Source organism: Symphalangus syndactylus, chromosome 20, assembly GCF_028878055.3.
Source record: "Symphalangus syndactylus isolate Jambi chromosome 20, NHGRI_mSymSyn1-v2.1_pri, whole genome shotgun sequence".
Lineage (NCBI taxonomy): Eukaryota > Metazoa > Chordata > Mammalia > Primates > Hylobatidae > Symphalangus > Symphalangus syndactylus.
In genome coordinates this window covers 35,524,214-35,648,820 of record NC_072442.2, presented here as the reverse complement: position 1 = coordinate 35,648,820, position 124,607 = coordinate 35,524,214, and the positions used below count along the sequence as shown (strand labels likewise).

Sequence of the window (124,607 nt, the reverse complement as noted above, 5' to 3'; positions counted from 1 at the left end):
TGCTTGAGGAAGACCACACACACACACACACACACACACACACACACACACACACTCTTGAGGATAAGTCATTTTCAGAACTAGCGTAAGCTACATAGTATGAAAGAAACATAACTGGCAGAGATGTAGCAATGCTCACTGTAAAAGAACCCTCTGCGATGCCAAGTTTCTTGAGCTCCTTGGAGAGTCCCCCAACCAACCCACATTGTACATATAGTGGGAGATTTGGGAATCAGTGGGGGTGCAGTTTACCTCAGCATCACCTAACCAAACTTGACTACGATGTACCACATCACACCACTGCTGTTAGCACCCTGCAGCAGGCTCTGCAGAAAGAATTCTTATCCAAGCACAGAGCCCACATTATGGAAGTCCAGCCTAAGGTGAGAGTCATGGGAAATCTCTTTCCCTCTCCTACACCTAGGCTTAGAGGCCATGGCCTTTTCCTTGTTACTTTAATTTTGACAATAACAGCAATAGCTACCATTTATTGCTAGGCACACAAATAGGCTTTTTTTTTTTTTTTGAGACCGGGTCTCAGTCAGTCACGCAGATGGGAGTGCCGTGGCACAATCATGGCTCTGGCTCACTGCAGCCTTGACCTCTGGGGCTCAAGCAATCTTCCTACTTCAGCCTCCCAAGTAGCTGGGACTATAGGTACATGCCACCACACTCAGCTAATTTTGTATTTTTTGTAGAGACAAGATCTTTCTATGCTGCCCAGGCTGGTCTTGAACTCCTGGGCTCAAGCAATCCTCCTACCTCAGCCTCCCAAAGTGAAGGCCAGGTTTTTTGTACATAATATTCTATATATTCTTCTGTGCACTTGAAAACTGCACTCACCACCATCATCAATCACGTCCTAATTGCTAGCCCAGCGGATGTTTGGTGGTTCTCTGGAATATCTCTGTGGTATGCTCCCCTGCTCGCCCTGTCTTCTTTTTCACCCTGTCCTCCCTACTACGTGCTGAGTACTGCCTGATGCTAGAGATAGGGCAGTGAATAAGACAGATACAACCCCTGCCCTGCCCTCATGGAGCTTAAAGTCTAGCGGGAAAACAGATCAGTCGGCAAACAATTTTCACTCAATTGATAAGAGCTACCATCAGCTCCTTTTAACCCCTCCTTCCTGGATTTGTCCAGGTAGCTTTCAGCCAATCCCTTTCCTCAAAAAGCTACCTGTTTCACATGTCCTAATCTTTCCTTGTCCTCTCTTAAGGGGTCTTGTGGGTTCCCAGTCTGGATGACAGTGACCCAGACTGTGAATATTTGCTAAGATCAGGAGATCTAAGGAGCCCTTGAAGGCAGCCTATAACCCAGCTTGGTAGGATCAAGGAAGGCTTCCAGGAGGAAGGGATGACTAAGCAGCTGAGACCTGAAGAATGGGCAGGTGAAGCTGGGAAGAAAGAATGATCCAGACAGAAGAGATGTATTTGCAGTGGATTAGAGACTAGAGGCTGGTTCAAGGCAGCAGACAGGTATGGCTGGGAGCTGCGTGGGGGAATGTAGAGAAAGGAGTCTGGAGAATTAAGCAAAAGTCGATTGTGTGACAACTGGAAAGGCTCCAGTAAGAAGAAGAGAGCCATTGATGGCCTAGCACAGTGCCTCATACCTGTAATCCCTGCACTTTGGGAGGTTGAGGCGGGTGGATCACTTGAGGTCAGGAATTCGAGACCAGCCTGGACAACATGGTGAAACCCTGCCTCTACTAAAATTACGAAAATTAGCCAGGCATGGTAGTACATGCCTGTTATCCCAGCTACTTGGAAGGCTGAGACAGGAGAATCGCTTGAACCTGGGAGGAGGAGTTTGCAGTGAGCCAAGGTTGTGCCACCGCACTCCAGCTTGGACGACAGAGCGAGACTCCATCTCAAAAAAAAAAAAAAAAATAGCCCATTGAAAGGCTGTGAGCAAGGAAGTAATAAGGTCAGATTTGCAGTTGAGAATGATCCCTGAGTCTCGGTTTTCTTATCTATGAAATGAGGCTAAGAATAATAAAATAGAGAATTAAATGAGATAATGTCTGCAAACAGTGCCTGGCATATAGCTTATTATTCATCCAGCTAAGGGGCCTTTCCATTTGTGAAGATTTGCTCTGTGAGGTCTGTATTACAATCACATTCAGTTATAGCTAATTATTTACTTATGTAGCTATCTCTGAAACTTAGAAATGAAATCATTGAGGAAAAAGGCCATTTCTTGATCCTGTTTGTGTTCCCTGTTCCCAGCATAAAGCCTAACACGTATTAGGCTAATGTCACCAAGCAAAGAAAGCATCAAAGTGGCGGGTCGGGCCCTAAGCCCACGATGGGAGATACCACGTTCTGCCACAAGAGGGCGCATCACATGTTCTCCAGGAGAAGCGGGGCTGCTGATGAAGAACCGGCTCCGGGCCTCCCAGAGACACTTCACCTCCTGGGATCTTGCTCTAAGGAAGCCCGGTGCGAAGGAGGTGGCTTTCTCAGGTGGTCGCGCTAGATGTCTAAGGCTTTATGTTCGGTCAGATGAGCTATATAATAAAATGAAAGTGTTAACTGGCATGGACGATAGCTGCTGCCTCCACCGCCACTAGTCGTGATGGTTTTTACTCTGGATGTTTTTCAATTGGAAAAGCAAACTCCGCCTTTTCCTGAGCCGCTTGGATCTTTGTGGAAGCGGGTGGGCTGCACATATACGGGACAGATTCGTATAGGCTTGCACCCTGGTTCCGAATTTTGCAAATATTCGCAGTCTGGGTCACTGTCATCCGGACTGGGAATCCCCAAGACCCGTTAAGGGAGGATAGGTAAAGATCATGACAGGTGAAACAGGTACGTTTGAGTTGGAGAAAAGGGATTGGTTGAAAGCTATCTAGACAACTCTGGAAAGGAAGGGTTAAAAGGAGCCTGCAGGTGAAGGAGATGCGAGGGGTTAGCAAGGGAAAGGCAGGCGTGGAGGAGGAAGTGAAAGGGCTGGCGGGGCTCTGGGAAGGAAGGGGTTAACCCGGGCTTCGCCCCGGGGAGGAAAGGGAGGCGTGAACACAGGGGAGGTGGGATCTCGGCGCGGCCTCCCCAAAACAACAGGCCGCTCCGGCAAAGCGTGGGTTAAGGGGGCGGGCCCAGGGGAAAGCCACGTGCCAGGGCGGAAAGCTATTGGTTCGCCCGGAGTTGTTTGTGAGTGGCCATTGGCGACGTCGAGGCGCCACGACGAGCCGATTGGCTGGGCGTTGGAATGCCCGCCAGGGCAAGGGTAGGGAGGAGGCGGCCGAATCGCGTCGCTGGGCCCAACGGTGCGCGAGCGCTGCCAGCGCGGGGACCACAACCCGAGTCGCGGCCGCCGCAGCCATGCGCTGGGTCTGGGCGCTGCTGAAGAATGCGTCCCTGGCAGGGGCGCCCAAGTACATAGAGCACTTCAGCAAGTTCTCCCCGTCCCCGCTGTCCATGAAGCAGTTTCTGGACTTCGGTACGGAGTGGGCGGGAGGCAGCTGGCAGCGGAGGCCCGCGGGGCTCTGGGAGGGGCAGCCGGGGGCTAGGGGGACGGAGGAGAAGAAAGGCCCCGGGTGACAGAGAAAGGTTGTTTGGAAGGGTACAGGCAGGAAAGAGTTAATGGGGAAGCAGGAACCGGCCGGGGCCTTTCGACTGGGCTGTTGATGGGAATGAGGGGCATTTACAAGGAGGGTCCCGAGGTTTCTTCCTGGGCCTCATGAGGGATCTTGAAGAGTAAGGGGCAGTGAAGCTGTGATGTTACTGCAGGAAGGGAGTAGGGTGGTATCCAGACGCTAAAGGGTTAATGGGAGTTGTCCTCATGACTGGAGGAGTAGGGGCCCCTCCTCCCACCAGAGGAAACCGGGGGTCTGCTGGTGGGAGTGAGGAGGCAGGGTTGAGAGGTGCAGCCATCTGGAGAGAGACCTGGACTGGGCATGAAGGGTCAGACACCCCTGGGCAGAGGGTGAGATTAAGCCAGGGGCAGTTGGGGAAGGGGGCTCTTCCAGAGGATGCCAGCGGGAGAGAGTGCCCTGACTGGTAGACATCCACCCACAGAAGGAGCTGGACCCTAGCTGCCCCGTGGGCAAGGACACTTGAAGATCAAATCTGTTCTGGCCTGGCAGCCTCTCCCCAGCTGGGCAGGGGCCCCAGGCACCATGATGTGGAGTCAAGCCGCCTATACCTCCCTTGGCTGCCCCAGGGCTGCTAGGTCAGGATCGCCCACTACTAGCATCCTGGGGGTGGCCCTGGGGCAGGAGGGAGGCTGTGCCAACGTGGTGGCTGAAATGGGCATTGTGTGGGCCCTGTCTGTCTGTGGTATTTCCATGGTGCCAGCTGGGGACTGGGGGTGGGGGCAGTCTCTCAAGAGTTGAGTTGATGTGCCTAGCTTGGGTTGCAGCTGCGTCAATGATGGGACGGAAACAGGGAGGTGGCAGCCGAGACATAAGGCACCTGTTCCTCAGGACTTGTCTGCCTGCACCCCTGCCCTGTCTGAGTCTTGAGCCTCCCCCATGTAGGAAAGCCTCCTGGGCCCACCCCAGCCCCCAGCAGCTGTCCCCACAAAGTGCACCCTAATTACAGAAACATCACAGCTGTGGGGGGCTCACAGTAGAGTTTGGTCAACTTGTACTATGGGGGAAACTGAGACCTTCAAAAGGATGATGGCACGGCCTGGGTGACAGAGTTGGAAGCAGAGCCTGATGGACTGGAACCCAAGGCCCCTGACCCTTGGCCAAGGCTGTATTCGGTCCCCCACCCTCTCCATCTTGACGCCAGACAAGGACCAAGGCATTTGGACTCCTGTTCTCGGGCTCGTTTGCCCCACGGATGGGCATTAAAGCATAGCAGCCCCACATGGGCATTCAGGCCAGGCTGGGTGAGGTGGGCTGGCCAGAGAAAACACTGGGAGCCTGCAGTGGTGGTCTAGCCATAGCCCCCCTCAGCCAGAGCCCAGTCCTAGGTAGGGATGGGTTTCCCAGGCTCCTTTGCCCCCTGGGATCAGCCCCTCAAAGTGAGTGTGCTGGGAGGGAAGGAAAGAGAAGTGAGGTGACTGAGGCCAGAGGCAGCTCCACATGGGCCCAGGAGTGGCCCTGTCCACTGTGGTTAAAGGCAAGCAGGGTTCAGCTGGGGATGAGGAGAGGATGCCACCCCTGAAGTGTTAGGCACGGGGTGTAGGTGTTTGAGCCCTGCAGGGGATGGGGAGCCTTGCTGTGTGCAGGTCACTTGCTCTCTGAGCCCCCAGTTAATGAAGGGTTTAGCTGACCTGGCCGAGACATCCTTTGGCTTTCATAGTCTGTGGCTCTGTGGCTCACCCCTCTTTCTCCTGCCAGGATCCAGCAATGCCTGTGAGAAAACCTCCTTCACCTTCCTCAGGCAGGAGCTGCCTGTGCGCCTGGCCAACATCATGAAAGAGATCAACCTGCTTCCTGACCGGGTGCTGAGCACACCCTCTGTGCAGCTGGTGCAGAGCTGGTGAGACCCCTGGCTCAGTCCCTGCACCTCCCACTCCATCGCCAGTGTCCCCGGGCTCAGGGATGGAGTCTCCAAGCTTTTAGCAGCCTTGAGGATGGGGTGGGGACAGACAGGAGACACCAAAGCCCCAAGAGCTTGGAGTTGCCTAGGGTCACATGGGAATCCGAGGCCAGGGCAGGACTGAGGTCAAGCTCTTAGTCTCTGTGTCTAGCCCTCTTCTTACCACCCACCTTTCTCTGGAAACACAGGATCCACCCAGGAAAGCATGATTTTCACAGCCAAAACCCCAAGTCAGGCTGATGTCAGCATTAGCCAGCAGCCCAGACCTGGAACTCCAATAGCTGTTAGGCAGTATTTATTTGGGGGTAACTTTTTGGGAAGCAGAAACAAGAAGCAAGTTTTCAAATAAATTCTATAACCCAAGCTGCAAGACAGACTGTTTTGGATGTTGGAAAATACTCAGATACACACAAGGATGGCACAGTACCTTCCCGAAGAGCTTTGGAGGGGCAGAGACCAAACGTTTATTGCGCACTGCAGCAGGAACAGAGGGAAAGGCTCAGCAGAGTTCACTCAAGAACTCAAGTTAAGTAACTGAATGAAATTAGCCAAAGGCCAGTCACATGAAGAATAAACAAGGGTGTCCCTTGTCACTGGGCATGTAAATAGCTAATCCTCATTGACTGTGGTGGCACCCTTGCAGAAATCTTGGGCTGGTTCTTTTGGACTTCAGTATGATATAGTTGTGATTTCCTTGTAGACTCAGGAGCACGTGCCCACATGTACTCTGAGCCCAAAGCCATGTGAAGTCACAGCAGCTGCCCTCAGAGGCCTGTGATCTTGAGGGAAAAATAATACTCACCCAGGCAGGGTGAACTGAGTCCAGCATAGTGCTAGGAGCAGGGAGATGCCGAAGAGTTCGTTTTATTTAAATTAGGAATCCAAACATTATTTTAAAAGAACATTGATATTTTTCCCTCATTGTGGAAGTATAACAGATTCACTTGACACTTGGAAAATGCAAAATAGTAGATAGAAGAAAATGCCAACCACTCCCCTCCACCCCCTAACCGAACACAGTTCAGTTTCGTCAGATGTAGTGGTGCCTTTCCAGCGCTGTTTTCTATGCACGGACCTGTGGATATGGGGCTTGTTCTAATTAAATGAGATGTGGAGAGGGGCAGTGTTGTACACACAAGGCTAGGGGTGTAGTGGGTGCACCATGAATGTTGGTTGAACGACACGTTGTGGGGCAGTTGCTATGGACATGCAGAGGAGGTGACTTGTCACTGGACCTTACAGGGTACCTAGGCAAGCTTAGAGCTAAAAGGAAGGGAAGGGCATTCCAGGCTAAAGGAATAGCCTGGGCAAAGGGGTGGAGACAGGAAGGAGCCTGGCTAAGGTAGCTGAGAACTGACTTTCTGGAGATTGTGCTGTTAGTGTGGGCTGTGAAGAAGGGGTGGAGGCATGAGGCACAGAGCCTGATTTCCATGGAGCCCAACCAGGTCACCCCTTGCTGTGCCCTGCCTCTTGGGGGTCCAGGACCTCTGAGCCAACCAACACTTCCCACTGTGGGTGGTGTGGAGTGGTGGGAAGGAGACAGAAGGTACCATCTGTTCTCCCTGGCCCTCCTCCGGCTCTATCCGGCTGCCTGACCTGGCTGCCTCTCCACCTGGTTCCTGACTCTAGGGCAGGACTTCTCAGGCCCCTCACTGGACACCGTGTTCCTGGGAGAGCTGAGAGATGCGGGAGGAGGGCATGGGGCTGCTGAGCTTCCCATGACTCCCCCAGGGGCCCCTGCAGAGTCTCTTCCTGAAACTCAGTGACACAGATAAGAGGTTGGCCTGACTTATTCTTCCGCAAAGCTTGCAAGTAATGCCAAGTAACAGCAGGAGGGAATGAAGTTAGACGAGAGAGAGCACTTCCTCAATGAAAGATTCAGCTTAGGCCGGGCACGGTGGCTCGTGCCTGTAATCCCAGCACTTTGGGAGGCCGAGGCGAGCAGATCACAAGGTCAGGAGATCGAGACCATCATGGCTAACACGGTGAAACTCCGTCTCTACTGAAAATATAAAAAATTAGCTGGGCGCGGTGGCAGGCACCTGTAGTCCCAGCTACTGGGGAGGCTGAGGCAGGAGAATGGCGTGAACCCGGGAGGCGGAGCTTGCAGTGAGCTGAGATCGCGCCACTGCACTCCAGCCTGGACGACAGAGCGAGACTCCGTCTCAAAAATAAAGAAAGAAAGACTCAGCTTAGAGGAGAGCAGGCCGAGGGATTGCTAAAGCATCCCAACACACTGAAGAGACCGCCTGCCAAGAATGTTTCCAGAGAGAATGAGCATTGGCTACAGCAAGAGAGACTAAGGTGTGTGGACAAGAAGGACTTCCCGACAGAGTTGAGGTGGCTGCCTATAAGAGAGTGGAGAGCTCGTTCTCCAGGAGCAACAGCCTGCTAGCTGGAATGATGGAGGTGGGCAGGTTCTAGGTGCCTGAGAGGAGGGGGGTGACTTTACCAGGGAGCTTGGCAAGAGGGCCTCTAGCCTGAGTCTGATGAGTAAGGAGCAAACCCTCCTTTCTGGAAAACACAAGAGCCCTTGGCAGATGGAGTTATTCGTGGTCATGGTTCATCTGTGGTCATAGAAATGGAGTTTCTACTCAGCTGGGGAGAGGTTCTAGGCAGAGTCACTGTGGGCAAGGTGAGAATTCCTGGTTCTAAATAAACCTGATACATTATTTCAACTGGACAGACTTGTGATAGTGGGCCCTGTTTTGGTGGAGACTGGACGCGGAGAGAAAGTCCCAGGTTTGGCCTCAGCATGTGTGACTTTGAAGCTTCATCCTGGGCAAGCCACATGGCATCTCTGAGCCTCAGCTTCCTCATGTGTAAAATGGGGACCCTTTGTGTTTGTAAGGGCCAAAGGCCAGTGCTAGATGTGAAAAGTGTGCAGAACTCTACCAATACAAGCCATGTCCCCAGGCTGCCGGGCAGCAACACCTCCAGCCCACAGAGGATGTAACTGTGGTGTGGCTTCTTGGGCAAGGTAGTAATAAATCATGATAATAACAAAAGCAAACACCTCCAAAGGCTAGCTGTGTCCCAGGAGCTGTCCTAAGTGTCTACGCATATTAACTCATTTCATCTTCACAACCTTATGAGGTAGTCCTTGCTATCATCCCATTTTCTAGATGAGAAACTGAGGTTCAGAGAGGTGAAGAACCTTATCTGAGATCACTTGGGGACTAGGTGGTGAAGTTGGGATTTGAACCCAGCTGTTGGATTTGGAGACTGGATTCTTGAAGGGAAAGGAGGGAGCCTGCGCTCTGGGCAGTGAGGTGGAGTCAGAGATTTCCAAGTTCATGGTGCAAGTCTGTGGGAGAGCAGAACTCACTTTACAACATTGTTGACAGCCGGTGTTGTTAGAGACAGAAAGGGACAACCCCGGCTCCTCTCCAGGCGTGGAGTCTGTGGGGATGTGCTTCCAGAAAATGCAGGAGCTGCAGAGTAGAATCAAATGACAATGACTCACTGCTGTCACTAACAGGCTCTTTGTGGGGGCCGTAGGTGGGAGGCGATATGGCCAGCACCTTCGCACAAACCTCCCTTGCCCGTCAGCAAGGTGTGTGGACCCCACACAGGGGGTGTGGCTTGGGTGCCGAGGACCTGCTAAAGCCACACGAGCTCTCCAAACCCGTCAGCCGCTCCTTGCATGACCGGAGCAGGACCGACCACTTACTGCGCATGTACTCGAGGCATCATCTCCTTTTCTGTACACCCAGGCCCACGAGGTGCTTACTCCCGTGAACCCCATTTTGCAGATGGGGACCTGAGGGACTCGATGGCCTCTTTAGGGCACAATCGATCAGCAGCGGAACCCAAACCTGCCTGGCTCATAGGCTCCGGAGGCGGGACACCGCCACCTCTCCCCCGACTGCAGCGAGCACCCTCCTCCCCAGCCCTCGCCTTGTTTACACCCTGCTCCCCAGCAGCTGTGGATACGAGTGCACAGGGCACACCCTCGCACATGCCACATGCACACAATTACACACACTCCCCCGCTGGCTCGGCACCCCCTCTGCTCCCACACAGGGCTGCAGGGCCCTCCTCCCACACTCGCCCACCCTCTCCTCCAGCCCCCATCGCCCATTCTCAGCCCCACACTCTCAGCAAGCCCCCTGGCTTCTGCCTGCATCCCACGCCTCCTCCTTCCCAATCCTGGGGCTCTGGACTGGCTCTGGAGTCCTGGAAAGCAGGGTTTGGGTGGGTCTCCACATTACCTTGGGCTGGGCTTGGGAGCTCCAGATCTCACCAAGGGACTCCTGGGGGCCTTGATTACTGCAGAGGTCAGCAGGCCCAGAGACCCCAGCCTCCCCGCAGGTCCCGGGGAGGGGTGGGGGCAATGCCTCTCCCGCCTGTCGGTGCCTGTCTGTCACTGCACCACTGCTTCAGGCCTCCCTTATATAAGCCCAGTTCTCTCTCTGGCCTGCAAGGGGTGGGCAGCCCAGAGGCCAGCGCCACTCGTCCCCAGTCTCTCTTCTTAGGACCAAGAACCGGCCCAAGGGTGACATTTGGTGCACCAGGCCCCTGAGGGGCTTCAGGGCCAGGCCAGGGACCTCTGGGAAAATCCTCATCCTCTCCCCTCCATTCCAAGAGTAGCCCGGGCCCCCTGCCCTGGAGGAGCCCTGGCCTTGTGAGGGAGGCTGGCAGGCGCTGCCCACTGTCACTCCGTGCCGGTGCCCTTTGCTCCACTTCAGTGGCCATGTGACCAGGCCCCATTTCTGCCCTCTAGGGTTGTTCAGCAGCCACAAAAGGGGTGGTGCCAGCAGCTGGGGCACTCTCCCTAAGTGAGACTGGGACTTTGACCGTGCCCACCCCCACCCGCTGCCCAGCACAGTCAGGAAGTGGATTAGCCTCCCAGCTCCCACCCGCTTCATCCCCACCTGCCCCCTGGGAAGGGGTCCCAGGCCCCACTTTGCAGTGGGTCTCCTCCCCCTCCTCTCCCCACCTGCCCCTAGCACTGCCTGTGTGCGGGCCCTCTCTCCCCTAAGAATCATATGAGCATGAAGGTCTATTTTGGGTGCGTTTAGGGAGCAAGGGATTCAGAGCCACATAGGCCTGGGAGAGAGAATCTCAGCTCTGCGTGTTAACTTCCTCATCTGTAAAATGGGTCCAGCAGTAGCGCCCACCTCCAGGGTTCTTGCGGAGGTGAAAGTGGGGCAGGATGGAAGCACAGGGTGGACCTGGCCATTGGTACCCAGTAAATGCCACCATCACCATCAGCAGCGGCATCACCATCAGGGCCAGTGTTGGCCGTTGGCCATGTGGTGTAGACTTGGAGTCTGCGAGAGCTAGGTTTGAATCCCAGCCTGCTGCTTACTGTGTGGCCTGGGGCATATCACTAACCTCTCAGTGCTGGTCTCGTTGTCTGCAAAAAGAGGGAAATACCTTGTGCTCATCAAGGCTGTTGGCAGATGAGAGACCCTGTGTGGGACTCGGCACAAGTGGATGTTAGTGGTCGCTATGTTATTCTCCAGGGAGACAGGTGAGGTCTTAGGAGTGCCAGCCTGATCGTCTGCTGGGGTGGCAGGGATGGTGAGGGGGGCTGAGAGAAAGGCTGATCTTTTCTGCTGTCAGGGTCCCCAGCCCCATCAGCAGCCACAGCTCCTCCTATCGGGCTCTGTGCAGAGCTCTGGGTAGGGACGGGTGGGCGGTGAGCTCTGGGCCTGAGACAGTCCCCTTCCTGTGGCAGTGGGGCAGGTCTCCAGGGCATAGGGGCTCAAACATGCTGTGATTCAGAGCCTACAAGCAGTGGGAGAGTATCAGATGCTGCCTGGGGGCTCAGAGGATGCACGCAGCTGTTGACAATGTTTGAGCTACCAGCCATAATAGGAGCAAGCATTTAGAGAGTGCTCACTATGTGCTAGGCACTGTGCCAATCATCATATGGAATTCTCACCACAAAGCAGTAGTAGATAGGAATAACAATCCCCATTTTCCTAATGAGCAAACTCAGGCCCAGAGAGGTTCCATGACTTACCCAGGGCTACACAGCTCCAAGTGCTTAAAGAGCCAGGTCTGGGTCCAGAGCTGGTTCTTTCACTCTCTGTCAGGCAAGAGCGAGAAGAGCAGCAATTGCTAGGTTTAAGGGGAAGGGCATTCCTAGCAGAGGGCACTGTGTGAACAGAAGCGTGGAGGTGAGAGTCGAGCAGAATCAGCACTCTGGAGTGGCAAGAGCGCTGGAGACTCGGGGGCTTCATCATCCCACTTACTAGCTATGGGGCTGCTGACGCCTCCCTGGGGGATGCTGTGCATGGGGCTGATTCCTGCCTGTCTACATGTTACAGGTTACAGTGAAGGTTAGAGCACTGTGGACATGGGAATGAGTCCTCGTGTGGAGGGGCCTTTTCTAGAAACACTGTTGGGCCCCTGGGGCCCTTGGCACTGCAGGGCTCTAGGCAGACCCCCTTCCTCCTGGTTATAAGTGTTTCTTCCAGAGAGAGGCTCTTCCTGCCTTCCCCAAAGGAACAAGCCACAGACCGGGCATGTTAGCAGGGAAACAGGTCATGGCTCCCCAGGGCACGGGCACAGTAGCTCCAGCTTGGTACCATCTGCCACCACAGGTGGGCCTGACTCCCTTGCAGAAGGAGGCCTGCTGCTGTCCCTGAGTTCAGGGCTTCTTTTTGGGGGGGACAGAGTCTCGCTCTGTCACCCAGGCTGGAGTGCAATAGAGCGATCTCAGCTCACTGCAACCATTGCCTCACAAGTTCAAGCGATTCTCCTCCCTCAGCCTCCTGAGTAGCTGGGATTACAGGCATGTGCCACCATGCCCAGCTAATTTTTGCATTTTTAGTAGAGACAGGTTTTCGCCATGTTGGCCAGGCTGGTCTTGAACTCCTGACCTCAGGTGATTTGCCCACCTCAGCCTCCCAGAGTGCTGGGATTACAGGTGTGAGCCACCACACCTGGCTGAGTTCAGGAATTCTTGATGCTCCTTTTAGAGCATCAAGCTCTTCTCGTAGCCCAGGGAAAACTGGCCTCCCCATCAGGCCTGTAGATGGGAGGGGCGGCAGGGCATCACCCACTGCTACCTGGCCTTTTGCAGTAGAGTGAGCTTCTCTGGACTCTCCATGGGCCCCAGCCCCACCTGGGGACAGAACAAGGCACACCCACCCCACCTTTGGGTCCTTCCCACCTGCCATTTTAGAATCCAATTGCCTAGGCAGGTGCCTGGCCCAGGGCACCCCAGCTCAGGGGTCACTCTGGGAGGCCCTGTGCTGGCCCCTCTGTCAGGGGTCACTCTGGGAGGCCCTGTGCTGGCCCCTCTGTCAGGGGTCACTCTGGGAGACCCTGTGCTGGCCCCTCTGTCAGGGGTCACTCTGGTGTCAGGGGTCACTCTGGGAGGCCCTGTGCTGGCCCCTCTGTCAGGGGTCACTCTGGTGTCAGGGGTCACTCTGGTGTCAGGGGTCACTCTGGTGTCAGGGGTCACTCTGGGAGACCCTGTGCTGGCCCCTCTGCCATTGTGCCTGCTGGATGCAGCAACACCCCGGGGGGAGAAACATTAGGAGCTGTTTCCACGCTGGGGCTCAGAGAAGTTGACGCACCTCCCTGCCTTCCCCCACTGCAGGCGCTAGGTCCAGTCTCCCTGCCCCATCTCAGCCTCAGTCTCCTGATCTGTGAGGCCTCTTGGATGGGATCATCTCCAAGCCCCTTCTGAGAGGACTATTCTAGGATTCCAAAGCAAAGGTGCTAAATGGGGGACCAGCAAATTTGAAGTTTTCTTGCATAACTGACTGGGTTGTCAGGGAGACTCACATACAAATGAAATGGATGAAGAAAAATAGTGAGGCGGCTTGTCGGCAGCTCTGTGTGGGGCCCGCGTAGGAGCAGGACAAGAGCGAGGCCCAGCTGAAGTGGGTGAGGAGGGGCTGGCCGCCTGAAGCTGAGGCTATGTCCCCTCCCTCCCCCGCACAGGTATGTCCAGAGCCTCCTGGACATCATGGAGTTCCTGGACAAGGATCCCGAGGACCATCGCACCCTGAGCCAGTGAGTGGGGACCCTGGGTGAGGCAGGAAGGCAGGTGTTGGCCACAGGCATCTGGGGTTGCAGCCCCTGGGGCAGAAGTACAGCAGGATGGAAGAAGAGACCCCTGCCTTCAGGAACATCCAGTCTAAGGGGGGAAACAGACTCTGCTTCAGGGAGCCCCAGGTTTGATGGGAGAGACATGGACTCCATTCTCACTGTTCCCTGAGCCCGGTGGGCAAGACCCAGGCTCTGCCCTGAGGAGGATGAGAACTCCGGGCTTTTGAGTGGGAAGCCTGCCGGCAGGCAGCTAAAAAATCAGAACGGGCTTTGGGAGGAGCAGGGAGGGCACTGGGAGTCCATCGGATTGGGAAGGGTAGAGCGGGTGAAGACACTGTGGAGAGGGGATACAGAAGCGGAGGAGAGTCTGGGGGTGTCCCATGTGAGCACCTGCCCTGCCCCACAGGTTCACTGACGCCCTGGTCACCATCCGGAACCGGCACAACGACGTGGTGCCCACCATGGCACAAGGCGTGCTTGAGTACAAGGACACCTATGGCGATGACCCCGTCTCCAACCAGAACATCCAGTACTTCCTGGACCGCTTCTACCTCAGCCGCATCTCCATCCGCATGCTCATCAACCAGCACAGTGGGTGCCGGCCACGGCGGCGGGGGGCAGGCGATGTGGGGGCAGTGCTGGGGCCCAGGGCCGGGCTGCCGAGGGGACCTAGACCACTCTTCAGAACCCCACAAAGGGAGTCTTTGAATAGTTACTCCAGTAACTATGGAGTTAATGGCTCCAACATAGAAAAATAAAATTTTTCTTTCTCATTCATTTTCCATTTCAAAAACGTTTTGTTTTCAATGTTTGCAAAATGTAAAATTATGTCACATCTTTAAAAGAATGTTTAATTTAGTATTTATAAAAACTCTCATTATGTTCAAAAACAATTTGTTGTTTAGAGTTTCTTATTCCAGGAGGATTCACTATGATTTTTGAGGGTTGTAGCCGGTCGTAAATTAAACAAGTTCCTCATGCTCAAATAATTTCCAAAGCAAGGTGGTAAGAGTTCTCTTAGAATGTTGTAGTCAAAGAAAAGAACAAATGCAGTGTGGAGATGTGATGTGGGGAGAGACCTCTGAAAAGATGTCTGTTTCAAGTTTGCAAAGGTTTAAAAACCGCCTAAGCTAGGGCTGGAGGGTTCAGGGGTCAGGGAAGGGAGGACAGAAGCAGGGGAGCAGGGCAGCTTTAGGACTGGAGCCTACAGAGGCATTGGAGGTGAAAGTAGAGAGAGAAGGAGAGCCTGGGGGAAGAGGGAGCGCTGGGACAGACTGCAGCCCAGCCAACAGCATCCTCTCGTCCTGCCTGCAGCCCTCATCTTTGATGGCAGCACCAACCCAGCCCATCCCAAACACATCGGCAGCATCGACCCCAACTGCAACGTCTCTGAGGTGGTCAAAGGTGAGCCATTCCCATGGTGCCTGGCCCGCAGAAGAGCCCCAGGGACCCCTCCAAGCTTACCTGGCCAGAGGGTGACTCGTTCCTCAGTAAGGGGTGCCATGGGTTTAGTGCTGGTGGTCCCCAGTGTCAATGTCAAGAGGACTGCCCGCTGGGTGGGCCACCCATGCCCTGAATGACCCCATCTTCTCTCAGATGCCTATGACATGGCTAAGCTCCTGTGTGACAAATATTACATGGCCTCACCTGACCTGGAGATCCAGGAGATCAATGGTGAGTGAACGGGGCTGTGTGTGTGTCTGTCTTGGGGCTGGGGACACACGGCAGGGCAAGGTGAGACGGGGAGTTGGGAGATGGACTGTTTTCTAGATGGGGAGAAGCAGAGTTATTATTGTATTGTTAATTCATTTGATAAATATTTGGGCTGGGCACAGTGGCTCACACCCGTAATCTCAGCACTTTGGGAGGCTAAGGCAGGCGAATCACTTGAGTCAGGAGTTTGAGACCAGCTTGGGCAACATGGTGAAACCCTGTCTCTACTAAAAATACAAAAATTAGCCGGGCATGATGGCACATGCTTATAATCCCAGCTACTTGGGTGGCTGAGACAAGAGAATCACTTGAACCTGGGAGGCTGTGAGCTGAGATCATACCACTGCACTCCAACCTGGGAGACAGAGCGAGACTTCATCTCAAACAAATAAGAAATTGAGTAAATGAATGAATGAAAGAGTAAGCAAGACAGAAATGGTCCCAGTTCTCATGGACCTTACATTTTTGGTGCTAGGGAGATTGTGGAATGGGGCCTTCAGCCAATTAACATGTAAATAAACAAGACCATCTCAGATCATGACAAGTGACAGGAAGGAAATAAAATGGGGTAACTCAACAGGGGTGGGGAGGAGGGGCGTGTTAGATTGTGTATCAGCTTGGCGGCTTTCCTAGAACCCCAATACCAGTGGCTTACTTAAGAGAGAGGTTTCCCTCTCGCCAGCCCCTTGCTGTACAGGTCAGGGCTGGCTCCCGACCCCTGATTCAGTTCTAGCCTGGAGGAAGGGAACAAGGGTGTGGAAGGCAGGGCCCAAGAATTGAATGCATCACTTCCATGAGTCACTGGCTACCCCAGCTCAAGGGAGGCTGGGGATTTAGTCTCTCGCTGGGCAGCCATGCACTCAGTTAGAACTTTGTGGGAGGGGGTGTGTCCTTTGGGTAAGGTGGTTGAGCAGTGACCTCCTGACAGTTTCCTGACCCTTGGTCCTGACTTGCCCTGCAGCAGCCAACTCCAAACAGCCGATTCACATGGTCTACGTTCCCTCCCACCTCTACCACATGCTCTTTGAGCTCTTCAAGGTGAGGAGGCTGGGAGCCGGTGCTTTGCGGGGAACGTGAGTAGGGCTGGCTTCTCCCATGCATCTCTTACCTCTGCCCCTCCGCAGAATGCCATGCGGGCGACTGTGGAAAGCCATGAGTCCAGCCTCATTCTCCCACCCATCAAGGTCATGGTGGCCTTGGGCGAGGAAGATCTGTCCATCAAGGTATGTGACCCTTTGACCTTGGGGACCAGGGAGCGGTAGTGGGGGCTTCCCTCCTGCCAGGAGACAGGCTCTCCTTTTCTCCTACATGGTGGGCAGATCCTGGGGGTGGGGAAGACCATGAGAAGGTCAGGGGTATTGGGCAGGGTGGGGAAACTGAGCTGTAAAGAATCCCTGACACGTCCCATCTCTCCCAGATGAGTGACCGAGGTGGGGGTGTTCCCTTGAGGAAGATTGAGCGACTCTTCAGCTACATGTACTCCACAGCACCCACCCCCCAGCCCGGCACCGGGGGGACACCGCTGGTGAGATGGCTTCACCTCAGCTCCTCCCACCTCCTGAGGGAGGCTTCTCTCCTCCTCACTCACTTCCTTATGTCCCTGCTCACTCAGCTCCTGTGTGGCCATCTGTGACAGTCACCTGTCTTGAATCTGGGCCCCTGCACCTCCCACATCTCCCCAGTCTGCACAGATCTCACCTGTTGGATGTCTCTCTGTCACCTTTCCCCCATCTTCCCTCTCCTCTGTAGCTCCCAAACCCCCAATTTCTACGTTTCTCCTGGTGTTGTCCAACTTGTCAGCACCTCCCTGTTAGAGAACTTGCGACTCAAAGGAGCCGTGGGGCCTGCTGTGACTTCCTGGCCCCTGAGCGGAACTCCTGTCCCTGTCAAGCCTCCCTCCCGCATTCATGATTCCCCCATTCACCCCACACGCACTTCTTGCCTCAGTGTCCCCTCCCACATGTCCCCTCCCAGCTCTGGGACCCCCGCCGTGTGACCCCAGCTGCACACCCTTCCCTCCCTGCATCAATCCCTGCAGCTCCAAGAGGCCCCTGCCAGCCTCCTCATCCTCATGGCCTTCCTGCCCCGCTGCAGGCTGGCTTTGGTTACGGGCTCCCCATTTCCCGCCTCTACGCCAAGTACTTCCAGGGAGACCTGCAGCTCTTCTCCATGGAAGGCTTTGGGACCGATGCTGTCATCTATCTCAAGGTGAGGGCCCTTCCCGCAGAGCCCAGCTGGAGAAGAGGTTTGCTGATAGGACCTGGGCAGGCTTGGCCAGCTGCGAGCGTTCCTTTCCATCCCCCCAATCCTTCCCTGGCCCCAGACTCTAAGAATCCAAGCAAAGCTACAGTTCCTCAACCTGAAGAACCCTCAATCCCCAGACACGCACAGCTTGTCAGGGAATTTAGGGGAGTGTGTGGTCTATGATTAAGACCCCTGTGCTGGGAACCCTTGACTTGTTAGACCCAAAAGGAAGGGGACACCCTAGGTCTTGCCATTCAGTTCAGAGGAGAAGACTGAGGCCCGGAGCTGGTGACTTGCTCAGAGTCACATAGCCCAGCCTCCTCCCCCTCTCTCTCCCTCCGTTAGAGGGAGCTGCTTGCTTGAATGGGCAGGAGCTGGACACAGGAAGGACCACCCTTTCGTGGTCTTTCCAGGCCCCTGTGTCTGGCAGCTGGGCTGCCGCTGAGCTGGGGTGGGGTGGTCTGCTGAGGAGTGGACAACGCCCAGGGAGGTAGGAGGGGCTGACCCTGGCACTCCCCAGGCCCTGTCCACGGACTCGGTGGAGCGCCTGCCTGTCTACAACAAGTCAGCCTGGCGCCACTACCAGACCATCCAGGAGGCCGGCGACTGGTGTGTGCCCAGCACGGAGCCCAAGAACACGTCCACGTACCGCGTCAGCTAAGGGCCGCCGCGCATCTGCACCTGAGGGGATGGACTGCCGCCTCTGGGTCCCCCCACCGTGGTGCCCCTCACCGTCCTCCTGGGGGAGCAGGGTGTGGGTTCTCCCTGATGACCAGGTTCTGTCTCTATGGAATTCACTGCGGTGATAGGTCTGTGATGGTCCCTAAGTGCCAGTCCGTCTCCATGGAGACCCCTCGGTGGCCTCCCCATCTCTGTGGGCGATGTCTGAGGGTTGGGGATGTCTCCACCCTGATGGGGTGTCCCAGAGACATTTTCCCATGGCAGTCCTCCTCTCTGAGACCAGGGCTGTCACTTTTCTGCCAGGGGTACTGGGTTCCCCTCAGCACTCTCCACAGCACAGGCCTTCCAAGTGGATGTCCCGTTTGCCTTATTCCCCCAGCCCACAAAGGCACCCTGGCCTTGGCCTGTCGAAGTGTTAGGAAGAGGCTGGGTGCCCTCCAGACCTGGGGACTGAATGGGGAAAGGAGTTACACCCGTGAGTAGGGAATGAGGCTGGTCCTGCAGCCTCTGCCTCCACTCGGGGCTTGAAGGTCGGTGGCGGAGGGGGTGGCTCTCACAGGGCCCAACCCTAAAGTGGAGGAACCTTGTTAGATGGAGAGCTTGCCATCCAGCCAAGCTGCTCGAGGCCCTGCAGTGGCCTTGGCAATGTCTGTGCCACCTCCTGAGCCCTCCCAGCATGTCCTCACATGCTCATGCCCACCCACTCCTCCACAAGCCCAGTCCGTCCTGCCTGAGCTCCAGCCCCCAGCCCCCACTGTACCCAGACGTGTGCTCAGGGTGGCTTTCTCCCTAGGACCCTCTGTGTATATAGTTAGTTTTATAACCCTGAATGCCCCCACCCTTACCCTAAGCACACAGGGGTTAAAGCTATGTGTCCCTCCCAGTGGCTGTGGCAGTGACAGTGACACCCACACCCACAGTAAAGAGGAGACTGAATGAGACTGGCCTGGCTGCATCCCTGGGGGAGGGGACCCACACGTGCACGTGTACACATGCGCACTGCAGTGCCCTGTGACCACCACATGACACACTGGGGACATCCGGCCCAGCTCAGGACCGTGAGTAAAACCCTGGGCAAAGCCATCTGTTTAGAACGCCGGATGGCCCAGCACCTGGTGACAGACCTGTTGTCCCACCATACTCAGGGCCCAGCAGAGTCCAGCCAACCCAACAACTGGAGCAGACAGAAATTCTGGTCACTGGCACATCATAAGTATTTATTGAAATAAATTGAGAACTGCCTCCCCTTCACATGCAGGTGGGCACCCACTATAGCTACTGATGGCTTTAAGGATGTGGGTGCCTTCCAACCTCCCATGGCCCTGCCACCAGGCCCAGATGGTGCCAGTGTCCTCATATCTGTTTCCCTCCGAAGCCCCTCTCCCAGCACAGATAGCAGAGGGGGGATAAGGGCTGAGTCCCAGGTACAGGGTGCTGGCCGTAAGCCACAGCCCCTGGGCAGGAATGAGGGAGCCAGCACGCATTGGTGCCATCTGTCGCTCTGGGCAGATGGGAGGAGCTGGAGGGGTTTCCAAGCAGGAGCCCCCTGGCCTCATCGGTAACTCTGACCAGTGTCCTGGAAGCGGGGCTAGCTGCTGACCAGCGCCACACATGAACACTTCCTCCAAGGACATTTCCTAAAAAGGACACATGCTGTCCCCAGGCTGCTGGTAAACTCCACCCCCACCCAGGGAGCTGGCCCCAGCCCTCAGTGTGGCCCAGGGAGGCAGAGCTTGCACCGCCTGCCAGTTCTGAGCCCACTGATTCTGACAATGCCTGGGGCAGATGGGGGTGGGCTGATGAACATTTCCAATCTCGTAGCTGCCAGGGACCCCCAGGTTTTGCCTCTCTGCCTGGCTGGGGTGAGGGCTGACCAGGTCAGCAGCTCCTAGGCCTTGGCTGGGGGAAGTGGTGCCCTCTGTCCCTATCAGTTCCTGTTTGCTCAGCTCCCAGAGAGGGCTTAGGTGCCCTCTGAGGAAGCAGCAGGAAGTGAAGGGAGTCCTGGCTTGGAGAATGGGTCAAAGACCAGGTCTTGACTGGGCCCTGAGAGGCAGACCTGTGTGGATGTCATCTCGCCCCCTGGGACCCACAGGACAGAGGAGGGGAGAGGGAGAAGGGGGTGTTCATCCACCCCTCTTGAGTCCTGGCAAAGACTGCACTCGCCCCAGGCTGCTTTCTCTGCTCTCCTGTTGAGGAGTTTGGCTGGGAGTCTCCCCTGAGTGTGACTGGCTGCAGTGCCCACTGGCCTCTTGGAGCAGGACAGAGCTCTCCCACCACACAGCGCCCTGGGAGAGTGTAGAGGAGCTGCTCCCCACACCTGCCTCTGCTGAAATGCCCAGCCCAGCTCTGAGCCCTGGGGCGTGGCCTCAGGGCCTCTGGCAGGCAAGCAGGCAGGCAGGCCTCCTAGCTCCCCTCCACCCCAGCCCCACGATGGCCTGAGGGCAATGGGACAGCCTGACCCAGGCTCCCAGACTTGCCTCAGCCCTGGCTTCTCTTCCCTCTCCCCTTCATCTGCTCCTCCCCCAGGAACTCTGCGCCAAACAAGTCCTCAAAATAGGATTTATTACTAGGCCCTCTCCCTGGGGTCTCCCTTTCTGGGGGCTCTGGGTCTAGACCAAGTGACAGGGTAAGAGAGGGCATGTCCCCCCTGAGAGCGTGGGACCAGGCTAGCCCAAGTGCAGCACCCAGGTCCAGCCTCCCTGGTGAGGCCTGTGCCCGTGGAGCCAGTGGCTGCCCCTGCTGGGCGCGAGCGCCTGTGCACCCTCCCCTAGCTCTTCTTGGCCTCCTGCTCTCGGCGCCGGAGCTTCTCCCGCTGCCGCGCAGCCTTCTCCTGGGCCTTGCGCTCCTTCTCGGCAGCCGCTGCCATCTCCTTCAACTTGCGCTTCACCAGTGCCCGGTCATGCGAGTTGCTGAGCCCCAGGCTCTGGGGAGGAGTCCGGGGTGAGGGAGAGAGTCCCAGAACCTTCCCCGTCCTGGCCCCCCATGCCCAGGCTCCTTTTGCCCCAGGTGTACTCTGTGGAGCTCTGAATCCTCCCTGGAGTGGAGCCTCCGCCTCCCACACCGTGACCTGCCCATGGATCAGAACCCCCAGAGCAAGAATTTGGAATGAGTGTGGTTGGGAAAGATGAGGGTTGGGGGTATTAGGCGTTTCCTCCTCCTCCCCCACCATTCCTCCACTCAGTATTTCAGCCTTGGCCTGGCCCTGCCCAACCTCCTGAGGCCCAGGGATGGGGAGTCACTTGCCCAAGGTCACACAGTTAGTGCCCAAGGACCCTCCTCACTTCCAGAGACTTCCTGGGGGCTCTTTTCACCATCCTTGCCCCCAAGCAACTCAGCAGAGAGCAGGAGACAGGCCAGGAACCTCCCAGCTTATAGGTCAGAGGCCACCCACCCCCTCCCTACAGTCTCCCCCTGCCCACCATTACCACTAGCCTCTGAGATAGAATCAGACCAAGCTGACCAGGGGGAGATGTGGCTACCCATGATCCCAGGACACTCATATGCATCAAGGGTCATCCTAGAGGGCAAGGTCAGCCTGGAGACCAGGGCTGGAGCTTGAAGGTCACACTGAAGTCATGGACTAGAGTTTCAAGTCAAACTAGGGATTCATGCTACAACTCAAAAGATTAGACCAAGGACCTTGCCTAGAGGTCAGAGGTCAGGGTAGTGGCCACAGATGGAGTGAAAAGGTCAGCCCAGGAGGCTGGGCTGAGGGTCAAAGGTCAGGACGAGGGACTTCCAATCCTTGAAAGTCACCTCAAGTAACTGGGCTGGGTCATGGCCCTTCCGCTCTGACCCACCTTTAGTTTGCTTCCATCCAGCTGCAGCAGCTGCGGCCCGTCTACCTGCCGTGCAGCAAACTCGGCAGCATACTGTTCCAGGTTGAGGCTCTGCAGCCACTGGCCCACCTGCTGGCTGGTCCAATGGTGGACAGCGGGGAGGGGTTCATCCAGGAACTGGGCAGAGACCAAGGAGAGTGAGGGGGAGGCTTGGCCTGTGACCTGAGCACCTTGCAGAGTCAGAGGTCAGGACTCCGTGGGCACCCTGGGCCAGCCTTGCTCACCTCGTCTGAAGACTGAGACAGCGTGTGGTAGGGGTAAGAACATTTGGCCTCCTGCCGGGGCCCACTGGGGATCTTGGGGCTGCTGCTGGGGGGCGTGGAGTCATCACTCAGAGTGGATTCCTAGGCAGAAAAAGGTGCATGCCAGTGAGGAGAGTTCACCCCCAACCCACCATCCCTATCTGGGTGGAGCCGAAGTCCTGGACTAGGCACCAGGAGTTGCTCAGTGCCTCCTGTGCATGAGCCAGGAGCTGGGCCTGCACACAGGACATGATAACTCATGTCAGGCATCAGGACCTGAAGCCTTCGGGAGAGTAGGCAGTCATCTGGAGGACATGGGGCTAGAACCAAGCCAGGTTAGTAGGAATGGAGGCGGTCTCAGGCAAGGTGTCACTTCCTACAGGCAGACCACCAGGATTCCCCCAGGCTGGGTCAGGCGTCTCTGCTATGTGCCTCCCGCCTGGCCTCTAGTACCCCAGCTAGTAAGTGCCTGATTGGAGGTCTTTATCCTCACTGGCCTGTGAGCTCTAGGAGGGCCTGGGTTGTATCTTGTTCATCGTGGTGTCCCAGTGACCAGCATAAGGGAAAGAAGAAAGAGAAGGAGGAAAGAAGGAAGTTCCAGGTCCGAAGGGATTCTTTCTTCCCAGAATTCCCAGCTTCTGATTTTCTCCTCTGCCCAAGCTGCACGTAAGAAACAGAACCGTAGAACAAGTACTGGGCTGGGGGTCGTAGAGCTTGGCATCTATATCTGTGCCAGTCTGGGCAAGCCCCTTCTCTCTGGGCCTTCCTTTGCTCATCTGTACAATGGAGATGAGCAGGCCTTCCCTCCCTACTTCACTGAGCCTTTGTGAGAGTAAAGCAGAAACACGTCTTGGGCTTTGTAAACTGTAGAGGGCACTCTGAACATAAGCAGATGCCCACTCATCATTGCTTCTGTTACTCGGCTCACATCACATAGGTTTGTAAGTTTTCAGACCACTAGGTTGGGGTCCTGTTTGTCTCTATATCCCCCAGGCCTCACCCTACCAAGCAGGTGGCCCAGCTCCTCACACAGGAGTGGGGTTAGAACTTAACCAGGCAGAAGAGTTAGCAGGAATGAAGGAAGTCTCCAGCTGGTTGAACAGTAGGGAATCAGTGTTTAGTGATTTGTTGAATGCATGAAGCAGTGAATGAATCAAGGAATGAACTACTCAGAATATGAAGGAGTGGATGAGTGAACGAATGAATTCAGAGAATGCATGAAGTAACAGATCACTGCATGGCTCCATGGATGGACAAATTGATTCCAGGAATGTCTGAATCCCAGCCTGAGCCAGGGTGAAGTATGCCTTCATGCCACCTGAGACTGGGGGCCAGTCTGGGGACAAGAAAGGCATGGACTTACCTGGGAAGCTGACTTCTTAGGGCTGAAGCCCTCGTGTTTAGGGGAGCAGGCTGGGGAGGTGGTGCTACCAGAGGATGCTGAGCCCTTGCCGCTGTCTGTGAACCAGGAAAAAGGCAGGAACGGGGAGCCCCCTGACCTGCCGGACCCCTCCACTGACTCCCTGCAGAGAGAGTGTCCAGCATGGGTGTGGGTACAGAGGGGAGGACCAGGGCACATGGGGAGCCAGGGGCGGGAGCTGTGGGTGGGCCGCCATGGGCACCTCTCACCTGCTGCCCATGGACAGGCGGTTGCTGCCTTTCTCCTTCCGGCTCTTGCCCGTGGATGCTCGGCGCAGGGTGACCCTGTGGGGAGGCAGCAGGAAGTGGGGCAGGGCTGCCCACTGTGCTACCCCTTACCCCAGCAGCTCCAAGCCCTGCGATCTAGCCCCGCCTCCACTCACCCCAGGTCCAGGAACTTTCGGCGAGTCTTCTTATCCAGGCCGATGGTGGGGCTGGCGGGCTCAGGAGGACTGGCGTCGCGGCTGTCATCTTTCCAGGTAGAGAAGGAAGGAAATTGCCTGTTTGCTGCCCTGCCTGCCTCCTTCAGCTGCCAGTGTGGGGTGGTAGAAATTCTCTTGACTTAGAATCAGGCATCCTGGCTCTGGTGGCCTTCATTAGCTGGGTGTCCTAGGACAAGCCACTCTACCTCTCTGGCCTTCCTCCATTTTAAATATGGGGATAATAACATCTACCTACTTCATGAGACCTAATGGGATGCTTATGACAGCCTTTTACAAACTATAAAACGTTCCAAAAAGATAGGATGCACTACCATTTACTCAATTTTATCCTGGCCAACTTCTTTTTTTTCTTTTTTGAGATGGCGTTTTGCTCTTGTTGCCCAGGCTGGAGTGCAATGGTGTGATCTTGGCTCACTGCAACCTCCGCCTCCCGGGTTCAAGCAATTCTCCTGCCTCAGCCTCCTGAGTAGCTGGGATTACAGGCGCCCGCCACCACGCCCGGCTAATTTTTTGTATTTTTAGTTCAGACAGGGTTTCATCATGTTGTCCAGGCTGGTCTCGAACTCCTGACCTCAGGTGATCCACCCGCCTCGGCCTCCCAAAGTGCTGGGATTACAAGCGTGAGCCACCGCACTCGGCCTATCCTGGCCAACATCTAACCAACCTTCCAATCTTGGCTCAAATGTCATTTCCAGGATGTTCCTAGCCAGGCCAAGCATCCTGGTGTGTGCTCTCCCGCCATGCTGCCGCACACATTTCCCAAATAGCACTTGTTATAGTTTGTAACTAGACGTTTAGTTAAGGGATGATTTGATTGGTTTTGTTTTGTTTTGTTTTTGAGGCAAGGAGTGATCATAGCTCACTGCAGCTCAAAACTCCCGGGTTCAAGCTATCCTCGTGCCTCAGCCTCCCAAGTAGCTGGTTCTACAGGTGCATACCACGCGGGGCTAACTTTTTAATTTTTTCTGGAGACGGTCTCGCTATGTTGCCCAGGCTAGTCTCGAACTCCTGGGCTCAAGCGATCCTCCCATCTCAGCCTCCCAAGGTGTTGGGATTACAGGCGTGAGCCGCCAGCCAGGACTGATTTGATTGTTTCTCCACTAAACTACTATGATGATAAAGACTGCATGTGTTTGCTCACCTGGGTGTCCCAGAGCCCACAGGATATGGCACTTAGTAGGCGCTCGGTAAAGAATGGGTGAGCCGCGGTGTTTACTCTCCACCTCCCCCAGCCACCTCGCCCAGCTGCCCCTTCCGCCGCTGCGGTGCGCGCCGGGACCGAGAGGGCTGCTGCGCCCGGGAGCGACCAGCAGGAGGTGCGGCGCTGGCCGCCTCTCACCTTCGCTGTGCGGCTCTGCGCGCGGGTGGCGGCGCACGAAGCTGGGGGAGCTGTCGGAGGAGGGCGCGGAGCGCGGCGGAGAGGAGGAGGCGGCGGCCAGGCCCTCGTGCGACGCAGCGTTGTGCAGGGGCCGGTAGCGTATGAGCGGCGAGGGCGGCGGTTCGTCCTCGTCCAGGCTGCGCCGCAACACCGGCGGATCCAGGCAGAAAGAGCCCCCGGCCGGGGACCCCGGGCCTGAGTGCAAAGGCGAGCGTAGCCGGTGCAGGGGGCTCCCGCAGCCGTCGGTCACCTGGATGAGGGGGCAGTCGCTCACCGAGAACCCTCCTCCTCCCTTCCCGGAGGAGCTGGGAGACTTTCACCCTGTAAACTGCGGGCCCTGAGGGTCCTTCCGGGGCCTAGAGGGAGGGTTTCCTCATGCCTTGGGCAGCGGGGTGGCTGCAGAGTGAGAGGTGGGAAACAGGAGCTTTGAGTCACACAGGCTGGGGCTGAATTCCCCCTCCTTCACTTACTGTGACTTTGCTACTGGACCGCTCAGGGCCTCAGTTTCCTCAGCTGTAAGATGGGGCTAATAATATCTTCTTTACACAGGATTAAATGAGCCAGAAGTGAACTGCAGCTAACACTTGGTAGCATTACTAGGTCAGAAGTCTGGGGATGTGGTTTCCCTGGAAGAGCACTTTGGAGAGATTATCCAGGGGTGGGAGGAGAGGGAGGGGTGGGAGGGTGTATTTGTGTTTTCCTAACTTGCCCCAACCTTGCCTCCGGGCCCATCGGAGCCTTCACCATCCTCCGCGGAGCTGGCACTGTCCCGAAGCCTGGAGCGGGACGGCCGGTGCCTCCTGCCCTTGGCCAACAGTTGGGCCCGGGCCTTGTGTAAACTGCTGTCCAGTCTGGCCGTCTCTGGCACAGCCAAGTCCAGGTCTGCGAACCGGGGGAAGGGAGCAGAGACCAGACACATGAGAGGTGACGGCAAACCCAGAGGCCCACCTCAGGGGCCACCTGCACCCACAGCCCAGGCATTCAACCCGTGTTCTTGAGTGCTGGGAGTACAGACAGATGAAAAACAGGGTGTCTCCCCGTCTCAGGTGGGAGTGGGCGGGTGTGCTGGGGAAGCAGAAATGCCAGCACTAAAATACAGCACCGTGTGATGAACCCTCATGTAGACACGGAGGAAGGGCAGCCCTGTTTGGATGCATCAGAGGAGGAAACACCAAAGCTGGGTTTTAAGGTCTGGGTAGGAGTTTGTAAGAGATGAGGTGGGCAAAACAGGTATATGCAATGCTAGGAAGTAGGGAAACAAGGGTGGTACCTCCAGGGACAGTTGGAGGGTAGCTTTGTGGAGAGAAGGGTTGAGGGATGAGGCTGGAGAGATGATGGCAATAATGGCCACCATTTAAGAAACACTTACTACACACCAGACAATGTACACACATCATCTCTCACTCAAAACAAGCCGGTGGGGTTAGGACAGTTACTATGCATACTTTACAGCTGAGCAAACTGAAACTCAGAGAGGTTAAGTCACTTGACCAAAGCCACCGGCTAGCAATGGTACAGGATTTGAGCCTGGCTAGTCTGGCTCTAGAGACTGGCCCTACTGGGGACACTGGCTTGCTGTGCCACGCACAGGGTCTCACTAAGAGATAACACTGCTGAGCATCTAGAGGGCTTGCAGTTGGAGTGAAGCAAAGGGACACCCCCAGAATCCACTGGCAGTGGCAGGAAGGAAAGCCCCATAGTCCCCGAAACCTCTTCTGTCCTGGGTCTGTGGCCCAGTGCTAGGTCTTGCACGAGGACATGGAGGAAGAGTGGGCAGACCCAATGGGTCCAGCATTAAAGTCCTTATTGCTCATAGCTCCACTTGTCATGTGCTGCACCTCGGAATGAAGCCCTCATGCTGTACCAGTCCTGAGATTGGCACTGGGGTCTCCTAACAGAAAGAGTCTTCCCAGGCTTCAAGATGGGTCAAGACTTCCTCCCCACTCCACCTAGCATGATCTCAGGGGCCCTATTCTGTCACTCATGCCCACCCTGCCTTGTCTGCTCCTGTTTCCTTCTGTAGACAACCCCTAAGCCACCCCAGTTGCTCTCCTGGCTTAACTACCACCTATTTCTATTTCTAGCCTTGACCCCCTCCCCTGAATTCTGAGTGTGGGCACTCAGGCACCTGCCAAGGAAGTTACCACGTCAAAGACCCCAAGGTGTCTCAAGCTCAACTCATCAAAATGAACCGATCATGTAACCTCAAACCAGCTTCTACTCTCTTCCTTGACTCAGTGAAAAGCCCCCTTGTCCACCCAAGTCGCCCAAGTCAGACAGCCCTAAGCTACCCTTCTCTCTCAGCCCCAGACCCAGTTGGTAATTCATATGTCCAACTGTCTAGTTGACACCTCCACTTTGATGTCCACCAGGGGTCTTCAGCCTACATGTGCTGCAATCTCCTGATCTCTCCCACGCCAGAGCTGCTCCTCCCAGTCTTGGTGAACCGTAGCTCCATCCTTCTAGTTGCTCAGCTGAACCCCTTCACTGCTTTCCCTACCATCCTACAAACTGATTCATCCACAATTCCTGTTAGCTCTACTTTCAAAAAATAGCTAGACATACTGAAATATTTATGGTGAAGGGGTATGATGTTTTGGACTAGGTTCCACATAATCCAGGGCAATAGGGGGAGGACGTGGATGGGATAGATATGAAACTAGACTGGCTATGACTAGGTCATTGTTGAGGCTGGGTAATGAGTTCTTGAGTGCATGATAGAGTGCACTTTGCTGTAATCTCTAATTTTGAATCTGAGATTTTCCTTAATAAATTATTGTTTGTGTATGCAAATGTATACACATACTCCTACACATGCGTACATATGGAGAGAAAGGGAGGAAAGCAGAGGAAGGGAGAGGAGAGGAGAGGAAAGAAAAAGAGGGGAGAGGATGGGAGGAAAGGGAGGGAAGTGAGAGGGAGAACTCACAGTCTCTTAGACCAGAGGGTCTAAACTGCCATCATCTTTTAGCCTGGATTATTACAAACAGGCTCCTAGCTGGTCTTCCTTCTGCCTCCCTTTCCCATCTACAGTCTATTTTCAACACAGCAGCCAGAGTGATCCCGATCAAACATGTCAGTTTATATCACTCCCCTGCTCAGAACCCTCCAGTGACTTCCGTCTCATGCAGATTAAGAGCCAAAGTTCTCCCAGTGGCCTTCCAGAGTCAGCCTATGCTCCCTTGCCTCTCTGAGCACTACTCCTGTCCCTCCACTCCAGCCATCCTGGCCGCCTGGCTCATCCTCACACAAGCCAGCCTGCATTGCAGGGCCTTTGCACCTCCACTGCCCTTTTTCTGCAAGGCTCTTTCCACAGATTTCTGCATGGTTCTCTCCCTCACTTCCTTCAAGTCTTTGCTTAAATGCTTTCTCTCACTGAGGCCTTCCCTGACCACCCAATTTATAATAGCCCCCCTACTCCAAAACTCCACACCTGTTTTTTTCCTATATCATTTTTCATTCTCTGGCATGCTATATATTTTGCTTATATCATTTATTGTCTCTCTCCACCCATTAGAATGTCAGCTCCATGAGGACAGCTTTCTGCTTTGTTCACTGCTCTACCACAGGTAGAGAACAGTGCCTGGCACACAGTAGGTGCTTAGCACACCCTTTTAATGAAAGAAAAATGTTCTGTTGATTGGCCTCCTCACACCCACGGAACCTGGGCTCTCCTCTCCCTCTGGACCGAACTGCCTTAGCTCAGGCCTTCACCTGAGTGGAGAGGAGCTTCCCCCGCCTCCCACCCCCTGCCACCCCAAAACATGCAACTATCCCTCCTTGGCTCCCTGCCTCCGGTCTGGCTCCTCCTCGTACCTTCCATGTGACTAGAAGAAACTTTCTGAAGCACCCTTCTTTTTTTTTTTTTTTTTTCTTGTGGAGACAGAATCTCTCTCTGCCACCCAGGCTAGAGTGCAGTGGCAAGATCTTAGCCCACTGCAACCTCCACCTCCCAGGCTCAAGCGAGTCTCCTGGCTCAGCCTCCCAAGTAGCTGGGACTACAGGTATGTGCCACCACCCCTGGCTAACTTTTGTATTTTTAGTAGAGATGGGGTTTCGCCACGTTGGCCAGGCTGGTCTTGAACTCCTGGCCTCAAGTGATCTGCCTGCTTTGGCCTCCCAAAGTGCTGGGATTACTGGTGTGGGCCACTGCGCCCAGCCTGAAGCACATTTCTGACCATGTCCCATACTCTCCTGCTTTTGAAACTCTCGCAGAAGGGGTCCCAAAGCTAACAATATAAAGTCCATGCTATTCAGCTCTCCTCTATTCAAGGCCTGAGGGGCCCAGCCCACCCTTTCTGTGTTCCCCACAGATTCCTCCTCTTACATGACTGTGGCTAAGAGCACTGGCCCTAGAGCCAGATGGCCAGGCTGAAACCAGTTCTATCATTTGCTGGCTGGGTGACTCTGGGCAAGTTACTTCCTTTCAGGTGTCAGCTTTCTCATGTGTAAAATGGGATTATACTAGCACTATCTTCCTTATAGGGTGGTTGTAAGCATCAAATAAAATAATCCATATACAGTATTTCACCATAATGCCGTGACTTAGTACGAGCTCAACAGACGCTCGCTGGTGATGGCGTCTGTGGGATCAACTGAATTGCTTACACTGATAGCTATATGTGTACCTGCCTCTACCTTGCTTCCCACCTCCATCCCTGTGCTCCATCTCTCTCCAGCCTTTCTTTGTCTGGCTAATCAACTCTGACACAGCACCGTCTGACAGCCGCACCACACTACCATATGGTCACGATACGGTCGGGATATGGTCGCCAATGACTGTCTCCTCATGCTGGCCTGCAACCTGCAGAGGGTGAAACCCTTCCCTGTCCACTGTGTATCGTGAGAGCCTGGTGTGGCACCTGACAAAGAGCAGGTGCTCAGGAAGTGTTGAAGCAAAGTCACACTTCCATGGACTAGTGCATGCTTTGGCAGAGATGGCCTCCAGACACACACAGGTGCTGATGAAGGTCACCTCCACGCCCATGCCCACATCCCATCACGCCCACATTTCAATCCTCTGCCCAGCACTCCCCACCATCTAGTATGTTCCTTGTTTATTTATGTGTGCTTTGATCATCTGTCCCCCTGCTTGCCCCTGCACGAAAATTTGAGCTCCATGAGGACAGTGATTTTGTCTGGCTTGTTCGTTGCTGTCTCCCCAGAGCCAAGGACAGAGCCTGATGCATATTAGGAGCTCTATAAATATTTGTCGAATGGATGAAAAGACAGGGGGAGACTGGGAGGCTACTACTTTAAGTATGGCAGCCAGGCTAAGGTCTGGTTAACCATAAAGAGCCGAGGTTGCAGAAGGAACAAAAAGAGCTTTCTAAGGAGAGAGAATGGTGCAGTCTTGGGCTTGGAGCATCTGCGGAGCAGCGAGGGGGCCAGCACAGCCTGCGAGGGGAAGGAAGGGTCTGGTTGAAAAGGGAAGGCGGACACCGAGAGGAGATTGCAGTTGTCCAGGGGGCAACCTGCTGGTGTTTCCAGCCCCTGGGGCTGAGCTGGGGGAGGGAGCCCTCTGTTCCCAGCCCCCTGACACAGAATCTCCAGGCACTGCCTGGAAGCAGCAGCAAGGATTGAAGGCTGAACCACAGAAAAATACGAGCTAATCCTTATTGAGCTCTTACTGTGCTAGGCACTGTTCTAAGTGCTTTACAATTACTAGCTCATTTGAGCCTCCCCACAGCCCTATAAGGAAGGGACTCCAGGAATTCCCAGGGCAGCCTTAATTTGCCCGAGGGCGTAAAGCTGGTGAGGAGCCGGCCAGGGTTACAGATAGACGATCTAGCTCTGTTGGTATGCATTAAGCATGCTACACCCTCTCTGAAGCAGAGATGGGAAGGAATTTTGAGTCCAACCTCTCATTGTATGGATGGGAAAACTGAGGCTCATGGAGGACAGGAGGACACCTTTGGCCAAGGGGACAGAGGGAGTTAAGGAGAGTGGCCCCCAGGCCAGGGTTCTGGCATCCTCTACCCTTCTGGCACCTAGCTGGTGCCCAGCCAACTCAAAAGAGGGAGAGGGGTCCCTTGCTCCTGACTCTGGGCCATATCAGCACCATGGCCATCTTACCTTGGAGGGGCTGGGGAGCAAGGGGACTCCTAAGGGGCTTGGTGGTTTTGAGGCAAGGTGGGCCAGCCTGTCCTGGGTCCTCTGCTCTATGAGCCTCTCCCTTCAGCTTCTATCTCTTCCCTCTTCTCTGCTCCTGCCCTCCTTCCCTATCCTCCTCCCCCATCTCTCTCCCTCTTCCTCCTCCTCCCAGCCCTGGGCAGTGGGAATTCATAAATATTTAATGGCCTTTCACATCAGGAAGCGGTGAGGACCCAGCTACCCCAGCAGTGAGGAAAGCAGGCAGGGGTTGTGTGGGGAGTAGAGGGTAGGGAGGTGGGGGAGTAGAGGGTAGGGAGGTGGGGAGTAGAGGGTAGGGAGGTGGGGAGTAGAGGGTAGGGAGGAGGGGAGTAGAGGGTAGGGAGGTGGGGAGTAGAGGGTAGGGAGGTGGGGAGTAGAGGGTAGGGAGGTGGGGAGTAGAGGGTAGGGAGGTGGGGAGTAGAGGGTAGGGAGGTGGGGAGTAGAGGGTAGGGAGGTGGGGAGTAGAGGGTAGGGAGGTGGGGAGTAGAGGGTAGGGAGGTGGGGGAGTAGGGGCAGAAAAGCCCAGGGGAGGGAGAGCTCATTTCTGTCAGGCCTGAGGCAGTTCAAGGCTAGGGGATCTGGAGGAGACTGGGATGGGAAGCAGCAGTTCCTGGCATGGCCAGGGCAGACAGGGAAGAAGGGAGAGATGAGGAGAAGCTGGGGACCCTCTGGCATAGGAGCCCCTCGAGGAGCAGGCCTCTCTCCCCCTCTCCTTCATTCCTCCACGTTCCTTTGCTCAGGACTCCTCCTGACTCCTCCACCAGAATCCCGCTGGGAAACCCGCTTTCCACCCCAGTGCATGCTGGGAACTCTGCCTAGCTGGGGTGGTCTCTTTCTCCAGTCCACACAAGAGAAGATTGCAGGGGGTAAATGATGGTACCGTGGTGTGTGCATGCACCCCAGTGTGTACTGAGGACATGGGCGTGCAGGCCAGCATGAGGGGGCCAGCCTGGGGGTATTGAGGCTGTGTGTGTTATGCATTTGATTTCAGCACACATCCAAGCAGGGTGAGGTCCCTCGCACTTGTTTATGTGACTTGGAGGTAACGTTTGTCATCTGGGCTGGAGTTTACAGGTGTATAGGATAGTCACTAAGAGCAGGAATGCTGGCAGTTTGGGGTTCTGGTCCCAGCCCTGCCACTAACTTACAATGTGATCTTGAAAGCAAGTCACTTCAGCCCTCTGTACCCTACACTCCTGATCTGTAAACTGGGCTTACTTCTAAGCATTATCGTAAGGGTTAACTAAAACAGTGCATGTGAGATGGGGGTACTTAACCTAGTATCTGGCATAAGATAAGCACTTAATAAATGGGGACCCTTATTGTTATAACTGGTGTGTCCACTAAGATAGTGGTGACAAAGGGTCAGGCCACAATACACACACACACACACACACACACACACACAGACACACACACACACTCTGAAGCCATCAGGAAGCACCCTATCCCCTTCAATGCCTGGTGGCCCAGGAAGGAAGTACTCTATGGCTGTGTCTATTGACTAGAGATAGAGCCACACAGAACTTACCAAAAACCTCATCCACGGGTTCTTGGAGCTTTGAAGAAGCCATGACTTAAGAGAGCTGGGGAGGACAAGAGGGGAGAGAAAGAAAAAGAGAGCCTGGGTAAGAGATTCAGGCTGACCGAGGCAGGAGAGATGTGGAAGGCTACCTGCTCCAGGCCTGTTGGCCCCTCCCCTTACCTTAGAACCCTTCTTCTGGCCCCTGGAAGAGAAGCCATTGGAATCATAACCCAGATCGTGGGCGCCAGGGCAGGAGGTATAGTAGGAGGGTGGGGGCAGATGCAAATCCAAGGCACAGACACAGGCTGGGCCCTGTGGTCCTGGTATCCTGGTCCACTGATTTGCTGTGTGCTTTCACGTGGGTCACTGAACTTCTCCCCTTCACTGTCTTGGACCTTCACATCATTAGCATCCCCTAAAAGCTTTCAATCATCAACTGTCCAATCAAATCTGGGAGAAGTTATGGAGATTATTAAATCCAATCCTCTTATGTTACAAATGAAGAAACACAAGGGGGAGTCACTGGCCCAAGATCACATAGCAAGTTAATGGCAAAATCAGGACCAGGACCCAGGTTCTCCCATCCATCTACCCACCTATGCACTCATCCACCTATCTACTTACCTACTCATCATCCATTCACTCACCCATCTATCTACCCATCCATCCATCCAACATCTGCTCCCATGCACCCAACATCTGCTGCCATCTGTCCATCCACCTATCTTTGCATCCATCAATTCTCCATCTCTTTTCCAGTCCTGCCTCCCCCTTCCCTACACCCCCATCACTGGTGCCCTCACCACCTGCCTTTCTGAACAAGAGCTGTTCAGGAAGCTGGCACCATTAGCAGGGCCACTGTTCCAGACACAGTTCTCACAGTTCTTGACAGACTCATAGATGTAGGAGGGTATGAGGAGTACACACAGCACACAATGGACAGCCAACCTCTATGATGCAACTATGTTCTGGGAAGAAGTGTGAATGGGTAGGGTTTTTTTTGTTTTGGTTCAAGGTTTTTTGGTGGGAAGCAAGAAGGAAGGGCAGATAGGGAAGGATATATGTAGCTGAAACCATTTGAATAGGCTTTCAAGCAGACGTAGGATTCCAGTAGCCCTAGAGAGCCCACTGGCCAGGGGATACTGGCTGGGGGGAGAGAGAGGAAGCCCAGGGGCCACTGATGGTTTAAGGCAAGGGGATGCTGCATGGCTGAGACATGACCTCCAATTACTTCTAACACTCAGGTCCCCAGGAGAATGGCAAGGCACTGAGCTAGATCATACATGTGTCAGATGTAGGAAGGCTAGGCCACATGCCTGCTGGGGTCTTTTCCAACTCTTCTCTTCCATTATTACATAGACATCATCTACCTTTACTGTGGCCAGCCTTGGGAATTTTTTTTTTTTTTTTTTTTTTTTTTTGAGACGGAGTCTTGCTGTCGCCCAGGCTGGAGTGCAGTGGCGTGATCTCGGCTCACTGCAAGCTCTGCCTCCCGGGTTCACGCCATTCTCCTGCCTCAGCCTCCCGAGTAGCTGGGACTACAGTCGCCCACCACCACGCCTGGCTAATTTTTTTGTATTTTTAGTAGAGACAGGGTTTCACCGTGTTAGCCAGGATGGTCTCGATCTTCTGACCTCGTGATCCGCCCACCTCGGCCTCCCAAAGTGTTGGGATTACAGGCGTGAGCCACCGTACCTGGCCCGGGAATTTTCATATCCCCACTTTACAGATACATATCCCCACTTTACAGATGTGAAAACTGAGAAACAGGAGATGAGAGGAAGAACTAAAGCCAGGTAAAGTTGGTGCATGCTTATAATCCTAGCTACTCAGGAGGCTGAGGTGGGAGGATCACTTGAGCCCAGGAATTCTAGACCAGCCTGGGCAACACAGTGAGACCCTCATCTCAAAAATAAGTAAGTAGCTAGGCGTGATAGCTCACGCCTGTAATCCCAGCACTTTGGGAGGCTGAGGAGGGCAGATCACCTGAGGTCAGGAGTTTGAGACCAACCTGGCCAACATGGTGAAACCCCGTCTCTACTAAAAACACAAAAATTAGTTGGGTGTGGCGGTGCACACCTGTAATCCCAGCTACTCAGGAGGCTGAGGCAGGAGAATCACTTGAACCTGAGAGGTGGAGGTTGCAGTGAGCCGACATCGTGCCATTGCACTCCAGCCTGGGTGACGAGAGGGAAACTCCATCTCAAAAAAAAAAAAAAAGTAAACAAGTAAATAAATAAAAGCAAAAAAATAATAATAATAAAAGAGGCAGAACTCAGCCTTAAGCCAGGGCTGCTGCCCCTCTGCACTATCCTAGGTGATGATCTTCAGTTTAGGGGTGGAGGAAGAGATAAGCATAGAGGGAGGGAAGCTGCTCCACACTGACTAGGACTGGGAGAAGCATCAAAACCACCTCCAGGCTGGGCTCAGTGCCTCACGCCTGTAATCCCAGCACTTTGGGAGGCTGAGGCGGGCAGATAACCTGAGGTCGGGAGTTTGAGACCAGCCTGACCAACATGGAAAAAACTGTCTCTACTAAAAATACAAAATTAGCCGGGTGCGGTGTCACATTCCTGTAATCCCAGCTACTCGAGAGACTGAGACAGGAGAATCACTTGAAGCTGGGAGGCAGAGGTTGCAGTGAGCCGAGATCGTGCCATTGCACTCCAGCCTGGGCAACAAGAGCAAAACTCCATCTCAAAAACAAAACCCAAAAAAACAAAACCACCTCCAGATTCCATAAATGCCTGGGGCTGAAAGCAGAAAATGAGGTGTGGGAAGGGGTCATCAGGGAAGTAGACCCTCCAAGAACCCTCCCGCCATTCTCGAACTCGGGGGGGCTACTAGCAAAGATCTAGAACATTTCTTCCTGTCCTGACAGGCCAGATGGGAAGGGAGGCTGACCCTAAGAATTAACCACATTTCCTCATTCAACCACAAAGCCTTATCTGGCTAGGACCCAGCTGCCACCTCCTGCAGGAAGCTGTCCTAGGTAGCCCTCCCTCCTCTCATTTGTCTGCGTAATTTCTAAATCCACCCTTCTCCAACTACTGGGAAATGGGGAATTCTCATACTTCACTGATTCCTTAAATAGGTCTCATCTCCCCCCCACCAATCAGATGGGAGCTCAGAGAAGAAAGGGTCCACGTATTCTCCCGTCAGACTAGGGACTCTGAAGACAGGAACTGCCTCTCCCATCAGAATGGAGGCTCTCTGAGGGCAGTGGTGTTGTCTCCTCTCTGCCTCTGAGATTGAAGATCCTGTGTTCTTTATTCAAGAGCCCATTCCAGGGTGGAGATCCTCTGCTGGCTGGAGTCCTCCTCTTCCAGGCACCCTCTGGGCTGGATTGGGGTTTCCTGCTCAAAGCCATTCTCGGTCCATCCTGATTCAGCACAAACTGGTCTCTTTTCTTCCCTTCAACAGCTAACTTTCTGGGGTGTGTATGGGGACCCTGCCTACATTGTCTCCAGGGGGTCACCAGACCCCTCCCACCCAACCCTCTCCTTCCAAAACTGAGCCTAGAAAAATTAGACACCAAACTCCGCCCCCACTCACTCCCACACACACCCTGCACACACACACACACACACACACACACACACACACACACACACACACACGCACATTCAGCCAGGTAACTGCACAAGGGTGGGATTGAACCGGTTCCTCTGGACACCCTCCCCCCCAAGGCTTCCAATCCCGGAGAAGGAGCACCAATGACCTTTGACCCTTCTCTGGGAGAAAGGGAGGCAGGTGAGCTCACAGCCTCTTGGGAGCCAGGGGAAGGAGAAAGAAAGAAAGAAAGGGCGCACAATTCCTGGGGAGGGAGCGGGAGCGGGAGCGGAAGGAAGTGAGGAGTAGGAAGAAGCAGAGACAGACACACAGACTGGCGGAGAGTCCACAGGGCTGCTGAGAAGAAAGAGATCACACCGAGAGTGGGGCCAGGGGAAGCCGCACTGGGGACGAGGGCTTCCGCCGCTCTAAGTGACGCCCGAGGGTGGGAGAGAAGGGAGAAGCCCTTCGGGCAGGCGAGAGGAAAGGGCCCCTGAAAAGGAGAAAGCGACAGAGAGAAGTGCAACTGGGAGAGGCCGGGAAGAGGTGGATGGGAAAGGAGACTAGCGGTCGGGGAGGCAGTTGTGGAGCCAGAGAGGTGGTCCCCCCTTCCCATATCGCCGGCCGTCCACTGGCCCCAGGCTTGGGGTAGTCCTCAGGAGTCGGGCACCCCCTCAAAGCACTGTTGGAGATGGGGTGAGGTTGGGGACAGGGCACCTACTCCACTCTCAGAGCCCTTCTCCCCAGTCAGAGCCCGGTGGCTAGTTTATCTCCAATCCATCAGCACAACTCCCCGCTGGGCAAGAAAGAGTTAAATCCTCTCCCCTTCCCCCCACACCAGCTTTTTATTAATTTCTCCGGGCGTCGGGCGGGAGGGAGGGGATTAGGACCATAAATCCTATCTCCGCCCCCTCCCCTGACAGCCCGGCACCCCAGCCCCGTGCGGTCCCCCTAGGGATAGGTAGGGGAAGAAAGGCCCTTGTCGCTTGGCCCTGCCCAACCCTACTCAGGGTCCCACCGCGGGCCCGAGTGGCCCCAGCCCCGGTTCCCGGTCCACCCCAGGGCGCCCGGCCCCTCACCTCCGGCATCGGTCATCTTCAGCGTCTGGCGCCCCGGGAACCCCTCGGGCCCATGGTGCTTGAGGCGGGGGCCGGGCAGGAGACGGTTGGGGGGACCGTTACCCCGGCCGCGGGGGGCTCCGGGCGGGCTCGAGCCGCTCCATCCCAGGGGTGGGGGTGAGGTCGGCGGGAAGGGTCCCGGAGCCGGGGGAGATGGAGGGCGGGGGATGTGGGGAGAGGGAGCAGGTTCGCTGGAAGCAGGAGGCGCGGGCGGGGCTGGACCAGGAGACCTGACGGGAGGATGCTCCGTGTGTGTGTGCGTGTGCGTGCGTGTGTGTGTGTGTGTGTGACAGAGAGAGAGAGAGAAGAGCGAAGAGCGAGCGCCACCTCCCTCCCCGCCCCCGCCGCCCGCCAGGCCTGGCCGGACGCGGGGCCCCCGCCTGGCAGGGCCGATTCGCGCCGCGTCGCGTCGGCAGGGGTCCGCAGGGGTCCCCGGGGAAGGGGCGTCGTGGGGGGCGCGTGGCGGGGAAGCCGGGCGCCCAGGAGACAAAGAGCGGGAGGGAGCGAGGGGGCGGGGGCGGGGGAGGGCGGCGGGGAGGAGGCGGCCGGGCCCGGGGAGCGGAGTTGCAGCTACTTCTCTGCCCGCGGGAGACGCGGCGCACCGGAGTCTGCGCGGGTGGGAGAGGCTCCGGGGCGGCCCCGCCACGGGACCCACGGGGCTTCCGCCTCCTCTGCCGGGTCTGTCAGGGCTCCCGATTCGTTCATTCATTCAACAAACGTCTGCCCAGCAGCCGGGGCGCCGAGGCTGGAGGGGACAGCAGTGAACAGAACCCCCGCCCCCCAACCGCGCTCAAGGCCAGTGGGCCAGTCGGGGGCGCAGACGAGTGGGGAGGCCCTCACGAGCCCGGGCGCCATGGGCCCAGCTAAAAGAGGGCACTTCTCGCCGAAAGGGAGAGCGCACCCCTGGCCCGGCCTGGGTCCCGGCGGCCGCGGCAGGAGCTGGGCTGTGCGGGGCGCGGGGAGGGGGGAGGGATTCCCAGAGGAGGTGATGTGTTGGCTACAACTGCGGGCCAGGGTAGGGAAGTGCCAGGGGGTGTTGGGGGTGGGAGGGCAAGAGGGGAAGATAAATTGAAGCTGGGGAGGTGCAGGGGGCTTGCACTTTATTCTACCAGCCGCGCACCCCCCCGCCCCCCCACACACACATACACACACATGCACACACACACATACACACACATGCACACACACACAAAATTAACAGAGGAGGGAGGGGCTCAGGTGTGCATTTAGGAAGCACCCTTGGCTCCTCTGGAGACAGGGTTACAGAGGGCACTCTGAAGGCAGGGAGACCCGCTGGAGGCTATTGAGGGCCGGTGGCAGTGGGCATAAAGATTACAGATTAAGCTGAGAGCCCTTCAGGATGCAGGCCTGAAGAAGCTGACACTGAAGAAGCTGACAGGATGTGGGGACCTGCTGGACTAGGAGGTGAGGGAGGAGGGGTCTAGGATGGCTGTGGACCTTCGCTTGAGGCAGGGAGACCTGGAGCAGGTGGGGGTGGGGACGGATGAGATCAGACTTGGACCCACTGAGCTGATGGCAGTGGCAGGCCAGCCAGGGAGGCAATGTAAGGATCCACAACCAGCTACCGCACGTCACATCTTGGCAGGTGCCAGGCACTCCCAGATCATCTACTGTCACCCTCACAATAAACCCACAAGGTGGGCGTTTCCATTACCCACTGCCTCAGAGAAAACAGAGACTTAGAAGAAGGAAAGTGCTTTGCTCAAGAGCAAGTGGTGAAAGGCCAGGTGCAGTGGCTCACGACTGTAATCCCAGCACTTTGGGAGGCCAAGGTGGGCAGATCACATGAGGTCAGGAGTTCGAGACCAGCCTGGCCGACATGGTGAAATCCTTGTCTCTACTAAAAATACAAAAATTAGTCAGGCATGGTGGCGCTACTCTGGAGGCTGAGGCATGAGAATTGCTTGAACCTGGGAGGCGGAGGTTGCAGTGAGCTGTGATTGTGCCACTGCCTTTCAGCCTGGCCAAAAGAGTGAGACTCAATTTCGAAAAAAAAAAAAAAAAAAAAAAAAAAGGCAAGTGGTGAAGCTGGATCAGGGGTCTAGAGTCAGAGGAGAGGTGTGGGGTCTATAGGACAGAGTTCCCTGATGGCCCACAGGACTCTGCAGTCTGAGGCCTCTGGGAAGTGGCCTGTTGAACCAGGACAATCTTGTGACTATGAGTGAAGACGGAATTAGCAGCCTTTAGGTCTGAGGGTATCCTAGGGGATTTATGGGAGTTTGGGGATCTCTGGGTGTCTTCGGAATCTTCTGGCAGCCATGAGGCTAGATTGTGGAAATCTGGGGAAGGGGTGGCATCTCTGTTGACAGCTGTGGCGGCAGCATCTGGCGGTCTTAAAGAGGATGTGCTTTGTAGGCATCTGGTGAGATCTGGGTGGTGCGCTGTAGTGAGGGGCTTGATTATATAGACCCTGTACATCCCGAGGGGGTGGGGAGATGATGGGTATGTTTGCCAGGCCATAGGACCCAGGAGGAGCCCCTGTTCCCCTATTCCTAGTGAGGCCTAAGCTTCTGGGAGTTGGGAAAATACCCCTTATTGGCAAGTGTTGGCAAACCTACTCAAGCTTCCAGAATTGGGCAAGTGAGTGGGGGGATAAGGAGGCTTTAAGGTGACAGGCCCACTTACAGCTACTTGACAAAGTCCCAAACATGGACATACTGTGTATCACGGGCAAGTCATAGCTCAGGCTTGAGAAACTCACAGCAAAGCCACACACAACACCTCCAGGCACACAACACACTTGGGCTTAAATGTGAGGGGTTACTTGACCCACCGTTTGAAACATACCATGTATAGGCCCCTCACATAACACACAGGACAGACGGGGAGTGGGGGAGAGACAGAGGGACCCTGCCCTGGATTCTTAGCCCCAATCAGCCCAGCAGAAACCCTCGAAACCTTCGTGCCTGCCTCCCCACCCAGATTAAGACTACAGATTACAGGAAGGTCACGCCACTTCACTTCTTGGCTAGGTTTCCTGAGCAGGGCCTTGGTGGCCCCAGGGTTCAGTGAGTTCTAACTCTGGAGCCATGACCTCTGACCCTGTGGTTTGGTGGTCTCTGATCTTGGGGATTAGACACCTTGATCCGTCTTCAGCATCCTCAGGGCTCCCAGAGTGTTCCAACAATCGTCCACGTAGCAAAGATGCTTTGGGAAGAGTATTCACTATCCCCAGGTTTCCAGGCAACCCTCAGGTGGGAGGCAGGATTGGACTGGCCTGAGGTGTAGACCTAGGGTTTTTGAGGGATAGCTATGGGAAGCCAGAATTTGGCTTAGCATGAATGGGACCTGTGTGACACAGCCATCTACAAGGGATGCTTCTGGAGCAGACTGTCCCTGGGGGTGCTGGTCACTCATCTGGATGTTGTCAAGGACCCACCAAGGTGACCTTGAAGGGCCCTGAAGTTGGGACTTCATTCCTTATGGCAAAGGTGAGAATCCCCTAGTGCCACACCACTGAGTGCAAGTGCCTCCATGCTTCAGATCTCTGACATCTGCACACCAGCACCCCGGCAAGGAAAGGCTGGTCCTGGGGCCTGCCATAAGCTCCTGCCCCATTCCCTGCTGGCTCTCACCCCTCTGGGACTTCACCAAAGCTTGTCCCTGGAACTCTGGCACCTAGACTCCCAGACCCATTAGCATTCGAGCTGGTGAGTCAGCACACAGGCCTGCCGGCCCAGCACAGGGGCTGGGGCTATTTCAGGCCACTTGGCCCGCCCCAAAGGGCAAACAGATTCTCTAGGACCCTGGGTACAAAACTGCCAGGCAGTCACCTCCCACCCCCAGCAATCCTTTGATCCTTCACCTGCCTCACACCGGGTGCCTCCTGAGAGTGTCCCCACAGTTTAGAGGTCTTCTGGGGGAGGGACTTGGGGTTCACCTTGCTGTATTTAGCCCATCCTTTGAACTTCTTGGAGGCCCTGAAAAACGAATGCAGACTAAACGAACGCTCTAGAAACCCTCAGCCCTGCCCAGGAGGACTGGACAAAAAGCATGGGTGCTGATGGCTGGAATGGGTGCAGAGAAGCAGTTTGCTAGAACCGGGAACGGGGGGACACTGTAGGAAGTTCCTCAGGGTTAGAGGCAGCACTGGTGGGAGGGGACCACCGGGGCAGCCTGGCATCCTTGATCCCTGCCCACTCCCCACCACAGTGAATCAAGAAACCAGGCAGCAAGGCTCTGGGGGCTGCCTTTATGGGGACGACCTGACAGAGGGCATGGTCCGTACAAAACCGGGAACAATACATACATATATATATATATTATATACAGAGACGTGGTCCTCCCGACGGCTGGGCAGGGGTGGCCGCTGGCCCAAGCAGCCAGAAGCGGCCCCGCCCACCCGGTTCCGCCCCCTCCATCTGCCCCGGTGAAGTGCGTGAGCCCAGGACTGAGACAGCCAGCTCCTTCGGGGATGGGGACACATCTGGGGATAGGAAGGGGTGGGGACAAGAAATACTGATTGAAGTCATGGTCTATTTACAGGGGACAAGAAGCCAAAACAGATGGGATGGGTGGTCTGTTTTTAAAAAATAAACAAAAACCCAGTTAGGGCAGAGGCATGAAGTGGCAAAATGAGACGGATTTTGAAAGCGGAGGGGACCTGGGGGGGGGGGTCTCACCTCCCTTGGTCCAAGCCCCAATTTGGGGTTAAAGTGGGGAAACAGAGTCGATTTCACTTAGAAGGCAGGCTGCCAGCAGGGCAGCCCTGGTCTCCAAAAAGATGAGTAGTAGTAAAATTTTGCCCTCCAGTCAAAACATTGGAAAAACAGTAGGGGTTGGGGGTGGGGGTGAGGCTGACTCCCTGCAATGTCAGTAGGCTTCCAGGCATCGCCCTGGGCTGGGCAGGCAGGGCAGCACAGGATAGGACCTGGCTCTCCAGGGAGAAATGTTCCCCTTGCCTAACACTAGTGCCTCTGTAGCCAGACCCCCTTTCCTCCCTGGCATTCCCAGCCTTGACCAGGAAACCTGGACCCCAGAGAGGCCACATAACAGTTCCAAGAGGAGGTTATGGCTATTTGGCACCTGGAAGAGGGGAGGCACAAGGAGAAATTGAGGGCTGCTGCCCCAGGAAATGGGGAGCTGGGGACCAGGTATCCTGAACTCTCCCTTTTTCCCACTCTCACTCCCCTTTTCCCGAAGGACACATGAGAAATCAGTGCAGGGCCAGGCCCAGCCTCTGGCTCTGGGGTGGACTCTATCCCCCCCAGGACAGGGAACAGAGATGGGGGAGGTGTTGAGGCAATGCCCCCACCCCCCAGGCAGGAGGGTCAGAATGCAACAGAGACGGCACAACGATGGGGGGAGAGGGAAGGGCTAAGAAGGTAGAATCTCAAGAGGCCCAGGGGCCACCCAGGTGCCCCATGGGCAGGGAGCAGCCTCCAGTTGGCAGATGCTGGGAGAGCCCCAGCCCCGTTCCAGTCCAGAGACAAAAGCTGGAGTGTGTAAAGTCTGGCAGTTTGATCTGCAGGTGCTTGTGTCCATCGACCACCAGGCCAGCCCTCGGCAGCCCTCGGCCTCTGTGCCTCAGCCCCATGGGGCAAGAAACAGGCTGCCCTTCCAGCCACCTCTGTCTGCCCAGGCCATCTTAAGGGGGCCTGTGATATGAGCCCTCTGGTCCCTGAAGCTGGGGGAGGTGGGGTGGAGGGGTGGGGGGAGTCGGGGCACCTGTCCCCAGGCTGGTAGGGGGAGGGATGGGGTGTTGAGGACAGGGGAGGGAGGACAATGGGAGGGGGGTTAATTATTGTCCAGTCAAGGAATGATTCCTGTTAAGTAGAATTGGAATTCCTCAGTGTTTGCAAGTTTCCTTCCAGTTCTGAGATCTGGAAAACAAAGGAGGGTAGGGGGTCAGGTCTGGACACCAGGCATGATCCCAGCCCCTTCCGCCCCCCTGGTGAGGACATGGCATCCCCTCCCTCCAGGACCCACAGGGTAGGGGCTTCAGTGTTGCTCCCTCCACTGGGCCCTGCCCACAGGGCGCCCCGGGCCCACCTTGTCCAGGAGCTTGTCCATCTCCTCCTTTCTAGCCAGCTCCGACTCCTCCAGAACCCGACGCTGTGCAGTCTCCTTTTTCAGGAACTCGATCTCCCTGGGCACAGGCAAGGGACAGACAGCAGGTAAGGGTGTGTGGTCTGGCTTTCATCCAGGGCAACCCAGGTCCTCAGCTCTACCTGGGCAGCTCTGTCCTTCCCTGTTCTCAGGCTGGGAGGCCGAAGGTTTTCCCAAAGCCTCTGGGGGTCTGGCTCTGTGCTGGCTCTGACGCCTGGTCATTCCGGACCGGGTGTCCCCACCACGGGGCCCTCCAACTTCTGTGCTCCTTGCCTCCCTACTCAGCTGGAGGGGTGGGGAGGGACTGCCCTCAAAAGCCTCTCAATGCTCCCTGGGCCCAGCCCGCCCAGCCCCCAGCCACGTACTTCTGCTGGTAGTCCTTGATGAGGCGCTTGGCCTTGCTGTACTTGCGCTCCAGGGCCTGGTACTGCGCCTGAGTCTCCCGCAGGTGCTCGTCCACAGCCTGGCACAGGCTCTGGGCCTCACCCCAGTAGCCTTCCAGTTTCTCCATGCGCTCCTTGTTCTCCTCCACACTCTGTTCCAACTGCGCCTTCTCCACCCGCCAGCGCCCCTTCTCCTGCTCCAGGCTCTGCAGCTGAGAAAGGCATGGCCCTGGGTTGGTGGGGGCCAGTAGGAGCCAAAGGGTACCCCTATCCTAGCACTGGGGCCAGAGTTGCCAGGGGATTCCTACCGTTGTGGAGTCCATTGCACCCCAACTACTAACCCTCTTTGGCTGAGCCTGAGAACTGAAACCCAGAGAGGAAAGAAGTAGAGCTCAGCCTCACAGCTCCCACCAGACTCCCTGTCACTGCACCCCCTCGCAGGGAGGCTGGAAGGCTTCGGTTAGTCACTGATACTCTGACTTGGGGCAATGCAACTAATGTTCCAAGCCTCAGTTATCCTATCTGTAAAATGGTAGTGATATGTGCCTCCCAAGCTCACAAAAGCTCCAGTGAGACAGTATATGTGAAGTAAAAGGGCAGATGAGGGTCACCATTACTCTCTGTCCCCTCTCTGCAGCCCCAGCCCTGCTCGCCAGTCTCTGCACCTGTGGCTTCCTGAACAATCCTGGTTCTCTCCCAGCTTCCAGGTGACCCCAGCGCAGACCTCCAGTCCCCCACAGCTCAGTTCCGGATCCTCTGTTCTCTCTATACTCACTGCCCTGGGGCACTGGCCCATCTCCCACACCACCTCTGTGCACTCTGAACTACAAATCTCAAGTTCCAGCCCACCCTTGCTCCCAACTCCCAGCTTTAGCTCCCAGCTCCTCCCAGGTACCATGCCCCAGACCAGACCCCCGCAGCTGCACAAACCTATGCCTCCTTTCCTGACTTGCTCTGTCAAAAGGCGCCACAACCTCACAGCCATGTTGGCACTCAGTCTCAGGCCCCTGCGAGGGATGCTGCAAAAATCCCTTGCTCTCTGTCCCCCAGCCACACAGGCCTTCCTGCAGATCCTCAGACTTGCCACAGGGCCTTTGCGTGTGCTGTCCCCTCTGCCTGGAATGTCCCCCATCTACCCTCCTGCTGGCCTAGTTATTTCCCTCTAGCTCACCCTTCCGCTCTCTGCTCCGTGTGTCACTTCTCCAAAAAAGCCCCCACAGCTTCCTCCAACAGCACAGCCCTACTCCCACCTCCACCCGAATCAGGCTCCTCCTGCTTTAGCAGCTCAGTAAGCCTGTTCTCTCCTACAGAGCCCCATGCCAGTGTGTGACGACACAGTCACTGGTTTGCAGATGCCCAAGAACAACGATCAACTCTGGCTGTGCCCGTCATGGTGATGGGAACAGTACTGGACATCTGGAAGGTGCCCAGAGGATGTTTGTAAGTGGAATGCACTCACAGACCTTTGGCATGCCCCTCCCTTTCATACTCTGCATACACCCCAGGAACATGGCCTGTCACTCTGACCCTGGAAATGCAGCGCTCACCTACCCTTCCTTTCCAGACCCTCTGCCTATACTCTGAGCAGTCCTGGCCTACCCCTGCCAGGACACTGTCTGGGCCCCTAACCAGTTTGCCTGCCTCCCAGCACTGCCCACTTTCATGCCCTCCCACTTTGTAGGCAGTGGCTTTCCGAAAAATCCCAATGGCCACATACCCCATGCTATCTGTAGGACCAAGGCCAGAGTCTTTAGAGGGGAGGCAGGATACTGCAAGCCAGAGCCCATCCTGGCAGTCCAGCCCTGCCTCCACCTCTCCCCGACAGGCATGCTGCCACCTCCTGACTGGCCTCCCCTCAAAGCCAGCCTCCAAGCTCCATGGAGCTCCTCTCCCTGCCAGGAATACCCCTGCTTCTGCCCCAGCCATCCAAACCCCAGCCTCCTCTCCTGCATACCCCCATGTGAGAGGGTACACACACTCCCATGTCTGCAAGACCCCTATAGATCTGTCTCTCCCCACCACAGCAGAAGCCCCATAGGTACTGGGACTCCTATAGTCTAGGTCCCAGCAGAGGCCCCATACAGACTTTTAATATGAAGTCTGTATATCTGCATGCCTGTGAGGGTGCTGGCACCTGACATGCTTGTGTAAGCATCTGTGTATACTACGTGTGTGTGTGTGTGTGTGTGTGTGATGTGTCTCCATCTGGGGTCAGCATCAGCACCTGTGTGTTGCTTGCCCAGATGAGAATGTGCATGCCCTGTGACACTCTTCCTAGACTAGGTGGTCTGATCGATGGCCATGCCTGTGTGTTTCAGAGCAGATGGGTGCAGAGTGGGTCTGCGTATCCAGGCTGATAGCCCCAAGTGTAATGTGAAGCACAGGTACACTGTCTCTGTGACTGTGTCTGTGTAGAGTGGGTGTCTCTATGTGTCTGTGAGGTACTATGTGAGGGGGTCTGTGGGTACTATGTGCCTGGGGCCAGGCTGCTATGTGTCAGTGTGTGTATTTCTGGGTGGTCTGTACTTATCAATGGGCCTGTATATAGCAGATATATGTGGGACAGCACAAACATAGAGACACCTAGAGCAGAACTTAGCATGCTTCGGTATCACAGCTAATATATTGACTTTTTTTTCTTTTGAGACAGGGTCTCATTCTGTTACCCAGGCTGGTGTGGACTGCAGTGGCACAATCACGGCTCACTGCAGCCTTGACCTACCCTGGCCGAAGTGATCATCCCACCTCAGCCACCCAAGTAGCTGGGATCACTGGTGTGCGCTACCACACCTGGCTAATTTTTGTATTGTTTGTAGAGATAGGTTTTCGCCATGTTGCCCAGGCTGGTCTCTAACTCCTGGCTCAAGCAGTCTGCCTTGGCCTCCCAAAGTGCTGAGATTACAGGCATGAGCCACTGCGCTCAGCCTACTTTGACTTTTTATTGAGCACCTATTATGTCAGACATTGTGCTAAAGACTTGACGTGTATTATCTCATTTAATCCTACAACGACCCTGTGGTGTTGGTGCTATTATGACCTCATTTTACGGATGAGGAGGCTGAGGCACAGAGAAGCAAGTGATGCTGGAGCAGATGGATCCAGAGCTTGAGCTCTTAATATCGTTATCTATCATATCCTCTTGCTTTAGAGCAGCCTGTTCTGTGGGTACCTGTGCCTAAGTGTCAGCATGTGCATGTGAGGGGAGGGGGACCCTGCTCCTCAACACACGCATGCACGCACGCAAACGCACACGCACACGCATACGCACCCTCACCTTTCTTTTCAGCTGCTGGATCTCTGCCTCAGTGACCGCATGCTTGATCTGGAGCTGTTGGGCAGAGGGGCAGGCACTTAGCTCTGGTAGGGTGGGGCAGGCAGTGTCGACGGCAGGAGACCTGCCTGCCTTTCCCTCCACCACTCCAGGGAGCCCCTCATCCCACCTCCTTGAACTTGTGCACCAGCTTCTCGGGCTCCATGTCCACAGGGGACAGTGCATCCTCGTTCTCCGCTAGCTCAAACACCTCGATGGCCATCTCACCACCCGGGAACGTGGGGCTCAGCTCCTCGTCCTCGTCAGTGGCATACTCTCCTGTCTGCGAAGGGAGACCGGCGACTGTGGGCCCTCCCCACCCAGCTGCCCTCAGCCCTGATGACCAGGGCTGGGACCAATTGCCCATGCCAGACAGAGAGCTACCCAGGAATGTGGTTCGTGCCTCCCGCTTCAGCCTGAGGCTGGACCAGAGACACGGTTTACGTCTTCCCCCAACAGCCTGGTAGTCCCCTGATGACAGAGGGGGTCAGTTCCTCATCAGCCTGGGCCTCTGAAGAAACAGCCTGTACTATCTTTCCCCTTCCGGATCTATCTCCCTTTCAGATTAGGTCCCCCAAGACTAGGGCCTATGCTCTCCCCTCAGACTGGGGGCTCTTTCAGAGGACTGTGTATTCCTTGTCTGGCCTCTGAAGACAAAGAGTGTGACTGGAGGACAGGGAATGGCACTGTGGGCTTTTTACCAGGGCAGGGGAAGCAGTAGAGGCAGATGACTGTAATGCTTCATCTAGCCACCAGGGGGCGACCACGCGGCCAGCCAGGCAGGGACTCCCTACCTCCTCGTCATCCTCCCCATACTGGGCGTATCTCTGCTCCATCATCTCCCGCTGCCATCGCTCCTGTTCCAAAGTCTGCTGAATTAGCTGGGCCACTTCGCTCTGCTCTCCCGGCCGCTCCCGGCCAATCATAAACCTGCAGGGGCACCGGCATCATCCGCTGCCTCTGTCCTCAGCCAGGTAATGCCATCATCCTCCCTGCTGATGCTCCCCTCTCCAAACTCAGGCCCTCCCGGGGGAGGAGAGATGAGAGGGCTGAGTCCGAAGGCTGCAGTGTTAATAATGAATGGGGGAACGGGGGTCCTTATCAGGTTTCCTTCCCAAGGGAGACAGGAAGGCCCATTCACCCCTCTGGCCAGTATTGCAGGAGGGAGAATGTCAGCCCACCTCTAGGCTGGGCTGCAGGGGACATGCACTCAGGAGGCTCTTCCCCTGCCACAGGGGAGAAAATGAGGCAGGGAAAGGTGAAGATGACCCTCCCAGCAGGGATGGGCTGCGGAGGTGTTTCTTGGGTATGCTCCAAGCCTCTGAGCTTCAGGAAGGGGCGGGATGATGGCAACTGGAGATTAGGATGGAGAGGAAATAGTGGAACTTCCAGGCACCAGCCCCTCCTCCCGGTGGCCACCCACATCCTGTTTCTCTCCACCACCCTTTCCTGGGGGTAGTACCCCTCTTGCAGGGGGGCAGGGAGTGATCCCTGAATGTTAAGCCAGAGGTAGAGTGGACACAGGGAGCTTCTGATCCAGTCCCCTTGGTTACAGGCCTGGGGAGGAATCTTCCCAGGATGACACGGGGCTGGTCGGGGTGGGGGGGATGAGGTCCCAATGAGGGGACCCCAGTATGGTTAGCATTCACCCTGGACGTCCTGGTTCTTCAGTCAGTGAGTTGGGGACAGGTAGGGGGAAGGAGAATAAGCCCTAGAGGACAGTTTGGAGGGCTGGTGGACAGTGGGCCAGGAAGGCTGAGTACTAGAGGCCAGAAAGCTGGGATGAGAAGGCAGGTGTGAGGCGAGGGACTCCAGGCACAGCAACTCCTGCAGCCAAGGAGTCGGCGGAACCTCTGTGAGCTGGGCCACCAGAACCTTAACTGGCTGTAGGCAGGTGAGCGGAGTGCCTGGATGAGGACCTCCTGCTCACTCCCACGCCCCACCCCTCTGGGTTCTCACCGCACTCGGCCCTTGGTGTTCCGGAGCACAGACGCCGCGAAGCTCTGGGTCACTCCCACCAGACTTGTTCCATCCACCTCCACCAGGAGATCGTTCACCTGAATCCTAGCAGAGTGACGTTGGTTAAGGGGTCACAGGGGAACCAAGGAGCAAGGGTAGAGGTAGCCTCCTCCCATCAGAAACTCCAGGCTCCCCAGCCTAAGTACATAGTGAGAACTCATCTCTACAAACAATAAAAAAAAATTAGCTGGGCATCGTGGCACGTGCCTGTAGTCTCAGTTACTTGGGAGGATGACGTGGGAGGATCATTTGAGCCAGGGAGGTCAAGGCTGCAGTGAGCTGTGTTTGCACCACTGCACTCCAGCCTGGGCAACAGAGTAAGACCCTGCCTCAAAAAAAAAAAAAAAAACAAACAAAAAAAAAAACAAACAAACAAAAAAACCAAGAAAAGAAAACAACAAAAAACCTCACAGATACTTTGTCCTCACAGGGACCTGGTACTTTGTCTACCTGCGTAACATTCACAAGGCCAGAGGATTAAGTGTCAGCCAGGCCCACCTGTGTGGGCAGTGAGAGCCAGGCAAGCAAAGCAGACACAGGCGTCCAGGACCAGGAGACGCGGCAGGCACACTTCCTGTGACAACCACACTCTTGTCCCCTCCTCCATCATACTTGACCGAGCGGTGTGACATTCTCAGAGTTCATCTCTGCCATGCACACTGGCCAGGAGCCCCACAGCACACAAGTGACATGCCACCCTCTTACGTGTACATTTCTGCACAGAACTGAGTGCACAGATGTCCTCCCAAGTCCCCAAGACTGAATGGCACTCTCTCGAGTTCACACTGTCCCACACACACCTGATACAGGTGCACCTGCCGACACACTCCAGTTGTGTCCCCTGAAGCCCGTGTTCTCCACACAAGGGGAGGTTCAGTCCGGCCTGCCGAGGGAGATGGAGGGTGGGGGGCCTCTCAGACACCTCCCTCCTCCACTCCACCTCCCTGGGAGCTCCAGGCCTTCTCTCAGGACTCCCACACGGAAATGGAGGAAATGGCCTATTGTCAACAGCTCACCCCAACACATGCCACTCCCAGGTGGGCATAAGTGAGTGGCCACGGCCACCATGCACACTCACTCCTTAGACAACCCACAGGCAACAATGGGAAGGGCTCTGGAAGTTCACATTGGGAGGGGAAGGGGTAAATGAAAGGGCATCCTGTTCCTGGCCCCTCTCCATGCCACCCGGGCCACAACAGGTAGAAGCCCCTTGACAGGGTAGCCCCATCTCTAGCAACAAGATCCCAAAGTCACCCGGCTGCCCAAGGACACCTGCTCACCTCTGTCACATGGAGGGGGTCTAGGTTTGCAGGTACCACAAGGGATCCCCAATGTCAACTCTAACTTACAGCCATCCTGGGGGATGCCCTACAGCCCTTCCTACTGCCACTCCCCACACCCCTGGAATACACAGCTAACACAGGGGTCCCTGGCTGGCACACAGCTCCAGGATGCCCTCCCTGAACCTTCTGTCCCACAGAACTCACCCCTTGCAACCACAGACGCTCAATACAGGCACACACACTCACATGCGCAAAGCTAGCCTGTCTCCAGAGCCACTGCCACCAATGGGTCTAGTCGCAGCCTCCAGGCCCCTGCTCTCTATGCCCCAGCCACACCTGCCTGCTCGTGGCTCCACTGCCTGGAACCTCTGCACTCACTCCCTCAGCACAGCTAACTCCTGCTCAGCCTTAGCTCTCAGCTCCAGCACTGCTTCCTCCAGGAAGCCTTCCCTAATGCTCAGAGAGGTTAAACCCTCCTGTTGTATGCCTTCACAGCAGTCTGCATTTCCCTCCATTTCACTACTTTTTGTGTGTCCACTTGTTCAATGTCTACCTCACACTACACTGCACACTTCTCAAGTGTGCCAGGCCCTCACCACTGATTCCACAGGGCCCAGCACCAGCCCAACATTGTCAGAGACTCAATGTTCAGTGAAAAAAAAGCTCAAATATACTCCATGCCTGTCTTCTCCCTACCAGGGCCCAACCCGTACTCCAGACCAGGATGCACAACACACGCCTATAGCCCCCATGGTCACCAGCCCCTCCTGGAGAACGTAAGCTCCTTGAGGGCATAGGGGCTGATCGTGCTCACTGTTGTATTTCTGGGGCCTGGAATAGCACCTGGCATGGCAGTGCTCCCCGAACATCTCAGCTGCACACACAGCACGGAAGTCTCCCAGGGAATGCCCGCCCCACCCCCTGCTCAGTGGCCCACCCCACCAAGGATGGCCGGTTAGAGAGGGAAAAAGGGTCAGGCCAGACTGGGGAGGATTGGTACCTGCCATCCCGATGGGCCGCACCACCCTCCGTCACGGTCTTGACAAAGATACCCAGCTTCTCCAGGCCCATATCCGCCCCGGCGCCCATGCCGATGATGCTGATGCCCAGGCCCTCGGAGTCTGTGGAACAGAGAGTGGTGAGATGGCAGGGCTTGTAGGGGACAGACAAGAGACTCTCCACCCCGAATTCCAGGGCACAGCCCCCCACATCAGGAAGCAGTCCCCATTAGGGGATGTCCCACAACTGAAGAAAGGGCATGGTTCTGTCCACCTTCTTTGCCAAGTCAACTAGGATGGCTCCTGAGCCGCTCCCTGCCCTTTGTCCCTTCCAAAGAACCAACGGGCAGAAGAGTGTGCCAAGGGTGGCACAGGCAGGTAAGACTGTTGCATATGCAGACCAGGGCGTGTGGCCGGGATGGGGGTGGCCAGGATGGGACTCAGCCCTAAGCCTTTGGTCTTCTCCCTCTCAACTAGTCTCATCTGTACTCACAGCTTCAAGGACCAAAGATCTCCAGATTTTCTCTCCCCTGAGGTCCATTCCTCTATCCACACCTGCCCCTGCCTGACTCATGGGCCTCTGATGTCCCAACTAACGACCTTCCCCCACAAACACTCCGTCATTGGGGATGGTACCACTACCTGCCACCTGCCAGACCTGGGAGGCACCTGGATTCCTCCCTCCCACTCACAGCCTCCACCTGAGCCAAATGACCCCCAGATCCTGTGGATTCTACCCCTGGAGATCTTTCCAGTCCACCCACACCCGCTCTGCCATCTTCCTGTCCACACCACAATGGACTTTCTCCATCCACTTGTGACCCCCTCCCTACATCACAGCCTGGCGTGGTCTTTCTAGACCTTTCCTGTGCTTCGAAATGGCTCCTAATCCATCTTAGCAAAAGACCACGTGGTCTGCAAGGCCTCATTTGCCTGCCCTTCTTGCCCTCCCTGTGAAAATGCAGCCAAGCCCCTTTCCTGCCTACTCCCCTAATTCCTCCTCACCAGAGTGCAACTCAAGCCTCACTTCCCTGGGGAATGCCCCCAAGCACAGTCTGGTTAGGTCACCTGTTAAACGCTTTTACAGCGGCCCCTCCTTACCTTCCCCAGCCCCTATTCCAGCGCCTAAGGATGAGATTAGATGTGACTGTGCCTTCCATGTCTGCCTCCCCCATCCATCTCTCCAGGAGCCCATCACTGTGTCCCCAACACAGAGCCCAAGACCTAGCACACAGTACCCTACAGAGACCTGTTAACTGAATGTGCAAATGTGGTTCCATGACCGGGGTGGTGGGGGTGTGGCTTGGCCTGGGCTGGAGGCCCTGTTTGCTCTGGGTACTGACAAGAGAGGAGCGGGGAAGGTCACCAAGGGCCCGAGTCAGAGGGAGAGGCCCAGCAAGTCTGTGGGAGCCCCTGAGGGCACAGGGCAGGAGCTGGTGCCAGAGATGAGACCCGGGTCAACCCCAGCTGTGCCCAAGTGCCCTGGTCTCCTGGACTCTCACCCTTCTCCAGCTCCACAGGGAACAGCTCCAACCTCTCTACCCGCTTCTCCAGCTCGTACTCAGCAGAGGCCGCCATGGGATCCACATCCTCATTGCGACGATCGTAATCCTCATTGGAGTAAGTGCTGAACACCTGGGGAGGGAGGCAGCTGGTCAGAGAGGCCGGCAGGAGGGCAAGGGCAGAACTGGCATGAGGAGGCCGAGGAGGCAGGCCGAGTTACCCACCCCATGCCTCCCCATGACAGCCCTGAGATGAGGCCTCACCCAGCCCCCTGAGACCCCAGCTCTGAGCAAAACAAAGGCCCTTATAGTTCTGGAGCCCAGGGTCAAGACAGAAAGGGACCCAGCCTTGGCAGACCCGCACTGCTATTCTCTCTGCAGCTCCAACCAGCGTGAGCATGGTCTGCCATAGGCACGGAAGGGGAATCCTGGAGAAATGTCCAACTCAGGAACCGAGACACCCAGATAGAGGGAAAGTGAGAGATAGGACCCAGAGAGCCAGACAGGCAAGAGGGGACACAAAGACAGACACAGAGAGGAAGGAACAGGCTGAGCAGAAGAGGGGAAGAGGAGGAGGGGAGAGAGGATGGAGAAGATGCTGGAGAATGCCAGATGGGGAGAGAGGGGGGAGCGGGTGTGAGACAGCAGAGGGGGAGGGGAGCAGGAGGGGTGGAAGGGGAGAGGTACCCAGGACTGGCTCTGACTTGCCGCTCAACTGGATGTTGGAGCAGGGGAGGGAAGCAGGAAAGACCACCTCTATCCCCGTGGAGAAGAGGCAGGCCCTACACCCCCAGGAGCCCCTCGGGTGGCAAGAGCAGGGGAAAAAGCTGGGCCCTGTGGCCTTCCCTGCACACCCAGGCCGCTCTCCCTCCACAACTGCAGCTCTCTAAGTTACGCCCCCTGTCCACGTGCTAGGGGGCCCAGGAGACTGAGGAGGGGACAGCCTCTGACATTGCCCACAGCGAACTCAGGCGCCATGGGGCTCCGAGGCCAGCCCTGCCTTGGCATCTCCTGTACCCCTCTGTTGTCTCTCTCCCATGTCTCTCAGCAAAAAGAGGAATTCCTCAGCTGTGACCCTCTCAGAAGGACAGAGAAGGTGGGGCTGGGCTCTGTGGAAATGTCTAATTCTGGGCCCAGGCAGGGGTGCCCCCAGTGGGAGGTTAATGAGCACCATTTGGGGTACCATGACATGCTCAAGCTTCATCGCCTGCAGTGACAGGTTGGCACCACTTGGAGCCAGGCGGGGGCGGGGAGGGATGGGGAACAGCTCTATCAGTTGGCTGAGTCTGAGCCCCGAGGAGTCAGACGAGGACCCCATCTCCCCCAAGGGCCTTGTCAGGGCCCTGTCTCCTCCAGGAGCAGACCTTGTGGGCACCCTGGTGGGCAGCAGCACTCTTGTGTCCCAGCCTTTGTCTGGGTTTGCTTCGTGTCGTCCCCACCCCCTACCAGAGAGGCTCGCTGCCACAGTGTGAGAGGGAGGGGGTGCTCATAGGACTAGAAGGCTTAGGTGGGAGGGACCCCTCTGGTCACTTAGCTCAATGCCCTCAATTTCACAGCATCAGAGAAACTCTGGCTCCAAACCTTAAAGCTCATCTATCCACTGCACCCCTTGAACAAACAGGCTGCCTACCTTGCACACATAGTCCAGGGCACCAGGCCCACTGCCCAAGGTCACATGGGTTAAACTGTGGCCAGGCAGGATGAGACTGCACCCAGCTGGGACAGGTGGGTGGGTCACTGGTGACTTTGTTTCCACTGCACACATGCCCCAGGCTCTGGGACAGGGCTGGTGTGAGCCTGGACTCAGCAGTGGGATTTGGCTCACTTTGCACTGGAGTCCCCTGACTCTCACCCTCTGCTCTAGGAGACAGGGTCCCTTCATCATTCAGTCTCTACAGTCTCCTGGGTCAACCAAACCCCTCTCTGACACACATGGACACACACGCCCACTGTGACCTCCAAAACACATCCTCACAGCCTGTCCTGGGCTGCACCCTGCCCTCTTCTCTCAGCCTATCAAATCCATTCCCTTTCTGGTCCTGCCCCCTGCAGGAATCCCAGGCCTGGGCTCAGAGGTCCCAGACCACCTCCTATATCCCTCCTTGGGCTGCCCACCATGATATGCCGGTCTAGCAGAGGGCCCTAGGGGAGGTCCCACCTCCCCGAGGCCAAGCTGGAATTGGGTTCTCTGCCCTCAGCAGAGGCCTCCACCTCCAGAAGGGCAACAATTGGGTCATCCGTGGGGCCCGGTACCCTGGACTTAGCATCAAGGCAGGGGCAGGAAGAAGAAAAAGTGGGGCCCCTGTGCCAGGATGGGGAGGAGGAAATCCCCAGTGAGGCTGAAAGCCAGCCACACGGGGCCCGCCACACACCCTGGCTCTCACACAGGGCGGGCCAGCTCCAAAGTCACCAGGGAGCCGGGAAGCACTGCTCCAAATCATGTGCTATTTTTTACCGAAAAATCAGGGTAAGGCGTCAAATATAGACAGTCAGAGGCCCAGACCAAACTCCATCTCTGAGGGCATCGGACTGCTCGAAAAATTAGTGGGGGTGGGGTGGGGGGATCCAGACTCTGCTTCAGAGTCCCAAGAAACACTACAGTCCCCCATTCCCTTCAGAACCCCACTGCCTTCAGGAGGGGAAAGGGGTTGCGAGAGGACCCCCCCAGGTCCCAGCCCAGGGGAGGGGCTGGCCTGAGAGCCACTCACTTTTAACCTTTCAGGCCTCTTGCTGGGGTGGGAGGTGGGAGGGGGGCAGAGGCTGATATTCTGGGCGAGTGAGAGGAAAGTTGGGAAGCTTCAGAGTCCAGGAGTAGTTATGGAAACGACAAGCAAACAGATGGTGCTTTGGCTAGGGAAGGGTAAAGGCAGGGCAGGGTCCAGGCCAAGGAGAGTCCAGGGACCTGGACACTTCCATGGGGCGGACCTGGGGCCGGGTGCAGCGGAGCCTGGGGCGGTGAGAAAGAACCCTGCAGGCTGAATGTGCTAGCCAAGAGTGGAGGGTGGTGGGAAGTGGGGGGAGGGGTGGCCTGGGGTTTTTGATTCTCCCCCAGGGGATGTTCCCTCCCCATCAGCGCTGTTCTGAGGATCTCAAAGCTCTGGCACAACCCACAACCCAACCACCAATAGTGGCGGTGGGGATGAGACTCCCAAAAGGGGCAGCTCCCATCCCTCTTTCAGGGCTCCCAGAGAATGTGGCAAGAACACTTGGGGACTGCCAAGGCCATGGGAGTCTGTCCTATTGAGCAGCCAAGAGTAAAGGCATGCCCACTACTGCCAGGCACCCAGGGGGATCCCAGCCCCACCCCCTCCTCCTCCATGCCTGCACAAGGCCTCTCCCCATCAAGGACCACACAAAGTGCCCCTCCCTGTGCAACCAGGACCGGGCAGCTGGCCTGCAGGGACCCCCAGGGAACACGGCGCCAGCCAGTCACATGGCCACAGACCAGCTCACCCTCACGATCTGCTTCCCTCTTTCACTTCTGCAAAGTTGGGGTGGGGGTACAAACAGAATGGAGGAAGGGCTGCGGTCCCCTGCAGCTTCGTTTTGAGAAGTTCCTGGCTTTCCCCTTTCTCACCCCATCTAGCTCCCATACAGGGGGAAAGCACCCCGGCCCCCTCTCTACCCAGTGAAGGGTAAATGTCTCTCCTGAAGACACACACACCCCTTCACACTACCCAAACCCCAGCCTCTGGCAGCCGCTGGAGGAAGGAATGTCTGGGTGAGGAAGGGAAAGCCGGTGTCCCAGGACCCGCGTGGAGCAGGGCGGGTTCCGCGGAGCGGCGGGGCGGGGCAGCAGGCGGAGGAACCTGAGGGCAGGTCGGGGCAGGCCACCCTCCTCGCACACCTGAAAATCCCTCTCTGACAAACAGCTGGAACTCCCCCACGCCCCCCTGAGGGTGGGAACTTCTGGGAAGGGGGCTGGGTGGCAGGGGCTGACTCAGCCTGCCAAACCCGGCTGGCTGGCGAGCCGGGGGCGGCCGCGTGCACGTGGCAGGGGCGGCGCGGGGGCAGGGCGGGGGGGCTCACTTACTTGGATGGGCGCCGTGCTGAAATGGATCTTCCGGCTCGGGGCTGGGTCCTCCTCCTCCGACAGCCCCGGGATCTCCACGCACCCCGACTCGGGCTCGTAGGGGGGCTCCCCATCCTCCTCGTCTTCTTCGTCGTCCTCCTCTAGGGCACTGCCCGCAGAGTCCTCCCCGAGCCCACTGTAGGCGCTCACGTCCACCAAGTCCGCCTCCGAGAAGTCCTCCTTCTTGGATTCATCTACCTCCTCAGGGGCCACGTCCGGGGCCCGGCCATTGCCCACCCCCCTCTCTGGCGGCGCTACCGCCGCCGCCTCCTTCTCTGGGGCCGCTTGGGCCTTTGGCTCCTCCGGCGCGGGGCTGGCTGCGGTTGCCACGGTGCTGCCATTCTCCAGGGCCGCGTGGACCGTAACCTCGGCCTGGATCACCTCCCCGGGCGCCGACTCGGCCTCCGACTCCCCGCTCTCCTCCACCTCCACCGGCTTAATCTTGCGCACCTCCCGGGGCTTGGGGGGCGGCCGGGCAGGGGCCACTCGGTGCTGCGGGGGCTGCTGCCCTACGGGGCAGCGCTCTTTCTCGGCCGGGGCATCCCCCGACGGGGCGGGCGGCGGCGGCGGCGGGGGCTGGAACACCCGGGACCGCTTGCTGACCAGCTTCGAATTGACCTGGGGAACCCCTGCGGCCCTGGGGAGCCCGGGCCCGCGGTGGAGCCCGGTCCTCGAGTCGGCCTTCTCGAAGACGGCGCTGAGCTGGCTGACCGTGGGGGACACGGCGTCAGCGTCCAGCTTGTCCAGCGCCTCGGTGCTGCCGTTGAAGCGCACCACGACGTCCAGCTTCCGGTCCTGCAGGCCGGCGCGCTCCTGCCTCAGCAGCCGCCGCGCCGCGGCCTCCTTGTCGCCGCCTGCGGCCGTTGGGGCGCTCCGTTCGAACAGCTTCCGCGTCTCCTGCAGCCGGGACGGCGGGTGCGGCGGCGGCGCAGGCTGCGCGGAGGGCGCGGGCTTGGAGTCGAAGCGGCTCACGCGCTCCGACACGCTGGTGCCCAGCTTCAGCAGGGCGCTGTGGTCCACGTTCTCGTTCAGGCTGCTGGCCCGGGGCAGCGACAGGCGCACGCCGCGCTCGGACGCCCGCGGGGCCTCGGCCAGGCCCGCGCCGCCGCCCGCCTCGCCCGAGGGCCCCGCCGTCGTGCCCATCTGCAGGAACATACTTTTGATGCGGTGGACGTTGGAGCCATATTTCTTGTGGTGGGCCCCCTTGGGTGCCTCGTCGGGCCCAGGCGCGTCGGGCGGCTTCAGCGCCTGGATGCCCGCCTCGTAGGCGCTGCGGTGCGGGGAGGCGCTCCGGAGGGGACCCCCGGGCCCCCGTGGCTCCGTCTTCATCATGGTGGGGGGAGCCGGGTTCACATCCCCCTGCTCCCCGCTCCCCCGCTTCAACAGGCGGCTGGCCAAGTCGGGACCACCGCCCCCTCCCCCGATAAAAGAAACCCCAGAAGGCCTTTTCTATGGTCCCCCCAAAACCAAGCTGCCAAAAACAGTTAATCCCGCTTTAAAAAAAAAAATGAAAAAAAAAAATCTCCAAGCGCCCTGTGTGTGGGTCGCCTCCCCCAATCAAGCTGCTGAAGACAGCCAGCCCCGCTTCAAAAGCCCGAGCGGCCTGGTACGGTCGCCCCCACCCAAATTAGCAAAGCGGCGGCTGGGGCCGGTGGGAGCGCGCGCCCTGCCCGCGAAGCAGCCGCGGTGTCGCCGGCTCACATCGTCCGAGGCGGTGTCAGCGGGGCTGGCAGCCCGGGCGTCCCCCAGTCCGGCCAGAGGCCTCGGCTCTCAGGGGGCCCGGCACCCCAACGCCCATGGCTGCTCCGCCGGCCCGGGCCGCTCCGCCGCCGCGCCTCCCTCCCTCCCTCCCTCCCCCCCGTGCCCCGAGCCTCGGTCTTTCTCTGGCTCTGCCCGAGCGGCGGCTGCCGGAGACCGAGCGGCTGCCCTTCTCGCAGCCGCCGCTGGGGGACTGGCACCTCTGGGTCCTAAAGGGATCGGATTTCCGGGGCCGGAGCCTGTGAGCCCTCCCCTTCCCCTCCACCAGAACGGATCCCCTCCCCTCCCCAGCCCTCGCGGAGAGCCTTCCGCTGCCCCCGGACGTTGGCCAGCACTCTTCAACCTGTTTCCATCACAACCTCTGATTGCAGCTTATTACAACCTACAGAACCGCACCCCCATGAAATAATGGGGGGAGGCAGTACATCCACGATGGTCTCAGTGTGAGGGGAGGGGATTTGTAGGGAGAGGCAGAGGTTCATTCTTCAGGGTCCTCGGAGCTAGTTCTTCGGTGTGCTTCAAGGCTTTAGCATCAGAATCGCTGGGCACTTGGTAAAAATACAGATTTCTGGGCTCTCTCTCGAACCTTGTGAAGGAGAATCTCAGAGGCTGAACCCAGGAATCTGCATTTTAACACTTCACTACAGGCAATCTTTGGCACCCTTGGAGGTGTGAAACCTTGGCCCAGCGCTGGTGACCTTTCGATGGTGGGGGAGGGGTGGTGAAGAAAGGAGGTGGACCCCGTCATCCAAGTAGCAGGGGATCACCAAAACTGCCCTTTAGAAGTCTGGAAAGGATGTCCTGTCGCCTGTCTGCTGTGCACCCGTCTTCAGGCCCCTGCCCTGGCACTCCTGCCTCTCAAACCGGAAGGAAGGGTTTGGGAGCAGGAATTCTACAGGCCTGGGGCCAAAGTTTCCGCAGTGAGAGCTCTAACTTGGGTCTCTGATTTAAAGGATCCTGGCCACTGTGTTCCGGTGGGGGTGGGGGGGTGGGGAGGGTGACAGTGACCTACACATCCCCTGTCCTGGCAACCCAGAAAGCTGTTTGATGCTCTCTGCACCCCCCGCATACAAAGCTAGGGTGTTGGCGCTGCCTGGGCCCTGGGTGTGAGTCCGCCCTCTGGACAGGTCCAGGTGAGCTGGTTCAGTCCATACATCCCAGAAACTGGTGAACACAATGGGCCCTAGGACCCAGAGAACAACTCAGGCACAAAGCCTCCCCCCACTCCCAGCTGCTTCCTGCATCTCAGGCCTTTCTGCGGCCTCTGCCTCCTCCCCCGCCCTCTTCCCCTCCATCCTCTTCCTCCTTTTCCTAATCTCCCACTCTCTCCCCCCTGGCCTGGAAGGGCTGGCAAAGGGAGCCCTCCTACCACTCCACTGCAGGGGTGTGTGTGGGTTTTGTGGGATATTAACGCGTTACCATGTGCAAAAGAGCTCAGAGTACAGCGTGGGGGATGGGGTGTGGGGAAGCCGCCTGGGAACCCTGGATATTGGGATCGGGAGGGGCCAGGAACCGCAGGACTGATCCTGAGGCTGGTGCTAAGGAGGAGGGAAGATCTAGGTTGTGAGCTGGAGCCGGAAGTGAACCCAGACCTCACACTTTCCAAATGCCACCTGCATCTTTGCCCAGCTGCCCAGGAAACTTACCCCTCCCCAGTTTTGCACTTTGGGATGGTGCAGGGTGAAGAAGCCTCCCTCCTAACACTTCTTAGAAGGCCTCTGTCAGGAGCAAGCTTTGGGACTTAGATTTCCAAACTCAAGATTGGGTCTTGAAAACCCCTCCCCACAGGCCCCCCAACCCCAATATAGAAGTCCAGAGAAGACAGAAACCTCACCCAGTTGGGGTTTGGAAGTTTGGACAATGTACTCAGAAGCTCTTGTGTGGATTGGAGGAGGGCGCAGGCCCCTGTGTTCTGCCCAGAATCTCCCACACCCTTGGTGGTAGGTCATCCTAACTGGTCCCAGGCCAAGGGGTCTGTGCCCACGCGTCTGGCCAGGTGGGGAAGCCCCCGGTTTCTGACGGGGGGAGAAGGAGCTGAGAACCAGCTGCTGGACCCAGAGACCCTCGGACTCCTAGCATTTCCGGTAGCAGCTTAGAGCAAACTGGAATTACAGGGGTGCTCTTGGGTCGCCCTCGTCCAAAGGTTTATGACTCTCTGGACAAACCCCTTTAACAGACCCCTCTAGGGGGTTTGGGCTTCAAGAGGGTGGAGCTAGCCAGAGCTTGGGGGACTGAGGCTAATCAGTGGGATTATTATTTCATGGGCTCCTGGTTAGCAGAGCAACACCCCGGCCAGTATTCCCAAAGACGCTTTTATGGAGTAGTAAGTGCTTCACCATCACTTGTTCTCTGGTGTCAGGCACCAAGCTGGCTGGCCTGTGAGATGGCCTGTGAGATGGGTGAAGAATGGGGTCTCGTTGCCTCCATCCCTTCTCTGCCTGTGTGGAGCAGTAATTGCACCTGATAGGAACAAGGAGGGTTTGGGAGGGTTACCATCCAAACTAAAGGCTTTAAATCGAATTTTCATTCATTGGGCTGTCATCTTCACCTACTTCCTCCGGTGAGGAAGCACTCCAGGATAATTTAACCACCCTTTCTCTTTCCTTTGTCTTCATGGAAGAGACTTTGATGGCCAAGTTGCCCGGTGGTCTTTGGATGGAAGTTCCTTCCTTACCTTTGCCTTGGCATAGAGTGGTTGACCTAGGAGCCAGGCTGCCAGGGTTCAAATCTTGGCTTCACTGCTTACTGGCTGTGTGACCTTGGACAAGTCACTTATCCTCCTCTGTGCTCTGGGAGGATAAAAGAAGGCCCAGAAAGAGACGAGAGTGGCTCGGACACAGAAGATAGGGTATGGGGGAGGAGATGCCTTTCCCAGCCTGTGCTAAAAAGGCCAGAGGCTACTTTAGGCAGAGATAATTCACCCCCAACTCTCCTCCTGGTAACTGCTCCCCTGCCACAGCTTTCCCACACACCCCCAAATCTGATTAGGGCCCTTGGGAAGATGCTCTGTTAGGACTCTTTCCCCAAGGCTTGCTAGTTTTAAACACCAGGTGTAACTGCAAAGATGGTGATGAAGGCAGGGAGAGGCCTGATGAGCGATAAGTCCCGAGCCCTCAGCGCCCTGGGCGCAGGCCCGGGCTGGGTGCCAAGGCTGGCTTCTCTTTCCAGCCCTGGGGCCTTGAGACTCAGCTTCTAAAAGCGGTTTTTCCTTGGCCATGGTCATCTAAGCAGAGGCTGGCCCAGACCCTGCGCTTGGATCCTTTTGTGGTGAGCCAGTGGTCCCCACCCAGTTGCTCTCCTTCAAGAGTTGTCCTCTGCCAGGGATTTGGGCTGGTTATAGGATGCTGGGAAGGTATGCTTGTGTGTGTACACCTCAAATCCAGGATGTCAGTGTTGGAGGGGCCTTTAGTGGCCCTTGGCTGACCTCTTCACAGGGAGAATGATGAAAGCTGAAAAGTGACATACTTAGTTTTAGAGGAAACAGACCAGGCTAGGGTTCATGAGGCCTGAATTGAGTCCTAGCTGCACTCATTTGCTGGATGACCGTGGGCTAGTCATGTCCCCTCCCAAAGCCTCAGTTTCCTCAAAAAGCTTAACTTGACTGTCTGTTTCCTGAGCATAGATAACCCTAGGTGTCCCTCACTTTTATGCATGCAGCACAGCAGAACACAGGCCTTGAAGCCAGGCCATCTTTGTTAGAATCCCCAACCTGCCACTCCCCAGTTACGGGGCTTCAACAAATTCCTGCATCTATAAGATGGAGATAATATACCAACTTCATAGAGTTGTTGTGAGGAATAAATGGGTCCTCAATGCATAAGGCACTAAAATGGGGCTCAGAGTGCTGGCTGTTACTGATTGCAGGGTATCCAAGCACATGTGGGGGTGTGTGCCTGCATGCACATGCGGGCAGGTGTGGCTGAGAATGAAACTCAGTGTTTGCATCTCTTTGTGTGTCTTCACAGGACTTTGGGGCTCTCATTTTTTTTAAGGTTCATTATGTGAAATTCTGAAATATAAACACCCCTTGCTTACAGCTTCTCCAAATCTTTGGGGGTCATTCTTGGGATGACCTCTCTTCTCTACTTCCCAAAAGGTTTTTCACTCCTGCCTGTGGGTGCCTCCAGCCCCTCATTGTCCCTGCAGGGAGAGGGGTCCCTTAGGGTCCTCTCACAGCTAGGAGACTGCCTTGCTGCTGGTTCCCTCTGCTCCACCCGGTTTCTTTCTATCACTCTCCACACTTGCTCCAGTGGCTCTTGGAAAGTTCAGATACATCTTGGAGACTGGGGAGGGAGACTCAGTAGGAGGAGTCAGGGTGTGTGTGTGTTGGGGGGCGGGGGAAGGGGTTGGACAGAGGAAAGATTTCTCCAAATCATCAGTTGCTTTAAAAGAAAGCCTATATTTAGCTGGGCTTAGAGGGCCTGTAAATACGTATTTTGCAAGGCAGACAGCCCGTAGCCATGGGAGCTCCAGAGATATGCAGGGAGGTCAAAGAAAAAAAATAATCAGAAAGATTAGGCAATATATTTTGTCATCAGCAGATTCAAAAAACTCTACTGCCTGCTCTCACTGCTCATTTCTGTGTTTTGATGGTTCCTATGTTTCATCTGCTCTCCGGATCTTGTGTAGTGGGTGCCTGAGAAGGAGACTGGCTCTCGGAGACACGTTTTCCTGCCAGCCTTTGCCTCATCTGCCCCGGGTCAGGGGAAACAGCATCCCGCCACCTCCATCCCCACTAGCCCGTCAGGCTCTGCCTGGCGCAGGTACAGCCTCCAGAACACCAGCTCTCAGGTCTCCCACGCTCAGTGCCCAGCACGAAGGTGGCTTTGGGGTGAGGTGTAGGGTGAGAAATCCTGCACTTCAGGGCAGTTCTACTTCAGAGACCTCTTTTTTCTACAAAAATGTTCATTAATTTTTTTTTACTTTTACTTCGAAAAGTTTCTTTAACAGTAAGAGGCCTTCAAAGAATCATGTGACAGAATTTACAAATGCTAGCAATGTGTCATTTTTGCTTTAGGTTTTTACGTATAAAAGAGAATATTCGGCTGGGCCTGGTGACTCACGCCACCCAGTGCTGTAATCCCAGCACTTTGGAAGGCTGAGGGGGGCGGATCATGAGGTCAGGAGATCGAGACCATCCTGGCTAACAGTGAAACCCTGTCTCTACTAAAAATACACAAAAAAATTAGCTGGGCATGGTGGCAGGTGCCTGTAGTCCCAGCTACTCGGGAGGCTGAGGCAGGAGAATGGCGTGAACCCGGAAGGTGGAGCTTGCAGTGAGCCGAGATCACGCCACTGCACTCCAGCCTGGGCAACAGAGCGAGACTCCGTCTCAAAAAATAAAAAAAAAATTCGAGCCCCCCTTTCTTTCTCCCCAGTTCCATTGTCCACCTCCCCCAACACTCACACATTTGGAATACAGCTTTTCTAGACTATAATTTTTGTGTTACTATATTTTAATTGTAGCAGACTAGAGATATAAAATTCACCATTTTGGCTGGGCACGGTGGCTCATGTCTGTAATCCCAGCACTTTGGGAGGCCGAGGCGGGCAGATCACAAGGTCAGGAGATGGAGACCATCCTGGCTAACATGGTGAAACCCTGTCTCTACTAAAAAATAGAAAAAATTAGACGGGCATGGTGGCGGGCACCTGTAGCCCCAGCTACTCAGGGGGCTGAGGCAGGAGAATGGTGTGAACCCGGAAGGCGGAGCTTGCAGTGAGCCAAGATCGTGCCACTGCACTCCAGCCTGGGCGACAGAGCGAGACTCTGTCTCAAAAATAAATAAATTAATTAATTAAATTAAATTAAATTCACCATTTAATGTGTACAGGTCACTGGTATTAAGTACAATCACATTGTTGTGCAACCATCACCACCATCTATCTCTAGAACTTACTTTCATCTTCCAGAGCTGAAACTCCATACCCATATAAGTCCCCATTCCCCTCTTCTGCCTCCCGGGTTCAAGCAATTCTCCTGCCTCAGCCTCCCAAGTAGCTAGTATTACAAGCCCGCGCCACCATGCCAGGCTAATTTTTGTATTTTTAGTAGAGGCGGGGTTTTACCATGTTGGCCAGGCTGGTCTCGAACTCCTGACTTCAGGTAATCTGCCCGCCTCAGCCTCCCAAAGTGCTGGGATTACAGGCATGAGCCACTGTGCCTGGTCTAGAATTATGTATTTTAAAAATGTATGTAACAAGGGCAGGTACAGTGGCTCATGCCTATAATCCCAGCATTTTGGGAGGCTGAGCGGGAGGATCACTTGAGGCCAGGATTCCAAGCCCAGCCTGGGCAACATGGCAAGACCACGTCTCTACAAAAAAATAAAAAATTAGTCAGATGTGGTGGTGCACCTATAGTCCTGACTACTCAGGAGACTGAAGTGGGAGAATCACTTGAGCCCAGGAGTTTCAGGCTGCAGTGAGCTATGACTGTGCTTCTGCACTCCAGCCTGGGTGACAGAGCAAGACCCTGAAAAAAAAAAATTATGCAATGGCCATCATACTATGTGTATCATTTTTCCAGTCAACATGTTTTTTCACAATGTAGCCGCATTTGTTCATTTGATTTGTTCATTTTAACTTCTGTTTATTATTTTATCAGAAGAATAAGCCACAATATACTTATCAATTGGGTGTTTAGGTCGTCTCTATGTTTTGTTATTATTGCTATTTATTTATTTTTGAGATGGAGTCTTGCTCTGCTGCTCAGGCTGGAGTACAATGGTGCAATCTTGGCTCACTGCAACCTCCGCCTCCCAGGTTCAAGCGATTCTCCTACCTCAGCCTCCCGAGTAGCAGGGATTACAGGCATACGCCAGTGCGCCCGGCTAATTTTTGTATTTTTAGCAGAGACAGGGTTTCACCATGTTGGCCAGGCTGGTCTCAAACTCCTGAGTTCAAGTGATCTGCCCGCCTCGGCTTCCCAAAGTGCTGGGGATTACAGGCATGAGCCATTGCGCCGGGCCTGTTTTGCTATTATATAAACAGGGCTTCAATGAACATGCTTGGACTTTTCTCTGAACCTATTATTAGGGCATATACTTAGAAAGCTAGGATTGTTGGGCAGGCACACTTTGAAGTTGACTAGTACTGCCAAACTGCTCTCTACAGCGTCTGAACCAATTGATCCTCTCACCACCAGCATTTGTACAAGACATCCTGTTTTACCACATCCTTGCCAACTTTTGCTCTTGTTAGACTTATGTTTGCCAATCTGATAGGCATGAAGTGGCATCTCACTTGAAGCTGCATTCCCTGCCTATGAGGTTGAGCATCTTACTCTCATTGACCATGTGGGTTTCCTCTAGGAAAATAACTTATGTTCATATCCTTTGCTATGCTATTGTAGTTTTCGGTGCAAGTTACAACAGAAAGCCCAACTAGAAGGGGTTTAAGCAAAAAGGAACGTTTATTAGCTCACATAACAAGAAGTCCTGGGGGTGGTTAATTCAGAGGCCCCGCTGTGACATCAAAGACCAGGTTCTTTTTGTCTTTTTCCAACACCCTCTCATTGTGTTGATTTGCCTCTTAGACTGGCCCCCTCATGGTCCCAAGATGGCTGCCTCAACTCTCTTGTGCAGACAACAACGTCAGAGACAGAAGAAACTGGATGCTTTCTTATTAGTCTCTTTCCCAGGGGTCCCCACCAGGAGACCTTCCAGAATTGCATAAACGTTCACACCTAAACCAATCATTGACCAGAGGAACTAAATTATCATGCTATATTAAGACCAATCATCATTCACCTGATGGGGTTGAGGAAGGCCGAGCCTCCCAAAAAGCCCAAACCCCTGAATCAGAATGGGGTTCTGATTATCAAGGAAGAAAGAAGGGATGCTGTTTGGAGTGGCACAAAAAATGTCTGTCCTTACTACTTGATGAGTACCTTGAAAGAAAAAAATAGGCCAGGTTTGGTGGCTCACACCTGTAATCTTGGCATTTTGGGAGGCCAAGGTGGGAAGATTGCTTGAGCCCAGGAGTTTCAGACAAGGCTGAGCAACATGGTGAGACCCCATCTCTACCAAATATATATATATATTTATATATATAATATATGCTATATATGTATATATAATATGTTATATATAATATATATGATATATAATATATGTGTTATATATAATATATGATATATCATATATAACATATAACATATATGATATATCATATATGTTTTATGTGTGTGTTATATATAATATGTTATATATGATATATATGTTATATATGTTATGTTATATATATGTTATATATATGTTTTTCATATATATATATATTAGCCGGGCATGGTGGCATGTGCCTGTAGTTACAGCTGCTTGGGAGGCTGATGTAGAAAGATCACTTGAGCCTGGAGGGGCAGAGGTTGCAGTGAGCCGAGGTTGTGTCACTGCATTCCAGCCTGGGCGACAGAGCAAGACCCTGTTTAAAAAAAAAAAAAAGAAGAAGAAATAAAAATAAAATAAAAGTTCTGTCTGTTCCATATTGATTCCTAGGAGGTTTTTTTTTTCTTTTTTTTTTTAGATGGAGTTTTGCTCTTGTTGCCCAGGCTACAGTGGGATGGCGCAATCTTGGCTCACTGCAACCTCTGCCTCCCAGGTTCAAGCAATTCTCCTGCCTCAGCCTCCCAAGTAGCTAGGATTACAGGTGTGCGCCACCACACCCAGCTAATTTTGTATATTCCTAGGAGGTCTTTATATTCTGAATGCTAACCCTTTATCTGTTGTGAATGCTGTCACCATTGCCACCCAGGCTGCTCCTTGTCTCTTAACTTTGTTCGTAATATCATTTTCATAGCAGAGGGCTTTTGGGGGGTAATGTAATAAAAATTGGTTGATCTTTTCTGCGTGTGACTCTTGTCTAAGAAATGCTTTCCTACCCTTAGGTCTCCTACATTTTCTCCTAATTATTTCAAAGTTTTGTTTTTCACTTTTAGGTCTTTAATCCATCTGGAATTCATATTTATGGATGGTGTGAAGATTTTTCAGAGGAAAAGCCAATTGTCACAACACGTTTTATTGAAGTCTATTCTCTCTCACTGAGTTGCAGTGCCGCCACTATCATAAATCACATTCCCACATATACTTGGATCTGTTTCTGGGCACTCTATTCTATTGATCCCTTTGTCTAGCCCGGCACCAATACCACATTGTTTTAATTATTATCGCTTTCAGAAAAGTCTTGGTATTTGTTAGGGCCAGGTCTCTTTCCTTATTCTTTTTCAGAACTGTCTACTTTTTTCTTGGGTCTTTGCTCTTCTCTATGAATTTTAGAATCAGTTTGCCTAGCTCTGTGAAAAATCCTGTTGGGATATTTATTGGACCTGCAATGAATCAACAGATTAACGTGGAGAGAATCATCTTCATAACATTGAGGCAACTCATACTTAACCTAATACTTCTCTACGGCTCTCCATTTATTACTATTGTAGCCTATGTTTTACTTCCTAAATATCTTGCAATGTGTTTTGTACTTTTTTTCTGGGTTCTGTACAATTTTAATTTTATTGTGAATGACTTCTTTTTGAAAGATACTATAATTTCTAATAAACTATTGCTAGTGCATAGAAACACTGCTGAATTTTGTAGGGTTTTTTGTATTTGGATGTTGACTTTGTCCAGCATGACTTCACTTAATCACTCTAATAATATGCCCGTAGAATCTCCTGATTTTCCATATAAATAATCATGCTGTCTACAGAAGATGTCAGAGACTTTTGCCTCTTATTTTCCTAACCCTTCTTTTTTTAAATTTTTTTTGAGACGGAGTCTCGCTGTGTCACCCAGGCTGGAGTGCTATGGCATGATCTCAACTCACTGCAACCTCTGCCTCCCAGGTTCAAGAGATTCTCCTCCCTCAGCCTCCTGATTAGCTGGGATTACAGGTGCCCACCACCACGCCCGGCTAATTATTTTTAGTAGAGACGGGGTTTCACCATGTTGGCCAGGCTGGTCTGGAACTCCTGATCTCGTGATCTACCCACCTCGGCCTCCCAAAGTGCTGGGATTACAGGCGTGAGCCGCCGTGCCTGGCCTTATTTTCCTAATCCTTCTATCAGTGAATGGTGGCTTCTAAATCTGACCTCTTCCAGCTCTTGGGCTGTGCCTGTGGGCTGGCCCTGGGCAGCTATTACCTTGCACTGTCAGTTATAAATAAATAAAACACCCTTACTTTCTCCAGAGCTTTACAGTTTGCAAAGCACTTTCGCTTCCATTATCTCATTGATCCTTCTTACCCCCACTTGATGGAATGGGAGTGTCTGGGTGGAAACGGCCCAGGGCTCCGTGTCCAGCGATCCAGCTGTGCAGGCATAGTGCCGAGGCACCTTGGACAGTCCCTCCTCTTCTCTCGTTCTGCTGTAAGCTAACGTTTGGCCGGGAATGGTCTCTGGCGTTCCAACTCATGTGTGATAGATTTGGGCGGTCAGAGGCTCACGGAACCCTTTGAGGGCTGAAATCCACCGATAAAAAGGCGGGGGATTCTGGGTACATTTAGGTCTCCAGGCTGGTATCCCAAAATGTCTGGGGGGATATGGAAATGTCCTTGGAAGTCGGAGGCTTGATAGGGTGGAGGTGGAACGGGGAAGAGATCATTATGTCCAGCCCCCTGCCTCCGTGCGGGTTCTCCTCCCCTGTAGATTAGAGCGTCTTCTGGGTCGGGAAGGGGAGGACGAGATGGAGCTTGTGGCCTTGGGTTCCCTCCTGCGTCGCCCCCTGTAACTGCGTCCCCCAGCACGCACTGCTGACGCGCATCCCCAGCCCGGGGCGGTGCGCTCCGCAGGCATCCCGCCCCCGACTCCCGCTCCGTCCCAACATCGCGCAGGCGCAAGACCGGGCTGGCGCCAGCGAACGCGCCCTCTCGTGGCGGACTGGACAGGTCGCAGTCTTTGTTGTTGCGCCGGAGGCGGCGAACGGGACAGGGGAGAAAGATGTGGGTGGAGTCTGGGAGGCAGATGCGAGAATCAGATCACAATGACGAGAAGCCCTTTCCTTTGTGCCTCATGGCAACGTATAGATGCAGATAAAGAAAACACGGCCTCAGACCTCAAGAGACTTAGAGACAGGTGCGCAGAGACTGAAGCTGAATGAGACACACTGGACAGCATTCATTCGTTCATTCAGCAAACATTCAGTGGGATGGGGAGATACAGGGACAAAGGACCAGAGGGCTTACATTTAGGCACTGGTGGGCAGAGACGGGGCAGAAAGCTGGAGAGACGGATGCGTATGTCAAAAAGGCGAGGACAGAGAAGGGACTAGCTCAGGGCAGGGCTTGGCCGCAGGAGTGAGGCGGAGGCCGGGGAAGTCCCGGAGGAACCTATGGCACGGCAAGGGAACCCGCTGTGCGAGGCAGGGTGCGAGCCCCCGACCCCTCCAGCTCCCCTGACCGACGCCCCAACTGGGGATGACAAAACCGAGAGCTAAAGATAGGCAATGTGAGCACCAGAAGGGACCCTAGTTGCAATGGACTGAAGCAGTCAGATAAGTGTAAACCATGTATTCATCATTCTACTACTACCAAAAAAGCTCGGACTGGCCAGAGTTTGGAGGATGCTAGGGAATCAGCTCTTTATTCAGAAACTGTTTAATACAGGAAGAGTCCAGCGTTTCTCCTGTCTTTCTTATACGAACTTTCCCACTCAGTAACCAAATCGCAAGGGGCAGTTTCTGTCTATAATTATTCCAGCTAATAAAGGAAGGCATGATCAGAGTGATCAAATCTGAATATCACTATTCTGCACACACACAAACAATAAAACGCTAATGGCGGAGGCACAGACACTGCTAAGACCACGGAAACGCATGATGTGCCTTCAAATGGAAGAACACTGTCACCACCTATGAAGTGGTCTCAACGAAGGAAATTGAACATAAACCTTATGAGGCCTCTAGATCCAACTACAATTTACAGGAGATAACAATGTACAGGAAATACAACGTATAGGAAGCATGGAGGTGGGAGGAACACGTTAAAGATCACCGTAGAGATGCAATCAGCAAAATCCAGAGGGCAAAAAACTACAGAAGAAATTTTCTGGCTCCTTCAAGGAAAGAGAGAGAGAAGGGAAGGAAGGAAGGAAAGAAGGAGAGGGAGGGAGAGAAGGAAGGAAGAAAGGAGGGAGGGAGGGAGGGAGAGAAGGAAGAAGAAGGAGGGAGGGAGGGAGGGAAGGAAAGAAGGAGGGAGGAAAGGAAGGAAAGTAGGAAGGAAGGAAGGAAGGGAGGAAGGAAAAAAGAGAGAGAAAGACGTATGGGAACCTATAGATTTAAAGAAATTTAAAAGAGCCTTGGCCAGGCACAATGGCTCATGCCCGTAATCTCAGCACTTTGTAAGGCCGAGGTGGGTGGATCACTTGAGGTCAGGAGTTTGAGACCAGCCTGGCCAACATGGTGAAACCCCGTCTCTACTAAAAATAAAAAAAAATTAACTGGGCGTGGCGGCGCGTGCCTGTAGGCTGAGGCAGGAGAATTGCTTGAACCTGGGAGGCGGAGGTGGCAGTGAGCTGAGATGATGCCACCGCACTCCAACTGGGTGACAGAGCGAGACTCTGTCTCAAAAAAAAAAAAAAAAAAAGCCCTATAAATCATCAATCAGTTGCAATGTGTGTATCTTCTTTGTATCCTGATTCAAACAAATACACTGTAAAAATATATATATTTATGAGAAATTGGTAATTTGAACACTAGAAGTTTGATATTAAGGAATTTTATTGATGATGTTAATAACTGAACGTGTTATGTGATTATGTTAAAAAGAGTCATTATCATTTAAAGATATACACTGAAATAATGATGGATGAAATTAATCAGGAGGGGTATAGATGAAACTAGATTGGCCATGAGTTGATAATTGTTGAAGCCGGGTGACAGATACATGGGGGCTTATTATAGTATGCTGCAAATTTTTCAAACTAAGAAGTTTAAAGACCCTGTGACCTCCCTTCCCACCCCTAGGCCCAACAGACAGAAGGTGCCGTGTGTTACAAGCAGCAGGTTGCAATCCAGACAGCTCTGAGTGGGAAGGTCCTCTGATGGCTGAGGGGCCTGAGAAGGGTTTCTGGGGACTTTCTGGCTTGTGGGACAGTCCCTGGCTCCCTTGAATTGGGCAGGGAGGATCTGATGGGGAAGTGGCTGCAGCTTTTCATTAAGGAAGGCTGGCTTCTGTGGGTCTGGTGACACTGGGGCCAGGCACTGCTACCTTAAGACAGCTGAGTGGGTGGCTCCAAAAATAGCCAGGGGGACAGCAGGGGGCGGGGAGTCACATGGAGAAGCTCAGGGGTGAGGCTAGGCAGGTGCCCAGGGGCTTGGCGCTTCTGCCTGCTCCCCCAGAACCCTCGGACTCCTCCTCTGCCTCCAGAACCTTTCTTCCTCCCTCCCTCTGTCTCTGAGAAGACAGATGGCCAGGTGATGCTGGGACAAATACTGCCTTGCCTGAGGGGACGCTGACTCTGGAATTTGGTGGCTCTCCAGGGATGAGCGGGTCAGTCAGGTGGAGAGAGAGAGAGGAAGGGACAAGTACTGAGTAACCTGCCTACCAGTCACCCCATCTGCAGGCCAACACCTGCGCCCTTAGGCTGGACCCAAGCGATCCTTGCCTGGGGTATTTTGTTGTCCTCCTGAGGCCCTGGAGGAGAGGTCACACAGGCACCAAGGACTTTGGAACCCCGGCAGCCATAGGTCCCCACCCCCTTCTCAGGGTACCTGGGGAGACTGCCCCTGTGCCTGCCCTAAGTGAGAGACCTGGGGAGAGGACACCCCGCCCCATCGCCCCTGGACTGAGATCCTTTGGCAGAGGCAAGAAGGAAGGGGAAGCAGGGCCGGGCAAGTACATCGGCAGCTCAGTCATCGACTGAGTCAGGCACTGGGCTAAGCCGTCTGCATGCATTCTACTCATCAGCAATGTGGCCTTGGGAAAGGTATACACCCCTGTGCCTCAGTTTTATCATCTGTTAAATGGGCACAGTAATAATACCTGCCTCATGGAACTGCTGAGGAGATGGAATGAGGTAATATAGGTAGATATACGTAAGACTCTCAGCACAGTAGCTGGCAGGGCTAACTGGTATTACACACTGGCAGGTGACCTCCACGTGGGCAGAGGTTTGCTTATCTCTGCAATTTCAATGTCTGATACATAGCAGGTGTTCGGTAAATATGCGCTGCATTCATTACTTTGTGGAGTCCTCATAATGATGCCAAGAGGCAAGCACTATTCTTGCCAGTTTATAGTTGTGGAAATAGGCTAGAGGGCAAATGGTGCACTTAAGGCCGCATCCCCAGCAAGTGGCCAAGGGGGGACTCGTGCCCACCTCCAGACCTCCGAGTCTGGGCGCCGAGCCCTGACTCCATGGGCCAGAGAGGGCGCCTCCTCTGCTCACCTGTCTCTACCTGGCTGGTCCTGTCCAGGGCTTGCTAGACCTCCACACCGAAGTGCTTGGACTGGGGATAAAGGCTGGGTGGATGGCACCTACATTTGCTGTTAAGGAAGCTGCCACCAGCTGGTTACACCTACTAGTTGCCAGGCCCTGTGCCAGGCCAAAGGATACAAACGTGACAAGATCCTAGTCTTCGAGGAGCTTGGAGCAGTCTGTGTGGTTGGGTTGTGCCTAGGAAAGCACGCAGGGGCTAAGGGGACATCCAGCTTGGCCTAGCAGAAGAAGGGAGGTCAGAAAGGCTTCAGAGAGGAGAGGACATCTGTGCAGAGTCTGGAAAGGTGACTGGAAGGTTGCTGCTTGAATGAAGGTGGGAAGGGAACTGCAGGCAGAGGGAAAAGCCTGGGTGATGGCATGGAGACTTGAGAGAGTCTGCCAAGCTAGGCAGGAACGGCTGAGCGGGGGCCTGGGGTTGGAAGGGTAGGGGCAGAGGATGGGATTCTAGACCAGCTGACCAGGTTCAGGACGGGCCAGAAAGCCACCAACTGGGGATGAGCTGGGAACTCAGGGGCCATGAGAACCATTAGAGTTTTAAGGGAGGATGGAGGTGGCCAGATTGGTGGTTTAAAAAACACTGTGGCCACTGGAGGGGATGGTTGGGGGGACAATGAGTGTGAGGAGGGTGTCTATCCCAGATTCGGTGCATGCTCCAGGCGGGGAGGGGAGGCTGACGCCGGGACCCAGCTGCCCCGAGCCACCTCCCTCCTTCCCTCCTCTCCTCCCTGCCCCCTGTCTCTGTCACTCACGGGGCGGGCCCGGCTGGGCAGCCATGGCTGCGACGCTCTTCTGGACTCCTCTCCTCTTGGGCAAGTTGGTGCCTTGTTCAGTGGGGAGGCCCGGGATGAGGGGGTGGGATTTAGGGGTGGTAAGATGGAGGTGTGGAGGGCCCGCAGAAGAGGGATCTGGGTTGGGTGAGGCAGGTGCCAGAAGGGCTTTGGGGTGTTAATGCCATGGCCGGCTGGGGATCCAGGGAATGGGGCTGGGAGCTGGGCTCTGGGATGAGGGGGCTGGGAGCTCTGAGGGCTGGAGGTGTCCTAGGGCCGGGGTGGGTCTGAGCACAGGCCCAAAGGGTTGTGGGCCCTTTAATGAGCTGGCTAGGCCGAAGCTTCTAAACCCAGGCTAAATTTGGCCCGGGCAGGGAGGGTGAAGCTGGCGGCCAGGTCCTCTGCTCCTCTCCTGGGCTTAGGATTCCTTTTGCTCAGCTCCTGCTGGCCTCTAGGGCAGCCCTTCTTCTAACCTATATTTTAGGGGAGGAAGGTGGGGTCTCCAGGCCCAGATGGCTACCCTTCCTCCTCTGTAGGCTCCTGGCCCCTCTTCCTCTCCTCTAGATTCTTGGGCATTTAGCATGGAATTCTTTTCCCAGTGCCTTTCACAGATACACACCCTCACACACACACGCGCGCGCACACACACCCCTCACACACACCCTCACACACCCTCACACACACACCCTCACACACGCACACCCTCAAACACCCTCTCACACACCCTCACACACTCTCACACACACACCCTCACACATCCTCACACACTCACACACACACCCTCACACACCCTCACACCCACCCTCACACACACCCCCTCACACTCTCACCCTCACACACACCCCCTCACACTCTCACACACCCTCACACACACCCTCACACACACACCCTCACACACACCCTCACACACACACCCTCACACACCCTCACACACCCTCAAACACACACACACCCTCACACACACCCTCACACACACCCTCACACAATCCTCACACACTCACACACATCCTCACACACACACACACCCATACCCTCATACACACACACACACCATCACACACTGTCACACACACCCCCACACACCCCCCACATACCCCCATACACCCTCACACACGCCCTCACACACACACTCTCAAACACACACACACCCACACACTTTCACACACACACCCTCACACACCCTCTCACACACACTCTCACGTGCACACACACCCTCACACACACCCACACACCCTCACACACATCCTCACAGACCCTCACACCCACCCTCACGCACACACACCCACATCCCCTCACACACACACACACCCTCACACACACTCTTCCCAGTCAAACATCAGTCCCTGCCCACTGCACCATTAATAGGAGCCTAAAACAAGGAATGGAAAGGTTGCGGGAGAGGCTCTCCCGAGAATCCCGAAACCCAGACGATTAAAATGTCTAGCCCAGCAGGGCCTGCTCCCCCACCCCCACCCCAATCCCTTCCTGGGAGGCAGCAAAGGAAGCGCTTCTCTTGATGCCTTAGGGGCTCCAAGGACTTGGTGGGGAAGGGAGCTTATTCCCTGCCCAGGACTGAGGCTGGTCTGTGTGTTTGGGACTTGTGGGGTCCCCACAGTTCTCCTGGCAGGGCTGGGGGACACCGAGGCCCAGCAGACCACGCTACACCCACTTGTGGGCCGTGTCTTTGTGCACACCTTGGACCATGAGACGTTTCTGAGCCTTCCTGAGCATGTCGGTGAGCGGCCTGACAGGCACCCAGGCGGGTGGGCTGGGGTGTACCCCGCAGGGCTCCTGCTGTGACTCTAAGCCCCTCTCCTTGCTTCCACCAGCTGTCCCACCTGCTGTCCACATCACCTACCACGCCCACCTCCAGGGACACCCAGACCTGCCCCGGTGGCTCCGCTACACCCAGCGCAGCCCCCACCACCCTGGCTTCCTCTACGGCTCTGCCACCCCAGAAGATCGTGGGCGCCAGGTCATTGAGGTGCCGTCAGGGACTCTGAGAAAATCACAGGGGTGGGCCAGAGTGGCCTCCTAGGAGCAGCCCTACGGGTCGGGATTGGGTGTTCATTCACAGTCATTTACATATAATTTACATATCTCTAATTTGGTATCTGAGTCCTCTCCTGCCAGGCTCCCGCTGTGCCACGTTTCTCCCCTAACCCACCTCTCAGATGTCTTTCCCATCCCCCAGGTCACAGCCTACAATCGGGACAGCTTTGATACCACTCAGCAGAGGCTGGTGCTGGAGATTGGGGACCCAGAAGGTACCTCTAGCTGTGGCCCATCCCTTCCCCACCAATGCCAGTCTTGGGGAATCTCTCCCGGAAGGGAAGGGGGCTGTGGACAGAAGAGGCTTGGAGAGGCATGGAGCAGGGCATCCTGGAAAGTGGGGACAAGGCTCTTAGGGAATGGGTGCTGGGCTGGGATTCCAGGCTCTGGAGTTCTGTTACCCACTGTGTTGCAGACTATGGGGCCTTGGCTCATTGGGGTCTGTGGTGGATGGGGCATTGAGGGGCCTGAAGGGGTGTGCAGGGATGTGGGGAGGAGATTCGGGGAGGCTTTGCCGGGCAGAGGTGGGGCTGGGTGCAGCCTGAGGTGTCCACCTGGCCTTCCCAGGCCCCCTGCTGCCATACCAAGCCGAGTTCCTGGTGCGCAGCCATGATGTGGAGGAGGTGCTGCCCTCAACACCTGCCAGCCGCTTCCTCTCAGCCTTGGGAGGACTCTGGGAGCCCGGAGAGCTTCAGCTACTCAACATCACTTCAGCCTTGGACCGTGGGGGCCGTGTCCCCCTTCCCATTGAGGGCCGAAAAGAAGGGTAGGCGTGCAACCCTAGAGGACTTCCTGAAAGAGGAGGATGCAGCTTGTGGCAGGCATAGAACAAGGGTCTCCCTAATTTCCAGGTGGGGCTTTACCATGCACATCTCCACCTCCCAGCTTCACACCACTCTCCACTCTCCTCTGGCTACACCCGCATCTCCTTGTCCTTCCAGAGCCTAGACCCTAGTTACCCTGAACTCTGTACTTCCTGGTGCCTCATGAGCACATACCAGATACATCCATTAAAAGACATTCCTTAGTGGGGAGGGTAAGGCCCCCTAGAAGAATGGGGTGCTGTGTGTACTCTCACCGTGACCTCAGATCTCTGGGAGGACTGTGACTCCTGCCAGACCCCAGCTGTGCCATGTTCCTCCCTTAATCCTCCCTCCTAGGTGTCTCTCTCATCCCATCCCCATGTCATAGCCTACAATCAGAACAGTTTCAACAACCCCTGGCAGAGTGGTGCCTGGTGCCCCCTGCCCCCACTCTGCTGACAATGACTTCTATCTGGTCCCAGGGTGTACATTAAGGTGGGTTCTGCCTCACCTTTCTCTACTTGCCTGAAGATGGTGGCATCACCCGATAGCTACGCCCGCTGTGCCCAGGGCCAGCCTCCACTTCTGTCTTGCTACGACACCTTGGCACCCCACTTCCGCGTTGACTGGTGCAATGTGACCCTGGTGAGGAGGGACCCTGGGACCAGGGATGGGGTGGGGCATGGCCCCAATCCCAGTCCCCCTTCCCTCCCATGCTGCTTCCTACCTCCGTCTCTCTAATTGCTCCAGTCCCCATTTCTTTCTCTGATGTTCTCAGTATTGCCCACAGGCTTAGTCTGAGGATACACACACACACACACACACACACACACACACACACACACACCCTGAAGTTCTACCTTTCCCCCACAAGAGGGCGACAGAGTCCGCAATCCACAACGTGGGGTCTCCAGCTCCCGCGCCCCAGATCTGCCCAGGCCAACAGCTATATCATAGTCCAGTTCCCAAACCCTTTCCCTACCAAGGGCCTCTGCGTGACAGCTCTGTCTGCTTTTCTCTAAGGTGCCACCTAGCAAACGCACTTACAACAAGGATCTGATAGCTCTTCACACTATAAACCAAAGATGCTCACAACAGCTCTTTGGACACTGAGCTGAGGTTCGCAGGATCCCACCGCTGTTGTACACTGTTCCTGTGAATTGACCAACAGAGCAGGGACTCATTCAGGGTCCACAGCCAGCTACTGGTAATTGACAACATTCTTGAGCGCTTGCTATGTGCTTGGCACTGTCCCATCAACATATTTTATGCTCACCACCACTCCAGGAGACAGGTGCTACTGTTATCCTTCTGACGTTACAGGTGATGAAACAGAGGCACATAATCATCGTAGCTAAGCACTTGTCTGAGTCTGGATTCAAACCAGGCGGTCAGACCGTAGCGCTGTGTGCTAACCAGTGCACTGTCCCGCCTCTGCTGGACTTTGTCTCCTGCCTCCTAGTCCTGGCCCCTGCCCTGTTCCTGGGGACCTCTGTGTCCAGCCAGCCACTTCCTGCGTCAGCCCTGAGCTCTCTGTGCAGGTGGATAAGTCAGTGCCGGAGCCTGCAGATGAGGTGCCCACCCCAGGCGATGGGATCCTGGAGCATGACCCGTTCTTCTGCCCACCCACTGAAGCCCCAGACCGTGACTTCTTGGTGGATGCTCTGGTTACCCTCCTGGTGCCCCTGCTGGTGGCCCTGCTTCTCACCTTGCTGCTGGCCTACGTCATGTGCTGCCGGCGGGAGGGAAGGTGAGTGTGGGCATGAAGGGTGGGGGAACACCTGCTGGAGCTCACACCCATGGGACTCACAATGGCACTTGTACTGTGTGGGACCCAGACACCCTGGGAATGGGGTTCTCAGGCACAAAAGGAGTGTTGGGCCCCTTTCTAGGCAACTTGGGGCTGGAGATATGCCTGGCCTGGCACAGGAGGGCATTGTGGATAATCACACGCAGACCTCCACACACATTGGAGCCCTGGGGCACCTTGGGGTGAAGCCTAGAGCTGGGCTAACCCTCTCCTTCACTTTTCCACAGGCTGAAGAGAGACCTGGCTACCTCTGAGTGAGTAAAGGAAAGCTGGGGGTGGGATGGGAGCCCACCTAGACAGTTGTTGGACCCCCCCGCCAAACTATGCCATGAACAGCAGAGACAGAATAAATCACTCTGGGGTGATGCTCACCCCTTCCCTTGACCTCTGAGCCCCAGCTCCGGGCTGGCTGGATGCTGGGCCTGATCTTTCCTGACTCTGCCTTCTTATTTGCTGGTGTCCATAGAAGAGTCTCTAGTGAGCCGGGTGTGGTGGCTCATGCCTGTAATCCCAGCACTTTGGGAGGCTGAGGTGGGAGGATTGCTTGAGCCTGGGAGTTTGAGGCCAGCCTGGGCAACACAGAGAACTCATCTCAACAAAAAAAAATTTTTTTAATTAGCCAGGCGTGGTGGAGCATGCCTGTGGTCCCAGCTACTTGGGAGGCTGAGATAGGAGAACCGCTTGAGCCTGGGAGATCGAGGCTGCAGTGAGCCGTAATCGTGCCACGGCACTCCAGCCTGGGCGACAGAGTGAGACTCTTTCCCCCAAAAAAGAAGAGCCTGTTGTGACACAGGGGAATGGGACCTGCTGCCACTATGGGGGAAAGGGCTTGAGAAGCAACTTAAGAGACTCCCAGTATCAGTATGAGTCAGACACCTGCGGTGCAGGCCGGGCTCTGCCACAATTACTCCGTCACCCTTCTTTCTGGCTTCAGATGCCCTGCAAGATCACGAGGTTGGACTAGCTGGTGTCTATGAGTGCTTCCAATTCTGCCAGCCCTTTCCAAATCCTTCCTTTCTTATTTTGGCCTGGTTTCCCCTACTCATAACTTTACCCCTCCTATGTGCCCCCAGCCCTCTTCCTCTCCCAATCCCCTGAACCCCAGATTCCAGGAGGCAGATGTGAAATAAGTTAGGTTCCTTTTATTCCCACTGCACTGAGCCAATGGCGGGCTTGGCACCCCTGACTACTTGCCTGGCCTGCCTCATTAATTGCAGTGGCACTTGGCCACCCTTCGAACCCCCTTGATAAGCTGCTTGTGCCCCTGTTTGGAGCCCAGTAGTGACCTGTGCTGTCCAAAGGGGCGCTGCCCAGAGTGCCACCTCTGCTGCCGTTGTCTCTTGACCTTGAGCTTGGACTTGGAGGCCTGCTTCTTGCCCAGGGTGAAGGAGCCTGAGGTCCCCCTGCCGGTCACCTGCTGAGCATGCCCTTGTCCACCAGCCCCTTGAGCACACACTTGAAGTGATAGGCATTTCGGGCCATGTTGTAGCCCGTGGTGGAAACAGCCTTCTTCAGGGTGGCCAGGGACACATACTTGCAGGTCCCCTTGTCTGCCACAGCCCTCAGGATCACCTTGGACGTGCTGGGCTTCTGGCAGGCTTTGGCACAGGTGCGTTGCCCAGTCGCTGTCTTGCTAGAGACATGCTGCCCTGCTGGCCTCCACCCATGGCAGTATTTGAGTTCAATGGCACTGATGGGACAGTGGTGAAGTGCCTTTCTGCTTCTCTCCCTGGGGTAGGTGAAGTGTCTTGGGTGAAAGGACCTCCAGGGTGGCTGGAAGTCTCCACTGGGCTGCCCCTCGCAGGATGGCTGAGGTGTGTCCCGGTTCCTGGTCCTCTCTGAGGCTTCCCCTTGGGCTCTGGCCCTCGCCTTTCCCTGGGTGGCCAGAGAGAGGATCAAGGACAGTCACCCACGGCTGGCCTCCACAGACTTGTGCTCTTGGCGCAGGGGGTGGTGAGGTTATCTCTGTGGTGACCTCAGAGGCTACCAGAATTCTGTGTGGGTCACAGTAGCCCCATTGTTTCCTCCAGGGAGGGGTGGACCAGAGATGCCCGATGGTGGAGGCATGTAACATGCCAGGTGTCCTGGGGAGGAGGGCTGCGCTTGTGGGCCAGACAGTGGGCCTGAACGGTGCGTGCACATATGCACGTGTGTGTGCATGCGCCTGGGCTTCTTTTATTTTTAAAAAACTTTTTAGAGAGAGGGTCTCACTCTGTCACCCAAGCTGGAGCACAGTGGCATAATCATAGCTCACTGCAACCTCAGACTTCCTGGGCTCAAGCAATCCTCCCATCTCAGCTTCCTGAGTAGCTGGGACTAAAGCTACTGCACCTGGCCTGGCCCCCAGTTTTAAACTCACCATTTTGACCCCACTGTCTCGACCCACTGGGTTTTTGAGCCACTGGGTTGAAGAATACAAGCTTTGCAGGCATCAGGGTTATACCAACATTTATGAATTTTTATGGGGAATATATTTTCCAGAGTGAACAGAGATGTAATTCCTTGATCTACGCTAAGTTGACTTAATTCCTCAAGCAACTTTCTATACAAAGCAGTTAAAGGCTTTGCTTTTATTTTCTGTTTTCAATTTTATAGAATTTTTCCCCATGGGGATCAGTGACTTTTCATGTACATTTCACTAGGAATATTTTATTCCTCAATTTTTTTGGACTGCGCCAAATTTAATCACTAACATCTACTGCCACTGGGGATATTCTCTCGTGACCAGTATTTCGTCCACGTCCAGCCTTCCCTGGGTCAACTCTGTAGCTCTGATGTTGTCAGAAAAATCTGCTGCCTCAGTCAATTTGAAATCAATAACCATTTTACCATGTGCAACATTAGCCTTGGCTGGTTTGGATTTCGTGTTGATGAAAAATCCAATTTTTCACTTGTTCAATGTCTGCCACTTTTCAGATTATCCACAAGTTATGATTCTGCTGCCTGCTTTTCACCTAGATCAGATTTCAGTGGTCACAGAGTCCTGCAGGCCCCACAACCCTCTCCTGGGGATTTCTGTGCCAGAGGCAGTGCTTTAGGGACTGTGTGTTGGTGGTGGAGTGGGTGTGGGTGAGACCTGGGCCACGTGTGTGTGTGTCTGTGCGTGTGCCTGAGTGTGTAGGAATGCCTGCTGTTTGTCTGTCTGCCCAAGTGCTGATGTGGAAGGACCGTGGGGAAGCCACTGCGGGGTCTGGCCTCTGCTCTTGCTCTAGAAAAACATCCCCAGCACATTTTTCCACCTGTGTGTTGCCAGAGTAATGAGGCCCAGATGTGGGGCTGGGAATAAGGAGGGGGCCCACTGACTGAGGCCTTCCTCTGCCAGGGCCTCACCTGCCCAGCTGTCTCCATCTCAGCAGCCACACACTGGTTGCTTTCTTTCCCCTCAGTCTCCCCTTGCCTGGGAATAGAAAATTGTGTTTCGGACAACTCAGCTCACCAAATTCCAGACTCAAGAGCTCATCTTGACCCTCCCCTGGCCTTAGATGGTGACTCCACCTCTTCCTGCTGGCCAGACAGGACTTGGTCCCACTCCCCGCAGGAGGAGCATGGCCCATTCAGCGTGAAGCTAGGTCTTTTCTGTAGTCTAAACTGTCAGGCTCTAACCAGAGTCTGTGTCCACTAATTGGGACCTGAACATGGTTGGGGATCACTTCTCCTCCCTCATCTCACCAGTAACCAAGTGGCAAGTAGGGTCGCTTCAGCCCTGCCTGGGGCCCCAGCTCCTCTAAGAAAACCAATTCTTGGCTAGGTGCAGTGGCTCATGCCTGTAATCCCAGCACTTTGGGAGGCAGAGGCAGGAGGGTCCCTCGAGGCCAGGAGTTCAAGACCAGCCTGAACAACATAGTAAGACGACTGTCTCTACAAAAAAAAATTTAAAAAATTAGCCGATCACGGTGGCTTGCACTTACAGTCCCAGTTACTCAGGAGGCTGAGGCAGGAGTATCGCTTGAGCCCAGGAGGTAGAGGCTGCAGTGAGCTATGATTGTGCCACTGCACTGAAGTTGGTGACAAAGTGATACCCCATCTCTTAAAAATAAATAAATAAATAATATAAAAACATAATATAAAGCTCAGCAAACACCGGCTTCTGGAAGAATATGGCCCCTGTGGATGTCTATTCATGTCTCTGTATCTTATGAGCACTTACCACGTGGTGGGCACTGTTCTAAACGCTAAGCCGCATTTTCTCTTTTAATCTTAACAGCAGTCCTAGAAGGTAGGTGTTTTTTTTTTTTTTTTTTTTTTAAATAGAGATGGGGTTTCACCATGTTGGTCATGCTGGCCTTGAACTCTTGGCCTCAAGTGATCCACCCGCTTTGGCCTCCCAAAGTGCTGGGATTGCCGGTGTGAGCCACCGTGCCTGGCCTGGTGGTAGGTGTTATTATCTCCATTTGGCACTTGAGCAAACTAAGGCATAGAGTGGTTAAGCAACTTGCCCAAGACACACAGCCTTGAACCCAGGCTGTCTACACCCACAGCCCATGTCTTGACCACTGGGCACTGAGCAGGCACCATAGAGCTTTCTTTTTTTTTTTTCTTTTTTTTCTTTGAGATAGAGTCTCTTGCGATCTCAGCTCACTGCAACCTCCGCCACCCAGGTTCAAGTGAATCTCCTGACTCAGGCTCCTGAGTAGCTGGGATTACAGGTGCCCACCACCACACCTGGCTAATTTTTATTTTTATTTTTTGTAGAAACAGGGTTTCACCATGTTGGCCAGACTGGTCTCGAACCCCTGACCTCAAGTGATCTGCTTGCCTTGGCCTCCCAAAGTGCTGGGATTACAGGCATGAGCCACCGCGCCTGGCCCCATAGAGCTTTCTGTTTGTTTTCTGCCCCTGCATCATGTGTTTGAGTCTCTCCCCACATAAGTGGTGCGGAGGACTGCAGGGTGGCTCAGAGGCAGGGCCAGGCTGTACTCCGGAGCAGCTGACTCCCAGAGCTGATGACTCCCCACCTGTGCCTCCAGCATCCAGATGGTCCACCACTGCACCATCCACGGGAACACAGAGGAGCTGCGGCAGATGGCGACCAGCCGCGAGGTGCCCCGGCCACTCTCCACCCTGCCCATGTTCAATGTGCGCACGGGTGAGCGGCTGCCTCCCCGTGTGGACAGCGCCCAGGTGCCCCTCATTCTGGACCAGCACTGAGGGCCCAGCCAGGTGGGTCTGGTGGGTGATGCCAGCCTTATTTCTGGGAACAAGATGGCCTTTATCTCAAGGCTGGGGCAAGGTGGGATCTGGGAGAGGTCAGGGGAAGAGACACATAGACTTGTCTGCCCCTCTGAGGCCGCTGCTGGGGGTCCTCACCAGTGCCAGGGCTATGACCCCAATGCCAAGCACTCGCGGCTGGAGGGTCAGGGTGGGGAAGTCAGGAGAACTAGCATCTGACCCTCTCAGCCCTCCACTCTCTCTTCTCGTAGTGGTTCCAGGTCAAGCCCTGACTTCATCCTCCCTTCTCTGTCCACACCACGAGCGGCACATTCCACCTGCTGATTCCAGCTCCTGGCCCACCTGGAACTCCGGCTCTAAACAAGCAGAGAGAGGGGGTGGGGCGGGGTGAGGGTGTGTGGAGTAAGGACATTCAGAATAAATGCCTGGTGCTCTGCTCACCTATTGCTGCTGGCAGTCTCCCCTGTCCTCACTGGCTCTGTTTCCCTTTGTGCTTTCTGGGAGGCCCCACGGGCAGCCAGTGCCTGCCAGCCTGCCCTTTGGACTCTTGGCATTTTGCTGTTTCTCAAACTCTCTGGAAGAAAGAGGGAAGGACCTGCTAACTGCAGCCTTCCCATGAACCTGGTAGTGAGGGATGCCTGGATCATTATCCCCATTTCATAGACAAGGAAACAGAGATCAAGGGAGAGTCAGTAACTTACCCAAGGTTACAGAACAAGCAAGTGGCAAAGCTTGAATTTGACCCTGGCACTTCTGCCTCCACCCTGCCTTCTACAGAGCTGAGGGGTTCTAGAAGCAGGAAATCCAGGCCCTTACCTGTAGATTTCTTTGGCACCTCAAGATTCCCTGGAGGGAGAGTCCCTCTGTCTGTTGTGTTTGGAGAGAAGCCAATCTAGATATGGAGAGCGAGCCCGGGCGTGGTGGCTCACGCCTGTAATCCCAGCACTTTGGGAGGCCGAAACAGGCAGATCACTTGAGGTCAGGAGTTCGAGACCAGCCTGGCCAACATAGTGAAACCCCACCTCTACTAAAAATACAAAAATTAGCCAGGCATGGTGGTACGTACCTGTAATCCCAGCTACTCAGGAGGCTGAGGCAGGAGAATCGCTTGAATCCCGGAGGTGGAGTTGCAGTGAGCCGAGATCACACCACTGCACTCCAGCCTGGGCGACAGAGCAAAACTCTGTCTCAAAAAAAAAAAAAGACATGGAAAGAGGGAGGTTGGAATGCAGGTCCTGGAATGCCCTAGGCTCAAGGACTCCCCGCCTTGCTGAGCTCCTCCAGAGATGGGCAGGGGTGCAGAGGACACAGCACAGCCTGGGACCCTTGTTGGGCTGAGTGGCGCTAGCACAGCTTGACCCCGCATGAGCTCGGAAGAGCTCAGCTGGCCGTAAGGAGGCCTGAGCCTGTTTTTCCCAGGTGGACACAATCAAATTGGGCCAGTTCTGCCCTGATCACTGCCATCTGGCCACATCCAGGCTCATATACTCCCACTCCCACGTGAGGACAGGCCAGGGACTCAGCCTGAGAGGGGCCCGGCTAAAAGAGGGACAGCTGTCAAGGCCCTCCCCTAGTGGCAACTCTGAGAGAACACAGACAAGGGCTGGCATCGCCACTCCAGCCTCCTTCTCCTTTTCCTCTGCTGGGAGGCCCTGGCTCCCTCATCCACACAACTAGCCCCTCAATGCAGGTTCTGTCTTTGCCCAAAGGGCACCTCCTCAGAGAGGCCTTCCCTGTCCCCTCTGTGGTCCCACTGCCTGCCCTGCGAGGACTTCCTGCTCTCTGAGAGGATTTGAGCTGTCTGGGCTCACGTATTCTGAGTCCTCTTCCGCACTAGAACATACGATTCTTTCAGCCTGCAGCAGGTGCAGTGCCTGCACACAGTGAGTGCTCAGCAAGGATGTTCTGAAGGAAGGCATGAAGGGACGCCATGTGTCTGGGTTTGCTCAGCGTTCTTTATTTCTTTTAGAGCCAGGGTCTCACCACATTGTCCACGCTGGCCCTGAACTCCTGGCCTCAAGCGATCCTCTTGCCTCAGCCTCCTGAGTAGCTGGGATGACCGCCGTGAGCTACCGTGCCTGTGCTCAGTGTTCTTAAGGAGGTTGCTCCCCTTCTCAGGTCACAGGGTGTGAGCAAGGCCATGGCTAAAGGTTCTTCCATTATCTCCTGAGCCTCCCTGTACCCATTAGTTAGTCAATCAACTCATCAAACATTGGTTTCGTGAGCATCTGCTGAGGCAGGCTGAGGTGCAGTGTATGTGCTTAATAATTGCCTGTTGAATGACTAGCTCTTTAGGTGCCCACACCATAACCAATTGGGTTCTTTGACTAGCGGGTGCCTCTGGCTTCTCATTGGCTATTTCTTTCTTTCTCCTGAAGGAAACCAGGAATTGCGCAGACCGGAGGCTCCAGCAGCCAGCCTGCTGTCTGGGGTGGCTTCTCCTTGATCCCTGCTCCCTTGAGGCGGAGGCTGCCCACCCCTCATCTCTGGGCTCGCCCCCTGCAGCCAGGCAGCTCTTGGACCTCCTGTGCTCTTCCTGTGCTGGCCAGGGCTGGGAGAGTGCAACGCCAGCTCCTCACTTCCCGGCTTTGCCTTGGGGTCTTGGCAGCGCCTTTCTCCCTGCTCAGCTCCAAAGAGCACACGGGAGCCTGGCTGCCGGCCTGAGAGGAAGTGGCCCAGACAAGTAGCTGGGAGGATGGCGTGCCTGCAGAGGACGCTGAGCCCTGCCTGGGCACACATGTCCAGAGGCCCCCGGCAGCATGCCGGGAGGGCACAGACATACTTAGTGCCTCCCCACTGGGCAATAGCCCCTCCCTGGCGCGCAAGATTCCACCCAGCAGTCACACTCCAACCCCCACAGCCCAGGACAAAGAAGTGCAGCCGCCCCCATCACCACCTCCACCGGGAGACTTGGCCCAGCTGCACACTCTGCTCCACCCCTGTCTCCTCCAGTCCCGTGATGGCATTGCCCCTGTTGCCCAGTGGGTGGCCTCCACCTTCCTTCTAAACACAGCACCCACACGTGGCCTGACACTCAGACATTCCCTCACCACCTCTCTATCGGCCAGACCTGGCTACTTAAGGCACCACCTAGGGCCGGCCTCAGCCCCCTGCTGCATGCTGCCCGGGAGCAGGACTGGAATCATGATCCTGCCACACAACAGCTGGCTCAGCCAGCTGAGGGTTAGTTTACTCATAAGATGATCATCATAACCGCCTTGGGGCTGTTGTGAGAATTTGTGGGAACTGGACACTCTGGCAGCTCCCAAGGATGGACACATTATTGCATGCAAGCACACACACAATCCCCCAAGGCCAGAGGTCCCTGGGGTCTCCCTGGCCCCTAAGATCCAGGCTAAATGAACTCCATTTCCACCTGCACCTTGTAAAAAGTTCAATCTCTCCCTGTGAATTGGGGGTGGAAGCCTAAATTTGTATGATCTTTGGTGCGGATCTGCTGCCTAGAGCTGCACCATCAAGTACAGCAGCCTCAGGCCATGTGGGTACTAAGCACTTAAGATGTGGCTAGTCCAAACTGAGATGTACTTCAGTGTAATGGTGAAATGATCGGATTTGGGGATACATTAGGTTAAATAAAAGACATTGCTAAAATTAGTTTTACCTGTAGTTATTTATTCTTTTGAGATGAGGTCTCACTATGTTGCCCAGGCTGGAGTGCAGTGGCATGATCATAGCTTACTGTTACCTCAAACTCAAGTGATCTTCCTGCCTCGGCCACCAAGTAGCTAGGATTACAGGCACTCACCACCACATCTGGCTAATTTTTACAAGTTTTGTAGAGGTAGGGTCTCGCTATGTTGCCCAGGCTGGTCTCATACTCCTGGCCTCAAGGGATCCTCCTGCCTCAGCCTCCCCAGTAGCTAGGACATGCACTACAGCACCAGCATTTTTATCTTTTTTTTTTTTTTTTTGAGATGGAGTCGTGCTCCATTGCCCAGGCTGGAGTACAGTGGCACTATCCTGGCTCACTGCAACCTCCACCTCCCTGGTTCAAGCAATTCCCCTGCCTCAGCCTCCCAAGTAGCTGGGACTACAGGCGCACACCGCCAGGCCCAGTTAATTTTTTTTTTTTTTTTTTGTATTTTTAGTAGAGACGGGATTTCACCATGTTGGCCAGACTGGTCACAAACTCCTGACCTCAGGCAATACGCCCACCTCGGACTCCCAAAGTGCTAGGATTACAGGTGTGAGCCACCGCCCCCGGCCCTTTTTATCTTTTTTTAAATGGCTGCCAGAACATGAAAAATTACATCTGCGCCTTGGGTTCTACCTTTATTGGGCTGCGCTGGTTTCATGGCTCTTCCTGTATCTCCATCCCAGATTAACTCACACCCAGAACTCAGCCCCTTTCCCTGCTTTCTACAGAACACCTGCTCTCCTAGGCCTCTGTGCACTCAGCAGCGAAGCCCTAGCGTGCGGGCAGAGTTTGCCCCACAGCAGTGAATTCATCCAGAACTTGAACGTGTATGTGGCCTCACTCTCTAAAATGTTTTAGTCCCCATCATGGTTCTCTGTCCCTTCTCATTCAGTACCCCCTTCCCAGTTCCTCCCATTGTCTTTTGCGGAGAAAATCCCACTTTCTCCAGCATTAGCATGTGCCAAACTCACCTCCCTCCTGGCCTTGCCTTGCACATCCTCTGCAAAGGGTTGAAATCTCTGCATGGGGAGGGCCTGCCACCCTCCTGGACAAGACCCCTCCTGCTTCCAGGATCTTGCCTCCCTGACTGTGGACATGCCCTCAGCCTGACTTGATACCCTCTGGAGCGCACACAGGGGAAGGGGACGGGGAGACACAGCCTTCCCAGCACCAGGGCTCCCACTGGCTGGGGGACTTCAGGAGAGTGGTCTCCTCCCACACTGAGCCCCCACTAATTTTTCCCACACTCCTCTCTGCTCCCCTGCCCCATTCATCCGTATCACACAGACAGACCCTCCTATGCCCTCTGTCACGCCCATGTACACATATGTCCCAAATGCCACAGTCCATGTGTTCTCACAGTTCACACAGGGTTGCTTTCACTGCCATACGTGTGGGGAAGCTGCCCTCATCATGCACAGATGCCCCCCCACCCCAACCCACACACATACACGTGTGAACACAGATGCATTTATTTGTGCACAGGTAGGTGGGCACAGAGAGTGAGACACATTCTCATCACCAGGCACCCCCAGGAGACAGGGACCCCTTGGTGGCACTCACCTTGCTCCCTCAGACGCCATCGCAGGCCTCCTCGTGTGGACGCTGGGCTTGACGGCAGCCTCGCATTCTCTCCCACGCAGCCCACGCTCACGCCTGCTCCACACACAGTCTCCTCACCCCAGCCGGCAAGCTCTCTTGCAACCCCTCTCCTCCTCCACCCACCCAGCTCTGTCACTGGAGAAAGTCTGGGAAGCTGAGAGTTAAGGTGTTGGGGAAAAAAAAAAAAAAAAAAAAGGAGGGAAAATCTACTGTATTCCGGTGATAGAAAATCCTGCCAGGAGATGGGGCTCAGGTCCCAAAAGGGACCCAGGATTCTGAGATTGCAGCAGAAATTAAAAATCCAAATGAAGGCTCCTCTCTTTCTAGAATTTTCCATCTGGGCTTGACTGAAAAATCAGCCAAAAATCAGAAGCCTGGTCCTTCTCACAAAGAAGACAAAGGTGAGTCTGACAGAGCAGCAGGCTCTGTGACACCCTGCAGGAGATAGTGAGGGTCTCGGGGAGTGGGTCTGGGTGGCTGTATTTAGGGCAGCTGTGATGTCAGCGGAAAGGAGGGTTTGAGTTGGGAATGTGGCACAATGGCCCCTTTGTCCCCCTCCCCTCCTGTCCTGTACACACTGAAACCACACACCGGCCCCCACACCACGTGATGCAGGCTCAGAGCTGCCCATGGGGCACTGCCACACAAGGCTGCCCCCGCTGCAGCCCTGACCCACAGTGCGTGTGTCCACATATATGCCCACGCGCGTGCACACACACTCACGTACCCACATGTAGATTTGTACAGAGGTGACAAGAGGCATATTCACTCCTTTGCCTACAGCTCTGCTGCCCCGTGTGGTAACCCTTATCCCACATATAGTTAGTAAAATTAATTGCAATTCAGTAGAAGTGGAAACTGCATTCCTCAGTCACACTAACTGCATCTCACATGCTCAACAGCTGCATGTGGTTAGCGGCTACCGTACTGGGCAGTGCAGCTCTAGGACATGTCTGTTGCTGTAGAAAGCCCTGCCCTGCGCCCTCCATTGCTGTCTGCTCCCCGATGGGCCTTTCACTTGCTCTTCCTCTCACACTTGCTCACTCCTGTGCACAAAGCACACACAGCGCCATGCTCTCACCTGATGGGTGGCCTCTCTAGCTCAGTCTCTCTCTCTTTAGTCTCCCCAGTACCTAAGCACAGACTCTGCCTAGCCCTGCATCGCAACACCTGGCCTCTAGTCTGGAGAGAATAACAGGATGGAAACATGACCACGTCCACAATCCTAGGATAAAGGACCGAGGGGAGCTATGTGGATCTGGAGAGCTTTGGAAACTCAGAGGGGCTGAGCTCAGGCTGGGTTGGGCAAGGGAATGGGAGGAGAATGAAACATTTGAGCATGGCCCGGACAGTAGGGTGTTGAATATGCAGAGAGAAAGGACATCTAGAAGGCCTGGAAGTGGGGAAATGCAGTGCATTTGTGAGAACTGCGGCCACCCTTTTTGGTTGGTGTGACAGATGTGGGCAGGGGAGGGGACAGTGATCCTGGGCAGGTGGGTAGTGGCCAGGTAGAGCCTTGGATGCCAGGCTCAGGATGTCCCTGGGTCCCCCATGAGGGCAGATGGGGATGTGGCCTGGACAGCCAGGGTCCAAAAGTCCCAGAGGTCCAGGTGGACAGGGTTTCCTGGGCAGCATGGCAGGCATCACCAAGCAATCAACACATTGATCAAGAGATGGAGCCCGGCGCTGTGGCTCATGTCTGCAATTCCAGCACTTTGGGAGGCTGAGGCAGGCGGATCACTTGAGGCCAGGAGTTCGAGACCAGCCTGGCTAACATGGTAAAACCCTGAATCTACTAAAAATATAAAAATTAGCTGGGCGTGGTAGTGCATGGCTGTCATCCCAGTTACTTGGGAGGCTGAGGCACTAGAATCACTTGAACCTGGGAGGCGGAGGTTGCAGTGAGCTGAGACTGCACCACCACACTCCAGCCTGGGTGACACAGTGAGACTCTGCCTCAAAAAAAAGAGAGAAAGAGAGATGCATGGGCATCACACAACTTTGGGTAATTTGCATATGAATAAGCCTTCATTTATATGCCATCATTCTTATCCTCTCTAGACTGATTCCCTTTCTACACTGTCCTAAGTGTGGTAGAAGTGCTAATGATGAATTATTAAAGGCCATAATGAATGGCCATGAATACTTAATGACACCACGATATTAGTATTGCTGATGGATGGTATCTACAGACTTGTCCATCTCTCTGGAGACCTTAGGGAGGAACACGGGCTTTTTGTTCCTTTTGGGTTTAGACCTGAGACAAGGTGAGAGAGGTGACCAGCTGTCGTCTCGCTGTCTCCCTGGCTCCGGGTGCCTGATTCTCTCCAAACTTCTGACGCCCTGGATTCTCTGTCCCCCGCTGACCACACTCGCTGTCCCCCTTACCTGAGATGGGGGAGCCGAACAGTCAAGGAGCGGGCAGAAGGTGAAGGGAAAGAGAAGTGAGGGAGAAAAGGGAGGAAGAGGAAGCAAGAATTTAAGAAAAAAAAAGAAAGAAATAAAAAGCTTAAAATGGAGTAGGCGGGAGGCAGGGGCACAATGGCTCCCCAGGCCACCCCAGCCCAGGGGTGTTGTGTTCTGGGGATTCAGGAGGTCGAGGCACCCAGTCTGTGGTGAGCAGGGCCAGGCCTCCTTCCTTCCCGAGAGCACGGTGTGAGCGCCTTCCCCACAGCTCTCCCAGGTGTCTGTCGCCCTCACTCCCCCAGGGCCAGGACAGCGAGCAGGGAGCATGCCTTCCTCCTGGTCCCTCCCAGACCCTCGCCAGGCTCAGCAGACCCCTCTCCTGTTGCGTTGCTCCTTCGGTAGGAGCTCAGCGTGGGTGAGGAAGGAGCAGACGGCAGATTACCCTTCATGTCAGTCCAGGGAGAGGCCCCCAGGTCCTCCTCACGGGTTCCACTCCCCTCACCCTCCCAGTATCCATGAGCATCCCACCGCCACCAACTGCAGGGCATCCAGGGCGGTGGAGAGTGGACAGGCTTGAAGGGGAGTGGGTATGAGGTTTGGACAACCCCAGGTGTGAAGGGTGTGTGTGTGTGTGTTGTGCACGTGGATTGACTGTATGGTATTGCAGGAGAGAAGAGGATTTGGAAAAGGTGCAAGGGAATTGCAAGAATAGAAAATAAAAGAGGAAATAGAAAGGTTTGAGGTATAAGAAGGGTGAGAGAAAGGGGAGTGGGGTTATGGAAGGATCTAGAAGAGAATAGTGGGGAGGGAAAGGGCAGGAATGGAAGGCAAGCCCACCACCCCAAAGCCCCTTCCCCATGTCTCCCCCTCCCCCAACTCCAAAGAAGGAAATTAGGAGGCCACTGCAGATTATGTTTGGGTCATTTCCACATGCTTTATTCCAGCAATCAAAATAATTAAAAACATCTCAAATTATTATACACATACAAAATAGGTACAGAGTCTTTTGCTTCCTCCCACCCCTAGGGGGAAAAACTGCTTTGTGCTTTGGGAAGTTGTCTCTGAAACCCGGGGACAGAGGACGCAGGACAGACTAGGAGAGAGCCGGGAGGATGGGTTGCAGCTGTGGAGGAGGGTTTCAGAGGAGAGAGGTCGGAGAGCAGAGGCCTGAGAAGCCAGAGGCAGGTGGAGAGAGGGTGGAAAGTGAGCAGCGGGCTGGGCTGGAGCCGCACACGCTCTCCTCCCATGTTAAATAGCACCTTTAGAAAAATTCACAAGTCCCCATCCACAAAAAAAAAAAAAAAAGAAAAATATCAAGGAATAAAAATAGACTTTGAACAAAAAGGAACATTTGCTGGCCTGGGGGGGCATCTCAATTTCTATAGCACCAGTGATTCCTTCCCCACCCCACCCATCACATAGATGTAGCACCTTTGGTATAAAATGGGGAGCCACTTCCACCCTGCCCCCATCCCCGCCCCCAGGCAGTTGCCCCGGTGACACATCAAGACAAGAACGAGGTAGTCTTTCAGCAACACAGTTACACAAGGAACAGAACAGTCTCTCCCGCCCAGCCCTGCGGCACGAGGGATTGACACGCGTTCCCGAATCCGATGTTTCTGCTTTGTCGTGGCCCTTCCTGACTCTCCTCCAAACCCAGTGAGGGGCTGGTGGCTCCCCCGGCATGACCCCCTCAGAAACGAAGGGGAGATGTTGCAAGAGCCATGGGAGTGCCAGATGGCAAGGCTTCTTTGGCAGTCTGAGAACCCCAGGTCCCCCAGGGTCTGGGGGTGCTGGGCGGGCAGGAGCGGGCTGAGGGTGGGGGCCACTTGGGTGTTTGAGCATTGCCTTTGATTGCTGGGCAGACAATGCATTGTTTCCTGTGTCTTCTGGGGAGACAGATTTGGGAAGGAGTGGAGGGGAGGCCCCAAGGGGGGGTGGAGAAAGGAGCAGAAAGGGCAGCGTTGGGGTTTCATAAGCCCAACGGGCAGAAAGGGACTTACCCCCGCATGGGTCTTCAAGCAAGTGGACCAAGCTTCCTTTTTTAAAAAGTTATTTATTTATTCTTTTTTTTTTTTTTGGTAAGGTTGAATGCGCTTTTGGTTTTTGGTCATGTTCGGTTGGTCAAAGATAAAAACTAAGTTTGAGAGATGAATGCAAAGGAAAAAAATATTTTCCAAAGTCCATGTGAAATTGTCTCCCATTTTTTGGCTTTTGGGGGGGTTCAGTTTGGGTTGCTTGTCTGTTTCCGGGTTGGGGGGAAAGTTGGTTGGGTGGGAGGGAGCCAGGTTGGGATGGAGGGAGTTTACAGGAAGCAGACAGGGCCAACGTCGAAGCCGAATTCCTGGTCTGGGGCGCCAACGTCCAAGGGGGCCACATCGATGATGGGCAGGCGGGAGGTCTTGGTGGTTTTGTATTCGATCACTGTCTTGCCCCAGGCTCCGGTGTGACTCTGGGGTGGCGCGGAGACAATGGGAGGGGGCATTACCACGTGGGGGTGATGGAAAGAGGGCACTATGGCCTGCCCAAAAAGCCCAAGGCCGGAGATGGGGGGCCCTGCTTGGGGATTCTGGGCACTCACCGTGCAGCCATCGACAGTGACGCTGTAGGTGAAACGGCTGTTGCCCTCGGCGCGGATCTCGATCTCGTTGGAGCCCTGGAGGAGCAGGGCCTTCTTGAGGTTGCCAGTCTGCTGGTCCATGTAGGCCACGCTGTTCTTGCAGTGGTAGGTGATGTTCTGGGAGGCCTCGGTGGACATCAGGCGCAGGAAGGTCAGCTGGATGGCCACGTCGGCAGGGTCGGAGCCCTGGCCGCCATACTCGAACTGCAGGGGAGGGGAGAGAGGGAAGAGTGAGCCGCTACGCGGGAACCTCTAGTCCTGCCTGGCCTCCCTGTCCAGGGTCCTCAGAGAGCTGCCCAATGCACCGTTATATCAAGAGGAGGCACCACTTGCCCATAGGCAGCCTGTGTCTGAATCACTATCAGGGACCTGAGACCCCTGCCTCCCAGCCCAGCTCTGTCCATCACCCTTAGCAGAGACCTACTCCAGGACTTCATGTCCCTTCTGAGCACTGGGCTAGCCCATCTCCTAACACTGGCTCTGAGGTCCAGCTCACACACCTGGAATCCATCGGTCATGCTCTCGCCAAACCAGACATGCTTCTTGTCCTTGGGGTTCTTGCTGATGTACCAGTTCTTCTGGGCCACACTGGGCTGAGTGGGGTACACGCAGGTCTCACCAGTCTCCATGTTGCAGAAGACTTTGATGGCATCCAGGTTGCAGCCTTGGTTGGGGTCAATCCAGTACTCTCCTGTGGTAGGGCAGGGCAAGATGGACTCAGGGAAGGGGAACAGCCAGCACCATATGGTAGGGGCACATATGGGCATGGGGACCCTGGCATGGCAGGAGTAGGAGGGAGGGAGAAGCTAGGGCAGGCCCTCACCGCTCTTCCAGTCAGAGTGGCACATCTTGAGATCACGGCAAGTGCGGGCGGGGTTCTTGCGGCTGCCCTCGGGGCTCCGGATGTTCTCGATCTGCTGGCTCAGGCTCTTGAGGGTGGTGTCCACCTCGAGGTCACGGTCACGAACCACATTGGCATCATCAGCCCGGTAGTAGCGGCCACCATCGTGAGCCTTCTCTTGAGGTGGCTGGGGCAGGAAGCTGAAGTCGAAACCAGCGCTGGGAGGACCAGGGGGACCAGGAGGTCCGGGAGGGCCGGGGGGACCCTGCACAGAGAGGGAGGAGAGTGGGGATTACCAGCGTCCAAATGGTTTGGGGGCTGGAGGGCCATGAGCAGAGGGGATGAGGAGCTACGTACAACAGGACCAGCATCACCAGTGCGACCGCGAGGACCAGGGGGCCCAATGGGGCCAGGGAGACCGTTGAGTCCATCTTTGCCAGGAGCACCAGCAGAGCCAGGGGGACCCTGGAGTGGGGGAAATGGTTTGAGAAAGGCGCCAGGAGCCTGAACAACCCCAGCTCTGGAGGAGACGCCCACCACCCTCCCTGCTGGCTCTGGCTCCACGGCCTCAGAGAGCCCGTCTCAGCCTCTTTCCATAGGACATGCCATAGCTCCTTCCAGCCGCTGAGCCAAGGAGAACGGATTGGGGAGCAGAGAGGCCAAAGCTAGATCAGATTGTTTGTTCAGGATTATTCCTTTCTTTGCCCACTCCCTGTCCCTGAACCCTTCTCCAGACAGGCAAAGGGTGCCTGGGTCCCTGGCAAGGGTCCCCGAGGTGAGCCTGGGCTTGGGGCTCAGGAAGAGGAGAGACAAGGCATGACTTACTCGGGGACCAGCAGGACCAGAGGCTCCAGAGGGACCTTGTTCGCCAGGAGAGCCCTGAAGGACAGATAAAAAGGCAATTCAGGCCCAGTGAGGGTCAAATGTAGCCTGAGGGCCTGGTTGGAGAGACAAGGGCAGTGTGGGCAACCCATGCCCCTTCGTTATTCTGGAAATCTAGCCCGAGGGTGTCCATAGGCAGAGACCTCTCCCATAATCCCTCTCTGTGTACCCCTCACCCTCTCAGAAGCTACTTGGACATGCCCATAAATCTTCAGACCCCAGTCCCCACTAGGGAGGGGAAAGAATGACTATCCAGAGGGGGAAACTGAGGCAAAGCTCCCCCTCCTATCACAGCACAGCATGGGGACTGGGGAGGGGCTGAGCATACTCACAGGAGGGCCAGGGGGACCCTGGAGGCCGGAGAAGCCACGGTGACCCTTTATGCCTCTGTCGCCCTGTTCGCCTGTCTCACCCTTGTCACCACGGGGGCCTTGGGGTCCCTAGAAGAAAGAAAGGGACAAACTGTCGGGCGGAAGTTCCATTGGCATCGAGTGGGGCACTGTCCGCATCTGTAGAGTTCTGCAGGTGTGGGGGACACAGCAGGGTACTTACAGAGGGGCCACGGGCGCCAACAGGGCCGACAGGACCGGCGGGACCAGCAGGACCCTGGGGAGAGCAAGGAAAGCATGAGCTCTTGGCCAAGGGAGGCTGAGGCTGGGGCTGCAGGATGAGGCCTCCCCTCTGCTGGATCTCTCTCTCCTCAGCTGCTTCCCACTGTGGCCATCTCTCCCAGCTCCCAGGGAAACCTCCCCGCTGCAATCTTCACGAGAGCTGGGGCCAACTCACGGGAGGGGGGTCCTGTCTGGGAGAGGGGACTTGGGGCTGAGCTTTAACTCAGCTTTTTGGATTAAGGCCCCGACATCTTGCAGGATCTCCTTTCCTCCCCCTGCCTGGGTGAAGTCCGACACCCATCCCCAGGCCTCTAAGGAGGCCTGGAGAGTCCCTGGCCTGACCAGACACAGTGAACTGGAGCCCAGCTACTTACAGTCTCACCACGATCACCACTCTTGCCAGCAGGGCCAACGGGGCCAGGGGCACCAGGAGCACCAGGAGCACCAGGGGGTCCAGCGGGGCCGGTCTCACCACGGTCACCCTGGCGAGGAGAGCAGGGGAATATGGGTCAGCCCCAACTGAAGGGCCAGGATGGGGCAGGGAAGCAGCAGACAAGGCTGTGGTCATGGAGTGTCGCCATCTTACCTTGGCACCAGGAGAACCGTCTCGTCCAGGGGAACCTTCGGCGCCAGGAGCTCCCTGCAGAGAGAGAGAGAGAAGTGAGAGTCAGCCAGGGAAGAGGGCTTAGGCAAGGCCACAGTGGCCATGCTGAGGGTACTGGCATGGGGGCTGGGGACTGCTCACCTCACGTCCAGATTCACCAGGGGGTCCAGCCAATCCAGGGGGGCCCATGGGTCCAGGGGGACCACGCTCACCACTTGCTCCAGAGGGACCTTGTTTGCCAGGTTCACCCTAAGGGAGAAGAAAGAGTCAGGCCAGAGATAGGGTCTGGGAGGACCCTTGAGTCCGCTGGGGTCATCTCTACCAAATCTGTTCTCCTTGGCTCCACCCCACTCCAAGTCCTGTGATGGTTTTTCTCAGGGTCCCCCAAGGTGACGGGGGAACTTACAGAGGGGCCAGGAAGACCAGGGAAGCCTCTTTCTCCTCTCTGACCAGGCAGGCCGACCACACCACGCTGTCCAGCAATACCTTGAGGCCCGGGAGTACCAGGAGCACCCTTTGGGAGGCAAACAGGAGTGAGGTGCCGGACAGCAGCACAGGGACCCCTCCCCACTCTGGACACCTCCGGAGCTGCAGAGATCTGAGCTGGCACTTACAGCAGGACCATCAGCACCAGGGGATCCTTTCTCGCCAGCAGGGCCAGGGGGACCAGGGGGACCAACTTCACCAGGACGTCCAGCAGGGCCAGTCTCACCACGGGGACCTTTGCCGCCTTCTTTGCCAGCAGGACCAGGAGGGCCAGGGGGTCCAGCATTTCCCTGGATGGGGATAGGAGGGGCTGTCAGACTCCAGGGGGCTCTGGTGCATCATTGCATCCTCAGTTGGACCCACCATCCTTCTGGCAGCCCCCACCCACCACACCCAACCTAGAGCAGTGGACTCCACTGCAGAGACTTACAGAGGGGCCAGGAGGACCGACTCGGCCAGCAGCACCAGGGAAACCAGTAGCACCCTGGAAGGAGAGAACACAGGAACAGTCAGAGGGAGAACAGCCAACTCACCCGACCCAGCTGCCCTCACCTGCCACTGCTGCCTGGGGAGAGGGGAGAGGCTCAGCAGAGAGGTGGGTGATACTCACAGGGGGACCAGCGCTGCCGCGAGCACCTTTGGCTCCAGGAGCACCAACATTACCCTGTAGGAGAGCACAGAGGCATTAAGCCTGGACCCGTCCTGGGTCCCAGCCCATCAGCATCACGGGCACAGAGGGCAAGCCACTCACAATGGGGCCAGGGGGTCCAGCGGGTCCGGCAGGGCCAGGGGGACCAGCATCGCCTTTAGCACCAGCATCACCAGGTTCGCCTTTAGCACCAGGTTGGCCATCAGCACCCTGGGGGAGGAAGCAGGGCGGTGAGTGGAGGGAAGGAGGCAGGAGTTTCCACCGGCTGGGGGAGGAGCAGTAATGGAGGCAGGAAGATGCTTGGGTGGGAAAAAATCCCGTCTCCACCCTTCTCCCCTGAGGATGGCTGACGCCTTTGTCCTCATTCTGTCCCTCCAGGTCCCAGGTCCCAGTCGGTGATGAAAAATGACGGGGGTCTTGGTACTCACAGGGGGGCCAGCGAAGCCAGCAGGGCCAGGGGGACCAGGCTCACCACGGTCTCCCTAGAAGAAAAGGAGTCAGATGGGAGAGATGCGCTTACATGAGGGAAGGTGGGGATGCGGTGAGGGGAGAGGCAAGGGGTGGAGGCACAGACAGGCCCAGGGGTGCTGTGTGAAGGCAGGGAAGGGCCAAGTATGGGGTCTTAACGGGTCTTCTGTACTTACAGGGGCACCACGAGCTCCAGTGGGACCAGCAGGGCCGCTGGGACCAGTTTCACCCTGAGAGCAAGGGACAAGCGGCTCAGGGTCAGGGCCTCCCCTGAATACTCCTAGTAGATGACCCCGGGAGAGCCTCCCCTCCTTCTGGTCCCTCCAGGTTCCCACGTTGACAGCTTAGTTTGGCAGGACCTGCTCTCCCAATGCAACCCCACAGAACCGTACCCAGGCCTGCTGAGGAGGCCTGCTGAGGTGTTAGGGCAGAAGGTGGGGAAGCGGCCACTTCACCTTGTCACCAGGGGCACCAGCAGGGCCAGGAGGACCAATGGGGCCAGTCAGACCACGGACGCCATCTTTGCCAGGAGAGCCATCAGCACCTTTGGGACCGGCATCACCCTAAAGACATGGATAAGCTTGATATTTCCAGTGTGAGGCAAGGTGACCTATAGTGTTCTGCTTGTGTCTGGGTTTCCTGAGAGGCCCTCTGCAGCTCTGCCCTGCCTCCAACTGGGCCAAGGACTCAAAGATTCTTTCAGGATAAAGGGATAAAGGGTGCCTGCCTGGAGACTCAGGTGGAACTGAGGTTAAGAGGCCCCTGACTTGTGTAGCAGGATAAATAAGGGAGCCTCCATCAAGGAGATGCCCCCACCTCTCATCACCATGGTAACTCATGGGGAGAGACGGGCCTGGAACACAAGGAGAGGATTCATCAGCAAAAAGGCCAGAGGGGAAAGGGGAAGAGGGGAGGATTAGTGAGAAGAGGGACAGATCCCAGAGAGAAGGAGACATGCTGAGGGATTCAAAGCAGGCAGAGATGGGAGCCATGTACGGCTCAGGGAAGGGGGAAGGTTGAACTTACTCTGTCACCCTTAGGCCCTGGAAGACCAGCTGCACCACGTTCACCAGGCATTCCCTGAAGGCCAGGGGCGCCCTGGCTACCGGGAGCTCCAGGGGCACCAGCATCACCCTATGTGACAACCAAGAAGACTGGAGTGAGGCCTGGGGCCCCAAGAGTGGGTCACAGCCCTAAGCCCCGCTTGGTATCTCCCAGGCTTGTTTCCAAGGCCAATGACAAGCCTTGAGAAAAGGTGAAAAGACTCATAGCCCAGACTCCAGGCTGTGTGTGGGCCCCTACCCTGGTCATTTCCCCCCACCCTGCACCCTATCTCCATGGCTTTGGTCATAGCCAGCGATCCCCTGCTGCAGGAGGGGTGAGACCTGGTCCCTGGGCTACTTGCCAGAGCCCCTTCCATGCTGCCCTCACCTTAGCACCATCGTTGCCGGGAGCACCATTGGCCCCTCGGGGACCAGCAGGACCAGGGGGACCTTGCACACCACGCTCGCCAGGGAAGCCTCTCTCGCCCTAGAAGGGAAGGACAGGGCGTGTGACGGCTGCTCTGGAGACAGGGCCAAGTACAAGGCACGTTGATGGATGCAGCGAGAGAGGACTACTTACTCTTGCTCCAGAGGGGCCGGGGGCACCAAGGTCTCCAGGAACACCCTGAGGGGGAGGGAGGGAAGAACAGACAGTGAGCAAAACCGACCTGGGGCCACTCTGCTGGAAAGCACTGTCCCTCCTCCTGGGGGCTGGCCGTGATTAGAGAGGAACCCCTTCTCAGCACTGAATTGAGGTTATCCCAAACAGCCCCTCTCTTCCTCCTCCCCAAACTATGGACCAAGATTTATCAATAGAAGGGTTGAGGGAAAGTCACAGCATATTCCAGCAGCTCTTAAAAGAAGTCACCCAGACTAGCAGTCATGCAGCCCCCACTTCCCTCTGTGCTGCTCCCTTCATGGTAGGAAGTTCTTTCTGGCGTCTAACCTTAATCCCTCTAGTTGATGGCTGTCTGATTAGCTAGGAGCAGGAGCCTGTCCCTCTGGATTCCCTGCATCTCCCACCCCTCTGGCCAGCTGCTCCCTCTTACCTGTTCACCAGGTTTGCCTGCTTCACCAGGAGGACCAGCAGGACCAGGGAGACCCTGTAGGTGGGAAATGGGGGAAGAAGGGAGGGAAGGTTTACAACCTGGAAGAGACCAAAGAAGTGTTTCCCACCCCTACCTCCCAGCACCCTGACAGCCATGAGGCCTCACCTGGAATCCGGGAGAGCCAGCAGGGCCTTGTTCACCTCTCTCGCCAGCAGGACCCTGCACAGAGAGAACACTACGGTCACAGGGAGGCCAAGGAGACGAGGGGCTGAGGGCGTCTCCTCTTTCCTGCTCCCCAGATCTCCCCATCAGGGACACTCACAGCGGGGCCAGGGGGTCCCTGAGCTCCAGCCTCTCCATCTTTGCCAGCAGGACCCTGAGGAAAGAGAGCGAAGGGGAACTCAGGGTTAGGAGGCCCCGAGCAGAGGAGCCGAGGACTGTGGCCTCTAGCACCCCTCCTGCAGGGAGGAGAAAGTGCCGGGACAGCAACGGGGAAGGGGGTGGGGAAGGGGGTAGGGACGGAAAGGAGATACTTACGACAGCGCCAGGGGGTCCGGGAACACCTCGCTCTCCAGCCTTGCCGGGCTCTCCCTGTGGAGAAAGGGAGTTAGGGTTGAGGGGGCTGAAGTGAGAAACCAGGGCCTCCGGGGGCCTCTCATTTACTCTGAGTGGGACTTTTTAAGGGACTTTCTTTTCAAAAGACTCTCCTGTTTGGCCCCCGGGGAATGCCCCTGCAGGCGCTTCTTGCTGGGCCCCTTCTGAGCCCACTCCTCCCAAGATGCCCTTCCAGGCTGCTCCTCCTGCACCCTCTCCCCTGCCTTTTCCCTGTTAGATGCCCGCTGTGGCCTGCACTGCAAAGCGCTTTCATCGCCTCTGCTATCTCCTTTTGGACCTCAAAGAATCCACCAAGACTGGGGGTGCCTATCACATCAAAGGCCTGTCCTATCCCCACGTGTCAGGGTGGAGGGCCACCAATACCACTTATTTCCAGGACAGAGCAGTGGTCATGAAACCTGGAGAAGTGTTTCATTTTTTCTTTTCTTTTCTTTCTTTCCTTTCTTTTTTTTTTTTTTTTTTGAGACGGAGTCTCACACTGTTGCCCAGGCTGGAGTGCAATGGCGCAATCTTGGCTCACTGCAACCTCCGCCTCCCGGGTTCATGCAATTCTTCTGCCTCAGCCTCCTGAGTAGCTGGGATTACAGGTGCGCACCACCACACCCAGCTAATTTTTTGTATTTTTAGTAGAGACATGGTTTCACTATGTTGGCCAGACTGGTCTCAAACTCCTGACCTCATGATCTGCCCGCCTCGGCCTCCCAAAGTGCTGGGATTACAGGCGTGAGCCACCGCGCCCGGCCAAGAAGTCTTTCATTTTACAGATAGGGAGGCTGAGGTCCAGAAAGCGAGAGTGCGTGGTCACACGGCAGGTCAGCACCAGAGCTGAGCCCAGAGCCCAGGACTCCTTCGAGTCTCAGGTGTGTCTGTCCCTGGCTCTTCATGGATCCTCACTGAATACTCACAGCAGCACCTTTAGGCCCAGGGAATCCCATCACACCAGCCTGACCACGGGCACCAGGGGGGCCTGGGGGTCCAGGTCGACCATCTTGACCGGCGGGACCCTAAGGATGGGAGGCACGAAAGCAGCGGTGAGGATAGCGGGGAGGCAGACAGGACAGTGGCAGGGGGTTCAGGGGGAGTGATACTTACAGGGGGGCCAGTTTTGCCATCAGGACCAGGGCTGCCAGGGCTTCCAGTCAGACCCTAGGGAGGCAGAGGGATTTGGGGAGAAGCATGATGGAGGTGGGGGAGGACTCCGGGGGGCAGACCCTTGGGCCTGCTCCAGAACGCCTCATCCCAGACCCTACACGGGATGGTCAGGGCCTGGCCAAACCAGGCCGAAGGGCTGGGGCCTCACCTTGGCACCAGGCAGACCAGCTTCACCGGGACGACCAGCTTCACCAGGAGATCCTTTGGGGCCAGCAGGGCCAGGAGAACCACGTTCACCAGCGGGACCCTGGTTGGGGGAAGTCACAGGAACAGTTAGGGTCTCAAGTTTGTGGCTCTTTGCCATGGGCCAAAAGAGGAAGAAGATGCCCACGGAGCGGCAGGGTCAGCCCCCCGGCCTCAAGGAGAGGTTACCTTGGGACCAGCAACACCATCTGCGCCAGGGAAACCACGGCTACCAGGTCCACCCTGCAGGAAGAGAAGAGGCCAGTGAACTCTGAGACACACGAGCACCAGCCAGGCACTGAGGGTGGAGCGGGAGGGGGCGGGCAGGGACACTTACACGCTCGCCAGGGGGTCCGGGCAGGCCAGTGGGTCCGGGTTCACCTCGAGCTCCTCGCTTTCCTTCCTCTCCAGCAGGGCCAGGGGGTCCTTGAACACCAACGGGGCCCTGGAGAGGGCCGAGAGGAGGAGGCGGCCTGTTGTAAGGGGCCATCCTGTGCCAGCCTCAGAGCCGGCTGAGGCTGGGCTTCCAGCATCAGGGGTTCCTGGGGGTGGGGCAGGGACTCCCCCAGGAGACTAGGAGCTCCTCTTCCTTTCTGGATTTCCCTCAGGGGGCTCCTAGGGCAGGGTGGGCTGGGCTGCAAGAAGAATGGCAGGGAGACTTACGGGCTCTCCCTTAGCACCAGTGTCTCCTTTGCTGCCGGGAGCACCAGGTTCACCCTGCAAGGGAGAAGAGGATGAGCTGAGAGCTGGGGGCGCTCAGTTGGCCTGCATCTTCCTGCTCCCCAGATGAGAGCCGCACTGGAGCTAGTGCATGGGGCGGGCAGAAGGGAGAGTTTGGTACTCACGCTGTTACCCTTGGGACCAGGAGGGCCGCCGGGGCCCTGGGGTCCAGAGGGGCCTCGGGCACCAGGGAAGCCAGGAGCACCAGCAATACCAGGAGCACCCTGTGGGAGGCAGACAGCCAGGTGAGCCTAGGAGCAGAGGGAAAGGGGCAGGCAGGCTGCAGGCAGCAGGAGTGGGACTGAAGCCTGGCAGGATACTTACATTGGCACCTTTAGCACCAGGCTGTCCATCAGCACCAGGGTTTCCCTGTGGCACAGAGAAAGGAGTGTGAGCTACAGGCAAGGACTCTGAGGTTAGAAAGTGGCAAAGGGGACACTGAGGTGGGGACACTTACAGCAGGGCCAGCAGCACCAGCAGGGCCAGGGGGACCAGGCTCACCACGCACACCTTGGGGACCTTCAGAGCCTCGGGGCCCTTGGGGACCAGCTTCACCCTGAATCAGAAGAAAGGACATATCAGAAGCCACCCTGGGAAACCCAACATTGCCTCTTGGGATGGCAGGAGGAAGGGGAGACAGGGACAGGAGAGCAATGATCAGGACTCTAACATCAGAGACAGAGACCCCAGGTCAAAGGTGTTAGTGAACGGGCTGCTCTCTTGCCACTCTGGGTCCCTTTGGTTTGGGGAACAGGGAGACGTGAACCCCTTGGCCCATGAGAGTCATGCTTAGAGGAGAGTGGGGGTCTCACCTTAGCACCAACAGCACCAGGGAAGCCAGGAGGACCAGCGGGGCCAGTGGGACCCTGTGAATGAAATGGAGATGTTAGCGAGAAGGAAGAGCTGGCAGCTGCAAGTCACACCCTGGGACAGAGGAAGTCCTGGGGTTCAGACCAACGTAACCTGCCTCCATTGTCAGCCCCAAGAGCAGACACTGAGACCCCTCCCCACTCCCAGGCCCTGAGGCCTACAGGCCACACTCACAGGGGGTCCGGCAGCACCAGTAGCACCATCATTTCCGCGAGCACCCTGCAGGAGAGAGGGGAAGCCCCGTTAAGTCCACTGAGCACTGGCCAGTCCCTAGAGTTCCTGGGGAGCCCCTTCCAGAGCTCAGGGATCCCCCAGGGGGCCAGGAGTACTTACAGCAGGGCCAGGGGCTCCAGGGCGACCTCTCTCACCAGGCAGACCACGGGGGCCCTGACAACCAAACCAAGAGAAGTCAGATGAGATGGGAGACAGCCTCGTTCCCCCAGGCCTCCATCTTGCCCCTGCCTCCTGCCCCATCCCTGCCCTCTGGAACTGGGCACACTCACCATCTGACCAGGAGCTCCATTTTCACCAGGGCTGCCAGGCTCACCCTGTAGAACAGAGAATAATGAGTGAGAAATTCATTCATGGTGGGACTCTGGGGATGTGGAGGACCATGATGTTCAGACAGCCTCTTACCTTGGGACCAGCAGGACCAGCATCTCCCTTGGCACCATCCAAACCACTGAAACCCTAAAGCGTGAAAGAAGTAGAAGGTGAGAACCTGCGGAGGGGGTGGAACAGCCTTGACACCCACCTAGATCTGAGAAAGAGCCTTGGGAGGTCATCACCGCCATCCCCGTTTCTGAGCTGGACTAAACCCCAACTGGCTCAAGATCTCACCCAATCGTTTAATCGGGACTGCTTTCCCATGGAGGGCGGTGCCTTTGGATGTCCACTCTCTGTCCCTTGGGACTTCTGTAGCTGCCACCCACCATGATGCAACTCAGGATCTTTTGGGGAAGAGGCTGGGACTGGATGGGGGTATGATAGGGACTTGGGGAGCTTAAATGACTCAAAGGTAACTCACTCTGTGTCCCTTCATTCCAGGGAGGCCAGCTGTTCCGGGCAATCCTCGAGCACCCTGGAGAGAGATGAAGAAGACAAGGAAGGGCCATTAGAACACACCAATGTGGACCCAGCTCCTAAATGAAGCCCAAGTGCAGTGAAGCCCAGGTTCAGCCGCAGCCCCCTGCTCACCTGAGGCCCAGGAGGCCCACGCTCACCAGGACGACCAGGTTTTCCAGCTTCCCCCTGAGAGAGAGAGAAAAGACCATCATGCCCCTGCCTCCCCACCACCGCCCAGGGGCTGGAAAAGTGGAGAAGGTCTCAGTCTTCTTTGGATTGTTGCAGGTCAGGTTTGGGGGCCCAGAATCTTATCTTTGAATCTAGAGCTCAGTTTAAATTTACAGTGAAACCTTTGTTTGGTGAAATCTGAGTGCCTCTAAAGGAATTTCTGTCTACTTCTGTCACCAGCATTTTAATCTCACCATCTGTGCACCAATTTCCCCAAAGGGATGGGGTTGGGGATTGCTCTAAGGTGGCTGGGGTGAGGAGAACAGTCACTTTGTTGGGGACATGGAATCATCTCACTAAGGGAAAAGATCATTGTTCCAGGGCAGTCCGTGCATCAGAGAGGACTTGCCCTCCTTCCTCTGAGTATCGTTCCCAAATGTGGTGGAGTGGAAATTGCAGGATCCAACCCATGGAGGCCATGGGGTCAGATGGTATCTTCTTGCTGGGGATACTTACATCATCTCCATTCTTTCCAGGGGGGCCAGGGGGACCTCGGGGACCCATGGGACCCTAGAAAAGATAGCAGAGGTGGTTAGAATATGGATAAGAAAAAAAGAAGGGGAAGGCTGGGATTGAAGGGAAGAGGTAAGGAAGACCCCAGGCCTGGGAGTTCTTCGATAGGAGAGTCTGCGTGTTTGTAGAAGGAATGTGTATCTGTATAGAGAGTGCTTACTGAAGCTCCGGGCTCGCCAGGCTCACCAGGGGGACCTTGGAAGCCTTGGGGACCCTTGAGAAGAAGGAAAGAAAGATGTGGTTAGAAGGCAAGTCCCTGTCAACCTTCTCCAATCTTACCAAGAGATCTCTGAGCATCTCCTCTGCCCTCATCCCAGTCTTCCCTCCAAAAGACCAAAGCCCAAGGAGGCATATGAAGACGTCCTGGATACTCACAGGTGCACCAGGGGGGCCAGGGAGACCACGAGGACCAGAGGGACCCTATAGAAGGAGAAGAAAGGGGGTCATGGTGATCCCTCTGTAGGAAAGCATGTGGATGTAGTCATTCATGCCTGTTGGGACCACCCCGTCGTCCTGCATCCTTTCTGGACTCTGAGGTCCCAAAGGTGATCTTGACCTCCCAAGCTGTCTATACCAGCCGCCTGTGACCACCTTCTCTGGATACCCATTCTCTCTTCTGTCAGCCCTGTTCCCCCTGCTGGCTCACCATGGGGCCAGGCACGGAAATTCCTCCGGTTGATTTCTCGTCATAGCCATAAGACAGCTGGGGAGCAAAGTTCTAGAACAAACAAGAGAAGTCAGGGTCAGGACAGTGAATTGAAAGGCAGAAGACGGCACCGATGATGGAAGAAACTGACATCATGCATTTCCTGGTGTGATGTGCTGAGAAGAATAACATTGCTTTTCAGATACTCCTGCCAAAAATGCAGCCCTGCATCTAATCTAATCAGACAATCCCAAATTGAGGGACGGTCTGCAAAACAACTGGACTCTTCAAAACTCCCAGTGCCACGAAAGACAAAGAAAGTCTGAGGAACGTTCCACATTTGTGGAAACTAGAGACATGATGATTAAGTGCAATTCATAATCCTGGACTGGATCCCAGATTGGGGTGGCGGGGGGTGGAATCTATAAAGGACATTATTGGGACATCGGTGAACTTTGAATACGGACTGCACATTAGAGAGTGAATTTAATAATTGTGCTATGGTCAGTTAAGAGAATGCTCTTGTTTTTAGGAAAAACACACCCAAGTATTTAGGCGCAAAAGAGCCTGATGTTAGCAACTTACTCAAACGGTTCAGAAAAAAAAATGATACATATACATAAACAGAGACTAATAAAGCACATGTCACAAACTGTGAAGGGTATGTGAGAGTTTCCTGTAGGATTCTTGCAACTTCTGTAAGTTTGAAATTATTTCAAAGTATAAAATTATGTCATCTGCCAAAAAACAAAAACAAAACAGGGGAGAGTGGACACACAAGGCCTCTCCACTTACTCCTCCGAGGCCAGGGGGTCCGGGAGGTCCGGGGGGTCCGGGGGGTCCGGGAAGTCCAGGCTGCCCAGGGATGCCATCTCGGCCAGGGGGGCCTGCGGGTCCCTGCAGGGGGAGAGGGCGGGGCTGGGGTGAGCGTGGGTCCAGAAGCCACGCCCACTTGCAGCCCCCTACAGCCCAGGGAGTGCAACGCTTACTCTTGGGCCTCGGGGGCCAGTGTCTCCCTTGGGTCCCTGTGGGATTGGGGGAGAAGAAACAAGAGGCCAGGTTAGAGAAGGGAGGACTGTGAGGAGTCACGGGCCGCGGAGGGGCAAAATTCGAGGGCAGGAGATTACCTCGACGCCAGTGGTTTCTTGGTCGGTGGGTGACTCTAGGGGACGAAGAGACGCGCGTTAGAGCCAAGGTTTGCTAATGCCGCTCCCGTCGGCTGAGGCCTCTAGCACGGAGGGCCAGCGAGCGCCGACCACCCCCAGCCCCAGCCCCAGGCCCCAGGCCCCAGGCCCCGAGCGCAGCCTCACCTGAGCCGTCGGGGCAGACGGGACAGCACTCGCCCTCGGGGACTTCGGCGCCGGGGCAGTTCTTGGTCTCGTCACAGATCACGTCATCGCACAACACCTTGCCATTGTCGCAGACGCAGATTCGGCAGGGCTCGGGTTTCCACACGTCTCGGTCATGGTACCTGAGGCCGTTCTGTACGCAGGTGATTGGTGGGACTGGGACAGGCGGAAGAAGAGGGGCGTTGTCAGTAGTGACTGCGACCCCTACCTTGGGGCTCCAAGACCCCCACTTTAACCACCTTTCCCCCTGGTCTAAGAGGCACACTTGGATTTTTCACTTCCCCCCCCTCCCCCCGTTCCTCTTTCCTCAAATCCTTAAAACTCGCCTGCTCCTCATCAGCGCGGGTGACAGCGCCGAGGCGCCTGGCCAGGGAGGCTGTAACTCTTTCCAGTTCTCAGGAATTTAAACAAAGCTTTAGTCCGCGGTGGCTTCCAACTCCAACCTCAGCCCATTGGCGCTGAAGCCAAGTGAAATAAAAACCATAGGGTGGGAGGGGGAGGGCGGGGGGAGAATAGGAGGGGCCCCATCGGGAGGGCAGGCTCGTGGGGAGTGGCTTGCGTGGTGGAGACAGGAGGAGGGCGCGGGAGGAGAGAAGGGAGGTCCAGCCCTCATCCCGCCCCCATTCCCTGGGCAGGTGGGGTGGTGGGGGCGGGGCTAGGAGAATGGGAGCGGCTGATTGGAGGGGAGGCCCCCCAAGACTTGAAATGTACTTCAAAATTAGGAGACACCCTAACCTCCAGCACCTAGACATCTTAAAAGCCCGCTCTCGGGGCCATCCCCAGTCCCCCAAAGCCAGCCAATGCCTCCAGGTCACTTTTAGCCAAAGAACCAAAAAGTTCTCAAATAGTCCAGAAGTTAGCTAACCACTCCCACCGCGCTAGCGGCTCCCCAGACGGCCACTAGGTGTCGGGCAACGCTAAGCAATGGGGCCGGGGCGGGGCCGACCTCACGGGCCCGACTACCTCTTTAAGAGGCTTGGGCTGTCCCATCCCCGGCTTTGCTTTCCAGATCTAGAGGTGGGGTCCGCACCCAGCAATAACCCGGGTCTTCCCGCTCCGGATCCTGCCCCAATAAGCGTTGGACCGGGAGACGCAGTGCTCAGCATGGGTCAGCAGGGGGCGCAAGGACCCCGCCCCGCCGAGTCCGCGCCAAAGTTTCTCATCCTCCACCCGCCCACGCTCCGCGCCCCCTCCGCCGCAGCTCAGCACCCCCACGGCCCCAGCAACAGTCTAGCCCGCAAAGAGGGCAATCTTTCCTTATGAATCATCCCACGGCCTTCCTGATTGCTTCTACATCTTGGGCTTCAAATGCCCCGCTCGGCGCCCCCATCCCATCTTCGACGTGCTTTCCTCACTCTGCACCCAGATCCCCACTTTCCCGGCTGCGCGCTCGGGATTCTCTCTTGCACCAACTCACGCCGCGCTCCACCCTCACCTCCTGCTCCCGGGGCGCGTTCAACCCCAACCTCGCCCCAGGGTGAGCTCCCTCCTGTCTCAGGGCGCCGAGGAAGAGCCCTCATCATCTCCCTTCCATTCCCGAGTCTCCGGAGCATCCACGTCTCGGTTTAAGCCGCGGCCCCCGGGACCAAGCGCAAGGCGCGATATAGAGTATCCTTGCACTCCCAAAAGTTTGGAACTTACTGTCTTCGTCTTGGCCCTCGACTTGGCCTTCCTCTTGGCCGTGCGTCAGGAGGGCGGTGGCCGCTAAGAGGAGCAGGAGCCGGAGGTCCACAAAGCTGAACATGTCTAGACCCTAGACATGTAGACTCTTTGCGGCTGGGGAGGGGGTTAGCGTCCGCTCATGCGTGGCCTCACACTCCGCGTGCCTCCTGCTCCGACCCCGAGGAGAAACTCCCGTCTGCTCCGACGACTGGCCCGGGCCCCTTTTATACTGTCCTGATGGAGAGCAGGGAGGAACTCTGCCCCTCGGAGAGGGGGAGCCGGCCGCCCGTGCCCCAGCCAATCAGAGCTGCCTGGCCCGGCCCCCAATTCGGGAGTTGGAATGGAGAGGGGGAGGAGGAGGGAAGGGAGTCCACTCCACATCTCCCCCCTTCGCAGCTCTGCCTCCCCAGCCCCCCAGCCCAGCCTGGGCCAGAGGTGCTGTGGTAGGGGTGCAGCTGGGTCCTCAGAATGGCGTGGGCTAACCAGTGGGTAGGGGTGCCCCTCTGCTCTCTTCCTGGGACCTCCAATCTAGAGGAAGTAGAACTGGGGAGCTGGGTAGGGAGACTTCCAAAGGTGGAAGGGTTGGGGGTATTGGGGAGGGGGTCCTCCTGGCTGTGCCCCAGTCGCCCTCTGACTTTCCTGGCAAGAGCTAAGGGAGGGGCATAAAGAGGCCAGCTGAGGACCTCTCCAAAACAGGGGAAGCCGGGAATTAAAAAGATGTGCCTGTTTGGGGGTGTCTTCTGGTGTGGCTAGGGGATGGTGCTTAGGAATATTTGGGGAACAATTTACAGATTCCTTTCTAAACATTAAGAATCAGATATCTGAGGGAGGGGTGCAGGCAAGGGAGATTTAATTTTGAGGATGTCAATTCTTCTGCTGTGCTCCAGGACAGAATCAAATGCCTTCCTCCAAACCCTAGGCATGATTGAGAGACGGGGTGGGGAGGCTGAGGTGCAGGGTGAGAAACATGACTAGGTGGTCTCTCCAGAAGAAAGCTTTGGTGGTTGGGTGATGGAGCAGCCAAGGTAGGGGTGGGGGATTCTAGGGACACAGAGGTGGGGATTGATGCTTGCAATCCCCTAAAAATTCATTCCCCAAACTCTTCCGCCTCAGAGTTGGGAAGTATTTTTAGTGGGAGGCCTGTTACCATTGGTGACTTAGAGAAGAGTTTTGTTTGCCATGGCTATGGCCAGGGGCTGCTTAGAGACCCTCCTACCCAGCACAGTCAAACCAGAGAGAACCTGGGTGGAGGGAGGGCACTTAGCTAAAGAGGTATCTTTCTGGGAGCTGCATAAAGCCCCTTCTCCCGTTGTACCTGGACTCAGTGTTGGGGATGTATGGGATATTTTGGGTGTCTGGGTGAAACTTGCCTTTGGAGGTGTGGGATGGGCTGCAGAGGATGATTGACTTTATTTTAGGGGCTACTTCCCACTGCCTCCTCTCTTTCCTGAAAATCCTGGTCATTGCTCTCTGCCTTAGGAACCAGAGAGAATCATCTGTACACTCTGAAAGGGGCTGGGGACCCGAAGGACAGCAGGCTATATCTAGGGAAGATGCCTCTAGAACTCCAAGTCCTGTCTTCCTCCACGTCCCAATCCCCCAACAAGGCTCTGCCTCAACCCCAATCTACCTCGTCCTGAGAAACTCTGTAGGGCTGAGAGAAGGCCTGGGGGTCTCCTTGCAGTGCCCTGTTCATTTCTCTCCCTCCTGAGCAGCTCCCCACCCCCGGTGCTCCAGAGCTGCAAACGTGGAAGCGGGGAGTCCCGCCTCCCCCAAACCATCCAAGATTCCATTGCCTCCCCCCGCCCCTCTCCACGCCCTCCCCCAGCTGGTTTTGTGCAACGAAGGCAAAGGGGAAAAAAAGGGAACAGAAGGGGAGGCAGCCACGTCGGCTGGCCGTGGGCAGCCAGGATGAGCGGTGCGGGTGGGGCAGCAGAGGGAGACTGCAGGGGCTATAATTAAAGGGAAAATATAGAGTTTCCAGAGAGGCAGGGCTGGAGACAGCAATGGAGGGACGGACCTTCATCAATTATCCCGACCATGTGGCGGCAACTTGTGGCCCAGGGTCTGCCCCCGCCTAGTGCCAGCGACTGCAGGGCAGGACTGGGGGGCTGAGGTGCTGAGATGGCAGTTCTTGAACCCACCAAAGTCCTGCCCTCTACTGGGGGTCAGCTCCAAGAGACCCCCTCCCTAATAGGGGACAGGGGTCTTGTTTTTGGAGGGAACAGACATTTAGAGTGGTGGTCTAGGGCAGGGTGCCACAGGGCTTGGTAGTATGAGGGTTAGTGACCTGTCCACCTCCTTGCTTCTTGGGTTTTCGTAGTGAGAAGGGCTCCTGCCTGCAGCTCCCCGCCCCTCCCCATATGTTTCCTATCCAGGCTTTCCCACGCCCATCTTAAAGAAGAGTTGAAACCTCCGAGGTGTGAATTGGGAGTTGCTACATCATGGGCCTGGGGTTCTGAAGGATATTTGGGGATCCCTGGTATTGGGGTTTTGTGTACCTGGCGTGTGACAGCCACCTTCCCAATGTCCAGTTCCAGGCCTTCCTCCCAGGGGCCGAGGCAGACAGTTTCCAAGCATCCTTTACACGTGGCATGGAGCTGAGGCTCAAGGCCTCCCCTGCCACTCTTCGACTTAAAACGCTTGGCGGGCGCCCAGGCCGAAGATGTGTCTTTAATTTCTGCAGTATGACAGTGAGAGGAAGAATGTGCTTGGGGTCTCCTCCCAGCCTGGCTGGGCCTTCCTGGCCAGGACTGAGGGCTGCAGACTGGGGGGATGGGGGGTGGGAGGAGGAGGGAGCTTGTGCCTGTGAGAGGAGGAGACGCCACCTCATCTTTAGGAAACTCTGAAGCTCTGGCTTCTTGTGGAATGTAAGACTTTGTCCGGCACTTAAAGTGGGGGGGAGCAAAAGCCAAAATCTCCTCCCCACACCCCCAAGAAATGGTAAAGTCATCAGCAGTTAGGGAAAAAAAATTCCTTAAGAAGAAAAACAGAAAGAGGAAAGTGCTGAGCTCTGAGTTCTCTCCTTCTCCAAATTTCCCCAAGTGCCCCCCAACACCAAAGAAGGAGGGAAAAGGCCCCCATCCTCAGAGCTCCTCAGGCGCCCCATCTGGACTCCATGGTGTGGGACAAAGGAGGAGAACACACCTGGAAGAGGTAGCCCAGGTGTTGTGCACCTGGTGGGGGGCATGCACCCCTGCCCTGCACAGCCGGGTCACCCTTTCCAGCTGCTGCAGCCTCCAGCTGAGGTTCTGTTGCTCTTCCCCCAACTCCGATTCTCCAGAACGCTTCTCTGCCCCCACCTCTAGCCTTGGACTGATGATAGAGAGGAGGTTCCTAGGAGAGGGGCTGAGGAGAGAGAAGGGTGGGGTCTAAGAGTGGGGGTGCAGTGAGGACCCCAGGATGAAGCTCTCCATGAGTCTCTATTATGGAGCCCTGCACAGTTCCCGTTGAGGGAGCCTGGAGCAGAGTCTGGGGACAGATCCCGGGTGTGTGCAGGCCCTTCTTCTTCCCTTGCTTTAGCATTGCACAGTTGGAGCCCTTTGCTAGGTTCCTCAGCTTCCAGGTACAGCTCTGCTCTTCTATGCCTTAGCCCCAAACCCAAGTCCTCCAGCCTCCTAGGATTTCCCTCTCTCCCTTCCTCCCTCCCTCCTTCTTTCCTTTCCAGGGTTAGTGGGAAGATGATGAAGTAGGTTTTGTCCGTGCTGAGTGTTTGAAGCCTGTGAGACATCCAATTAGAAATATGGAGGAAACCCTTGGGCGCCTGGGTCAGGAGTTCAGAGGAGAGACAAATGTGGGTCCCAGGACGATGGCAACTGAAGCTGGGGTTGTGGATGGTGTTGTCTCAGAGAAAGCATGGAGGGAGGAGTGTGGAGGGGCTGGCACTGAGCCTCGGGGACCCTCAGGGTGTAAGGTCTGGGTGGAGGAGGAGAAGATAGGGCAAGAGTGGCCAGAGAAGGACGGCTGGGTGAGAGGGATTGGGAGGTCATGAGTGCAGAGGAAACAGATGGTACTAGAAGGAAGTAGAGTTATATGCTGCAGAGAGAACTAGTATGGTAAGGAGTAAAACGTTCCCTGGACTTAGCAGAATGGTGGTGATTGATCCCCACAGTGTGAGCTGCTGTGGTGGAGAGATGGGCAAGGAAGCTGGACTGGAGTGGGCTAAGGAGTGTGTGGGAGGCCAGGAAGCAAGGTCAGAAGGCAGTGACTGGGGGGAGGAGTCTGGCTGTGGCAGGAGTCTAGAGAGGCTTCTCTCCCCTGCTCTTTCTCTTTCTTTCCATCCTGGATCCTGCGTTCCTTTCAGGCCCCTGCATCCCTCCTCTGTCTTCCAAGCTACTTCGCTGCTTTCTCCAACCCCCTCTGCCTCCAGAGCTCCTTTTCTGGATCTCACTTGCCTCTTTTGCTCTCCTTCCCCCTTTCCTTTTCTTCCCAGGTGACCCGAGCCCTCAAATGTCCACAGCCAGGCCCAGCCTCCCCCTCATTCTCCCCTAGAACAAGCCCTCATTCCAGGCTCTTGAAGATGAACCTTGTTTTCTAGTCCTGGATGGATCCCACCCCATTCTCTGCCCCCTGCCTCCACCACCCCCACCCCAGTCCTAGGAGGAGAACTTGGGAGCTGGAGAGAGAAGGGCTGGGGGCATGGCCCCAGGTGACACGAGGTCTGTCATGGCCCCAGCTCCCAGGCCCTCTCCAGCCACCCCACCAGGTCCCAGCCAGGGTAGCTGGCAGCTTTTCTGTCACATCCCTCCCTGCTCCTGATGTCTGGAGGCAGTGTAGTTCTTCTTAAAAGTTGGCTTTGCGGGGCGCGGTGGCTCACGCCTGTAATCCCAACACTTTGGGAGGCTGAGGCAGGCGGATCACCTGAGGTTGAGAGTTTGAGACCCCAGCCTAGCCAACATGGTGAAACCCCATCTCTACTAAAAATACAAAAATTAGCTGGGTGTGGTGGCATGCGCCTGTAGTACCAGCTACTTGGGAGGCTGAGGCAGGAGAATCACTTGAACCCAGGAGGCGGGGGTTGCAGTGACCGGAGATCACACCATTGCACTCCAGCCCGGGCAAAAAAAGCAAAACTCTCTCTCAAAAAAAAAAAAAAAAGAAGAAGAAAGAAAGAAAAAGAGAAAGAAAGAAAGAAAAAAGAAAAAAAAAGAAAGAGCTGGCCCCATGAATTGATTGAATGTTTATACCTTTCTGGTTTGGTTCAATTCTGTGCCTGTTTTATCCCATTTACTTTTCTCCATTCCTTTCTTCCTTTCTTTTTTCTATTCATTTACCTTTTCTCTCCCCCACCCCCTAACCTCTCTGCCTTCAGATTTTTCTCTTCATGCATTTTTCTTCCTTTTCTTAGTTTTTTTTCCTTTCCTTTTCTTTCCTCGGTCTCTGGCCCATTGTCCCACTCCTTCACCCACATATTTTTTTCTCCCTCCCTCTCTTCCTCCCTTATTCTCTTCCGGTATCTCCTCTTCCCCAGTCCCCGGTTCTCTGGTGCCCATCCTGGGGGATGGTGCTCTGCCGGGTCTCCTCATGCTGTAGGCAGGCAGGCAGCCTTCGTGAGATGCTCCAGGGGAGAAAGAGCAGCAGCCATAGGGGGCGTGGCCAGGGGGGCGGGTGGTGCAGGGCTTGCATCACAGCCAGATGTCTGGTTGCCGTGTTGTGTTTGGGAGATAAATGCCAGGGTTCCTTTGAATCCTGAATTTAAATAAAAGAAGGGGGTGCTGAGGAGAAGCCTCTGTTGGGCAGAGGTACCTTCCAGATCTTGATCTCCTTCCTTGATACCCAGCCCCCACAACCCCCACTCCAGGTAAGCCTTGGCCACCGATGTCTCCTGTCTTCCGCTTCTGCCCCAGCCACCAGTTCTTCCTCCTGGCAAACTTCGGATTATGGAGTTTCAGGGCGGGTTGTTAGGCAGGGGTCCTGGCAGAGGGCCCCTTTGGACAGTCTGGCTCGGACACAGAAAGGATCCCGTATGGATAATATGACCTCGCCTTCTTCCCAAAAGCCACCCCCACCCCATTTTGCTAAGGAGCTATATTCATTTGCTGATAAATTCATGCAACAATAGTCACGTGCCAGGCACTTTGCTGGGTACTGGGCATTCAATGGTGAGCAGCACAGACCCTGTGTCTGCCTGATGGAGTTTGTGTCTGGTAAAGACACAGACAGCAATGATATCACATGAATAAACGTGGAGGTGCAGCCATTAAGGTTACTAAGGAGAAGAATGCAGAGCTTTGAATGGGCAGACATGGCAGAGGGTCTGCTCTAGTCCTGGAGCCCTAGGAAGGCTTCCCTGGGTAGGCTGATGGGAAAGGATAGGAGGCAGGGTGGAGAGTGATGGGACCACATACGCAAAGGCAGGAGGGAGCATGGCGAGTGCTGGATGCCCAAGGAATTCAGGGAAGGCCAGTGTGGCTGGAGCACCACAGGCAAACGCTGGGCAGGCCAGAGAAGCCCCATCATGGGTGTAGTTTGCCTCCTTTGAGCTATGGGCCCCAGCAGAGGGCCTGAGGCAGGGGAGGGTCACAATCAGGTCTGCATTTGTAAAAGAACGCCATGGGCACTCGATGGAGTAGGTACCTGCGGGAGGAGGGCTGTGGGCAAAGGTGGAGGGGCAGCTGAGAGGCTGCTATACTTGCCCAGGTGAGGAAGCCCCGGTAGGTGGGAGTGGAGACAGAGAGAAGAGGATGGACTTGAGAGCCCTTTGGGAAGCAAAATTTACAGGTGCTGGGGTTGGATTGGATGTGGGGTGGGGGTAGTGAGGAACAGGGATGACCCCGGGCTTCTGGCTGGGCAAGGACCCTGCTTGGGGGACAATATGCTGAGTTGGGTGCCTGTTGCCGGCCCTCTAGTTGATCCTATTCACTGAGTGGTTACTTCAGGCCTTCTGGGGCCAGCCGTGTGCTGGGGAGAGCTCTGGGGACAATAGCTCCTATTCTGGGAGAGTGGGGAGCCAGGAAGAGGAATAAAACACACACAAAAATGCCCCTCACTTGAGGCGGTACTGGCTGTGTGATTTTGAGTAAATGCTTCATCTTGGAACTTCATTTCCCCAGTCTGTGAACTGGGGTAGTAGTGAGACCACCTTGCTGGTCTATGTCTTGCTCAGTAAATGGAAGCCTCTAGACACAAAGGATGATGGGAGTGCCAATGAGAGATAAGGAAGGCTGCATGGAGGAGGTGGCTTTCCAGCCAGGCTTAGGAGGGTGGGTGACAGGGTTCAAATGCAGGGTTTAAATGGGAGGAAAGGCACCGCCCAGCCTGGGAAGCTTGACACAGATTGAGAGACAGACAGACAGACAGAAAGAGAGAGAAGGCCATGAGCAGAGGAAGATAAGGCTGGAAAAGCAGGCTAGGGCCAACTTCTAGAGGCCTGGGATTCTGGGGGAAGGGGTTATACTCAGTGGTGGCCATAGAGAGTTGGTGACTGCCTTTGAGAGGAGAATGGTTGTGATCCTTTTGCCGAGAACTCACCCAGAGGACTTATACCTTGGTGAGAGCAGAAGGACTCAAGTTAGAAGGCTGGGGCCCTTAAAGGGAGGGGAAGATTCGAGGAAAATATAGGTGGGTTGGGAGGAATTCATGGATATGGAGATGAACAAACAAATGGGGCTGGGAGCAGGTAAAGAGGTAGACCAGATAACCCCTCCAGAGTTGCGGTTTGACCTCTGCTGGATCCCAGAGCTTTAGAGTCTCTAGATGGAAATATCAAAAAATAAGAGACATTCTGCTGGAAGGAAATTTCGAGTTTATTCTGTTCTCCCCTCCTTGTACAGATTAGAAAACTGAGGCCCAGAGAAGGAAAGTAGCTGCCAGAGGTCACACAGCTGGGATTGAAGGATCAGAGGTAAGAACCCTGTGACACTTCAAGAGCCCAGGCGGTTGGGGCTGGGGAGCTGGCAGGGCCAGGGAGGTCACTGAGGATGGTGGTGACAGCATGACATGGGGATCCCACATAATCCCAGTTTGGACCTAGGAGGACAGCCCAGGAGAGCTGCTCCCCAACTCTTAGCTAAGCCATGTGGCCAGAGGGGGAAGGGAGCCTGGTGGGCAGGGAGGAACTGCCACATGGAAAAGCCTTGATGCGAACCATCTGGCCTGGGCGGGCGGAATGTGGGCTGCAGGGAGGGGAGGAGCAGGAGACGGGAAGGAGGCCATGGTGGGCGGGTGGATGGCGGGTTTGGGCTGGGAGTGGCCTGACCCGGAGGCCCCTACCTTCCAGACTGCTGCAGCCCAGATGCCTTCGCAGCCATGGCCTGGCCCATCCAACCCGCTGACCTCATTCCCAGCTCCCCTCCCTCGCAAGCTCCCCCCTTGCCTGCCACGTAGACTGGAGGCTTAGCTGCATCTTCGCTGGAGGGAGGAAGAGCAGAACACAGAGGCCCTGAGCCCAGAGCTCCGCTGGGTCATGCTGGCCTGGGGAGAGCAGCTGTGTTCCTCAAGCGCCCCCCATGACCAGGCTGGGCCTCAGTTTGCCCTCCTCAAACCTGAGGCCCAGAAAGTGGAGGGGACAGAGGTCATGGGAGAAGCATGACAATGAAGTGGGTTGGAGTGGGTGAGAATCAGGTGGGGGCTCTCAGGTCATTGTAGCCATCCCCCTGCCTCCTCAGGGCAGGAGGGTGCTAGGATCAGACCCAGAAAGGGACAGGGGCAGGCCATTCCTCCTCTTTTCAAGCGTTCACAAGAAGAAGAGTTCCATGGTGGTCTAGGAGGGGGTCCTCTGTAAGATCTAGTCTTCTTCCTTCTGCTGTGTGAGGACCACAGTATGTGGCTAGGATGAGGTGGGCGATACACTGTCTTCCGTCTCTCAGCTGCTCTCAGGGACCTTTGCTTCAATCCTGTCTCCAGGCTCTGCCTCTGACCCCTGCCTCCCCCTCACTTTGCCTCCCTGCCCCCCAGGGTCCTGGGTCTCCAGCTGCCCCAGTTGAACAGGGGGCTGTCCCTGCGGCTCTCAAGGCATTCCGGGGCTGTGAGTCATTGGGAATATCTGTTCTGGCTGCAGCTTCCCTCTCCTGACGTGGACCCTCTTTCTCCTCCTCCCCCACAGTCAGGGAGAGGGTGCCCCTCCCAGGCAGGGGGCTCTGAAGTGGGGGAGGAAGCCACAGGCAGGCCTGGGATGAGGTCTTGCTCCCAGATTGCCATCGGAAGGGGGCTTTGAAGACTTGCATGCCCCTCACCCAGATTCTACCTTCCCATGGCAGATAGAATTCCCTGACTTTCTCCCATTTCCCAGGTGGGGACACTGAGGAGAGGCGGGGAGGGGAGGGCCTGAACTTGGGTGGGCCCAGGTTCACCCACTCCCTTTTAGGGCTCAGCTTTCTCAGACTGGGAACCTGCCCAAGCGTCCTTCTGAAGGGCCCTCCCCGCATTCGAGGCTGGATCTGGCAGAAAAGCTGGAGAGGCTCTGCTGCCCGCTCCAGGGATGACACGTCTCTGCTGGGTGGGGAGTCCACGTCCGCAGAAAATGGGGAGGCCACGTGTCCAGACCCTTCCCGCAGAGCCCCTGTGCCCTGCAAGGCTGCCTCCCACCCCCCTCCTCCTCTCCCCAGCAGCCCTGGCTTGCCCCCTCCCTCTGACCTCAAGAAATAGCTGGGGGGTGGGGGGAGGGGACACTGAAGGGAAGACCAAGCTAGGAAAAGCTCCTCTCCGCCCCCTCCCAGCATGTCTGGGCATTTCACTGCCCATCAATGAGCCTCAGTTTCCTCAACTGGAAAATAAGGGGGATGAACAGAAAAAGTCTCCATCCATGGGTGAGTCTATGATTCTCTCTGCACTGTCAGACAGACTCAGGCACTCATACCCACTCAAACCCACCTGCGCTCTCACACACATTCATTCATTCACGCATTCACCGATGCACACTTACACACACACCTACAGGCACATGTGGCCCTCTGCCTATTTTGGGTACAGCAGATCCCCACAGTTTCTGTTTCCCTCTTTTTGACAGCCCACCATTTCTTCTCTCACTCCAATCATACCTCCCCCAGCCCCCACCCCACCCCCTGTAGTCACCTTCTTTACATTTTTCTACTCCTGGTTCTCCCCCTCTTGAGGTCACTGGCAGGGCAGTGAGATTTGAACTTCAGAGTGTCAGACCTCTGACCTTGCCAAAGACCACTCTGACTATCCCCTAAGGCTCCTTCTGAGTTTTGGGTGGGAGGGAGTCTGAGTGAAGAGAAGAGAGCTGAGAAAGGCTGGTTCTTTCCTACCCAACTGGGGACCTGCAAAAGGGTGCCCTTCACTTGTCTTTCCTGAACATTATGAACATTCGCTTTCCAACAAAATCTGTCCCACTGACATCCGGAGGCCTCCTCTGAAGTGTGATCATTTTAGCAGCTTGCCCTGGCTGTTGCCCCAGGTTGCACCCTTCTAGGAACTTCCGCCTGAGGGAGACTGGTCAGAGCTCAGGAGGGACTGTTCCAGGGGATGAGATATCTGCTGGCCAGGAAAGGCGTGGGAACTGGGCAGCGGAGCACACCCTCCAGACCCGGCCCAACTTCAGAATAACAACAAATGATTGTGCCAGGCTCTGCCGTAAGCACTTTACACCTTTGTACTCCTCCAAAAGCCCTCTGAGATGGGTGCTCCAATTGTCTCCAATTTCAAAGGAGGAAAGAGAGGCACAGAGAGGTCAAGTCAGTAGCCTGAAGTCACAAAGCTAGCAAGTGGCTGAGCTGGAATTCAAACCCAGGCAGCCTGGCTTATCTGTTACTCCCAGCTGGTCCAAGGGACCCAGGATGGTCCAAGGGATGCCCTCCCCCTTCATCTAAAGAAGTGGCTATTTGCACAAACAGGTCTCCATCTGTGTGCATGCCTGGAAAAGATCACAGGATGACGTGGCTGGAAACTGACCACAGGCACCACCAGTAGTTGGAAAGATCAGAACAGAGCTGCCTCCCTCCCTTTTGCTGAGGAACTATTGTGAGCTGACCACACCACGCATGACGTCTCATTTAATCCTCACAACAGCTCTGGGATGTCAGCCTTAATACCTCTATTTTATAGCTGGAGAGTCAGAAGGGCCGAGGCGTTGCGCAAGATCCCCTTTCTCGAGCTCAGAAAGAACCCAGGTGTCCCGACAGCCAGATCAGTCTTCTCTCATTGGTCCACATGTCCCCTATTTCCAAATCTACGTGGCTTCTAGACACACACAGCCACATACAACAGACCATGCATAACGTTGGAAAGAATTACAGCTCTTGGCCGGGCGTGGTGGCTCATGCCTGCAATCCCTGCACTTTGGGAGGTCGAGGTGGGTGGATCACCTGAGGTCAGGAGTTCAAGACCAGCCTGGCCAACATGATGAAACCCCATCTCTATTAAAAATACAAAAAAAATTAGCTGGGCGTGATGGCGGATACCTGTAATCCCAGCTACCCAGGAGGCTGCGACAGGAGAATCGCTTGAAACCAGGAGGCAGAGGTTGCAGTGAGCTGGGATCGTACCACTGCACTCCAGCCTGGGCAACAAGAGCAAAACTCCATCTAAAAAAAAAAAAAAATTACAGCTCTCTGTAGTGTTTGAAGAGGCACCTTGCACCTCCTCACTGACAATGCCCCAGGAAGGGCTTATGCCCATTCTGTTGTGAGGGGAAGCCCCTTGCTGGGGCTCCCCCCTGGCTGGGAAGTGGTAAAGCTGTGAATCAATCCCATATCTGCCTGGCCTGGCCACAAAGCTAGAGCTCCTCCCACCTTCCAATACCACCTGCCACCCTCACTATCACCAGCCCAGAAGCACCCCCTGCACACACTATATCCCCAGTGAGCACAGATGCATGTCACAGACAGGAAAATCACACTCGTGTAGTACCTGTACGACACAGGCTAAGGGCTTTTTCGTGTTTCCTGTGTGCCAGGCCCTGTTGTAAGGTCCGTGTAGGCATGAGCTAGATGCAAGGCCACAACAGTCCTAGGATGTAGGTTCCTTTAATATTCTTATCCTCATTTTACAGATGAGGAAACTGAGGCTCAGAGAGGTTAAATAATTTGCCCAAAGTCACACAGCTAGGAAGTTGCAGAGCTGAGATTCGAACGCAGGCTTTAACCACTGTGCTATGGCCCATTCTGTAATATTGATTGCATGCTACTCATTCAGTCAGTCATCAACTATTACTGACTGCTGTGTCATGCCCAACTCTGCACAGGCCCCCGGGATGGCTCTTCCCTGCCCCCTCCTCCTGACCCAGCCTGGTGTGTAGCACATGGTAGATGGGGGCTGTACCTGCTCTCACTCTCCTTCTTTTCCAGAGATCCTCCTTCCCCGCAAGCTGGTGCATGTGGATTTTGGCTCTGTTTGCCTTTGACCCCTAGTGAAAGAAAATACTGAGGTAACGCCTGACTGGGGAGCATGGACACAGGGAGATGCAAATAGGGTGCCAGCTGGGGCCAGGGCAGGGGTGGGGGATAGGGTGGGGAGTGAGGGGAGGTCTGGGAGCAGGAATCTCTCTTCGCTTCTGCCTGCATTTTAATCATATACTAATATCTATTCTTTTTTCTTTTTTTTTTTTAGACGGAGTCTCGCTCTGTCACCCAAGTTGGAGTGCAATGGCTAGATCTCAGCTCACTGCAACCTCTGCCTCCCAGGTTTAAGCAATTCTCCTGTCTCAGCCTCCAGAGTAGCTGGGACTACAGGCGCGTGCCACCATGCCCTACTAATTTTTTGTATTTTTAGGAGAGATGGGCCTTCACCATGTTGGTCAGGCTGGTCTCGAACTCCTGACCTCAGGTGATCCACAGGCTTCAGCCTCCCAAAGTGCTGGGATTACAGGCGTGAGTCACCGTGCCCAGCCTCATATTTATCTTTATCACTCCACTTCAGATCTTCTTCCATATATGGCTCTGTGTGTCTCCTGTCTTTCCCTGTCTCCTCACTGCTTTTCAGCTGGTATAGACCCCTGTGGGGACAACAGATCAGAGCTTGGTCACCAATATGGACATCTATGTCTGAGCAGGGCCCACTCCCCGGGGGCCCATCAGCTCCATCCCAGCACCCTTTACACTGGCCTTCTCTTCACGAAGGACCACAGGTCATCCTCAAGCCTTCCTCCCAGGCTCTCCTTGTCCCTGAATACTAATGTCTAAAGGTCAGCCCAGCTACCACCAGTGTGCATGTGATGTGTCCCATCTCCCCTTCAGATTGGAGAAGAAGCTGTGTCCCTCCCATCAGACAGAGGGTCTCCTTAAAGGTAGGCATTGCATCCACTCATTCAGACAGAGAGCTCTTGGAAGTCAGGGAGTGTGTCTTCCATACCAGATTGGGGTTCCTTGAGGGTATAACGTAGGTTTTCCCATCAGACTAGGAGCAGGCCTGTGTCACCTCCTTCCTCTAGATTCTCCTGGTCTCCAGCTTGGGCTCTGCTGGAAAGAAGAGGAAGTATTTAGCAAGGATGAAGGTATGATGCCCTCCCCACCATCCATCTCTCCCTCCAAACCTGTTCAAACTGGAACTTTAACATTCACCCCCAATCCAGTAAGCTCAACTTCCTTGAGTCCCTCTTCAGTCCTGTCCTCTCTTTCCCAGGTGGGTTCTTACTTCCCTGAGGCAGCCAGAGATAAGAAAAGACTGGAATATGAATATCCAGCATTCCACAAAGAATCCTACAGGCAGAGATATTGCCCAATCCCCAGTGCCTCGCATCCCAGCTCTATCCAAGATCCAAGCTTGATATCCTCCTGAAAGACTTCCTGAATCAGGTCACCAACATGGACATCTGAACTTCAAGAATCAGGTCACCATCTTTCTTCTCATCTCTGGATGTATTTGGAGCTCATTTGTCTGACAGTTTTTGAATGCTAATTTTTTAAAATAAACTTTTACAATTTGAGTTTAATAATTCTAGATTTACAGAAAAGTTGAAAAGAAAGTACAGAAAGTTCCCATATATCCCTTATCCAGTTCCCTTAATGTTAACATCCTACATCATCATGGAACATTTGCCAAAATGAAGATGTCAACACTGGTGCTTTACTGTGAACTAAACTCCAGACTTTATTCGGATTTCACGAATTTTTCTCCTAAGGTCCCTTTTCCGTTCCGGCATTCCATCCAGGATATCACATTGCATTTGGTGTTTGTGTCTCCTTGGTCTCCTCTGGTTCTTGAGAGTTTCTCAGTCTCTCCTTGTTTTTCATGACTGAAGTTTCAAGGAGTACTGGTCAGGTATTCCGTAGAATGTCCTACTGTTAGTTTTCAGCAGTAAAAGCCTTTCCTCAAACAAAACCTTCTGCAGAGTCTTAATCTGTGAACAGATAAGAATGGAGTTGCCATGGTCACAGCAGTGATGAAAAATGATCCCCTGAATATGAATCTCCATGGAACCCCCTGAGAATTATAAGAAACCCCCAGGATACCATGGAACCAAGTTTGAAAACCATTAATTTAGGCCAAGCTCTGTTCAGTACTTGGTTTTGAGCTATAAAACCCTAGACAGGGAATTATAAACTACATCTTACATATTTCTGGTGACAGGG

General features: G+C 55.4%; 6 protein-coding genes and 1 long non-coding RNA gene across 19 annotated transcripts; 3 read left to right on the top strand and 4 right to left on the bottom strand.

Annotated features, from left to right (window-relative positions):
• The first annotated feature begins 3,186 nt into the window (after nt 1–3,186).
• Nucleotides 3,187–19,400, top strand: PDK2 (pyruvate dehydrogenase kinase 2). 2 transcript variants are annotated; one of them, XM_055256079.2, is made up of 11 exons: nt 3,187–3,441; nt 5,294–5,435; nt 13,404–13,475; nt 13,918–14,102; nt 14,826–14,915; nt 15,108–15,185; nt 16,186–16,262; nt 16,349–16,447; nt 16,642–16,749; nt 17,319–17,432; nt 17,989–19,400. In XM_055256079.2, exons 1-11 carry the CDS (start codon nt 3,324–3,326, stop codon nt 18,127–18,129), a joined length of 1,224 nt encoding a protein of 407 aa, XP_055112054.1. In that variant the 5' UTR covers nt 3,187–3,323; the 3' UTR covers nt 18,130–19,400. The 2 variants fall into 2 exon arrangements, with proteins under 2 accessions (XP_055112054.1, XP_055112053.1); XM_055256078.2 differs by having other exon boundaries at nt 3,223–3,448; nt 5,301–5,435; nt 17,989–19,090.
• Nucleotides 19,340–38,521, bottom strand: SAMD14 (sterile alpha motif domain containing 14). 7 transcript variants are annotated; one of them, XM_055256070.2, is made up of 12 exons: nt 37,759–37,904; nt 33,308–33,577; nt 33,134–33,188; nt 26,186–26,352; nt 25,432–25,720; nt 24,033–24,120; nt 23,860–23,934; nt 23,594–23,753; nt 22,383–22,466; nt 22,213–22,332; nt 21,950–22,105; nt 19,340–21,072 (listed from the first exon to the last, which is right to left on the bottom strand). In XM_055256070.2, exons 3-12 carry the CDS (start codon nt 33,174–33,176, stop codon nt 20,917–20,919), a joined length of 1,338 nt encoding a protein of 445 aa, XP_055112045.2. In that variant the 5' UTR covers nt 33,177–33,188; nt 33,308–33,577; nt 37,759–37,904; the 3' UTR covers nt 19,340–20,916. The 7 variants fall into 7 exon arrangements, 6 of the variants coding, with proteins under 6 accessions (XP_055112045.2, XP_055112046.2, XP_055112048.2 ...); XM_055256071.2 differs by lacking the exons at nt 22,383–22,466; nt 33,308–33,577 and having other exon boundaries at nt 37,759–37,890; XM_055256073.2 differs by lacking the exons at nt 22,383–22,466; nt 33,308–33,577 and having other exon boundaries at nt 26,191–26,352; nt 37,759–37,890.
• A 3,475-nt stretch (nt 38,522–41,996) lies between these two features.
• On the bottom strand, nt 41,997–59,253 carry PPP1R9B (protein phosphatase 1 regulatory subunit 9B). Its single transcript, XM_055256069.2, has 10 exons — nt 57,395–59,253; nt 53,362–53,494; nt 51,862–51,982; nt 49,519–49,623; nt 48,354–48,489; nt 47,690–47,842; nt 47,524–47,577; nt 44,232–44,461; nt 43,810–43,906; nt 41,997–43,640 (listed from the first exon to the last, which is right to left on the bottom strand). Exons 1-10 carry the CDS (start codon nt 58,763–58,765, stop codon nt 43,587–43,589), a joined length of 2,454 nt encoding a protein of 817 aa, XP_055112044.1. The 5' UTR covers nt 58,766–59,253; the 3' UTR covers nt 41,997–43,586.
• A 14,918-nt stretch (nt 59,254–74,171) lies between these two features.
• SGCA (sarcoglycan alpha) lies at nt 74,172–92,717 on the top strand. Of its 6 annotated transcripts, none has more exons than XR_008653124.2 (11): nt 74,172–74,425; nt 75,999–76,118; nt 76,213–76,367; nt 76,578–76,650; nt 77,003–77,201; nt 77,721–77,883; nt 78,780–78,988; nt 79,276–79,302; nt 84,016–84,208; nt 89,805–89,878; nt 91,733–92,717. XR_008653124.2 is itself a non-coding variant. In XM_063628765.1 (10 exons), the coding sequence occupies exons 1-9, from the start codon at nt 74,212–74,214 to the stop codon at nt 84,194–84,196; spliced, it is 1,341 nt and encodes a 446-aa protein (XP_063484835.1). In that variant the 5' UTR covers nt 74,172–74,211; the 3' UTR covers nt 84,197–84,208; nt 89,805–90,589. The 6 variants fall into 6 exon arrangements, 4 of the variants coding, with proteins under 4 accessions (XP_063484835.1, XP_063484837.1, XP_055113121.2 ...); XR_010118085.1 differs by having other exon boundaries at nt 90,599–92,717; XM_063628765.1 differs by lacking the exon at nt 91,733–92,717 and having other exon boundaries at nt 89,805–90,589.
• On the bottom strand, nt 80,171–81,171 carry LOC129469927 (putative histone H1.9). The gene is given in 4 exon segments (XM_055257147.2): nt 80,171–80,474; nt 80,477–80,745; nt 80,748–80,771; nt 80,918–81,171. Coding segments are annotated over 4 exon segments (717 nt in total). The 5' UTR covers nt 81,123–81,171; the 3' UTR covers nt 80,171–80,255.
• Nucleotides 92,718–93,923: 1,206 nt separating the features above from the next.
• Nucleotides 93,924–110,339, bottom strand: COL1A1 (collagen type I alpha 1 chain). Its single transcript, XM_055257144.2, has 51 exons — nt 110,119–110,339; nt 108,439–108,633; nt 108,256–108,290; nt 108,118–108,153; nt 107,924–108,025; nt 107,129–107,200; nt 106,858–106,902; nt 106,643–106,696; nt 106,426–106,479; nt 105,874–105,927; nt 105,704–105,757; nt 105,313–105,366; nt 105,180–105,224; nt 105,010–105,063; nt 104,851–104,895; nt 104,619–104,672; nt 104,264–104,362; nt 104,131–104,175; nt 103,932–104,030; nt 103,750–103,803; nt 103,424–103,531; nt 103,276–103,329; nt 103,052–103,150; nt 102,844–102,897; nt 102,657–102,755; nt 101,674–101,727; nt 101,459–101,512; nt 101,302–101,355; nt 101,137–101,190; nt 100,668–100,712; nt 100,476–100,574; nt 100,071–100,178; nt 99,500–99,607; nt 99,221–99,274; nt 99,005–99,058; nt 98,679–98,786; nt 98,538–98,591; nt 98,358–98,411; nt 98,056–98,217; nt 97,848–97,955; nt 97,583–97,690; nt 97,424–97,477; nt 97,212–97,319; nt 96,779–96,832; nt 96,559–96,666; nt 96,170–96,223; nt 95,702–95,809; nt 95,327–95,609; nt 95,004–95,194; nt 94,465–94,707; nt 93,924–94,335 (listed from the first exon to the last, which is right to left on the bottom strand). Exons 1-51 carry the CDS (start codon nt 110,219–110,221, stop codon nt 94,189–94,191), a joined length of 4,395 nt encoding a protein of 1,464 aa, XP_055113119.1. The 5' UTR covers nt 110,222–110,339; the 3' UTR covers nt 93,924–94,188.
• On the top strand, nt 108,546–123,967 carry LOC129470441 (uncharacterized). The gene is made up of 6 exons (XR_008653233.2): nt 108,546–108,620; nt 117,912–117,982; nt 122,385–122,464; nt 123,156–123,322; nt 123,467–123,529; nt 123,658–123,967. It is a non-coding gene; the product is annotated as an uncharacterized lncRNA (long non-coding RNA).
• The last annotated feature ends 640 nt before the right edge of the window (nt 123,968–124,607 follow it).

Excerpts from the sequence above, each read along its gene's own strand:
- PDK2 (XM_055256079.2), top strand. The coding sequence starts at position 3,324 with ATGCGCTGGGTCTGGGCGCTGCTGAAGAATGCGTCCCTGGCAGGGGCG. Across the intron at positions 14,103-14,825 it reads CATGCTCATCAACCAGCACA|CCCTCATCTTTGATGGCAGC; the intron begins GTGGGTGCCGGC and ends TCCTGCCTGCAG. Across the intron at positions 17,433-17,988 it reads ATGCTGTCATCTATCTCAAG|GCCCTGTCCACGGACTCGGT; the intron begins GTGAGGGCCCTT and ends GGCACTCCCCAG.
- SAMD14 (XM_055256072.2), bottom strand. The coding sequence starts at position 38,506 with ATGAATGAACGAATCGGGAGCCCTGACAGACCCGGCAGAGGAGGCGGA. Across the intron at positions 24,121-25,431 it reads CGCAGAGCCGCACAGCGAAG|ATGACAGCCGCGACGCCAGT; the intron begins GTGAGAGGCGGC and ends CTACCTGGAAAG. Across the intron at positions 21,073-21,949 it reads TGGATGGAAGCAAACTAAAG|AGCCTGGGGCTCAGCAACTC; the intron begins GTGGGTCAGAGC and ends ACTCCTCCCCAG.
- PPP1R9B (XM_055256069.2), bottom strand. The coding sequence starts at position 58,765 with ATGATGAAGACGGAGCCACGGGGGCCCGGGGGTCCCCTCCGGAGCGCC. Across the intron at positions 51,983-53,361 it reads CCCTGTGGAGCTGGAGAAGG|ACTCCGAGGGCCTGGGCATC; the intron begins GTGAGAGTCCAG and ends TCTGTTCCACAG. Across the intron at positions 49,624-51,861 it reads GCGGCCCATCGGGATGGCAG|GATTCAGGTGAACGATCTCC; the intron begins GTACCAATCCTC and ends TCACTCTGCTAG.
- SGCA (XM_063628765.1), top strand. The coding sequence starts at position 74,212 with ATGGTTGGGGGGACAATGAGTGTGAGGAGGGTGTCTATCCCAGATTCG. Across the intron at positions 74,426-75,998 it reads CTGGACTCCTCTCCTCTTGG|TTCTCCTGGCAGGGCTGGGG; the intron begins GCAAGTTGGTGC and ends GGGTCCCCACAG. Across the intron at positions 76,368-76,577 it reads GTGGGCGCCAGGTCATTGAG|GTCACAGCCTACAATCGGGA; the intron begins GTGCCGTCAGGG and ends CCCATCCCCCAG.
- COL1A1 (XM_055257144.2), bottom strand. The coding sequence starts at position 110,221 with ATGTTCAGCTTTGTGGACCTCCGGCTCCTGCTCCTCTTAGCGGCCACC. Across the intron at positions 97,691-97,847 it reads CTGGTCTTCCTGGCCCCTCT|GGTGAACCTGGCAAACAAGG; the intron begins GTAAGTTCCCCC and ends CTTCTCCCTTAG. Across the intron at positions 96,224-96,558 it reads AGGGTCCCCCTGGCCCTCCT|GGCTCTCCTGGCGAACAAGG; the intron begins GTGAGTATGCTC and ends TCTGTCCTTCAG.